This window comes from Coregonus lavaretus (assembly GCF_964263955.1).
Source record: "Coregonus lavaretus genome assembly, chromosome: 11".
NCBI lineage: Eukaryota > Metazoa > Chordata > Actinopteri > Salmoniformes > Salmonidae > Coregonus > Coregonus lavaretus.
The window spans coordinates 6,374,164-6,511,856 of NC_139998.1; the positions used below are offsets into that span (position 1 = coordinate 6,374,164).

General features: G+C 43.3%; 4 protein-coding genes, 1 long non-coding RNA gene and 1 pseudogene across 12 annotated transcripts; 2 read left to right on the plus strand and 4 right to left on the minus strand.

The window, feature by feature from the left end:
• Window positions 1–8,195: 8,195 nt before the first annotated feature.
• Window positions 8,196–15,644, minus strand: LOC311136806 (UDP-xylose and UDP-N-acetylglucosamine transporter-like). Of its 2 annotated transcripts, none has more exons than XM_084171087.1 (10): window positions 15,424–15,644; window positions 15,085–15,198; window positions 12,432–12,534; window positions 12,246–12,295; window positions 11,886–11,967; window positions 11,533–11,593; window positions 10,777–10,886; window positions 10,401–10,476; window positions 9,989–10,064; window positions 8,196–9,393 (listed from the first exon to the last, which is right to left on the minus strand). In XM_084171087.1, the coding sequence occupies exons 1-10, from the start codon at window positions 15,561–15,563 to the stop codon at window positions 9,144–9,146; spliced, it is 1,062 nt and encodes a 353-aa protein (XP_084027213.1). In that variant the 5' UTR covers window positions 15,564–15,644; the 3' UTR covers window positions 8,196–9,143. The 2 variants fall into 2 exon arrangements, with proteins under 2 accessions (XP_084027213.1, XP_084027214.1); XM_084171088.1 differs by having other exon boundaries at window positions 15,355–15,636.
• Window positions 15,645–15,713: 69 nt separating this feature from the next.
• LOC311136833 (vesicle transport protein GOT1B) lies at window positions 15,714–21,401 on the plus strand. The gene is made up of 5 exons (XM_084171121.1): window positions 15,714–16,054; window positions 16,365–16,456; window positions 19,433–19,611; window positions 19,919–20,000; window positions 20,295–21,401. Exons 1-5 carry the CDS (start codon window positions 16,030–16,032, stop codon window positions 20,331–20,333), a joined length of 417 nt encoding a protein of 138 aa, XP_084027247.1. The 5' UTR covers window positions 15,714–16,029; the 3' UTR covers window positions 20,334–21,401.
• Window positions 21,402–21,729: 328 nt separating this feature from the next.
• Window positions 21,730–25,146, plus strand: LOC311136879. Its single transcript, XR_014613898.1, has 4 exons — window positions 21,730–24,094; window positions 24,219–24,264; window positions 24,808–24,840; window positions 25,066–25,146. It is a non-coding gene; the product is annotated as an uncharacterized lncRNA (long non-coding RNA).
• A 731-nt stretch (window positions 25,147–25,877) lies between these two features.
• Window positions 25,878–32,831, minus strand: LOC311136897 (L-lactate dehydrogenase B-A chain). Its single transcript, XM_084171211.1, has 8 exons — window positions 32,719–32,831; window positions 31,988–32,124; window positions 30,345–30,462; window positions 29,924–30,097; window positions 29,290–29,463; window positions 28,448–28,565; window positions 27,669–27,792; window positions 25,878–27,442 (listed from the first exon to the last, which is right to left on the minus strand). The coding sequence occupies exons 1-8, from the start codon at window positions 32,771–32,773 to the stop codon at window positions 27,275–27,277; spliced, it is 1,068 nt and encodes a 355-aa protein (XP_084027337.1). The 5' UTR covers window positions 32,774–32,831; the 3' UTR covers window positions 25,878–27,274.
• Window positions 32,832–37,000: 4,169 nt separating this feature from the next.
• Window positions 37,001–66,227, minus strand: LOC311136861 (solute carrier family 25 member 3). Of its 6 annotated transcripts, XM_084171165.1 has the most exons (9): window positions 62,210–63,043; window positions 59,518–59,721; window positions 56,394–56,521; window positions 56,187–56,277; window positions 55,648–55,827; window positions 52,165–52,346; window positions 47,971–48,143; window positions 40,398–40,508; window positions 37,001–37,687 (listed from the first exon to the last, which is right to left on the minus strand). In XM_084171165.1, exons 4-9 carry the CDS (start codon window positions 56,202–56,204, stop codon window positions 37,527–37,529), a joined length of 825 nt encoding a protein of 274 aa, XP_084027291.1. In that variant the 5' UTR covers window positions 56,205–56,277; window positions 56,394–56,521; window positions 59,518–59,721; window positions 62,210–63,043; the 3' UTR covers window positions 37,001–37,526. The 6 variants fall into 6 exon arrangements, with proteins under 6 accessions (XP_084027291.1, XP_084027288.1, XP_084027289.1 ...); XM_084171162.1 differs by lacking the exon at window positions 56,187–56,277 and having other exon boundaries at window positions 62,210–63,351; XM_084171163.1 differs by lacking the exons at window positions 56,187–56,277; window positions 62,210–63,043 and adding an exon at window positions 59,950–60,860.
• Window positions 66,228–93,924: 27,697 nt separating this feature from the next.
• On the minus strand, window positions 93,925–97,928 carry LOC311137166 (lamina-associated polypeptide 2, isoforms beta/gamma-like; annotated as a pseudogene). The gene is made up of 6 exons (XR_014615446.1): window positions 97,669–97,928; window positions 96,342–96,459; window positions 95,901–96,072; window positions 95,568–95,680; window positions 95,278–95,381; window positions 93,925–95,058 (listed from the first exon to the last, which is right to left on the minus strand). The product of XR_014615446.1 is annotated as a lamina-associated polypeptide 2, isoforms beta/gamma-like (transcript).
• Between the last annotated feature and the right edge of the window lie 39,765 nt (window positions 97,929–137,693).

A 137,693-nucleotide genomic window follows, 5' to 3' on the forward strand; every position in this document is an offset into this window, starting at 1 on the left:
AATTTATAATAACTTCTTCATATCTCAAAATCATGGTCACGTGGTTAATCAAAATTATATCCAAATCTAAATGAAAATGATACAAACCTAAAAAGTAACTTCTATTGCCATTGCCAACTATGTGGGCGGCCGGTAGCTTAGTGGTTAAGAGCGTTGTGCCAGTAACCGAAAGGTCGCTGGTTCTAATCCCCGAGCCGACTAGGTGAAAAATCTGCCGATGTGCCCTTGAGCAAGGCACTTAACCCTAATTGCTCCTGTAAGTCGCTCTGGATAAGAGCGTCTGCTAAATGACTAAAATGTAATGTAAATATGTGAAAATAGCCTTTAAGAAGCAGTGCTTGACTTGGGCAGGAGCTCACAGGAGTTGAGTACCGGCAGCTCAAATTTCTACTGCTTGAGCTCCTGCTCTCTTATAGAATGTTAGCTCAAAAGTATTGTGGAGCTCCTGCACCTAAATATAAACAGTACCAGCACCCAAAATGAGTACCGGAACCTATTTCAGTCCAAGTCAACCACTGATAAGAAGTAATCAGGTAGGCCTATTTTCTGACGTTTCCACTGGATAAGAGCATTACTTTTTTTGCTTTCACTCTGAGTGGTTATGAAAGGGAGAGAGCTGGACATATTTTGAGGAAGTGAGTTTGTGTTTATACAGGATGTACCGCCCCCACCTACCGTCAACCAATAATTTCAATGCGGAGCTATACAGAGTCCTCTGCATTATTACAAAATTTGGGAGGGCATGGCGATGCGGTACAGAGCTCGATTTGGCCCCTGCATGCCTCTGGAGGCTCCGCATTTGAGTCACACCCTCCTTTTGGAGCCTCCGACCACATTTTCGGATCAAGCATAAATTGGCTTGTAGTCTATGCCTCCGCAATGTATTAGTTCACTGAGATGGCGGCAAATATATACTGTACCAGTCAAAAGTTTGGACACACGTACTCATTCAAGGGTTTTTCTTTATTTTTACATTGTAGAATAATAGTGAAGACATCAAAACTATGAAATAACACATATGGAATCATGTAGTAACCAAAAAATTGTTATACAAATCTAAATATATTTTATATTTGAGATTCTTAAAATAGCCTTCCTTTGCCTTGATGACAGCTTTGCACACTCTTGGCATTCTCTCAACCAGCTTCATTAGGTAGTCACCTGGAATGCATTTCAATTAACATGTGTGCCTTCTTAAAAGTTCATTTGTGGAATTTCTTTCATTCTTAATGTGTTTGAGCCAATCAGTTGTGTTGTGACAAGGTGTGTGTGTGTGTGTGTGGGGGGGGGGGGGGGGGGGGGGGGGGGGGCTAAGTCCATATTATGGCAAGAACAGCTCAAATAAGCAAAGAGAAACGACAGTCCATCATTATTTTAAGACATGAAGGTCAGTCAATACGGAACATTTCAAGAACTTTGAACGTTTCTTCAAGTGCAGTCGCAAAAACTGCTTGAGGATATTGAGGATAAGTTCATTAGAGTTACCAGTCTCAGAAATTGCAGCCCAAATAAATGCTTCACAGAGTTCAAGTCACAGACACATCTCAACATCAACTGTTCAGAGGGGACTGTGTGAATCAGGCCTTCATGGTCGAATTGCTGCAAAGAAACCACTACTAAAGGACACCAATAAAAAGAAGAGACCTGCTTGGGCCAAGAAACACAAGCAATGGACATTAGACCGGTGGAAATGTATCCTTTGGTCTGGAGTCCAAATTTGAGATTTTTGGTTCCAACCGCCGTGTCTTTGTGAGACGCGGTGTGGGTGAACGGATGATCTCCGCATGTATAGTTCCCATCGTAAAGCATGGAGGAGGAGGTGTTATGGTGTGCTTTGCTGGTGACACTGTCTGTGATTTATTTAGAATTCAAGGCACACTTAACCAGCATGGCTACCACAGCATTATGCAGCAATATGCCATCCCATCTGCTTTGGGCTTAGTGGGACAATCATTTGTTTTTCAACAGGACAATAACCCAACACACCTACAGGCTGTGTAAGGGCTATTTTACCAAGAAGGAGAGTGATGGAGTGCTGCATCAGATGACCTGACCTCTACAATCCCCTGACCTCAACCCAATTGAGATGGTTTGGGATGAGTCGGACGGTGAGTGAAGGAAAAGCAGCCAACAAGTGCTCAGCATATGTGGGAACTCCTTCAAGACTGTTGGAAAAGCTTCCAGGTGAAGTTGGTTGAGAGAATGCCAAGAGTGTGAAAAGCTGTCATCAAGGTAAAGGGTGGCACGCCTCCAACTGTTGCGCATCTTAGCCTATGCCACTCTGATAATGACATCCATATATTTATATATTATTGTTCCATTCCTTTACTTAGATTTGTGTGTATTAGGGTTTTGTTGTGGAACTGTTAGATATTACTTGCTAGATATTGCTGCACTGTCGGAACTAGAAGCACAAGCATTTTGCTACACTCGCAATAACATCTGCTAACCATGTGTATGTGACCAATAAATGTGATTAGATTTTTTGATTTGGCTATTTGAAGAATCTCAAATATAAAATATATTTTGATTTGTTTAACACTTTTTTGGGGTTACTACATGATTCCATATGTGTTATTTTATAGTTTTGATGTCCTCAATATTATTCTACAATGTAGAAAATAGTAAAAATAAAGAAAATCCCTTGAATGTGTAGGTGTTCTAAAACTTTTGACCGGTAGTGTACACTGAACAAAAATATAAACGCAACATGCAACAATTTCAACGATTTTGCTGACTTACAGTTCATATAAGGAAATCAGTCAATGGAAATAAATAAATTAGGCCATAATCTATTATTTTCACATGAATGGGCAGGGGCACAGCCATGGATGGGCATGGGAGGGCATAGGCCCACCCACTGGGGAGCCTGGCCCACCCACTTGGGGCCAGACCCTGCCAGTCAGAATGAGTTTTTCCCCACAAACTGGCTTTATTACAGACAGAAATCCTCCTCAGTTCCATCAGCTGTCTGGGTGGCTGGTCTCAGACAATCTCGCAGGAGAAGAAACTGGATGTGGAGGTCCTGGGCTGGCATGGTTACACTTGGTCTGTGGTTGTGAGGCCGGTTGGACATACTGCCAATTTCTCTAAAATGACGTTGGAGGCGGTTTATGGTAGATAAATAAACATTACATTCTGGCAACAGCTCTGATGGACATTCCTGCAGTCAGCATGCCAATTGCATGCTCCATCAAAACTTTAGACATCTGTGGCATTGTGTTGTGTGACAAAACTGCACATTTTAAAGTGCCCTTTTATTGTCCCCAACACAAGGTGCACCTGTGTAATGATCATGCTGTTTAATAATGTGCTTGATATGCCACACCTGTCAGGTGGATGGATTATCTTGGCTAAGGAGAAATGCTCACTAACAGGGATGTAAACAAATTTGTGCACAACATTTGAGAGAAATAAGCTTGTGTGTATATAACATTTCTGGGATCTTTTATTTCAGCTCATGAAACATGGGACCAACACTTTACATGTTGCGTTTATATTTTGTTCAGTGTATTTAGCCCCTACTCTTGCAATTAGGCCCCCCCCCCCTACATTTGACTCCAAATCCAATATGGCTGCCACATTACCATTATATTGTGGTTTAATCACCTGTATGTGTACGCGTTTTAAATGACAGACATGTTTCAGATGTGTACTGCACTTTTGACCTGTACTAAATACTATTTTTGTGTACTTCACTATGTTAGGAATCCAATATACCCACCATATACACTTAAACACCTTTGTCTGGATAAATAAAAAGGTAGCAGACTGCTTGGCATGGCAACACCAAGTATTCTAAGTCACAAACCTCTGAGGATCAATGAGGCAACTGGGAGGGGCTCCAACGAAAGGAAAGAAAATCCAACCCTGGGCTCTGACACCCTCTCCCCAGCTCTACAACTTGCCCCCACTGTGGTGTAACTTAAGTCACCTCATTATTTAGAAGTGAGCTTTGATTCATTACGTCTGCCTGAATCCAACATGACCTTCCACTGGCTCACTGCATTTGTGATGCACATTGGGATGTTCCGGGGGCACTCTTATCCTGTTCGGGTTGAGCTGGCACATTGCTCCATCATCCTGGCTGTCTGCCCTGGAGTTACCGTACATGTTGACAGCTATGGTGTATGGGGAGGATGCAACCACTCATGACAAGTGCATAAGGCAAGTGTTCACTAGTGATGGAGAAAAAAAAAAAAGGATAGTTACATATCGGGATATTATTTTTGACGATATATCATATCGTATTGTTTTGACGCTAGTTTGCTGTACCTGCACCAAAACTCCAGTATTTGTCCTTCATAGCTTGTTCTCATTCTTCTTTTTAAATAGGGAGCCCATTTGTTTTGAGCACTTTTCTTTCCATGACTGATCCAAACTCATTTCGTCATGGTCCCACTGCAGCAGACTATGGTGAGCAATATGTTTGGAATATCAAAATCACAATAAATTCACAGTATCGAATCGCAATACATATAGAATCGTGAGAATCACAATACATATCGTATCAGCACCTAAGTGTCGTGATAATATCGTATTGTGAGGTCCCTGGCAATTCCCAGCCCTTGTGTTCACTAGAATGAACCAACACAACCTGCCACTCATTGACAAGAAACACCATCAACTTAGTGGGCCTTCACATGTTATAGGAATTGCACCTCTCCAATGTCAATGCCATCCCGAATCTCCCAGAACTGTCCTTGGCAGGCCCACTCCACCTCAGTCCTCCCTTCAGGCAGTTTCTAGAGACAGAGACACCATGGGACTGGACTGCCACATTGTCAGGAGGCCATTCAACAGCCAAAATGCCCTCATATTTACATTTACATTTTTAGTCATTTAGCAGACGCTCTTATCCAGAGCGACTTACAGTTAGTGAGTGCTTACATTTTTCATACTGGCCCCCCATGGGAATCGAACCCACAACCCTGGCGTTGCAAGCGAGAACCTATATTGCTACCAAGGATGGCTGGCCAGCCCATGTGACACCTGAACTGGACTCACATGTGAAGTATGAGCTTTAATGCTGGGGTGGCTCATGCATTGGTCTGGGAAACTGTGCAGTAATCCCAACATCCATAAAAGGACATATGCCATTTATGGCAAACAAGAGGCACCTTAGGATGGTAAAACATGCTGTATGTGATCGTTTATGGTGGCTGGGTGTTGACTGTGAGGTAGTGGTCTTTGTACACCATGCTTGAACAGCTCCACCTCCTCTGCAACCCTTTAACTGTTTCAAGTTTTAATGTACAGTGAAATGCCTTTCTTGCAAACTCAGTAGCTATTTATCAGTCGTATTGCTTGGGGATAGAAGCTGTTCAAGAGCCTGTTGGTGTCAGACTTGGTGCTCCGGTATCTCTTGCTGTGCGGCAGCAGAGAAAATAGTCTATGGCTTGGGTGGTTGGGGTCTTTGATGATTTTTCGGACCTTCTTTTCACATCGCCTGATATAGAGGTCCTGGATCAAAGCCCAGGGATCATCTTCAAATGTATGTGTGTGGAGCTGTGCTATGCCTATGTCCCTAACAACCAATGTTTCTTAGTCATACTCTATGACCTAGCTACACTAACTAACCTCTAAGTAACCTGAGGTCACCCTCACAGGTTCTGTCACTCTCCACATCTCCTGCTGGGCGTGCCCCAGTCCTTAATCAATGCCAACCACCCACAGTTCATATTGGCCAAATTATCCTCCTACCTGACTTCCAAAGGAATATAAAGAAATACTTAGGATGCGACCTGCAGGACTTTTTGCCACATTCAACTAGGGGTGTGAACGTTTAAACGTGCATGCTAGCATATACCCATAGACTTCCAGTCATTGCGCTAATGCTAGTTAGCATTGGCTCGCAAAACTACCTCTAACTTCCTTCATAGATAGACTACATGACCAAAAGTATGTGGACAACTGCTCGTTGGACATCTTATTCATATTAATATGGAGTTGGTCCCCCTTTGCTGCTATAACAGCCTCCACTCTTCTGGGAAGGCTTGCCACTAGATGTTGGAACATTGCTGCAGGGACTTACTTCCATTCAGCCACAAGAGCATTACTGAGGTCAGGGACTGATGTTGGGCGATTAGGCCTGGCTCGCAGTCGGCGTTCCAATTCATCCCAAAGGTGTTCGATGGGGTTGAGGTCAGGGCTCTGTGCAGGCCAGTCAAGTTCTTCCACACCGATCTCGACAAACCATTTCTGTATGGACCTCGCTTTGTGCACAGGGGGGGCTTGCCAGTAGCCTATACAGCCCATTTGAACATGGACAGTCAGGAAAGACTAGGCTATTTGGGGGCTTAGCAGCATATTGTTTTCAAATGGTTGTGCAATGGTTAGGGCTATCCAGATTCCTTGGGAAGTCCATACCCTAAACCCTATCATACCCTTACTTACCATTTTAAATTTAAACTTCAATGGGGTAGGGACGTCCCATGGATGCTAGACCGTTGTGCAATGTTTTTTTGTTAAAGTACTGACCTGGCAGAATTCGATGCGTTTCAGTATTTTTGCATAAATATCGACGAAAACAACTGCAATATAACCGTATCATTTCAGTGATACAATGTTTCAGTTTCATGTAGATAATCAAGCTTAATCTCGTGCTCACTCACCCTAATGCCCTTCACAAAATTAACCTGGTCACCTTCGTCTTCAAACGAGACGTGGCTGCTCTTGTTGCTCCCCATGCTTGCAGTACAGAGTTCGTAAAATGATACCAAGAAATCTGTACCAGGTTTTATGAAGATTCTTGCACCAAAACGTTGGTCTTTGAACCGAGACCACACGGCCCAGTCACAGCTCGCATCCAAACACAACCGCAAGTACCTGGGGTGTATTCATTACGCCGATTCTGTTGCAAAACGTTTAGTCTGTTCTAAAACGTTTTGTAACAGAAACCGCTTACTCCAAACGCTCGTCAACGGAAGTTGTAATTCATTTTAATGGTATGGTTTCCACGCTTTGCCATTCCAATCTGAATAATCTGTTAAGTGTTTGGCACAAGCTGCACATCTATCAATTATCGATTCTTCCATGCTCTAAAGCGGAGTGAAGTCTGCAGTGTTCCTTCCAACTTCTTCCAGCCGCTTATTTTTTTGGAAGAGACACGACTGAACTACGACTTCCGTTTAAAAACAAAACCGTGTGGTGCCAGGATAACAACCTCTCCCTCAACGTGATCAAGACAAAGGAGATGATTGTGAACTACATGGAAAAAAAGAGGAATGAGCACACCCTCATTCTCATCGACGGGGCTGTAGTGGAACAGGTTGAGAGCTTCAAGTTCCTTGATGTCCACATCACCAACAAACTATCATGGTCCAAACACACCAAGACAGTCTGAAGAGGGCACGACAAAGCCTATTCCCCCTCAGGAGACTGAAAAGATTTGGCATGGGTCCTCAGATCCTCAAAAGGTTCTACAGCTGCACCATCGAGAGCATCCTGAATGGTTGCATCACTGCCTGGTATGGTCAACGCTCGGCATCCGACTGCAAGGCACTACAGAGGGTAGTGCATACGGCCCAGTACATCACTGGGGCCAAGCTTCCTGCCATCCAGGACCTCTATACCAGGCAACGTCAGAGGAAGGCCCTCAAAATGGTCATAGACTGTTCTCTCTGCTACCGCACGGCAAGCGGTACCGGAGCGCCAAGTCTAGGTCCAAAAGGCTTCTTAACAGCTTCTACTCCCAAGCCATAAGACTCCTGAACAGCTAATCAAATGGCTACCCAGACTATTTGCATTGTCCCCCCTCTTTTACACTGCTGCTACTCTCTGTTTATTATCTATGCATAGTCACTTTAACGCTACCCACATGTACATATTACCTCAATTACCTCGACTAACCTGTGCCCCCACACATTGACTCTGTACTGGTACCCCCTACTGTTATTTTATTTTACTGCTGCTCGAATTTTTTTACTTAACACATATTTTTCTTAAAACTGCATTGTTGGTTAAGGGCTTGTAAGTAAGCATTTCACTGTAAGGTCTACACCTGTTGTATTCAGCGCATGTGGCAAATAACATTTCATTTGATTTGAGCCATGACCAGCCTTTCAAAGCACTTCATGGCTACCGACATGAGTGCTACAGGGTGGTAGTCATTTAGGCAGGTTACCTTCTCTTTCTTGGGCACAGGGACTATGGTGGTCTGCTTGAAACATATTATGCAATACAATGCAAATGTATAGGGTAGATCTTTACATTTTTATTTCAGTAGGTTGAGAATGAATGGTGCAGTGATTCTGGAGTGTAGGTTTTGGTGGGTTTCATGACAAAGTTACTGGACCTGCCAAGTACTATTTTGAAAGGACAAATATCCTCCTGAGGAAATATTCCTACAATAAAATATCATATTCAGAATACATAATACTTTTCACTTTTGTGTTTCACTAATATCATGACGAGGTGGTAAACTCACTTCTTGTCATTTAGTATTTCAAAATGATGCTAATCAGAGTACAGTAATATGTTTTGTCCGTATACTGGTATAATCGTTATTCTGGTGTTAAATGACATGTTGACAGACACTACTATTCACTCTCAGCTCAGCAAAACTCATACTTAGCAAAACACCTAAATAAATACAGCTCACCAAACAAACAAAATGAACAAAACAGTAGGGCATCTCCATACAATCAGTTTTGCAAAAAGCTTGCCTTGACTTATTCAGTCAACCAAGGTAGGTTTTGTCTAGGTTATGCCCTTAAAATGGGTTAAGTGAGAAACCTAGTGGGAAGACATATTTTCTAAAGTAATTGTTCAAGCAACGAAAACAATAGGAAAAACCTAAATTATTCTATTAAAAACCAACCTGGTCCTTCTGCAACTGGAGCAGAGAGCGAGGGGGGAAAACAGGCTCCAGAGTGTGCAATCACACCCACAACAAATGTAGTCCCGTATACACACACACAACAGTGTGACGGTTGGCTCTATCTCAATTAGTCTTTCCGTGATTCCCTGCATCCTCTTTCTTCTACTCCTTCTCAACCATATTGGAGAAGTTCTCAGGTCCCCCCCCCCCCCCCTCCCTCAGACCATCTTCTCCAATTCGTTTTGAGAAGGAGGCAAAGAGAGAGGATGCGAGGAATTGACCAAAGTGCTGCGTATCACTCCGCCGTCTTTACAGTGTATTACTACGTAGTTTTCTCCTTCAGCTCGTCTCTTCCTCTCAGTGCCGCGCAGATGTTAGTCCAGACCTCCGTGTAGATCAGGGTGCCCAGGAAGACGACTCCAGTGCCCACCCAGTGCCAGGCGGTGAAGGGGTTCTTGAAGTAGAGGATGGAGATGATGAGGCTGATGAACTTCCTCAGAGTCACCACCAGGGTTACGGTGAGAGAGGCACACTCCGTGGTCAGGATGAAGACACCGCGGATGCACACATATCTGAGGAGGGTGAAGGTCTGGTAGAGGATGATGGTATGTGTTTAATAAAAAACGGGTCTAAAATGTGTGTGCGTGAGTGAGAGAGAGAGTGTGTTTGCATTGCAATGTGTAAGGTGAATGTGCATCGTCTTCTAGTGTACAGACACGTCAGTAACAGTGTGTTGTTTGTTTGCAGCTGTATACAAACTGTTTTTGTACTGATCTGGTTAGTCTAATTAGTTTCCAATGGGATGTATGTGTAGTCACGTACCCATTTATGTGCAGTGACTACACATACAGTGTTTACTGAGAAAGTGAGATTTACAGGAGCTGAAAGAAAAATCGAATTTAGGCTACAGCACAACTATGGACAACTTCCAATCCTAAACATGGCGGCTGGTTCGAATACCTGAGCCGACAAGGTGAAAAATCTGTTGATGTGCCCTTAAGCAAGGCAATTAACCCTACTTTGCTCCAGAGGTGTCGTACTACTATGGCTGACACTGTAAAACAACACATTTCACTGCACCTATCCCGTGTATGTGACAATAAAACCAGTTATTATAGTGACTACACACAAATACAGTATTCACTGTGAAAGTATTGTAAAGGATACTGTGTGATGACGTTCAGCAGTAGGTACAGCCACAACACCGGCACAGCCTGGCCAATCACAGGAATCTCTACAGGAGCTGGAAGACAAATGGCATTTAGGCTACAGCCCAACTCTGGACAATGTGACAATGTGAATTCAACATAACATTCATAACATGAGCAAAGACTAGCCTGGTCCCAGATCCGTTTGTGCTGTCTTGCCAACTCCTATGGTCATTGTCAAGACAGCACAAACAGATCTGTAACCAGGCTAAGCAAAGAAACCAACAGACATAACTTTAAATTATTGAGGTTAGTGATGCCCTTTCCCATCAATCCTCCAACTGGGATTTCTGAAAAACCTGGGAACTCTACTGAATGAGGAGGATACTTTGACATGTTTTCATACAAAACTTAGACTGTATTTAACTCACTGCTTTGACTGAAGAGGACACCGTGGTTGTAGATGTCTGAGGACAGAAGCAGGAACCCAGGCAAAGGCAAGCAGTGCTGAGAGAGCAATGACAAACATATTAGAACTGCAGAGACGATACATACATAGAGTAAAGTTTTCATATAAACACCCTGTTATCAATGCACAGTGCACACAACACTGAAAATGCAGACACTTGGTTTGCACCAAATATAGATCAACAATTGTAGGGTGGAGCATTATGTTTGGTGAGAAAAGCTTAATCTCTCCATTGCCAGGGGATAAATTACAATGGCTTTTGTTAGTTACTTTGCCTTTCAAGTATACAACATCTGGCAGGTTTGGAACGCATACAGGAGTTTGGGGTTGACACTTACATTATAGAAGAGAGCCTCTTTTGAGTGTTTACCATACTGCCTGTACAGGGTCTCCTGGAAAATGCCCATTCTCGCAGACATGAGCAGTGCAAAGGTCAACATGGCGATACCTAGAAAAACAACAACAAACCCAGAAAATGAGTTGTGTCATGGTTGAGAAACGGATACTGTAACCATACAGGGAGAGAGAGAGTGAGAGAGTTTTGTTGTTTTGTTTAAGGAGAAAACTCAGCAGACCGATTGTCGGTCTGTCCAGTAGGGGGCCGTTCGTTTACCATTCGTTCGCTTGCTGACTGCCGTCATTTTCGCCCATTTCTACATGTAGAATCGGTTTGCAAATTACTGCCAGCACTCTGTTCAGAGGTGCTAAGTACTCTCGGCCAGCTGACGCTCTACAATCCTACCGGTGTGTCCGTGCCATAAGCTTGTATTATCAGGTTAAAATGGGAATGGAATAGATTATGCACTAGGGACTTGTAAGTCACATCGAGTAATTTCCTATAAGTATGAATGCAGGGTTTGTGTGATAGTCAGAGTTGTGTGCTCTTTAATCTCAAGCCATTGTCCACCATTTGTAAACAACCGTAACAATCAGTGTCCAGTTCTCAGATAAAGGTAGTCCCAACTAGTCGAGGCAAGGTAAAGATCTTATTATCAAAAATGCAAGTCATTCTGGAACAAAGACTTCTGGCTGAGAAGACTCCATGTCTCACGCCTATATACACACCTAACAGTAACAGTCCATGGAAGACTTACCCATCAGCCAGTGCAGGAAGGCATATACACCTTGATCCTCTGAGCCCTCAGTACCTACATTCTGAAAAGTGGAAAACAGAGGTCACTAAATAGCAGAAAATGTAACAGCACAAAATCTTACTGTGTTGTGTAGTCAGTTAAAGATCTCTCTGTACAATATGAACAAATATGTACTGACTACTGTGTATGTAACATATTGTAATAACTGTGTATGTAACAGATTGTAATAACTGTGTAACAAATGTGTGTGAAAACTCAGCTACTAGACATTGAAGCTGCAACCCACAGTGCACATTATATGGAAACAAAGTGTGTGGTTGAACAGAAACATGTTAATGTTATGAAGAGCTCACCACTTGTTTGGCGGACATGATGGTGCATATGAAGATGCCCAGAGACACCATCGCTATGGAGAGATATTTACTCATTGAATACCTGCAGGGAAAATATGCAGTACATAGTTTCAGAACCTCATGTTTTGGATAATCAGACCAGGCCAGACATTTTAGGCATTTCAGCAGCAGTCATCATGATCATGCAAAATAGTGACAAAAGCAGCAATACATTCCTTTGATGCTATAGCTCATGCTGCAGAGAGGCAAAAGTATCCTATTAATTTGGCTAACTAATTAGTAACATCTCTAGATTAACTGTAACATGTTAACAATGGTAAGGGTTTGTAAGACTGCCAAGAGAAATGATGAGGGGGATACCTTTTCTTCAGAATGATTATACCCAGGATCATATTAGCTATTAGCGATCCCTGTGAAGATATAAGTACAACACAAGGCATTAAGTCAACCAAGAAGGGATATTATTAGATGTTGGTAATTAATGGTACTACAAGCATCAGATGGTGAGAGTTAAAGCCATTTGAGCATTTATAACAGTAGACTTACAGATCTGAAGATCATGTGTAGAGGCATAGCGATATTGAAGTTGAGAGCATAGTTGTTGATCACACTGACTGTGAAGAACATGGTCACCATGATTACATAGTTGCTATGAAGAAGAAATAAACACAAAGGTTGAATGAAAACTGTGCTTCTCATCCCTGACAGGATTGGGAGACAGACGGACAGGCGAGAGGACAGACAGACAGCTCAATAATTCCATCACTGTAGCTACATTCTCATACATTAGGCAAGGGGTTCCCAAACTTTTTCACTCGGGGCCACCTTTACAGCGCTGGGGAACCTCCTGTGCCCCCCTGCGCCACATCTATTTACAGTGGGGGAAAAAAGTATTTAGTCAGCCACCAAATGTGCAAGTTCTCCCACTTAAAAAGAAGAGAGAGGCCTGTAATTTTCATCATAGGTACACGTCAACTATGACAGACAAAATTAGAAAAAAAAATCCAGAAAATCACATTGTAGGATTTTTAATGAATTTATTTCCAAATTATGGTGGAAAATAAGTATTTGGTCACCTACAAACAAGCAAGATTTCTGGCTCTCACAGACCTGTAACTTATTCTTTAAGAGGCTCCTCTGTCCTCCACTCGTTACCTGTATTAATGGCACCTGTTTGAACTTGTTATCAGTATAAAAGACACCTGTCCACAACCTCAAACAGTCACACTCCAAACTCCACTATGGCCAAGAGCAAAGAGCTGTCAAAGAACACCAGAAACAAAATTGTAGACCTGCACCAGGCTGGGAAGACTGAATCTGCAATAGGTAAGCAGCTTGGTTTGAAGAAATCAACTGTGGGAGCAATTATTAGGAAATGGAAGACATACAAGACCACTGATAATCTCCCTCGATCTGGGGCTCCACGCAAGATCTCACCCCGTGGGGTCAAAATGATCACAAGAACGGTGAGCAAAAATCCCAGAACCACACGGGGGAACCTAGTGAATGACCTGCAGAGAGCTGGGACCAAAGTAACAAAGCCTACCGTCAGTAACACACTACGCCGCCAGGGACTCAAATCCCCCTGCTTAAGCCAGTACATGTCCAGGCCCCTCTGAAGTTTGCTAGAGTGCATTTGGATGATCCAGAAGAGGATTGGGAGAATGTCATATGGTCAGATGAAACCAAAATAGAACTTTATGGTAAAAACTCAACTCGTCGTGTTTGGAGGACAAAGAATGCTGAGTTGCATCCAAAGAACACCATACCTACTGTGAAGCATGGGGGTGGAAACATCATGCTTTGGGGCTGTTTTTCTGCAAAGGGACCAGGACGACTGATCCATGTAAAGGAAAGAATGAATGGGGCCATGTATCGTGAGATTTTGAGTGAAAACCTCCTTCCATCAGCAAGGGCATTGAAGATGATGAAACATGGCTGGGTCTTTCAGCATGACAATGATCCCAAACACACCGCCCGGGCAACGAAGGAGTGGCTTTGTAAGAAGCATTTCAAGGTCCTGGAGTGGCCTAGCCAGTCTCCAGATCTCAACCCCATAGAAAATCTTTGGAGGGAGTTGAAAGTCTGTGTTGCCCAGCGACAGCCCCAAAACATCACTGCTCTAGAGGAGATCTGCATGGAGGAATGGGCCAAAGTACCAGCAACAGTGTGTGAAAACCTTGTGAAGACTTACAGAAAACGTTTGACCTGTGTCATTGCCAACAAAGGGTATATAACAAAGTATTGAGAAACTTTTGTTATTGACCAAATACTTATTTTCCACCATAATTTGCAAATAAATTCATTAAAAAACCTACAATGTGATTTTCTGCATTTTTTTTTCTCATTTTGTCTGTCATAGTTGACGTGTACCTATGATGAAAATTACAGGCCTCTCTCATCTTTTAAGTGGGAGAACTTGCACAATTGGTGGCTGACTAAATACTTTTTTTCCCCATTGTATATAGGCACAAGCACTGTTCATGACACATTTTTTACATTTTAGTCATTTAGCAGACGCTCTTATCCAGAGCGACTTACAGTTAGTGATTACATTTTTTTTATTTTTTATACTGGCCCCCCGTGGGAAACGAACCCACAACCCTGGCGTTGCAAACGCCATGCTCTATCAACTGAGCTACATCCCTGCCGGCCATTCCCTCCCCTACCCTAGACGACGCTGGGCCAATTGTGCGCCGCCCATGAGTCTCCCGGTCGCGGCCGGCTGCGACAGAGCCTGGATTCGAACCAGGATCTCTAGTTGCACAGTTAGCACTGCGATGCAGTGCCTTAGACCACTGCGCCACTCAGGAGACACAAACTGTTCATACCCCTCTTGTTGGTGGAGAGAATTGTGCAGGTTTAACGCTTATTTCCTGCAATTCTACACATTTTGTCATGGGGTGCAAAGAACATTGTGCAGTTTTAAAGCAAATTTACGTGCAATTCTATACATTTTTCCATGTCTATTGTGTATTCATGTGTATTTCAGTCACTAAAAAATTACAACAATATGTATGAACTAAAAAACCTAAATAAAAAAACGTTAGCTGCCATGGACTAGTTGACCTGGCCATTTCTGACAAGTTATAAATAACTCTCCAAGGTATGCAATGACTAGCATGACAAGAGGAACTGATTATGCACCCCCCTCCCCCCCCCCCTCACAGTTTGGGAACCACTGCATTAGGCTACCTACCTAATAGGGATGGCTGGTTTCTTTCTTCCAAAGTTCGTCTCGAAGATGAACCCCTCTAATGCAATGAAGGCAAATTGAGCGAAGGTCACAATGTTGCCACATCCTGGGAACTCTCTGGGAGTAGGAAAATATATAAAAGTGCATGAATAGCATTAATTATTAGGAAATAGGCTAGCCTAAATAATAGATTATTGTATGTTAAGCATTACAGCATCTTAGTTAGGCCTATATAAACAAAGCATGCATAAATATTCTAAAGATGTAGCTAACCTCATTCAACCAAGCTAGTAGCCTAGTAGTCAATAGTTGTTGTTGAGGAGTTCAGAGTTGATCACTGACCTTACAAGCATTTCCAGAAACACAACATTGCTGCAGCACCCAACAAAAACAAGAAGTACTGCAAAAATGTTATTAATGTTTGTAGTTATTGGGGAAAAATATGGCAGAAAATAACCTACGAGTATTCCTAACGAGGACATTGTGTAAACACTGAGGTTTTCTGCTCTAATTATATATAAAATCCGAATCGACTATTTCCTTGAACACGTCTCCGGCTGCACTCTTCCGGATTGCGTACGCATGGATGTTGTAGTAGTTTTACTTTTCAAGCAGAGAACCACATTTCCCATAAAGATGGCGATGTAACGTTAAAAGAAATCACAATTTCAGTGAGTCCTGGCAGAATTTTGTTGGGGTGAAGGATTATATACAGATCTCTGTTCACAAATAGCAATACACATCCCACAATATATTTACTTATTTTATTCAAACAAAATCTCTATGCAACACCACGCAGAACTGATTTCCGCGAACCTCTCATTTGAGCGTGCGTGGTTACGGAAGAAGACGTGGCGCCAGCTTTTTCTCGGCTATCAACAAACTACCGCTATCTAACGATTATTGAATGAGGACAAGTGATTTGCCAATCGCTACACTTCCGACAAAATGATATCTCTAACGGATTCACAGAGTAAGAGCTTTTAATTTTAAAATGACATGTTTAAAGCGTTGTTGTATCTTCTCTTTGTGAGCAATCCTTCAAGCTAGCCAGGATTGAATGAATGGGACCAGTTGGGCCCATCGCCCTATTTTATGAACGACCTATTATTAACTTATTTCACTGCTAGTCATATCATGGTAGATAACTAGTTACTTACCTACTCCTGCTAATAAAGTAACGGATGTGCAGACAAGAGTATATGGATGGATGCTTTAGGTGTCAATGGAAACAATGTAGCTAGTTTGACTTTAATCTATTGACTTCTCTTTTGGCTCCACAGAAATCGGGATGGGGTTGACAGGCTTTGGCGTGTTCTTCCTCCTCTTCGGGATGATCCTGTTTTTTGACAAAGCTCTTCTTGCCATTGGAAATGTGAGCCTACTACATAATCATAATGTTGTGATGTATGCCATAGATGCCCCGCTACGTGTATCTCCTTTCTTTACAAGAATGATCCCAAATGTAACATACCCCTTTCCGGCCTTTTACATTTTACTAATTTAGCAGACGCCCTTATCCAGAGCGATTTACAGTAGTGAATGCACACATACTTTTTATTTTTTCTTCCATGCTGGTCCCCCGTGGGAATCGAACCCACCACAACCCTGGCGTTGCAATGCTCTACGGGACTGGCGTTTACACTATAAGCGGAACTAATCTAGGCACGCTAGCCTCGCCCTCATGTGGGTGCTAACAAGCATGCTAGATAATGCTAAATATCAACAGCCATTGTCAGCCAATCCAGTAGGGGTTGGAAGCTATGGTGAGCTTCGATTGGTCACTTGCGTCGCGATATCGCGGAGGATTTGAATTAAGTTCAGCTTTCCCATGTTAGGCTCGCCCATGTTCGCATCCCTCAATAGTTCTGACACAGAACAATGAGACAGATATAATAATATAATATAATAATAATATGCCATTTAGCAGACGCTTTTATCCAAAGCGACTTACAGTCATGCGTGCATACATTTTTGTGTATGGGTGGTCCAGGGGATCGAACCCACTACCTTGGCGTTACAAGCGCCGTGCTCTACCAGCTGAGCTACAGAGGACCACGATATTTCACTGGACATATAAATGTGAAGGATCCACTTGGCGTTTCCACTCACTACCAAAAATTATGTTTCAACGGTGGTGCCGCTTCCTTAAACGCAGAGTTACTCTCTGGAAAAACCCTTTTAGCTAGAGTTGTGGACAGGGCCTAAAACGAACCTTTTTATCTACCAGCCACTGTAGCAGGTAGATGATATATTTTACTAGGGCTGGGACGATACCAGTATCGCGATACTCGTTAGTATGAAGTGGCAAGGAAACAAAACACGAAGCAGATTTCACATCTTGTTGGAAACAAACATCATTATGTTGTCATTCCGAGTCACGTGTATTTATTTTCCAAGCTATAGTACACAATATTTTACATACAGAAAGAGATTGCTCTGCTTTGTGTGTTCATTTTTGCCATGGAAAGAATATTGCGATGGTATCGTCACAGCCCTATTAACACACACACACAAAATGAAACGGATGAGCATGCATAGTAATGTTTGTAAAACAAGAAATGTATTACTAGTAAGAAGTAATGTGGTATATTTGTCAATGTAATTAAAATATTTTGTGACCTGAGTCTTTTAACCAAAATATCACAGATGAGAGAAATGTTCAGCTGCCCCTTTAAGGTTACTATGGTAATGGGGCCACTCCAGTCATCACATGTGCAGTGCCTGTGAGAATCTGAGGGACAGGGCAAGTTCAAGCTTATCACTTTTGTCAAGTAATTGACCATCGTTGGTCACTGCCTTTCAAAGTGTGTTGCAGTATGGTTATAAAAATTGTCGGGCTTGCGACTTCATGTCAACATCATCAACTTTACAAAAATCGTGATGAAAGGTCATGCAGTTTTTGATGAAGTCGCTGCAGTTGCTTCTCACCAACTGCACCATGCAGCAGCTATCACCTGCATTGTGGGGGGCACTATTTGCCAACCAATCATTAGGGTGTTTTTATTTGACTCATGCAAGTGTGGCCAAATATATGACTGAAACAGGAACCAACTTTGCCATATTTTAAAGCTACAGGGGATACAAATGAAAGTGATATTTGAGACCTCTCTCTAACCAATGAATTGTTGTATACAGTTTGTGAGTGTGTGATATGGGGTATAGAACATTTTATTTTGACATGTATACAGACAGACTTTGATAAACAATAGCAGCCATGTTGAAAACCACATTAGTGTCTGACTTTTGGCTGTTGCAGATGCACCTCCCCTGACTACACTCCTCGACTTTCGTTTGCAGTGGGTTGCTTTCGCCTTACCACTCAAATGAGCCCACACTCTTTTCATGCCACTTTGATACAAAGTGATTTTCATAGCGGGTTAGGAGAGCATTTTCCTTAACCTTAACCTCAGTCTCCTAACTTGCTATGTTAATTCTCCTAACCTGCTACGTAAATTCTCCTAATCTGCTACGAAAGAGTCACTTCGGTATCAAAGTGGCGTGAAAAGAGCGTTTCCAGAGAATCTGACTAGTAGCCGAGGACTTTTCTTCTTCGCTAGCACTAGAAGCAAACTCAAGCGTTAAAAAACCTAGCATGTGAACAAAATAATGTAAATAGCCAATAAACACGAAGACAAAGTCTCACTTTAGTAGGCTTTTGAGTAAATTAGGCCAATTTTATGCCTGTGCACATTTCTTCTAAAAACAAATCTTTCAGCACTTCACTTAGTGCGCACGGCCCCCCAGCCAGGCAGTGTTGCTGTGCGAGGTGAGTTTTTTTTGTGTGATTACCAGATATTAAAACAAAATGGCAGAAATACTTTGAAAACAGCTACTGCAGCATTTCTTTTGCAATAGTATAAGACACAACTCGCATGTGCTCATACTTGACTTTTGACTCTTCTTATGAAATCCTCACACTATAGATCCCTGAGTGTGACCACCTGCCAACATGGCTGGTGAATTAGACATTCTACCCGCCAATGACAAAATCTGTTAATTGTAGGCCCTGGTTGTGGAGGCCTATGATGATTCTCTGTTGTATTGCACTGCCTCCTAATCTACAGTACTAGTACTAGCAGTGTCTCTGATCAGACCACTGTGTCTAGCTGGTGTTTTTGGTATGTGTCCTCCAGTAGATTACATAGCTAAATGAAGTCAAAAGACATACTGTACTGCACTAGCCTTGCAACCAAAATGCTTTCACTACTACGTTTCACTGTTGTAGAAGTGAAACAACGGTGAACTGTAGCTAAATCAATTTGGCTGCCGCCAGGCTAGTGATGCAGCATACTGTCATGGGATTCCTAAAATCCTCTGTTTATTTCTCACCCCTGTGTTTGTGTGTCAGATATTGTTTGTAGCAGGCCTATCCTTTGTCATCGGCTTGGAGCGTACCTTCAAATTCTTCTTCCAGAGACATAAATTTAAAGCCACCAGTTTCTTCCTGGGGGGCGTGCTGGTGGTTCTGATTGGCTGGCCTATCATTGGAGTAGTGCTGGAGATCTATGGCTTCTTCCTCTTATTCAGGTCAGTTGGCCTGAAATGACAGTTGGTTAAAATATTTGCCTACGTTTTTTCCCTCGATTCCCTGCTTCCTCTCTCCTCGCCTCCATTCTCAAAACCTCACAGAGAAGCAAGGAGAACATTGGAGAAGGAACTTCAGATCTTCTTCTCCAGTGCTCTCCTCGCTTCCCTCTAACATTTTGTGAAGTAGGTGAGGGGACAGGATTTGAAAAATCAAGGAAATTACTTTTGAGATTCACCCCAAATGTCAGTCTATTGCCGGTCCTCCTTAGTCTCTCACCTCTCTGTTCCACTCTCTTCTCTTTTCCAGGGGCTTCTTCCCAGTGGCAGTAGGCTTCATCAGGAGGTTGCCTGTCCTCGGGTCCATACTGAACCTCCCAGGGATTAGTGGAGTAAGTATCAAGTTTCAAGTTTATTTGCCATGTGTAACGTGGCAAAGTTCATAGACTTGCCAAAGTCAGCTGTTTCCGGCTCTTTGCGCCTTGCACCATTGCCCTTCGTCTCTAGAGGCCAGTTTTCCAGACACAAATTAAGCCTAGACCTGGACAACAACAAAAACACTTTCAATTAAGATTCTTAATTGAGTTTGCTTTTTAGTCCAGGACTAGGCTTAATCTGTGTCCGGCAAACCGCTCTTAAATGATAGATTGTGGTTTACTGATAATAAACTTGTATCTCTTTTTCAGTTGGTGGACAAAGTCGGCGAGAGCAACAACATGGTATAACAGTGAACATCTTTGGATTGGAGGATATGAAATTGCTTTACTCTATTTATAATAGTTTATATTGGTGACTTTATTCTCTGCTGGTCAACTATTGGACAAGACTACCCCCATGTAAAGGTCAAAGCTATGAATCAGAAACCTCTTTCTGTTCAAAGGAAAATAATGTTCCTTTGGGCAGGTTTATGAATACGACTGGCATCGTAAAGTTTGCTTTGACGGAAACGGTCTCATAACCTGGTTGCCATTGATGGACATTGTTACTAAGGGACTACTTTATTTCAAGGCCCAATAGGTGAATTGGGCCCTTTTTGTGTCACTGCCCGTTCCTGATCGACTGATTATGAAGATGATTGACATGTGACTGGACCAACCACTGTATTGGGCATTGTTATGGAGGAGGAGTCTGGAATCTGTTACAGCAGCCTTTCTTCTTCTTCTAGAATGTTCTGGAATGTTGTCTGTACAGTCACAGAGAAGAGTGTTTTGGTTACCTTGATGATGAAGAGTTTCTGGAATTGTTGTACAGCTGTTTAGAGTACAGTTGTGTTACACCTGGGTACTGTTCAGGAGGATGTAGCGTTACAGAATGTTCAGATAGAAATGTATTGTGTAGAACAGATATGATTCTGTCAGATAGGGAATTATGTCAGCTCTATTTAATCCATTTCTATCTGCAATGTTCAGAAAGTTTTGCATCACTAAATACACACCTGCCTATGGATGGTCAAACTAAGCTGTTGAAGATGAATAGCCCTGTGCGCACAATGGGTCACAAATGGGTACATTCATTTAAGCTCGTCCAGGACACCGGGTGAGTTGAATTTACACATTTTAAACTATTCCTTCCTAAAGTGAAAATCTGGATGCTAAAAGGAATGCATCCAGTGCTACAGATGTGTCTCTACAGTCCAGATACTGCTGGTCTCACAGCAGCTGGGCTTTACGAGTCACTTTCTACTTAATGTATTAAGAGGCTTGTCAGAGAGATGTTTTACTCAATGTGTCTTTTGTAAATACATACTTGAAATGGTGTGTTTTTAAAATAAATAAATAAAATGTCTGTCAGGCAAATTTGTTTTACATGAAATTCAGAAGACTAATGTAGATTAAAAGATCGGGCAATGCTGCTTTAAAAACTAGTGATGGACAGGTAACTGCCAAAATAAAGGAAACGCTTGAGTAAATTAGGAATACAAAGTATAGTGAAAGCAGGTGCTTCCATACAGGTGTGGTTGCTAAGTTAATTAAGCAATTAACATCCCATCATGCTTAGGGTCATGTATAAATAAATAAAAACCAGTTGCCCATTATTTTGGATACCATGACTTGAAGAAAAGATCTGTGACTTTTGAAAGAGGGGTCTCAAAGGAGCATGGGGGGTTTAAAGTGTGTGTGTGTGTGTATGTGTCAGTCACCAAATCTCAACCCAATTGAACACTTATAGGAGATTCCGGAGCGGCGCCTGAGACCGTTTTCCCCACCATCAATAAAACACAAAATTATGGAATTTATTGTGGAAGAATGGTGTCGCATCTCTCCAATAGAGTTCCAGACACTTCTATGCTAGCCTCCGGTTTTCAGGGGAAATGGAGGAGCAAGCCAGTGATGTGACTTCCGCTTTTGGACGTTAACAAGCCGACACTCCATCTTAACTCCTTCACATTTACTGGATTGGTTGAACATTGGTACACAAGAGAACCTCCCCGAAACGTTTTTTATTAAAAATTCTCGTCAAGACCAGAATGTGGGCGATTTAGTTTCAGGTGTTTTTTTTCGCCTGGCTACGTAAGGTTAAATCTATGCCAAGGAGCTGTTGAAGTATTGAAGCTGTTCTGGCGGCCCGTGGTGGCCCAACGCCCTATTATGACACGTGATGTTGGTGTTTCCTTTATTTTGGCAGTTACCTGTAGTTTGAAATAGGACATTCAAGGAAATGTCAAGATTTGCAAATTGAACGCAGACAACTTGTGAAAACATTACTCATCCACCTGCCTCAATGCCAATGTATAATAATAACAATGTATTCATTCTGAGAAAATATGAATAGGAAGTAATTATGGAGAAGAAGCAGGAAAAACTCAAAACATTGATCAACCGCCCTTGGGTCCACGCATTCTCAAACGGAAACGTGTCTCCCTCGTCAAACTAACGATGTCTTCGGGGTCAAATAACAGGCATTCACACCTCGAGCGTGTGGGAAGTGTCACATTTTGTGGTCTCATGCACCAGAGCCTAGAGTGGTTAGAATACACCCGTGATCATTAGGAAGAGCACACGGTGTAATCCAGTGAACACAGGTTATACATGCTGTGAAAGAGAGCGACCCGGCGCTACGTATTTGCTGACATAGTTGACACACACAGGGAACTTCATTTATACACATTGACGAAGATGTAAATGGGGATGAAAAATGGGAAGTTAGTGGTTCTGTAGAAGGAAATTAAAGGCAATGAATATACTGTACATATATCACGAGCAGTAACCAAAATAAGACTGTATAAATAGCATATAATCCCTGAACGTTTACAGGGTACAAGCTATATAGAGGCAACATACATAATGCAACAACCAACGATTAAGAACAATATATACATGTCACACAACTCACTTTGGGCATGCACACCATCATTTGCATAAAGGAATGGACCAGGATATCTGGTCACAATGCAGACACAGTGGACTGATAACAGACACATTTTAATACGATGCGTAGACATATTTCTGGAAATGTGGCCACAATCAGAATGTAGACAAGATCAGGACAAAGGACCCATGTTAGCACCAGGTATAAACGGGGCTAGAGAGAGTTTGCAAGGCAGGTTTATGGTACCCCCTAAATAAGGCTCTGGTTGTGGGGAATGTGGAGTGGAGTGGGCAGCTCAGGGTTGTGAGGCTGATAAGTCACCAACTGTCAGGGAATTCGTAACATGCTCTATGTTTTCTATGTAATGAAAATCCTGTGTTCAGAGAGGTCGAAATATCACATCTTAGTGTCTTTCCATAACGGCATTGATGTGATAGTGTCCAAGATGCATGGAAGAGTTGGTCCGAAAAAAAGAACTATTATTTGCAAACTTTTAACTCTGAATCAGATATTTCGATCCCGTGGATTAACTTTCTGTCTCAAGAGTGATGACAGTTTGAACAGCACCTCGCAGTTAGCCCACGGTGGCTTACGTATTTACGCACGAGGTGCGAAGGAATATGTCCCCATATAGTACCCAGTTCATGACTAATGGGGACCAGGGACAGTTAATAAGAAGCCAACGACTTGTTGTAGATGCAAATACCATATTTAATAGAGAGCAACTGAAGAAAGACATCTTATAGAAATGAAAGTAAGTAAAATATTTGGCTAAATATAGCGATAATGATGTGCTTTGATATACTGTATCGGATAACTCTTCTAGGCTTAACAATACATTATTGAATGTTATTTTCATTAATAACTGGTGGTTGAAAGAGTAACAATGGTATGATTATTCTACTTATCGTTTTGTGGGGACATGTACTCTTTTACGTAAATATTTGTTTGTCAGGGTGCTGATAAATATATAAAAAGACGTTTCGGGGAGGTTCTCTTGTGTAACAATGTTCAACCAATCCAGTTTACAGTAGCCTACAAAAATGTTTCCTCATAAAATACTTCATGATATAAAGACAACGACATTTTCTTGTTACAGAGTTTTCAGACCTCAACGACTCTCACACTCGCGCTACTCTTGGTGACAATGGTGTCTCATTCTTGGAGCGCGCCACAGGTAACCACATTTTACGCACAGGCTACAGACCGCTCAGTACTAGAATTTTGGTTGATTGTGGTTGATTGAAAGAGCATTGAATATAAGTTACAATAACACATGTATTGTCTGTACTTGGTTTCAGCGGAGAAACTGGACTCCTCAGGCGATGCTGTACTTAAAAGGCGCGCGTAAGAAAGATCTTTCCCTTTTCATGCATAAAGTGATTGTGTAATGTCTACGGTTGCCCTTATCGTTAGGCAATACAATTATGTATGCATTTGTTTCATATGTGAATGTTTTTAATTAGTATGTAGTGGCCTTGTGGTTAGAGTGTCCGCCCTGAGTTTGGAAGGTTGGGAGTTCGATCCCTTTGCCGAGTCATACCAAAGACTGTAAAAATGGGACCCAATGCCTCTCTGCTTGGCACTCAGCATTAATGAGAAAGATTGGGGGTTAGGCTCTGCGATAGACTAGCGTCCTGTTCAGGGTGTGTACTTGTACGTCAAGTTGCCTCGCGCTACAGAAACAGGAGATATGAGCCGTTCCGGCTCGTTCGTGCAAGGCTACTTACATGTAATTACATTATTGTTGCCAAAGTTATAGAAATGAAAGGGATTTGGATAACTGTATGTGTAAGGAGTGGCCCACCAGTTGAATGAAAAGTTTAGCAAAATATTTAATAAGACAGTCCAAATTTGTTACAGAGCGAGGACACTATCGTTTCATATCAGAGGGAAGAAAAGAAGGGGACTCTTTACATTTAGGTGAGCAATGAGCATGGTTCTCTCTCCGTTATAGCTTCCTCCATAGCACATTTGTCTCATAATTTCAAATCAGCTAAATATGTGTGTATTGTATTTGTCTCTATACATTATATTGCTTGATGTGTCTTTATGTGTGTTGTGTCTCTTCAGTGACCCGCAGTGAAAACACAGATTGGTGTCTGGTTGCATCAGCTCTTCTCAGTCATACATTTGTTTTCTTTCCAGCCAGGGAAAACTCAGATGATACATATTTTCAAGACCAACCAATGTGGAAAACCAACTATGTTGAACGATGATTTGTTAATGTGAGCATCTTTATATGTTCTGTTGATGCATCTAATACCAATTTGTTATTTTTGAGCTCATTGAATAAAATTATATTATTCCATAACTTGCAGCAAATGTCATTTATTAAGAAATTATGTAATAATATAATATATAAATATTTGATATGATGTCCAATTGTATTGCCACTGTCTTCCACTGGACTCATTTTTAAAGGGGTTTCCCCTCAATCAACTCAGAGGTGATTAGAAAAAAACATCTACGCCTGTCCCCAGGCTACATAAAGTAACTCTGACACCGGACAGTCACGCCACCATAATTAACAGCAGTAACACCACTCTGAACACCATTCAGACCCACGTCACCATGGTTACACGATGGCCATGTTTACATTCTCCTCACAGAGGTTGCCCCATCACACTGATGTGGGATGACATGACCGACACGTTTCTACTGGTCAGACTGAGGGCACACGCCATAATGTGTGTTGTTAGGACAGTACTGTGACACTCCAGGACATCCTGCAATGTTTGACACCCTAGAGTTCAATCTGAGCATGAATGGGGAAAAAAAACTAAAGTTGCTGTAAATAGTATATTATGTGTTTGTACATGCATGCATTAAATTATCATGAAAATACAGATACATTATGCGACAAACAATGATGCTTCTAAATCTGAACCAAATAAATGATTGTTGATTAATAATGGTTTCAATCATTTTAAAACAAAGAATTGAGAGAAGACTTCATTCATTCCAACACCAATAAATAATATTTTTTTATTATTATTTTACACATCAAACATGATTAACAACCCTTAAATAATCCTTCACTTTGACTAGGGAAAAATAACTGAAGCATTTGTTGATCCCACATCTGAATGATACATGGTTTTTTATACAGCCTAGCACTTTTCGTGGTTTTTATATAGCGCTTTTCATGGAAACAAAGACGCTTGAATCTGCCCCTTTTCCAGTTAAGCAGCCATATGCAAAGTAACCCTGACACCTAATGCTCTGGACCATGAGAACAAACACCCAGATGCCAGGAAAGCTAAGAAGATTACAAGTGTGTAAGATAACAGCAGTGACATTGTGAAAGTGTATTTTTGGAAGCTGTGTCATTTTTTAACCATTTGTCTCAATTCAAACTTGAGTTGGTTTCGGGTGTGGTTTGATGTGGGTGTGTTGTGTGTGTTTGCAGGTGGAAAGAGTTAGCCAAATTATTTAGCTAATTAGCTTCAACCAGCTGGTGTGCAACTGTGGCAAAGTTGGTTTTACTTTGGATAGCCTATATCTGGGGCTAGTTAGGTACTGTCAACAAATGACAATGTAAATGAGATAATATTTTCACGTTCATCACCTTTTAGTTCTCTCATTAAATGCTTTCAATATTTATATATGAATTTCGACAATTTATAGTTGGTTTGAGGTTTTTAAGTCATTGACATTTTTAGCGATTGGAATCTTAACATTTTGTCCCATGTACATTGTGTAATTTACTGATGGTCCCTAACTAGCCCAATATCGATACCCAAAGTAAACCCAAATTTACCACTGGCATTTAGATTGGGTCATGTGCAGCTGCACTCCGAATTGATGATTAATTGTGTACTGCCAGCTGTGGGCAGGATTGAAACAAACCCAACTTTCATTTACGTTGTGATGCAGTCACGACCACAAGTCTCACAAAACTCAATTTTGGACAAGACTGACTTTATGACCAACATTATCCTATTTACTCTTTGTCGTCAATTCTGACTCATATCGATGCCACATAGGCTGTTTTCTAAATTATACGTTTTTCTAAGGGGCAGTTGCTCTTTCAGAGCGAGGCTAGCAATGCAAAAGTTGTGGGTTCAATTCCCGCATGGATCAAATACACATATTAGAACTATATGCAATCACTGTACTGTAAGTCGCTTTGGATAAAAGCGTCTGTCTGCTAAGTGGCATATGTTGTGTAATAGGTGATAAGGAGAGTTGGGGCTACGTCCCAATTATCTCTTCTTGCTCCCAAAGTGTGCACTTGATTTTAGATTTGTGGGAAGTAGCGAACTAATGCACACTAGAGGAGAAAGGAGATATTATTGGGACACACCCCGGTTGGTTGAGTGGAGTGTGGCGCCCCTTGGTGTTCTGTTAGTTGCTACACATCAGTCAGGTCCTTCTGGATGTCCCACAGTGTGTCAGCGCTCTGTTTTAATTGGCCGATCTCGTCGTCCGTCAGGGTCATGTTGACCACACTGGCCACACCCCCAGCGTTCAGCACGCACGGCAGGCTCAGGTAAACCTCGTCATCGATCCCGTACATGCCCTGTCGAGCAACAGCATCATCTCCTTTAGTTTTGTGCATAGGTGTGTATATATGCCTGTTTGTTTATCGGTTACATATCTGTTGGGTAAGCATTTACGACAGACTGTGTGTTGTCAGGGAATAACCGCACACCTCCAGTGGTGTGAGAAGGCACAAGGCCAAGTGTGTGTGCATACGTGTGAGTGCGTGCATGTGTGTATACGTGTATCGAGTGTGTGTCTCTCACCTTCACCATTGTGGAGACGGGGTGGATCCTGTTCATGTTCCTGATGAGGCTCTCAGTGAGGTCAGCTACACTAAGGCCGATGGCCCAGTTAGTGTAGCCCTTCAGCTTGATCACTTCATAGGCACTGGAACACACAGTTATCATTTTTAATTTTAGTAGCCGTTTGAGAAGCGGGCCAGTAACCAGAGGGTTGCCAGTTCGAATCCCAGGGCTGACCGGGAAAAATACTGTGGAAGTGAGCAGACTGCCGTTGTGCCCTTGAGCTCAATATATCCAGGACTCTATTACAGTGAGAGAGCCAAACTACAGGTATTAGAATGACTCAAATACACTCTTAGAAAAAAGGGTTCCAAAAGTGTTCTTCGGCTGTCACCATAGGATAACTTATTATTTGACCCTGCTGGTCATCTATGAATGTTTGAACATCTTGAAGAACAATCTGCCTTAATGGCCATGTACTCTTATAATCTCCACCCGGCACTGCCAGAAGAGGACTGGCCACCCCTCAGAGCCTGGTTCCTCTCTAGGTTTCTTCCAAGGTTCCTGCTTTTCTAGGGAGTTTTTCCTAGCCACCATGCTTCTACATCTGCATTGCTTGCTGTCTGGGGTTTTAGGCTGGGTTTCTGTATAAGCACTTTGTGACATCTGCTGATGTGAAAAGGGCTTTATAAATACATTTGATTTGTCCTATGGGGACAGCCGAAGAACCCTTTTAGGTTCTAGATAACACCTTTTTTTCTAAGAGTGTATACAACAAACGTAATAGCGTTAATAGTTACCTGTCAACCACCTGTTTGTGCGTCTCCTTCCAGTTCTCCTGGTCAGCATCAGTACCGATGTCAGGGTTCAGTGTCTGCAGGTTGACACCTGCTACGTTAGCGCCGCTCCACACAGGGACTGGAACACACACACACACACACTTAACCTCATTACCTGTTATCTCCTTAAAGGCCCAGTACAGTCAAAAAACTTGATTTTCCTGTGTTTTATATGTATTTCAACACTGAGGTTGTAATAATACTGTGAAATTGTAAAAATGATGATAATGCCCTTTTAGTGTAAGAGATGTTTGAAAAGACCGCCTGAAATGTCTGCCTGTTTTGGTGGGAGGGAGTTTTGGCCTGCCTAGTGACATCATCAGGCGGTAAATTAGTTAATAGACCAATAAGAAAGAGAGTTCCAAACCTCTGCCCATAACAGCTAGTTTTCCCCTCCCCACTCAGACCACTCCCAGACAGTCCTAGCAAAATTATTGCCTTAAAATGGGTCTTTGCTAAGAAGCTATTTTTGTTTATTTTTGACCATTTTAATTAAAAACAATTACAGTAAGGTACTTAATTGTTACCCAGAAATGATTTGATATTGGGATAAAAACAGCTGCATTGGACCTGTAGGGCCCCAGACAGCCAAGATGAACAGATCTCTGTCCCTCACCTTTATCACAGTGACCCTCAAGAATGGGGTCACTGCTACTTATAGTCTATGAATTCAATAGCACATTTGAATGGAAAACACATGTTTTCAGACTTCCTGAGTGTGTATTCTTTAATTAGTCCTAATTATTAACCATAAACACATACTGTATATACGTACGTACGTACATACGCACACACACACTCACCACTGGTGTCTCCATGTTCTCCCAAGATCCATCCGTTGAAGCTGGTAGCATGGATGCCCAGTTTGTCGGCCATCAGGTAACGGAAACGGGCAGAGTCCAGGTTGGTGCCACTGCCGATGACACGGTGCTTGGGCAGGCCGCTCAACTTCCAGGTCACGTAGGTCAGCACATCAACTACAGCCAGGGAGAGATTTCTGGGGTTAGACTTCCATAACAAGTCATTGGATGAACACTTCTGTATCTGGTGTGTGAGTTTGTATCTGTGTTAGTGTGTGTCTATGTGAGTGTAGCTGGGATGTGTGTGTGGGTACTATATGTTGGTGTGAGTGTATGCAGAGCCATATATTTATATCTAAATAAATGGCTCTGAGCCTATGGTGTCTGTGTGTGAGAGTGTACTTGGTGTGTGTTTATTTAAGTGTGTATGTACCAGTGGAGGCTGGTGGGAGGAGCTATAGGAGGACGGGCTCATTGTAATGGCTGGAATGGAATAAATGGAATGGAGTCAAACATGGTTTCTATACGTTTGATACCGTTCCATTAATTCCATTCCAGCCATTACAATGAGCCCATCCTCCTATAGCTCCTCCCACCAGCTTCCACTGGTATGTACAGTATGAATGTGTGAGTGTACCTGGGTTGGAGACCACGATGATGATGCACTTGGGGGAGTATTTAATGATCTGAGGGATGATGTGTTTGAAGATGTTGACGTTCCTCTGAACCAGGTTCAACCTGCTCTCTCCCTCCTGCTGACGAACGCCCGCTGTTACCACGACGATACGAGAGTTCGCCGTCACAGAGTAGTCTGGCCGTGGGAGAATATCAATCAGTGAGAGTACTGTATATAATTTGTGTTTAGTATTTTTTCAATAACTTGTCATATCATTAATAGAATAATGCATTCACACATTTCCCTTTCACCCTTTTCCATTTCCCTTTCACACTCTTCCCCCCTCAGTGAGAGTACCTAATATAGCACACAGACATTTGACACGCAGATGGTGTCCATCTTGGTTCTCTGGTTACCTGGTGCCTAATTGCTACACACTCACCTTTGCTGGCGACTATCTTGGGTGTTTTGAGGAAGAGGCTGCCATGCTGCAGATCCATCATCTCTCCCTTCAACTTATCCTCCATCACGTCCACCAAGGCCAGCTCATCAGCCAGCTCCTGATGAGAGAGAGCGAGAGACGGGGACGGGGACGGGGTGCTGGGGTTAAGATGTGATGAATGTACAATGACTGTGCAGTTGTACCGCAATACAACAGGTAAGCAATCAGTCTAAGAAATGATATTGTCAATTACACATACAGTGGCTTGCGAAAGTATTCACCCCCCCCCCCTTGGCATTTTTCCTATTTTGTTGCCTTACTACCTGGAATTAAAATGGATTTTTGGGGGGTTTGTATCATTTGATTTACACAACATGCCTACCACTTTCAAGATGCAAAATATTTTTTTTTGTGAAACAAACAAGAATTAAGACAAACTAACAGAGAACTTGAGTGTGCATAACTATTCACCCCCCCAAAGTCAATACTTTGTAGAGCTACCTTTTGCAGCAATTACAGCTGCAAGTCTCTTGGGGTATGTCTCTATAAGCTTGGCACATCTAGCCACTGGGATTTTTGCCCATTCTTCAAGGCAAAACTGCTCCAGCTCCTTCAAGTTGGATGGGTTCCGCTGGTGTACAGCCATCTTTAAGTCATACCACAGATTCTCAATTGGATTGAGGTCTGGGCTTTGACTAGGCCATTCCAAGACATTTAAATGCTTCCCCTTAACCACTCGAGTGTTGCTTTAGCAGTATGCTTAGGGTCATTGTCCTGCTGGAAGGTGAACCTCCGTCCCAGTCTCAAATCTCTGGAAGACTGAAACAGGTTTCCCTCAAGAATTTCCCTGTATTTAGCGCCATCCATCATTCCTTCAATTCTGACCAGTTTCCCAGTCCCTGCCGATGAAAAACATCCCCACAGCATGATGCTGCCACCACCATGCTTCACTGTGGGGATGGTGTTCTCGGGGTGATTGCAGACTCTGGGGCCTTTCAAAACAGGTGTATATATACTGAGATCATGTGACAGATCATGTAACACTTAGATTGCACACAGGTGGACTTTATTTAACTAATTCTGTGACTTTTGAAGGTAATTGGTTGCACCAGATCTTATTTAGGGGCTTCATAGCAAAGGGGGTGAATACATATGCACGTTATTTATTATTTTGAATTTCTTGAAACAAGTTATTTTTTTCATTCCACTTCACCAATTTGGACTATTTTGTATATGTCCATTACATGAAATGCAAATAAAAATCCATTTAAATTACAGGTTGTAATGCAACAAAATAGGAAAAACGTCAAGGGGGTTGAATACTTTTTCAAGGCACTGTATTCTGCATGTGCATGTCTAAAAACCTATGTTTTATAGTATAGCAATAATAAAGTATTGAAAATTATAATAGCACTGTATTAAAGAGGGAATGGATGTAATACTGAGAGAAGATCAGCAGGCAGAGAGTAAGCTTGCCCTGAGACATGACAGTAGACTCCTATGGAATCTAAGGAGTCTACAGCCATGTCTCAGGGCAAAGAGTAATCCAGTGTCAGTGCAGTAGACTAAACACTATAATACTGTACGGGGTAAGGTGGGGTAGTAATCTGACAGGAGTATAAACACAGCAGGTCTTGTCTTACCCTGAGCAGGATACTGACGGCACAGGCCATGCCCACCTGGCCGACCCCCACCACTGTCACCTTGTTCCTGGGGGGCTCAGGGGTCCCACTGAACAGAGGAGTGATGAGCTTCTGAAGGATAGAGGCCATGTTCAATGCTATGAAGAGAGAAAGGGGGGAGAGAGAGCAAGAGAGGGCAAGAGAAACAGAGAGGGGGAGAGAAACAGAGGAGGTATTTCACATGTCCAAAGACATACAACAATGGTCCTCTGTTCCCTTTCCTTTTCCTCTGTAGCTCAGTTGGTAGATCATGACTCTTGCAACGCCAGGATAGTGGGTTCGATTCCTGGGACCAACCATGCGTAAAAAAAAATGTATGTGTGCAAGCATGAATGTAAGTCGCTTTGGATAAATGACATATATTATAAACACTATCAACCAAGCTGGCAAAACCCGTTGGTCGACCCAGGTAGGGTGAATTTAGGTTTCACAAAATAAGTAATGCATTCATAAAAAACAGCCTGCGTGGCTTTAAAACGGCAGGCTGGCAGCACTGCACGGAGATTACAGATTAAGGTTTTAGACATTTGATTCTACAGCTCGTAGTCCTGTGTGACTTTCACCTGTTACCACCTACACCTGTTTCTTACACACACATCAACATCTGAGCCCCAACCCTTATAACCGAGCAGAGCCGATACTAGGAGGACACCCTGAACTTCCCCAGATATAAGAAAACAACAAATACTTGCTTTTTTTGACGATGCTCCGAGCTGCGAGGTATAAATACCACCATGTAATCAACATGTCAGACTAGACGAGAGCTACGGTGCGTTCCCCCTGCATCCACAACACCTCACACAATGGCTGTATCCTGTATCCAAATCAGGGCAGGGCAGGAGGGAGGAATCCGATAGGTGAGCTGCAGCACTACAGTCAGTGCATGTGACGCAGGTTTAAAACGAGGGTGCACTACAAAAAGTGCCACAGTGACAGCACAGAGCTCTAGTCTGCTGCTGCTCTTCCTCCTGTGCTCCAACGGCCGGATGAACGATCTACTAATCGGATGCCAAACTTGACTCCAGACTGTTAAAGGAGTTATCCTGTAATCCTGTATGGCACAGGCTCCACCTGGTGCACTTGTCCTGCTCCCCGGATGACTATCTAGACTGTGTATCCAGTATATGGGCAGTGCTAAACAAACTGGGATATATGCATAGCTCATAAGGGATTATAAATGTGTTTATAATCAGTTATAAAGAGGGTATTCCTAGGCAGTATTACCAACATATGTCTTTCTCTGGATGATAGCTGCAGCAATGTGGCCAATGAGTTATGAGTAATTTATCTTGGAAGTCATGCAAAGACATTATGGGTCAATGGTTGAAATACAGTTTTATTCCCCAAATGCCCATAATGGTGAAGTCAAGGTGGAAAGAATAAAGTACAGGGTAGTGCCGCAAAATTGTCAATCTGAATGTTGAATGACATGACATCGTGCTCCTGTCACGGCATGCATAAATACATTGAGCGGATAATGCGCTTGATCCTTATCTGTTTTGGCAAGGTCATCCATGTAGGCCATGAACAATGCATTGTTTTCATTATAATATTTTGGATTATTAGAAAAACAAATATAATAATTGTCTGTGTAAAGATGATACTAGGCAGGCCAATACAATTGTCAGATGAATGAAATGGGACGACCACCGTTATAATTTGCGCAACAGCGCAAACCATAATCTCTTGGGCATGGCACCGCGCCAACGCATTCAACTTCAAAACAGTCCCACTTTAGCAAGACAGTCAGACAGTTATTCCATCATCGCTCAGTCTGCTAAATAGACAATATGGCCGAGGGTAGACATCTGAGATAATTTAAGGGGTTAAGTTGGAAGAGACGCATAACTTTAAGAAAAACGTAATGAGGACGAGGCGCGAATAGGAGTAGATATTTTAATCATAAACTTGCTTGTTTTAGTGTATAAATCAACCTTAAGAGTATTTTATTGACTTAGGCCTAATACAAATATTTCAACATCTCAGCCGATGTAATCTGAGCCTATAATAAATAGGCCGTAGCCTATTAATAATCACCACGATTGCATAAAGCACACAATACACTAATCCTCCATAACATGACATTCAAAAATAATTTGAAGGAAAACGTCTTCAGTACACACATCCCTTTTCCCTGATAAAAATTGCCCTGTCTCAGAGGAGAGAATGTACCGCGGGCGATTCTGGTTACTCATGTCAGTGCGTGACCGCCTCGTCCCAGGCTGGATTTAAAGAGGACGTTGTCGCCAAAGTGAGATGGATGCGACAATTAAGCAGTGGTGTAAAGTACTTAAGTAAAAATACTTTAAAGTACTACTTAAGTAGTTTTTTGGGGTATCTGTACTTTACTATTTATATTTGACAACCTTTACTTCACTCCATTCCTAAAGAAAATGATGTACCTTTTACTCCATACATTTGACCTGACAACCAAAAGTCCTTGTTACATTTTGAATGGCTATCAGGTCAGGAAAATGGTCAAATTCATGCACTTATCAAGAGAACATCCCTGGTCATCCCTACTGCCTCTGGTCTGGCGGACTCACTAAACAGAAATGCTTCGTTTGTAAATTATGTCTGAGTGTTGGAGTGTGCCCCTGGCTATCCGTAAATAAATAAATAAACAAGAAAAAATTGTGCTGTCTGGTTTGCTTAACATAGGGAATTTTAAATGATTTATACTTACTTTCAATACTTAAGTATATTTTAGCAATTACATTTACTTTTGATACTTAAGTATATTTAAAACCAAATACTTTGAGTTTTACTCAAGTAGTATTTTACTGGGTGAATTTAACTTTTACTTGAGTCATTTTCTATTAAGGTAAATTACTTTTACTCAAGTATGACAATTGGGTACTTTTTCCACCACTGCAATTAAGTAGCCTTAAGTTGCACCTCACATAGTCGCTCAGTTGGTAGGGCATGGCGCTTGCAATGCCAGGGTTGTGGGTTCGTTTCCCACGGGGGGCCAGTATGAAAATATAAGCACTCACTAACTGTAAGTCGCTCTGGATAAGAGCGTCTGCTAAATGACTAAAATGTAAAATGTAAATATCATGGTCAATGGCCCTTTGTACTGTGTTCTTCAAAATATATATGTTCCTCTTGCTTTTTACCAGTCATTCTGTATTAGCTTTTTTCTTGGCAATCAATGACATCACGTGGCCTAAATCAGGATACCACGATTAATCAACGAATAGCCTAAATATCCAGGGTCAATAGGCTGATTGAAATTGCAGAAGTACATCATATAGGCTCAGGTAGCCTATGTACAGCTGGGTATTGCACACCATCATCATAGGGTTAATAGTGCATGCTTCACACACTTGACCCCTCAAATCAGACACTGGTTATTGGTATTGGACCCTCTCACCACTGCCCTTTCACTTGTCCCAAAATCCAAATTAAAGTATATTTACAGTAAGTCTTACCCTTGGCTTGTCGTCTTCTGTCTCCTAGTCCTCTCTCCTTGCCTGCCTGCTGCCTCCTGAGTGCAGGTAATCAACTCTAAGCCCTAAACCTCCATCCCCCACAGGAAGTGTACTGCCTCTGTAATGGGTGACCTGACATGTCAGCTGTTTGTGTACTTCACCATGGGACGCTCTTTCAAATACAAAAATGCTGTTCTCACCTCCTCTGTTATCGGTACTGAAGCCACCCTAATGATGAACTTCCACCATATTGTTTTCACCTGTCAAGTCTTTTACCATCAGTGCAGAGGGGAAGGAGTCAATCGACAACAGTGGTAGGCCTGATCACCGACAATGAATGATGAGACAGCCTATAGGGAGGTCAGAGACCTGGCCATGTGGTGCCAGGATAACAACCTCTCCCTCAACGTGCTCAAGACAAAGGAGATGATTGTGGACTACAGGAAAAAAGAGGACTGAGCACGCCCCCATTCTCATCGACGGGGCTGTAGTGGAACAGGTTGAGAGCTTCTTGTTCCTTGGTGTCCACATCACCAACAAACTATCATGGTCCAAACACACCAAGACAGTCGTGAAGAGGGCACGACAAAGCCTATTCCCCCTCAGGAGACTGAAAAGATTTGGCATGGGTCCTCAGATCCTCAAGAAGTTCTACAGCTGCTCCATCGAGAGCATCCTGACTGGTTGCATCACCGCCTGGTATGGCAACTGCTCGGACTCCGACCGCAAGGCACTACAGAGGGTAGTGCGTACGGCCCAGTACATCACTGAGGCCAAGCTTCCTGCCATCCAGGACCTCTATACCAGGCGGTGTCAGAGGAAGGCCCTCAAAATTATCAAAGACTCCAGCCACCCTAGTCATAGACCGTTCTCTCTGCTACTGCACGGCAAGCGGTACCAGAGCGCCAAGTCTAGGTCCAAAAGGCCTCTTAACAGCTTCTACCCCCAAGCCATAAGACTCCTGAACAGCTAATCATGGCTACCCGGACTATTTGCATTGCCCCCTTACCCCACCCCCCTCTTTTACGCTGCTGCTACTGATTATTATTTATGCATAGTCACTTTAACTCTACCCACATGTACATATTACCTTGACTAACCGGTGCTCCCGCACATTGACTCTGTACCAGTACCCCCTGTATATAACCTCCCTACTGTTATTTTACTGCTGCTCTTTAATTATTTGCTTCTTTTTTTTTCTTAAACTGCATTGTTGGTTATGGGCTTGTAAGTAAGCATTTCACTGTAATGTATACACCTGTTGTATTCGGCGCATGTGGCAAATAAAATTTGATGTCTAGAGAACCATCTTTCTGAAGCATTCAATCCCCTCCTGGATTGAATGTTTTTAGGTGACAGAGCAAAAAATGCATCTGTTGAAAGTCTCATCACAACCCCATATTTAAAACAGATAACTACATCACAACTACTGGCAATGGTCAGTCTCTAAAGAGGCATCTAATGTGGAATCAAACATGACCTTCCTTATCAACTTTGCAATATCAGCCACAATCCTTGAAAAACAAGACAAAACACTATGTTGTTTCCACATTTATTAGAGCATTACCCAACTATGGTGGGGTGTTAACCTGATTGCATTCATGTCGTTGTCTTTCCTCTATACCCCCACAGGGGGGAACCATCCTCCCTCTTCTCTTTTAGTATGCCTAATGAGTCATTACCAATGACCAGCTGGGCTGGGGACAATTCCATTTCAATTCAATCAATTCAGGAAGTAAACTGAAATTCAAATTACCTTGCATTCAATTAAGAAAATGTGCATTTAAAATTAAAACATAAGTTTACTTCTAGAACTGACATGGAATTGAAATGGAATCGACCCCAATCCTGCTCATCAGTAGCCCAGCCCAGGGTAGGTGGGCTACAGGCAGGACATGCCTGTAGCCCAGAGAGCTGTGACTATAGCAGGCAGAGAGCTGTGTGCTAGGTGGATGTTAACTGAAGGATGTGTTGTTTGATAAGGCCGCTGTCTTACATCTTATATGGCTGTTGATAAGGCCGCCATTTTGAATTGCTATTTGTTGATAAGGCCGATATTTGTTTTGTTACTCGGTGAGGCCCAGCTTCTTCTTGAGGGACTCGGGCATCTCTGGGGGAGGTGGACGGGGCAGGCGGAAGTAGACCTTCACAGAGTCGTAGATGAACCACTGCAGGGCGGTCAAGGTACCGATCATAATGATACGGGCCACCAGACCCTTCCACACACCTGAGAAGTAAGGAAGAAAGAGCAAGAGAGAAATAAAGACAGAAAGAAAACAGTTTAAACTCAGATCAAATTGATATTTTAATATCCCATTACACCATTTAAAAACATCAGAAAGGTCAACAACTAATGGGGTGGTTACTCTGAGACAGGAGGTAATAGGTATTGCATGTCCGCTCCCCAGCCTGTCTGCACTGGTAGTGTTCCAGTGAGGCTGCCAGTGCAGGAAATGGGCTGGGGAGCAGGTAGATTGTTCGCACACGCCAATGACTCAAGCACCTCCAGCTGCTAGGGGCATTTGGGCTGGAGCTGCAATCAGCACTCAGAGAGAGACCTAAGGAGTGTGTTGGAAACCTCAGTCTATTTACTATACACCTTGACTTGCAGGACAATGAAGGTTGACTAATGAAAAGTTAACTCCATCAATGTACAGTGAGGGAAAAAAGTATTTGATCCCCCGCTGATTTTGTACGTTTGCCCACTGACAAAGACATGATCAGTCTATAATTTTAATGGTAGGTTTATTTGAACAGTGAGAGACAGAATAACAACAACAAAATCCAGAAAAACGCATGTCAAAAATGTTATAAATTGATTTGCATTTTAATGATGGAAATAAGTATTTGACCCCTCTGCAAAACATGACTTAGTACTTGGTGGCAAAACCCTTGTTGGCAATCACAGAGGTCAGACGTTTCTTGTAGTTGGCCACCAGGTTTGCACATATCTCGGGAGGGATTTTGTCCCACTCCTCTTTGCAGATCTTTTCCAAGTCATTAAGGTTTCGAGCCTGACGTTTGGCAACTCGACCTTCAGCTCCCTCCACAGATTTTCTATGGGATTAAGGTCTGGAGACTGGCTAGGCCACTCCAGGACCTTAATGTGCTTCTTCTTGAGCCACTCCTTTGTTGCCTTGGCCGTGTGTTTTGGGTCATTGTCATGCTGGTATACCCATCCACGACCCATTGTCAATGCCCTGGCTGAGGGAAGGAGGTTCTCACCCAAGATTTGACGGTACATGGCCCCGTCCATCGTCCCTTTGATGCGGTGAAGTTGTCCTGTCCCCTTAACAGAAAAACACCCCCAAAGCATAATGTTTCCACCTCCATGTTTGACGGTGGGGATGGTGTTCTTGGGGTCATAGGCAGCATTCCTCCTCCTCCAAACACGGCGAGTTGAGTTGATGCCAAAGAGCTCGATTTTGGTCTCATCTGACCACAACACTTTCACCCAGTTCTCCTCTGAATCATTCAGATGTTCATTGGCACACTTCAGACGGGCCTGTATGTGCTTTCTTGAGCAGGGGGGCCTTGCGGGCGCTGCAGGATTTCAGTCCTTCACGGCGTAGTGTGTTACCAATTGTTTTCTTGGTGACTATGGTCCCAGCTGCCTTGAGATCATTGACAAGATCCTCCCGTGTAGTTCTGGGCTGATTCCTCACCGTTCTCATGATCATTGCAATTCCACGAGGTGAGATCTTGCATGGAGCCCCAGGCCAAGGGAGATTATAATAATAATAATAATAAGTCATTTAGCAGACACTTTTATCAAAAGCGACTTACAGTCATGTGTGCATACATTTTTACGTATGGGTGGTCCCGGGGATCGAACCCACTACCCTGGCGTTACAAGCGCCATGCTCTACCAATTGAGCTACAGAGATCTTTTGTGTTTCTTCCATTTGCGAATAATCGCACCAACTGTTGTCACCTTCTCACCAAGCTGCTTGGCGATGGTCTTGTAGCCCATTCCAGCCTTGTGTACGTCTACAATCTTGTCCCTGACATCCCTGGAGAGCTCTTTGGTCTTGGCCATGGTGGAGAGTTTGGAGTCTGATTGATTGCTTCTGTGGACAGGTGTCTTTTATACAGGTAACAAGCTGAGATTAGGAGCACTCCCTTTAAGAGTGTGCTCCTAATCTCAGCTTGTTACCTGTATAAAAAGACACCTCGGAGCCAGAAATCTTTCTGTTTGAGAAGGGGTCAAATACTTATTTCCCTCATTAAAATGCAAATCAATTTATAACATTTTTGACATGCGTTTGTCTGGATTTTTGTTGTTGTTATTCTGTCTCTCACTGTTCAAATAAACCTACCATTAAAATTATAGACTGATAATTTCTTTGTCAGTGGGCAAACGTACAAAATCAGCAGGGGATCAAATACTTTTTTCCCTCACTGTACATTCTAAACCAGTGATTCTCAACTGGTTTTGCCTCGGGACCCAAATTTAACCAGGTTGTCTGTCGCAACCCAATATTTGCATTGCGAAAAAAGATGGCCATAATACAATCTGGAAAACAATTTTGAATGCTATATTGATAGTAAATGTGGCAATTATATGACAAGGGAACAACATTTCCACCTTTTTCATTGTCAATAATTCAATTTTGCCCATATTCTTGAATAAGAATGTTAATAAACTTACTGGTTTGAGACCACAAAATCTGCTAAACTGCGCTAATAGCGCCATATAAAACATTCTGGGATTAAATTATTCAAAAAGTTCATTATCATTTCGAAAAACATTCTACCTGGCTTTAGTTGTTTAAGTTCAGATGAGTATTTTTTCATTTTATTTAAATCAGACACCCATTCAAAACCTCAATTTGGGTCGCAACCCACAAGTTGAGAATTGCTGTTCTAAACAGTCTAGAATGGGCAATAGGATAGCCCTCTGTCTGTAGAACTTCTGGGAAGAATACAGTACTCACCCTTGGGTCCGAGCTTCTTGAGTACTCCGAAGGCGCTGCTGCCACTCTCCTTGTTCAGTACAGACACCACAGAGTCAGCAGGGTGAGACACAATGGCACAGAACACACCAGCTGAAGGGGAGAGAACACAACCACCAGGGATGTGATCAAGACAACATAGAACATCTTGATTTTGACTAGGGCAGGGGTCTCAAACATACAGCCAAATATGGCCTGCTAACTGATTTAATGTGGCCTGTTGTCTTTTTATTACCATATCCTCAATGATTTTAAATGCAGTTTGTCCACCTACAGTGCATTCGGAAAGTATTCAGACCCCTTGACTTCTTCCATATTTTGTTACGTTACAGCCTTATTCTAAAATTGATTAAATAAAACATTTTTCATCAATCTACACACACCCCATAATGACAAAGTAAAACGTTTTTTATTTTATTTGCAAATGTATTGAAAATACAAAAACAGAAATACCTTATTTATGTAAGTATTCAGACCCTTTGCTATGAGTCTCGAAATTGAGCTCAGGTGCATCCTGTTTCCATTGATCATCCTTGAGATGTTTCTACAAGTCCACCTGTGGTAAATTCAATTGATTGGACATGATTTGGAAAGGCAAACACCTGTCTATATAAAGGTCCCACAGTTGACAGTGCATGTCGGAACCACCAAGACTCTTCCTAGAGCTGGTCGCCCGGCCAAACTCAGCAATCGGGGGAGAAGGGCTTTGGTCAGGGAGGTGACCAAGAACCCGATAGTCAATCTGATAGAGCTCCAGAGTTCCTCTGTGGAGATGGGAGAACCTTCCAGAAGGACAACCATCTCTGCAGCACTCCACCAATCAGACCTTTATGGTAGAGTGGCCAGACGGAATCCACTCCTCAGTAAATGGCACGACAGCCCGCTTGGAGTTTTCCAAAAGGCACCCAAAAGGACTCTCAGACCATGAGAAACAAGATTCTCTGGTCTGAAGAAACCAAAATTGAACTCTTTGGCCTACATGCCAAGCGTCATGTCTGGAGGAAATCTGGCACCATCCCTACGGTGAAGCATAGTGGCAGCATCATGCTGTGGGGATGTTATTCAGCGGCAGGGACTGAGAGACTAGTCAGGATCGAGGGAAAGATGAACGGAGCAAAGTACAGAGAGATCCTTGATGAGAACCTGCTCCAGACCGCTCAGGACCTCAGACTGGGGCGAACGTTCACCTTCCAACAGAACAACGACCCCAAGTACACAGCCAAGACAACGCAGGAGTGGCTTTGTGGCCCAGCCAGAGCCCGGACTTGAACCCGACCGAACATCTCTGGAGACCTGAAAAAAGCATCTGCAGAGAAGAATGGGAGAAACTCCCCAAATACAGGTGTGCCGAGCTTGTTGCATCATACCCAAGAAAAGTCAAGGCTGTAATCGCTGCCAGAAGGTGCTTCAATAAAGTACTGAGTAAAGGGTCTGAATACTTATGTAAATAAGGTTTCTGTTTTGTATTTTTAATACATTTGCAAACATTTCCCTTTGTTATTATGGGGTATTGTGTGTAAATTGAGGAAAAAACGATTTAATCAATTTCAGAATAAGGCTGTAACGTAAAAAAATGTGGAAAAAGTCAAGGGGTCGGAATACTTTGAATGCACTGTAGCTGTAAAACTGCAATGTCTCTCTGCCCCATGGCGAAAATGTGTAGAATTGCAAAAACGTAAAACAAAAACATTTTATTTCCACTCAAGAGGGGGGCCGCTAAAACGTTTTGCACGCAAGGTATTTGTATTTATTAAGGATCCGCAAGGCAGCAGCTACGCTTCCTGGGGTCCAGCAACATTAAGGCAGTTATATACAATTTAAAATATTACATGACATTACATTTCATAACACTTTACCCAATTCATTTAGTGTGTGCCCTCAGGCCACTACTACACTATCACATATTTACAATACAACATCATGTATACGTGTGTAGACTGCATGTCTTATGTGGGTGTCTCTTCACAGTCCCCCGCTGTTCCATAAGGTGTATTTTTATCAGTTTTTTCAAAATCTGATTCTACTGCTTGCATAAGTTACATGATGTGGAATATAGTTCCATGTAGCCATGGCTCTATGTAGTACTGTGCGCCTCCCATAGTCTGTTATTGACTTGGGGATTGTGAAGAGACGTTTGGTGGCATGTCTTGTGGGGTATGCATGGGTGTACGAGCTGTGTGCTAGCAGTTTAAAAACAGATACCTCGGTGCATTCAACACTTCTTACAAAAACAAGTAGTGATGAAGTCAATCTCTCCTCCACTTTGAGCCATGAGAGATATACAGTTGAAGTCGGAAGTTTACATACACTTGGGTTGGAGTCATTAAAACTAGTTTTTCAACCACTCCACAAATTTCTTGTTAACAAACTATAGTTTTGGCAAGTCGGTTAGGACATCTACTTTGTGACTGACAAGTAATTTTTCCAACAATTGTTTACAGACAGATTATTTCACTTCATCACAATTCCAGTGGATCAGAAGTTTACATACACTAAGTTGACTGTGCTTTTAAACAGCTTGGAAGATTCCAGAAAATGATGTCATGGCTTTAGAAGCTTCTGATAGGCTAATTGACATCATTTGAGTCATTTGGAGGTGTACCTGTGGATGTATTTCAAGGCCTACCTTCAAACTCAGTGCCTCTTTGCTTGACATGGGAAAATCAAAAGAAATCAGCCAAGACCTCAGAAAAATAATTATAGACCTCGACAGGTCTGGTTCATCCTTGGGAGCAATTTCCAAATGCCTGAAGGTACCACGTTCATCTGTACAAACAATAGTACGCAAGTATAAACACCATGGGACCACGCAGCCGTCATACCGCTCAGGAAGGAGACGCGTTCTGTCTCCTAGAGATGAACGTACTTGGTGCGAAAAGTGCAAATCAATCCCAGAACAACAGCAAAGGACCTTGTGAAGATGCTGGAGGAAACAGGTACAAAAAGTATCTATATCCACAGTAAAACGAGTCCTATATCGACATAACCTGAAAGGCCGCTCAGCAAGGAAGAAGCAGCTGCTCCAAAACCGCCATAAAAAAGCCAGATTATAGTCTGCAACTGCACATGGTGACAAAGATCGTACTTTTTGGAGAAATGTCCTCTGGTCTGATGAAACAAAAATAGGACTGTTTGGCCATAATGACCATTGTTATGTTTGGAGGAAAAAGGGGGGTGCTTGCAAGCCGAAGAACACCATCCCAACCGTGAAGCACCGGGGGTGGCAGCATCATGCTGTGGGGGTGCTTTGCTGCAGCAGGGACTGATGCACTTCACAAAATAGATGGCATCATGAGGAAGGAACATTATGTGGATATATTGAAGCAACATCTCAAGACATCAGTCAGGAAGTTAAAGCTTGGTCGCAAATGGGTCTTCCAAATGGACAATGACCCCAAGCATACTTCCAAAGTTGTGGCAAAATGGCTTAAGGACAACAAAGTCAAGGTATTGGAGTGGCCATCACAAAGCCCTGACCTCAATCCTATAGAAAATGTGTGGGCAGAACTGAAAAAAGCGTGTGCGAGCAAGGAGGCCTACAAACCTGACTCAGTTACACCAGCTCTGTCAAGAGGAATGGGCCAAAATTCACCCAACTTATTGTGGGAAGCTTGTGGAAGGCTACCCGAAACGTTTGACCCAAGTTAAATAATTTAAAGGCAATGCTACCAAATACTAATTGAGTGTATGTAAACTTCTGACCCACTGGGAATGTGATGAAAGAAATAAAAGCTGAAATAAATCATTCTCTCTACTATTATTCTGACATTTCACATTCTTAAAATAAAGTGGTGATCCTAACTGACCTAAGACAGGGAATTTTTACTAGGATTAAATGTCAGGAATTGTGAAAAACTGAGTTTAAATGTATTTGGCTAAGGTGTATGTAAACTTCCGACTTCAATGTTCGCTCTCCATTGAAGGGCCAGCCATGCTGCCCTATTCAGAGACAACAGTAATTTTCCGAGGTCCCTCTTTGTGGCACCTCAACTTGCTCAATTTCCATACAATTTATTACAAGATTCAGTTGAGGTTTAGGGTTTAGTGAATGATTTGTCCCAAATACAATGCTTTTAGTTTTTGAAATATTTTGGACTAACTTATTCCTTGCCACCCATTCTGAAACTAACTGCAGCTCTTTGTGTTGCAGTGATTTAACTCGCTGTAGTAGCTGACATGTATAGTCATCCGCATACATAGACACACTGGCTTTACTCAAAGGCAATTCCTGATTCTACCTGGATTATGTTGACGAGGCTTCCATTAAAGAACACCCTCTGTTCTGTTAGATAGTTAACTCTTTATCCACAATATAGAAGGGGGTGTAAAGCCATAACACATACGTTTTCCATCAGCATACTATGATCGATAATGTCAAAAGCCGCATTGAAGTATAACAAATCAGCTCCCACAATCTTTTTATCATCAATTTCTCTCAGCCAAACAGTCATTTGTGTAAGTGCCGTGCTTGTTAAACGTCCTTCCCAATAAGCGTGATGAAAGTCTGTTAATTTGTTTATAGTAAAATAGCATTGTATCTGGTCAAACACAATTTTTCCCAAAAGTTTACTATGGGTTGGTCATTTATCTTTGTTTCATAGTATAGTTTCTTGTTTTTATTCAGTTTAGTCACACGATTTCTCAATTTGCTATACATTTGCCAATCGGTTGTGCAGCCAGACTTATTTGCCATTCCTTTTACCTCATCCCTCTCAACCATAACATTTTTCAATTCCTCATCAATCCACGGGGATTTAACAGTTTCCACTGTAATTTTCTTAAAATGGGTGCATGCTTATTAGCAACAGGAATTGCAATTTCATAAACTGTGTCAAATGCAGCGTCTGGTTGCTCCTCATTACACATCAACAAATATTCTTTACATCAATAACATAGGAATCACTACAACATTTATTGTATAACCTCATACACTATATTAGGCCCAGCCATTGGAACTTTGGTTTTCCTAGATAAGGCTACTATATTGTGATCACTACATCCGATAGATTTGGACACTGCTTCAAAGCAAATTTCTGCAGCATTAGTAAAGATGTGATCAATACATGATGATTTCATTCCTGTGCCGTTTTTTAACTACCCTGGTAGGTTGATTGATAACCTGAACCAGGTTGCAGGCACTAGCTACAGTTGGAAGCTTTTTCTTGAGTGGGCAGCTTGATGAAAGCCAGTTAATATTGAAAATCACCCAGAAAATATACCTTTTGATATCACATACATTATCAAGCATTTCACACATTATCCAGATACTGACTGTTAGCACTTGTTGGTCTATAGCAGCTTCCCACCGGAATGAGCTTTAGGTGAGGCAGATGAACCTGTAGACATATTACTCCAACAGTATTTAACATGAGATCCTCTAAGCTTTACAGGAATGTGGTTCTTAATATAAAATGGCAACACCTCCACCTTTGGCATTCACCTTTTCTGTAAATGTTATAATCATGTATTGCTACCACTGCGTCAAAAGGTATTATCGGAGTTTCAGAGATTGTCAGAATAGGAATGTTATCTGTTACTAGCAAATTATTGATTTCATGAACCTTATTTCTTAAGCTACATATGTTAACGTGGGCTATTTCTACACTTTCCTGGGATGCTTGATCGTTTTCATTGCTTTACTGGGAAGCTTAGCAGAAGTAGACATACTCAAGTTATTTATGTTAGTGCAGGGTGAGCTGCACACAGTGGACTTCCTACTAGGGCACACCACCTTAGTGCTAACAGTATAACTCTGGTTCATAGGCACATGATTACTGCATACAATAGCTGTAGGATCAGCAGAGGCATTCAGGGCAGTTAGAGGGACATAAATTAGGTTACTTACATTGTGTCTTCCAACGCCCCTGGGATAATGTACATTTGCTGAAGCATAATGACAACTCAGCGACACAATAGTAGGGATTAACTGAGCTGGGCCATTGATAAGTCATTGTCTCATCGCAGCCTTATAAGGCTGTGAAAGGATCCAGGAACCCAAATGATTTGGGTGAATCCCATCCTCCTTATAAAAACGAGCTTTGTTTCCAGAAAGTATCAAAATTGTCAATAAATGTTACACCCACAGAGCTGCAATAGTCTCACAGCCAGTTATGGAGGGCTAAAAGTCAGAAATGTTCAATGCCACGATTTAGGTGGGGCACAGGGCCAGATATTATGGGGTGTTTGTTGGTGTCAAGCAGAGACCCAATCAGTTCTTTAAAATCCATCTTCAGCTGTTCTGAGCTGCCCTTCATAATGTCATTGAATCCCACATGAACTATGATAGACTCAATTTCCTGATGCAGGTTTAAAATGTTTGGGAGCAGCTTATTGATGTCCTGTACTTGTGCTCCTGGATAGCAGAGCGTTTATGCTCCAGGACTGAGATATTTCTCACCATTGAACTGCCCAATACAACGGCCGGAGAAGGGGATGGAGAAATCCGCCCATTCCTACCCCTCACACAATTAGTTGAACCTTTCACGGGCCCACGAGAAGCAGGATAGCGTAAGCCCGCTGCTCCCGGCGATAGGTCCAGACCGCCCACAGTAGGCAGTGCCCCGTCAGATCCAACAAAAGAGGGAAAGGAGCCAAACTCGACGACGAAGCCGCTGCTGGAGTCAGCGTAGTTGGAGTCAGCACAGCCATCGCAGACACAGGCAGTCCCAGCGATGAAGGCGCAGGTAGTTCAGGCACCAGTACGGCAACGTTTTCCTTATCACAGACAGTCCAGTCCTCTTAGAAGCATGCCGCTGTCTTCGGTTTCCACGACTTGTGACATAGATCCAGCACTGATTGAAACAATCCTCTTGCTGTTCGACGTCTACTCCACTACAAGATGGAGGAGGAGAAGTAGATGGAGACGACTTCCTTGGCAGGCAAGTTCCAGGTAACACAGGCCTTTCGGATAGGGACAGATGACAAGGTGGGGATACATCCATCAGGCCCGGAGCGGCGTCCTGCCACAGAAGTTGAGAACGAGAAAGTTCCAATTTGCGTTTTCCCCACAAATTTGTGCAGAATTGAAATTTGCTTGCTAAGGAAAGCCACCTCATTCCTGTAATCCTCCGCAAGCAAACAATTGCCGCATTGGAACTCTGGATTGTTAATATTGTCCAGGACAAGAGCGTAATAAACAGCAGCACTGGAAACATTCGTTAGCTATTCCAGGCGAAGCGGGCTCCATTGCAACCCAGCTAGCTGGCTAGTTGGTAGCAGGTAGACACAAACACTTATGAACAAAATAAAACTTAGGAAACAACAGGACGAAACAGGTCGAGGCGCAGGAGGTATCAGAGTTCGTGACTTGGTTCGTGTTTTTGTTGGCCCCTCCCAACCAAATGTTGCTTAGGGTCCCCAAAAGGCTAGGACAGGCTCTGACTGCATGTGTGGGTATGGATGTGGGTAAGCAGACACGAGCCACTGTGGCTCCTCATTTTGTGGCCCCCACCCATCAAAGTTGCCCATCCCTGACCTATGTGGTTGTAAATATGTTTTTAACATACCTATTCATCTACCAATTGCAATAAACTTCTCTCCAGCACTGTGGACTCACCGATATATCCAGCCACGAAGGTGACGACCAGCTGTTCAGACTTGGAGCATTCAGCACGGGGCTTGGGCACCACATGTTTGTACAGCAGCTCTACGGTCCTCTCAAAGCAGGCAAACTTCATCATGGTGTAGGGGATCTGCCTCATCCACAGAGGGACCACACCCTTGTAGAAACTAGAGAGGGGACAGAGGCAGAGGTGGAGCAAATGAGTGACTTCTTGATTTTATTGACATTTCCCACACCAGGATTAAGCCTAATTCTGAACTATATTAAGGATGGGCACGGTTAACCGAATATCCGGAAGGACATTAGTATTCGATTCCCTGGGAGACATTGCTACAAGGATAGACCATTACATTAGACATTTTAAAACTTATGAAAAATGTTTGAGTGCGCCCCATAAAAAGGACGCACCAGAAGTTTACATACATTTCAAACGTGTAGCTTGTTGTTATTGTCGGTCAATCAAAGCGCCGCTACAGTCAGAGGCTCCATGTGTAGCAAGTGAAGTGGGAGATTTCTAATCAACGCAAAATGGAATTAAAGTTAAGTTGGCTAAATGAGAAGGAGTAGGCTACAATGATTAACCAACAGGTAAGCTGTTGTTTCATATGAATGGAGTTGTTGTAGACAAGGACGCCTCAAAATAGACTAAATTAGCCTTGCTACTTTAGCTAGCTAGCTGGCTAAATTAGCTGGCTACTCTAAATAGCTTCTTTACAATGATTTGATGCAGTCATGACGGGCACTACCAGATGGTATGATAGATTGGCTACTTTCTCGCTCTCCCTCCGTGCCACAGACACACACAGAGGCCCCTGCTCCTCTCTCACCCTTCCAAGCAGAGCACATGTATTTCGACTATCCGGATAACCGAAGACTGAAATCATTTTAAATGCCCATCCCTAGAAGGTATTCATTTTTTGATGATTTTTTGGGGCCCATTTTAACAATAAAAAAAGCTTTGTCTAAATTTAATTTGCCATGTTACTTTATTACACACAAGGATATACCATGACATTTGAAATGCTTAGTTTAATAACATGACAAACTTTGGAAAGTAGTGTTTGTGTATGGCACATTGAGCTACTGATGCTTCAGACATCATGTGGCTTTGACAGTTCGTTGTTTACAGTTGCGTTCAAAATGTAGCCTACAGTTCCGAGGACGCACAAAGTTTTTTTTTTTTCCTAAGCTCATTTTCTCTCTCATGGGCTATGTTTTACATGAAAAGTAATTTACCATCATAGCGCATTTAGCCCTCTGGTCAGCCCTGACAATGGTATGCTATTTTCCCCACTTCAAATAGCAATTAGCCTACATTAACACACCAACAAAACCTGACATAGAACAATGCAAAACATTCAACAGAAAACATTTATTTTTTACAGAATTAGTTCTATGATGGCGAACATCATACTTATCTTTCACTGTTAGCCTAGGCTACTGTTAGACAAAATTACCATTATAGCAGCCTGAAATCAACTGCGCACTGTCTGCTGATGTGACATTTTGCATCATTCTGATTGGTCAAGAGAGTAGACCAATTACAAGCACCTCCCAACTGTACAGCCAGAAAGCAGCTGGGGGCATCTGGGCTGGGGCTGCAGTCAGCGCACACACATACAGAGAGCGAGAGAGAGGACTCAGTAGCGCCTCCCAGAGGTGTATCTAAGGAGTGTGTTACTTTGAATTGAAACCTCTCATTGAGGAGAAAATCTGAGTTTATTCTGGGCTGAATTTATTTGAGTCATTACAAAACGAGGCCAGAGTAATTCAGCTGGTCCCAATGTGTTCCCCCCCCCCCCCCTTTGCCGCAACCCTACGATGTTTGCAGATCTGTAATGTGGCAGCAATATGGTGGAAGAACTATACTGAACAAAAATATAAAAGCAACATGTTAAGTGTTGGTCCCATGTTTCATGAGTTGAAATAAAAGATCCCATGCACAAAAAGCGTATTTCTCTCATTTTGTGCACACATTTGTTTACATCCCTGTTAGTGAGCATTTCTCCTTTGCCAAATAAATCCATCCACCTGACAGGTGTGGCATATCAAGAAGCTGATTAAACAGCATGATCATTACACAGGTGCACCTAGGGATGTGGCGGTCATGACATTTTGTCAGCCGGTGATTGTCAAGCAAATAACTGCCAGTCTCATGGTAATTGACCGTTAATTAACATAAACACATTTAGCATCTCCTGGCTTCCACACATAGCCTACAAGTCACTGATGCAGACCTTTGGAACTACATTTTTAAAAGTCTAATAAATCCAAGTAATATAGCCAATAAATTCATTATTTATTTTAGACAGGTCTAAAGAAACATGATCTGAAGAGAATGTAGTCTATTTCAGAAGAACAGAATAGAACACTGAGTTGTCCTTATGTTAGGTTGTGATCTGGCTATGCCATATGGCTGTGGGCTACACTAGTTCATTTAGCAGACAAGATGTGCTTAGTATTCTGTGGCATTATTTTATAGTATGAAGAATATAATTGAACATAGCTGAATAAAATAGAAAGGATATTTTCTCCAAACGATTTGAGGGAGTGTGCACACGCGGCTATTCTGTGTTGAACAGTTAACAAAGAAACAGGTCCTGCTATATGCTTAATTTAGAGTTATTTATGTAACTTTAGTTGTGATACAAATGTTGGGCTACATGTTTTGATTTTTAATACATTCTAAGGCTGCATGATGCGACTAATGATGATTTGAAAAAGGTTGCATGAAAGGCATGAGCTCCGCTTTGCTATTTGCACACTTCATCAGTCCCTCATTCACAATTTGACAAGCACTTGATAATGCCTCGAATTACCCGGCTACATCCCATTGTGTAGCCATAATCCCCCTAAAAAAATCCATGCCTTTTGCGGCCAGTGGCCGTTAAGCCCTTGGGCTGAATATAATAATTATAAATCCCTTCTCCCTGCTGCGTGCCGAAGCACCCCTCACATGGCTCTCAGTCATGTGATCGGGTCTTTCTCACAGGCTACAAGTGAACACAGACACATCGTGGACGCAACTGCGCGCGTCCTTATCCAATTCCGAGGCGCATATTGAAGATATTAGAAGTGTCCACATTTACTTTGTCAGCCAACAAGAGGAGTAGGCCTAACGAACAGCAAAAGCACTAGCCTATGTCAATCTACTATCCCCCCACAGTACAAAAGTTGACCTATTCTGTGCGAGAAATAAATATTCCAAACATAGTCTGGGACAGTTGTGGGATGCGATAGATCCCAAATTAATACAACCACTAGCATAAAAAAACTGTTTTAAGCAATGAGCCTGACGCAACAGATGAGGTTTAGCTTAAAATGTTGATAAACTATTAGGCTTTTTCTTCACATTATAAATGCAGCAATGCGCACACGGCAGTAGGCTATAAGCGCGAATGTTCCACTAGCAGGAAAACACCATTATCAAAAGTCACTGCAAATGCGACTATGCATTTTTATGGTGGAAATGATCTTCCCCAAACTTGAAACTCAAGCGCTGCGTATGTATGCCAGTTAGGCTCTACACCGTTGTAAAGTGGATTAATGTGCTTAATTTTAAGAAGTTATTTGGCCACTTTAGTTGTAATACAAACCTTATCAAAACATATAGGCCTATGCGCTAGGCTACATGAGGTGTGCGACTATGATTTGAAAAAGTCGCAAAAAAAAAGCGATGCTAAAATTGTCACCTATCACACTATTCTTGATTTAATATTGTCTTTACATATACAGTGCCTTGCAAAAGTATTCATCCCCCTTGGCGTTTTTCCTATTTTGTTGCATTCTTCACCTGCGGGATTGTCTGAGACCAGCCACCCGGACAGCTGATGAAACTGAGGAGGATTTCTGTCTGTAATAAATGCCCTTTTGTGGTGAAAAACCCATTCTGATTGGCTGGGCCTGGCTCCCCAGTGGGTGGGCCTGGCTCCTAAGTGGGTGGGCCTATGGTTCAGCCCCTGCCCAGTCATGTGAAATTCATAGATTAGGGTGTAATTTATTCATTTAAATTGACTGATTTCCTTATATGAACTGTAACTCAGTAAAATCGTAGAAATTGTTGCGTTTATTTTTATGTTCAGTACATTATTATACAAATCCAGACCCTTCAGATCCGCAAACATCAAAGGGTTATGGCTAAGCAGGAGGTAGCATAATGTGACCGGCTGATTCAGTAGGGTTACTCACGCCCAGAGGCCCTCCTCTGCGAACATCTTGGGGGCACACTGTCTGAGGTTGCTGGCGTAGCCGGGGCAGGTCTGGATACGGACTTTACACGCCTCCATAGGGGCCAGGGCAATGTCAGCAAAGAACTCAGCACTAGCAGACGCAGCCAGGTAGAGGGAGGTCCTCCACAGGTAGGTGTTTTCCTGGGGTAGGCAGACCGGGAGGTTAGGAGGTGAAGACTAAGTGTGCATCCCTAAATCATAATGAGTAGTCAAAATGGGAGGAGGGGAACAACTTTATTCTTTGGCTCTTTCTCAATTAATCTTTTTTGATTGCCTTGCATTCTCTCTCCTCGCCTCCTTTTCAAAGCGTATTATTAAAGATACAGTTGGTGTCAAGGAGACGGGATGCGATGAATCACGGAAAAACGAATTGCGATGGAGCCTTTCTGTGCCACTGATGAGAACAACCTTAGTACAGTACTAATTACAGTGGGGGAAAATAGTATTTAGTCAGCCACCAATTGTGCAAGTTCTCCCACTTAAAAATATGAGAGAGGCCTGTAATTTATCATAGGTACACGTCAACTATGACAGACAAAATTAGAAAAAAAAAATCACATTGTAGGATTTTTAATGAATTTATTTGCAAATTATGGTGGGAAATAAGTATTTGGTCAATAACAAAAGTTTCTCAATACTTTGTTATATACCCTTTGTTGGCAATGACACAGGTCAAATGTTTTCTGTAAGTCTTCACAAGGTTTTCACACACTGTTGCTGGTATTTTGGCCCATTCCTCCATGCAGATCTCCTTTAGAGCAGTGATGTTTTGGGGCTGTCGCTGGGCAATACGGACTTTCAACTCCCTCCAAAGATTTTCTATGGGGTTGAGATCTGGAGACTGGCTAGGCCACTCCAGGACCTTGAAATGCTTCTTACGAAGCCACTCCTTTGTTGCCCGGGCGGTGTGTTTGGGATCATTGTCATGCTGAAAGACCCAGCCACGTTTCATCTTCAATGCCCTTGCTGATGGAAGGAGGTTTTCACTCAAAATCTCACAATACATGGCCCCATTCATTCTTTCCTTTACACGGATCAGTCGTCCTGGTCCCTTTGCAGAAAAACAGCCCCAAAGCATGATGTTTCCACCCCCATGCTTCACAGTAGGTATGGTGTTCTTTGGATGCAACTCAGCATTCTTTGTCCTCCAAACACGACGAGAAGGGTTTTTACCAAAAAGTTATATTTTGGTTTCATCTGACATTCTCCCAATCCTCTTCTGGATCATCCAAATGCACTCTAGCAAACTTCAGACGGGCCTGGACATGTACTGGCTTAAGCAGGGGGACACGTCTGGCACTGCAGGATTTGAGTCCCTGGCGGCGTAGTGTGTTACTGATGGTAGGCTTTGTTACTTTGGTCCCAGCTCTCTGCAGGTCATTCACTAGGTCCCCCCGTGTGGTTCTGGGATTTTTGCTCACCGTTCTTGTGATCATTTTGACCCCACGGGGTGAGATCTTGCGTGGAGCCCCAGATCGAGGGAGATTATCAGTGGTCTTGTATGTCTTCCATTTCCTAATAATTGCTCCCACAGTTGATTTCTTCAAACCAAGCTGCTTACCTATTGCAAATTCAGTCTTCCCAGCCTGGTGCAGGTCTACAATTTTGTTTCTGGTGTCCTTTGACAGCTCTTTGGTCTTGGCCATAGTGGAGTTTGGAGTGTGACTGTTTGAGGTTGTGGACAGGTGTCTTTTATACTGATAACAAGTTCAAACAGGTGCCATTAATACAGGTAACGAGTGGAGGACAGAGGAGCCTCTTAAAGAAGAAGTTACAGGTCTGTGAGAGCCAGAAATCTTGCTTGTTTGTAGGTGACCAAATACTTATTTTCCACCATAATTTGCAAATAAATTCATTAAAAATCCTACAATGTGATTTTGTCTGTCATAGTTGACGTGTACCTATGATGAAAATTACAGGCCTCTCTCATCTTTTTAAGTGGGAGAACTTTTGGATCGAATGCAAACATCGGCTTGAGAGGCGGAGGAGAAGTGCAGCGAGAGGATTGCGGAGATAGCAGGGGCCCGTTAAGGTGAGGACAACTACTCTGACGATTACTGATGTGCGGTGGGATTTCTGGTGCCAGGGCATCACCCAAGTGGGCACTACACATTGGTAGTGTAGGGCATATTTGTTTTGTTTTTGTTTGTACGGGGCAGATCAGCTTTAATATTGCAGATAGATTGCTAACTTTAGGCGTCAGTTGTCAGAGCAGCTTACCGATCACTGCACCTGTACACAGCCCATCTGTAATTAGCCCATCCAACTACCTCATCCCCATATTGTTATTTATTTTGCTAATTTGCACCCCAGTATCTCTATTTGCACATCATCTTTTGCACATCATTCCAGTGTTAAAACGAAATTGTAACTATTTTGCACTATGGCCTATTTATTGCCATACCTCCATAATTTACTACATTCACACACACTGTATATATATTTTCTGTTGTATTTTTGACTTTATGTTTTGTTTACCCCATATGTAACTCTGTGTTGTTGTTTTTATCGCACTGCTTTGCTTTATCTTGGCCAGGTCGCAGTTGTAAATGAGAACTTGTTCTCAACTGGCTTACCTGGTTAAATACAAATAAAATAAAAAGATTGTAGTGTCCATCAATGTAATTGTCTGCATCGTTTCCAATCCCCCATACTTTTTTGAAGAATAAAAAATATATTAAAAAAAATATGTTCCTTTATTATTTTCCCCTAACCCTTCCACCCATCCCCTAATTGGAGTAAACGTATGGACAACAACACTTAGGCTTCCACTTCCAGCCTATACAGTGCATTCGGAAAGTATTCAGACCCCCTTACTTTTTCCACATTTTGTTACGTTACAGCATTATTCTAAAATTGATTAAATTGTTTTTTCCCCTCAATCTACACACAACACCCCATAATGACATTTTAGTCATTTAGCAGACGCTCTTATCCAGAGCGACTTACATTTAGTGAGTGCATAAATTTTTCATACTGGCCCCCCGTGGGAATCGAACCCACAACCCTGGCGTTGCAAGCGCCATGCTCTACCAACTGAGCTACAAAGCAAAAACAGGTTTAGACATTTTTGTTAAAAACATGACTGAAATATCACATTTACATAAGTATTCAGACCCTTTACTCAGTACAATTTTAGAATAAAACGTAACAAAATGTGGAAAAAGCGGAAGGGGCCTGAATACTTTCCAAATGCATTTTATCTCTTAATACCATCCCCCCCAAAATTATATAGTGTAGAGCAGTGTTTCACAAATCCGGTCCGCGAGTACCCCCAACAGTAAATATTTTTGTGTGGCCCCGGACAAGCATACCTGATTCTAACCCCTTGACAAGTTGAAACAGGTGTTTTTTCTGCGGCTACACCATAGTGCAAATGAAACGAAATAAACAATAATCATTATTTTCATCGTCATCAATTACTTAGTAGGTAACTACTTACCTCTCCGATAATGTCGCTGTAGGTGATCTTGAACACCTCATAGAAGCCAAACTTGCAGAGACCCTGCATGGAGTAGCCGATGAAGGTAGGAGCCCAGCCCTTAGCCAGCCCCCGCATGCTGTCCTCCTTTATGGTGATGGAGAAGCCCTTGAAGATGCTCTTGTACTTGTCTGGGTCCACCTAGAGAACACATTAAAAACAGAATGGCTAATGGTTGTGAACTAGTAGTAGTGGTTTTGAGGGGGGAAATGGTGCTTGGAGGTCTTTGTAGAGGAAATGCACTAAATACTACAGAAATACACTCAATACTACAGGGCCATCCATAACACTCAATGTATTATCAATTTATAAGGGTTGGGGCAAATTACATTTCAATTCAGGAAGTAAATAGAAATTCAAATGTCTCGTTTGCTTTCAATTAGGTAAATCTACAACAGAATTTCAGTTTTACTTCCCGAATATAATAATATAATAATAATAATAATATAATAATAATATAATATGCCATTTAGCAGACGCTTTTATCCAAAGCGACTTACAGTCATGCGTGCATACATTTTTGTGTATGGGTGGTCCCGGGGATCGAACCCACTACCTTGGCGTTACAAGCGCCGTGCTCTACCAGCTGAGCTACAGAGGACCACATAGAATAGAAATGGAATTAACCCCAACTCTGCAATGTATACATTATTCCAGTCCAGCACACTCATTACAGCTTACTGAGAGACATTAGCTGAGATACAGACCTGCAGACGGCACTTGACCAGGTCGAGGGGTACGACCGCCGTGTGTGTAATCCCACAGCTGAGGATGCCACCGAAGCCGCACAAGGCATAGTATTTCATAGAGCCAAACTCGCAGCTAATATCAGAATCTAGAGCAGACAGAACACAATACACAAACAGACAACACACCATGCTGTTAGATAAGGCTAGGGAGCCATGCTAAGAATTTGAATTTCTCACACCACAATGTTAGCAATTCTGCCAAGGCTCGCAAACAAGTGACAGACTATTTGGTCTAGTATGTTCTCTAGCCCAGCGATTCTGAACTGATGGGTCGCGACCCAAATGAGGATTTGAATGGGTCGCGGGTGTCTGAGTAAAAAAATATATACTCCAGTCTGAACTTTAACAACTTAAACCAGGTAGAACATGTGTAGAAATTATAACTAACTTACATTTTTAAATAATTTAATCTCTGAACAATTTTTCTTCAATCACAGTATTTTTATATATAGAGCTATTAGCAGCGCCAGTTTGGTTGATGTTGTGGTCTCAAATCAGTGAGTTTATTAACTTTCTTCATCAAGAATATGGGCAACATTTCATTATTGACAATGAGAGAGGTGGGAATGTTGTTCCCTTGTCATATAATTGCTACATTTAATATCAACATAGCATTTAAAATAGTTTTCCAGATTGTATTTTGCCGATTATTTTTTGCGATGTGAATATTGGGTCACCACAGACAACATGGTTCAATTTGGGTCCCGAGGCAAAACCAGTTGAAAACCACTGCTCTAGGCTGTCCTCCTGAATGTGTATGCTGGCACAGGGGATAATTCTCTCTGCCCGAAACTTCTTAGCGCTATTAACATATGTATTCATGTTAATTGTAAGGTGATGGTGAGTATTATCACAAACAAGGCTTGAATAAATAATATGTCTGAGTGTTTCCTGTACTCACACCAGGGCCTGCATTCATAAAGCCCTCAGACTAGGAGTGCTGATCTAGGATCAGTTTAGGCTTTTAGACCATAATATACAAGATTACATAGAGGGGGGACGGGGGGCATGATCCTAGATCAGGACTCCTACTCGGAGAAGCTTTATGAATACAGGCCCAGGTCACCAACATTAATTTAGAAAACTTGCTCTGCAAGTATGATAGATCTAACTCCAGGCTGGTTTTTAATAAGGAGGATGTCCTGTCCTAGCTTGAAAATGTACTGCAGTTGTTGCTAAGCTAAAGGTCACTGCCGTTGAATGAATGTGGGTACAGTATCAAATTGCTGATTGGGCACAGAGAGAAAGGGCAAGTAGAGTCTGAGGTCATACATTAAAGGTAAAGGACATTGTATTAATAAAAGGCACCTTCAAGTTCTGTTAAGAAAGGCTCAGACTTCCCTCCCTCCTGTTAATGTTTTAAGCTGGTTCACAGCTCACTTGACCCCTTTTGACTTATTTATTATAGCTCCTAGTGGAGCAAAGGGCCTCAACAGTGCATCTCAAGCTCAAACATGCAAATGAAATAGGCCTAATGATAATGGGTTACATTTATTTCAACAAATTAGTGGTAACTCAAACTAATCCTGCAAACCGTTATTTGTGTGATCTTAGTCTTGGTGATAGTCAGTTATTTTGAATGACTTCGACTTGTGGTGAAATCTACAACACAATATCCATTACATGCCATGCAACCCATGGTGGGCCCACAGACCTGCAACCTGCACTTGACGAGGTCAAGGGGCACCAAAGCTGTGTGTGTAGTACCACAGCTCAGGATCCCACCGATGCCACACATAATGAAATAATATGAGGAGCCAAACTCACAACTGTCTCCCTCTGAGGAAAATAAAGAATTGGGGTTCTTTCACAGATGTAAGAGGAAAAAATGTGCGCACTGTAATATTAGGCCTACTCTTTAGTAGGGTCGTTGGTGCATAGACCTGAAATCATACATGTTCAGTTCAACTCAAGAGTGAAAACCATGTATTTTTGTAGTACTGGGTCTTTCACTGGTGCCTCACATTCTATTTAAGCGGATAGATCAGCTGGACATAGTCGAGCAACCGTGGATACAGAGCGAAATCACCTTCATGACTGCGTTAAGATGCCATTTAACTAGATGGACTCATGCGAACTGTAAAATCAGACATCTGATATAGTAAGTAAACTGACGGTTGTAAATGGTAGCCTATCAGCCTTATCTATTTGAGTGTCAAGTTTTATTACAAACACCACACATTGGCTAGATTAATCACTAACTGATAGTCTTAGTCTATGGTAGCCACTGTAAAAGAAGCACAGGCCTACATCATGTCCATAATGAGACCTTTAGTAATTGGGAGACTTCCAAACTCACATGGTAAGGAGATAATGCAACACCCAGTGCAGCCCCTATATTCAGTCTTATTTCAACCATGACATTAGGCCCCTATGTGTTAGTAAACTTTTTTGCAACAAAGAACCCCTAGACTGTTGCAGTATTTACTTGATGATTAGCTACCTTTGCCATGGGCATAACGTTAAGTTAGATAATATTACATTATGTAGGCCTAATATCAGGTTGTACTGAATGTGTAGCTAAGTAGCTTCATTCAACATAAAGGGGACTGACTGATCCTTAGAAACACTAGCTATTTACTTAGCTAGCTTCCTATTCAAATTCTCAAGATTTTTCTGCAGTTGTAGCTAGCTAGTAATCATTTTACTGGCCTACTTATTAAAAAACGTTGTCCTTCCCGTGTCCTCTGCAGGACCCTGCTCAAAACGAAGTAGTGTCTAAAATGGGTCTGCGCAGATGCCAATGCTAACCAAAAATGGCTTTGACACTTTATGCTGCCAGATATTCAGATGAGCTAACCTTTATTGGTGTGTAACCACCAATGAATTTAGTTATTATATATATATATATATATATATATATATATATATATATATATATATATATATATATATATATATATATATATATATATATATAAAATCACTGATAAGCTGAGTGATAAAAGACAGTTCATTTGGCGGTCGTTCATAAACCCATCTCACACTCGACTAACGTTAGTAAAAACATAGCTATTGGTTGGCAACATTTGAAACTCAATTTCGCCCAGCATTCTCTCTAGGTGGCTAAAGCCTAACTTACCCAGCTAGGTAGCATTTCTAGCATGCACCACTCTGCTTAAACGCCACTGCAGCGGCGGCCAGCGTGCGTTTGCTTGGTCCATGTTCGGCAACAAGGCTTTGTGATGGTTCCTCGACTTTTTGTAGTGTGAACAGCGGTGCATTGAAGGGGTTCGCCCGCGCCAACTGTGTCAACGCGTTGGGGTACATTGTTCCGTACGGGTGGCTGTGGGGCACAAATGAAGACAACGTGGTTATAGCTAGTGTTGATAACGGGATATGAAGGAGGACGGGCCGGCCAAGGATCGATTCAGACTAGGTGGTAAATTGTATGACAAGCGGCAGTTTATTCAGAGTAAAAATGTCTGGTACAAAACGTGCACGGTCTCGTTCTTTCAGCTCATAGGGAACCTCCAGAAAAAGCCCCAAAAAACAGTACACTGGTGTTTTATACTGGTTGTAAAGTAGGTTGAGCCTGGCAGATCTGGTCTTCTGGTTGGTCCATGCTGCTCGGGCGTCGTCCTCTGTGATTGGGTCTAGGAGATTTGCACACTGTAGCTCAGGGCCTTTGTTCCGAATGTTTCAGCAAAGTAGGAGATTTGGTGTGTGCGTTTAGTTATCTCTTATCTTGAGTGAGTCTGTGTGTGTGAGTGCATTTGTGGCAAGAGTGTGTGTGTTGGTCAAAGCTTGTCTTGGAAAAAGGAATTAGTTATAGCAATGTAATAGCAATAAGCTATTTATAAAAATAGCATTTCTTACAAATCCCCCTCTACACGTCTCTAAAGACGTGTCATATAGGGAAAGGCGTGACATAAACTAAGTAAAAAACAAACAAAAGGGAAACTTTCTCAGAGAGAAAGTTTTGAGTCCCCCTCTTCACGTCTCCCAGACGTGATCCATTATTTATGGTACATGAAGCATAGTTGAATCAATCTTAAAAGAAAAACAATAATGTAGAAAAGAAAAACAACACATGATAACGCATAATGCAATTTGTAAATTTTTTAACCATTCCCCCTCTTGCATACTATTTATATGGCCAGTTAATTAAACAATGTTAGTCCCCCTCTAGTGAGTGAACACAACAATCAGACTTGGTCTTCGAAATTGCTAACCTCCAATTGTCGTTGTTCAGGTTTGTAATCATGACAGGCCCATCCACCTTTAATATTATATAAGGGAGGATAGTCACTTTCAAAATCGTCCAGTTCCAAATCATTAGTTCCCAAAAGCGGATACAAGGCAACATCCACAAAGAACAAGTATACCCATAGAAGCCATAACTTCACCCAGAATTGTCACAACAATAGTTTTCCATTTACCAAATATGTTATCAAACCAACCGTTTATGGAGCTATCAATACCAGAGTTCTTAACCAGTTCATTCGCCAGCGTGGTGATGGTCACTCAAGCGCTTTTGTCACGGGCCCGTCCGGTGCTAATATTGTTGGAGATGAAAATACAGCACATATATCCAAACAGAACACAAACTCCGCCCCTCTCAGCCAAAAGCATATCTAACGCTATTCTATTCTGCTTTGTCATTAAGATAGTTGCCGCTGTCTGCTCATCTAATCCCTTTATTGCATCACAAGTGTGGTTTATAAATCTTTGCTGGTTATAGTAAATATAATTTATCCAATCTAAGTTTTTATTAATTGTTGACCAACAAAAAATACTTGATTCAAACTCAACTCTGATTCCTAGCTTTGAATTGTTCTGGAACCTCTCGAGGTACTCCTATCCCATCACAGGATCCTTTCATCAAAGGATCCCAGGAGGAGGTCCTACTTTCTATTTGACAACTCACCAGTCTCTGACACATTTGATTGTTTACATATGTAGTTGAGTTCACAATCAGTTATCACCACACAACCATCAGATGTCAGCACAGGCCTGGTTTTGGGTCCTACAATCCTCTGTCTGCAACAAAGAGGAGAGATTAGTCATGTTCTCTTTCAGTTGTGATATTCTCTGTGTAGGAGCAGAGCTAAGATGCCCTACTCTGTATCCTATCTTACTAGTCCTAGAATAACAATTAGAATCCCCTGAGACTTCAAACGTAGGCAACCTAGGTCGGAATGACTTTGTTATCGGGGGACACAGATAGTTCAAGTTACTACAAGACTCTTTCACCAGTCTTTCAACAGTCCTCTTTAGACATAGTTCTTGCCGTATACTAAATCCATTCCAACCACCGGTCAAGATTCCTACACCCTGTCTCCACCTGTCCCCAAACTGTGTATGGAGATTTACATATCCCCCACGCTCTCGATATGAGCAACTACATAGTCCCAGGATGTACACGGCGACACACATATAGTGATGTCCTCCCCTAAAGTCCCTAATCTTCCCCTTTCCCTACGTCTAGCTGTCTCCTATGCCTTCATAGACTGTGCTCAGGTATTATTTTATCAACTTGTTTTAGGTTAACTACTACTTTTGGCTGATCAGAAGGGTTTGAGTGTGTTAGGAATATGGCCCCCACAATCAGACAGCTACCTACCGTCAGGAGACCTGTGAATCCCCACTCTTGCCCTGAGAACATGTCAGATGCCAGAGGCCAACCCATTGCTTTACCTTCTATCGAACTCACACAGGGATGATCAGACAGGGTAAGGGAATCTTCGTTAAGGAGGCAACCCCCGAACCATAGCGGTGATCGGATCTTTCTCCTAACTCTGTGTTTGTTCGTCAGGTGTAGCTGGGTTTACCTTTTTGCAGTGTGTGACATGCACCCAGATTGATCTAATAGGACTTGATAGGGCCCTTCCCAACAGGCCTGCTTCCAGTTTTTTCTTCTTTTAGGGACTGGATCCACACCCAGTCTCCTGGTGTGATAGAGTGGGTCACCTTCTCCTTTAGTTCACCTGTGGGGCACAAAACCTCTGACATACAGGTGTGGTTAATAAACTATCATACATGTTTTTCTGTTTTGTTTTTTAAAAGTATTTTGTCCTCTCCTTCGTATATATTTAATATTTAATCCATCCATCCCCCTTTTTGACACATGATTTGGCCATGTGTCAATATTACCACCTACCTAAACAATCACTTTGGTAATATTGGTATTTCATTATCCAATTGCCATTCCTCCACTCTCTCTTCTGTTATTTTATGGTTCAAATCAAATATGCTATTACCAAACTATAATCTTCTTCACAATTTGCACAGTATTACAAATTACCCTCAACTTAGTAAAATAAACTATCTTAAAGTCCCGTCTCATGCCTTTAGAATTTACTAGTGTGGATGATTAATTAACACCAAAATGTTAAAACAGAGTTCAGAGGCAATTGAAATCATTTAACGAACTGTTTAATCCCATATTATACTAAACATTACCATTATTCTAAATATTTCATAAATGTTAGTTATCCCAAGTGTTCATTAAGTCCTCATGACAGTCATTCTCATAAGAAATCATATATACCCCAAACTCAGCCAAAAGCTAAAAAACTCCATAAAATTCACTGTGTGCTCCTCTAAGACCTATCACCCTTGACCTGCTGAAAACCCTCCAAAATTGAAACAACAACCCTTTATAAACATCATACTAGGTGTGTTGTTCTTTATTTGAAAACCCCAATTAAAACCAACAACCGAACAGCCAGGTGATGATGACTCCTGATTTCTCTCTTCCCCTTCTGCCTACAGTTTCTTAACTGGTGCCCTTTCCTTGCACAGTAACTACACGGTTCCTCACATTCTCTAGCAAAATGTCTCGTTTTGTCACAATTGTAACACTTCCACTCACTCCTGTCTCCACTATTACTATTTCCTTCTTGTCTGTCTTTGCTACCGTAACCTCTCTTCTCTCCTAGGTATTGACTAATAGTCTCACTGTCTCTAATTCAACATAAAACCCCATCATCCAATCTATTTTCATACCCATTACTGTCAATGCCAAATTAGGTTTCTCTTTTCCTGTTGAAGTGCTAAATCAATAGTAGCCAATTCAAACACCTCACAATTTGGATCAAAGGGTTCCTTAGTCTTCCCCCCACTAGAGTCTACTATTTCTCCCTCAAGGACTAGTCACGCCCTATCTTCCTCTTTCTCACACTCAAAGCTGGGGGATGGACTTCTCTCTCTCTCTCCTCTCTCCTTTACACACCTTATGTATCTGTTTTAAGCATGGATTCGAGTTTATCTGCGTCCAGACGTCCCTCAAAACCATACCTCTCCCTCCACCTGGTTATATAATGGAGATTTCTTCTATCCCTAGATTCCATTTTAATTACATCAAGCATTTCTTGTCCCCAGTAAATTCTGGGACCTCTTGTGAGGATTTCCCCCCCCCATTGTTGGTACTGTTAAAAATCCCTTAGCCACCTCTTCTATATTACAAGTCAATTTAACAAGTAATTCAAAATAGCTTCACACAACAACACCTCATAAGGAGTGCCCAGCAGGAGTCCAGTTCCTATCAGAAAACATACATACAAACATTCAGACACTCCCAATCTCTCCCAGGGGGAAAAAGTTATCCTTCACCCTGAGTGAGATTGTTGTTCCCATAAGGGTTTCTTCATTTTGTTGTCAGGATTGGTTCTCGCTGCTCAAATCAGCTCTTACTTCAGACAATGGTCTGGAAGGAGTGGGGGCTGGTGTGCAGTGTGTTAGATGGTGCCAGGGTGCTCCTGATTTACCTCTGACCTGGACTGAGTGTGAAGTAACCTCCTTCACTTCGTACGGTCCAGTCCACCTGGGTTCCAGCCACTTTCTTTTGTGGACTTTCACCCTCACCCAGTCTCCCATTTTTTACCTTCAGTGGTGGCGTGTTACCCGTCAGCTCCCCCTCCTGGGCCTTCTACACCTGAGAAGAGAGTGCTGCAGAAAATTCCGTCAATTTCATCACATAATCAGTCATTTCTATCTGTTGTACATCAAGGGCGGGCATAAGACCTCCCTCCCTTGGTGGACCTTGCATTTCTCTCCCTTACATTATCTCATGAGGAGAGAGATGGGTCCCTGCCCCTGGTGATGCTCTCATAGCCATCAAAACCAGTGGCAGGGCTTCAACCCATGTCAATTTTGTCCCTGCACAAACCTTATTCAGTTTCATAAGTCTCACTCATTTACCACTGTTCACTTTAACTACCTCCTTCACCGAACGAATATTCGAGCTTTTGGATGAGGCTTATACACTTTAAGACTATCGGAATCCTATATATTTTATTTTTACTAGCAATGTTCATCATTAAACAATATCCATTAAACAATTGACATTTACACATCCGACCCTATTGGTACATGGAGCGTTTGTCATTAAGTAATACACATTAATCAGTTGACATTTACACATCCGACCCTATTGGTACATGGAGCGTTTGTCATTAAGTAATACACATTTCTATCTCTCCTAGCCACACAGTTCCCCCCGGTCTGACTCTCTTGGTCCGTCTCTGTGAACCAACTCTCCCAGACGGTTTAAACTTAATACATATTATCACACATTCCCCGATCTGACTCTCTTGGTCCGTCTCTGTGAACCAACTCTCCCAGACGGTTTAATACATTTTATCACAAAGTCCCTCCCGGTCTAACTCTCTTGGTCCGTCTCTGTGAACCAACTCTCTTAGCCGACTCTCGACTTATTAATTATTCCCAGACATGTTTACTACACTGCTTTTCAGTTTGTCATCTATGCATAAATTTTATCAACAATTCATACTCACACTCGGTAATACTGATCAAAATTTGGATAGACTATTCGACAATATGCAAAGTTTGATTTAACAGGTTTTGCTTACCTTTTTTTTTTATAGTCGACTTTAGGATCAGTTTCCCGAGCTGAGTTGAATTGTTGTCCTCCCTCCGAATAATTACACCAGTCTTTCCGTGAATCGTCCTTTTACCAACTCGCCCCCCCACATCCACATCAACCACTCTGGACCGTGTATCTAGACAACCATCGACTGCTACCAAGTTTCTGTTGATAACGGGATATGAAGGAGGACGGGCCGGCCAAGGATCGATTCAGACTAGGTGGTAAATTGTATGACAAGCGGCAGTTTATTCAGAGTAAAAATGTCTGGTACAAAACGTGCACGGTCTCGTTCTTTCAGCTCATAGGGAACCTCCAGAAAAAGCCCCAAAAAACAGTACACTGGTGTTTTATACTGGTTGTAAAGTAGGTTGAGCCTGGCAGATCTGGTCTTCTGGTTGGTCCATGCTGCTCGGGCGTCGTCCTCTGTGATTGGGTCTAGGAGATTTGCACACTGTAGCTCAGGGCCTTTGTTCCGAATGTTTCAGCAAAGTAGGAGATTTGGTGTGTGCGTTTAGTTATCTCTTATCTTGAGTGAGTCTGTGTGTGTGAGTGCATTTGTGGCAAGAGTGTGTGTGTTGGTCAAAGCTTGTCTTGGAAAAAGGAATTAGTTATAGCAATGTAATAGCAATAAGCTATTTATAAAAATAGCATTTCTTACACTAGCTAACGTTAAACCAATGACAGTGGATGAAACAACCCGAAATGAATGCGTTTGTCTAGCTATCCAACTTGCAAACTCTGGAAATTAGTTAAGCTAGATAGCCAACATTTGCTAGCTTCTCCTTGCTCTCTAAACCAATATTCTTGTTTTAGCAATGTCTCCCACCAAAACAAATGTTACTACACGCAAAGTATAAATTCTCAAGAAGTTAGCTACGTATTTTCCTCACGTTCAGGCTTTCAGTCGCAAAATGGCGCAGCCGTCCTTTACCATCAGCTAATCGTAGAGGTCGTGTCTGGCAGCACTGACCGTACTTACTACACTCGCAATAGTCAGCTGAGGTAGAAAGATATGTCAATTTCATGAAGGGTTTATTGTTTCATTGGGTCATTTCATCTGGTAGGCTACACATTCACAGCTAAAAGCTGAATTTCCGTATAGGCAGACAGATAAAGAGAACAAGATAAAAGTAGACAACAATTAAGTAGATTAACAATACAAAGAAATTGATAGTGATGAAGCCGGCTTCATTCTTCCTTTTCTATAGGTTTTATGGCGAACTACAATCAAAAGGTGTATTGTCGCCACCAACAGGACGAGGATAAAAAAAAAGTACATTCCATATGGGGAAGGGACAATTAACATGAATCCCCATACACTACCATTTAAAAACAATTATGTCGATCTTTCTTGACTTCCTTTCAACTTGTGCAGTTCCATTTATCACTATTGCTATAAATGATACAAAGTCCACTTTCTTCACATGAAGAATTTCTCGATCCTATTGTTGATACTCAGGCTGCGGTCTGTGTAGGCTCCATTGTAGGCCTACTGGACTTCACTACCACCAGACATGCTACTAGATGTTTCTACCCGTTTGACAGCCTCCATATAGGAGACTCTCTCAACCATCCTGATTTGAGCAACCTCATTCTCTTTCACCCTAATCAGGCACTCCAATGATTGTGCTTCATGCTCTTCACCACAGTTCTTTTGGTAGATAACCATAGTGAATTGAATTGAGATTCGCCAGACATTCGGACCTTCAAACTTCAATAGCTTGCGAACGATTTGAGCTACATACCTCAGGTTCTTTATGAAGTAAAAAAAAGTGTACAGCATTGCACAGGTCTTATTTCCCAGATTCCGACCAGAGTTTCATAATCACACAGCAAGGTGTAGGCAGCCTGGCACACCGTCAATGCAACTACATTGAACAAAAATATAAACGCAATATGCAACAATTTCAAAGATTTTACTGAGTTACAGTTCATATAAGGAAATCAGTCAATTGAAATAAATCCATTAGGCCCTAATCTATGGATTTCACATGACTGGGAATACAGATATGCATCTGTTGATCACAGATACCTTTTTTTAAAAGGTAGGAGCGTGGATCAGAAAACCAGTCAGTATCTGGTGTGACCACCATTTGCCTCATGCAGCGTGGCACATTGTGGACTGTGGGATGTTGTCCCACTCCCCTTCAATGGATGTGTGTAGTTGCTGGATATTGGCGGGAACTGGAACGCGCTGTCGTACACGTTGATCCAGAGCAACCCAAACATGCTCAATGGGTGATATGTCTGGTGAGAATGCAGGCCATGGAAGAACTGGGACATATTCAGCTTTCAGGAATCGTGTACAGATCCTTGCGAAATAGGGCCATTCTTTATCATGCTGAAACATGAGCTGATGGCGGCAGATGAATGGCATGACAATGGGCCTCAGGATCTCGTCACGGTATCTCTGTGCATTCAAATTGTGATCGATAAAATGCAATTGTGATAGTTGTCCGTAGCTTATGCCTGCCCATACCATAACCCCACCGCCACATTGGGGCACTCTGTTCACAACGTTGACATCAGCAAACCGCTCACCCACACGTCTGCCATCTGCCCGGTACAGTTGAAACCGTGAAGAGCACACTTCTCCAGTGTGCCAGTGGCCATTGAAAGTGAGCATTTGGCCACTGAAGTCGGTTATGACGCCGAACTGCAGTCAGGTCAAGATCCTGGTGAGAATGACGAGCACGCAGATGAGCTTCCCTGAGACGGTTTCCAACACTTTGTGCAGAAATTCTTCGGTTGTGCAAACCCACAGTTTCATCAGCTGTCCGGGTGGCTGGTCTCAGATGATCCCGCAGGTGAAGAAGCCAGATGTGCAGGTCCTGGGCTGGCGTGGTTACACGTGGTCTGCGGTTTTGAGGCCGTTTGGACGTACTGACAAAATGACATTGGAAGCGGCTTATGGTAGAGAAATGTACATTACATTCCCTGGCAACAGCTCTGGTGGACATTCTTGCAGTCAGCATTCCAGTTGCACGCTCCTTCAACTTGAGACATCTGTGGCATTGTGTTGTGTGACAAAACTGCACATTTGAGAGTGGCCTTTTATTGTCCCCAGCACAAGGTGCAGCAGTGTAATGATCATTCTGTTTAATCAGCTTCTTGATATGCCACACCTGTCAGGTGGATGGATTATCTTGGCAAAGGAGGAATGCCCACTAACAGGGATGTGTAACAATTTGTGGAAAAATGTTGGAGAAATAAGATTTTTGTGCATATGGAACATTTCTGGGATCTTTTATTTCAGGTCATGAAACATGGGATCGACGTGTACGACAGCGTGTTCCACTTCCTGCCAATATCCGGCAACTTCACACAGTCATTGAAGAACATTCCACAGGCCACAAAAACAGCCTGATCAACTCTATGTGAAGGTGATGTGTCGCGCTGCATTAGGCAAATGGTGGTCACACCAGATACTGACTGGTTTTCTGATCCACTCCCCTACCTTTTTTTAAAGGTATCTGTGACCAACAGATGCATACAGTATCTGTATTCCCAGTCATGCGAAATCCATTATTTTAATTGACTGATTTCCTTATATGAACTATAACTCAGCAAAATCTTTGAAATTGTTGCATGTTGCGTTTATATTTTTGTTCAGTGTATATTTATATAAAATCACTTGATCACATGACCTATGCACCTGTCACGCCCTGGCCTATAGAACTCTAGTTAGTTTGGTCAGGGTGTGCATGTTTAGTATCTATGTTAAGTTTTCTATGTGTACAATCTAGGTATTGGTTTTCTATGTTTGGCCGGGTGTGATTCCCAATCAGAGACAGCTGTCGCTCGTTGTCTCTGATTGGGGATCATACTTAGGTAGCCCAGTTGCCTACTATGTTTGTGGGATCTTGTTCCGTGTATAGGCTTGTATTGTGTTTAGCCTGAGGACGTCACGGTATGTTGTTTTTGTTCGTGTGTTTATTTTTATAAGTAAACATGTATGCATTTCACGCTGTGCCTTTGTCTGACCCGTCCTTCAACGTCCGTGACAGAAGAGCCCACCAAAGATGGACCAAGCAGCGTGCCCAGGAGCAGACATCCTGGACATGGGAGGAGATTCAGGCGGGGATGGATCGCCGTCCTTGGGAGGAGACAGTGGAGGCCCGGGTTAGAGAGGAGCAACGGAAACACAAAAGGCGCCGGCCGAGGAGGAAGCCCCAAGATACTTTTTTTTGGGTGGGCTAAAGGAGTGGTCGGGGAGCGAGAGAGAAGAGCCCCGACCACTGCACCCGGTGGGTTTCCAGGTTGAGTCCCTACGACCATGGGAACAAGCGTAGGAACAGTTTTACACTGATGAGTCGGAGGATGACGACGACGACGATGAGTTTCTGTTCCCTAACTCGTGGGTGCTCCCGGAGGAGTCCTCACTGGAGGAGGATTGGGCGCGGAGAGTAAAGGACTGGTACAGTCGTAGACCTCCAGCGCCGGTTCCCAGTCCGGTAAGATCCGTGCCTGCTCCCCGCACCAAGCCAGTGGTGTGTGTCCCCAGTCCAGCTCCAGTCAGCGGCTCCACTCCGGAGCCAGAGCAGTCCGCTCCACCAGCTCCGGTCAGCGGCTCCACTCCGGAGCCAGAGCAGTCCGCTCCACCGGGATCCGGTTCAGCTCCGGTCAGCGGCTCCACTCCGGGTCCAGACGTCAGCCCCTCTCTAGGTTCGGAGTCTCCCACACCAGGGTCCAGACAGGGATCGGTGCATCGTGGGAGGACTGAGAGGGGAAGCTCCGCGTTGAGGTCCAGACCGGTCCAGGGGTGCAACGTGGAGTCAGTAAGGGAGGAGACGTCACGCCCGGCGCCGCCACTGAGGCTGGAAGCCCACCCGGACCCTCCCCTGTTAAGTCAGGTTTGTGCGGCCGGAGTCCGCACCTTTGGGGGGGGTACTGTCACGTCCTGACCTATAGAACTCTAGTTAGTTTGGTCGGTCAGGGTGTGCATGTTTAGTATCTATGTTATGATGTTTAGAATCTATGTATTGGTTTTCTATGTTTGGCCGGGTGTGATTCCCAATCAGAGACAGCTGTCGCTCGTTGTCTCTGATTGGGGTTCATACTTAGGTAGCCCAGTTGCCTACTATGTTTGTGGGATCTTGTTCCGTGTATAGGCTTGTATTGTGTTTAGCCTGAGGACTTCATGTTACATTTTTGTTTGTTTATTTTTGTAAATAAACATGTATGCATTTCACGCTGCGCCTTGGTCTGACCCATCCTTCAATGTCCGTGACAGCACCTCAAACCAACTTTATATTGTTCAAAGGGTAGGGAAACACATTGCACACCCTTTGGCTTTCCCACTATTTTGTGTACACTACCAGTCAAAAGTTTGGACACCTACTCATTCAAGGGTTTCTTTATTTTTGCTATTTGTTACATTGTAGAATAATAGTGAAGACATCAACTATGAAATCATGTGGTAACCAAAAAAGTGTTGAACAAATCAAAATATATTTGAGATTCTTCAAAGTAGCCACCCTTTGCCTTGATGACAGCGCTGCACACTCTTGGCATTATTTCAAACAGCTTCATGAGGTAGTCACCTGGAATGCATTTAAATCAACAGGTGTGCCTTAAGTTAATTTGTGGAATTTCTTTCCTTCTTAATGCGTTTGAGCAAATCAGTTGTGTTGTGACAAGGTAGGGGCGTATACAGAATATAGCCCTATTTGGTAAAATACCAAGTCCATATTATGGCAAGAACAGCTCAAATAAGCAAAGAGAAACGACAGTCCATTACTTTAAGACAAGAAGGTCAGTCAATACAGAAAATTAAGAACTTTGAAAGTGAGAACCGCCACAGGAAAGGAAGACCCAGAGTTACCTCTGCTGCAGAGGATACGTTTATTAGAGTTACCAGCCTCAGAAATTGCAGCCCAAATAAATGCTTCAGAGTTCGAGTAACAGATACATCTCAACATCAACTGTTCAGAGGAGACTGTGTGAATCAGGCCTTCATGGTAGAATTGCTGCAGAGAAACCACTACTAAAGGACACCAATAGTAAGAAGAGACTTGCTTGGGCCAAGAAACACGAACAATGGGCATTAGACCCGTGGAAATCTGTCCTTTGGCCTGATGATTTTTGGTTCCAACCGCCGTGTCTTTGTGAGACGCAGAGTAGGTGAACGGATGATCTCCGCATGTGTGGTTCCCACCATGAACCATGGAGGAGGAGGTGGGATGGTGTTGGGGTGCTTTGCTGGTGACACTGTCAGGGATTTATTTAGAATTCAAGGCACACTTAATCAGCATGGCTACCACAGCATTCTGCAGCGATACGCCATCACATCTGGTTTGCACTTAGTGGGACTATCATTTGTTTTTCAATAGGACAATGACCCAAAACACACCTCCAGGCTGCGTAAGGGCTATTTTACCAAGAAGGAGAGTGATGGAATGCTGCATCAGATGACCTGGCCTCCACAATCACCCGACCTCAACCCAACTGAGATGGTTTGGGATGAGTTGGACGACAGAGTGAAGGAAAAGCAGCCAACAAGTGCTCAGCATATGTGGGAACTCCTTCAAGACTGTTGGAAAAGCATTCCTCATGAAGCTGGTTGAGAGAATGCCAAGAGTGTGCAAAGCTGTCATCAAGGCAAAGGGTGGTTACTTTGAAGAATCTAAAATATATTATGATTTGTTTAAATCCTTTTTGGTTACTACATAGTTTTGATGTCTTCACTATTATTCTACAATGTAGAAATTAGTAAAAAATAAAGAAAACCCTTGAATGAGTAGGTGTCTCCAAACGTTTGGCTGGTACTGTATCTTTATACAAAATCACTTTAAATGATTTGATAGCACCTTGAACATGTTGGAATGTACAAAGGGTAGGGACACACATCGCACACCCTTTGGTTTTCTGGATAATTATTATAATTATAATTTTATTTTTTTACCTTAATTTATAAGTTAAATTGTTTACTTAGAGTTTCAATAACTAAGCACCTTAAACCAACTTTGTGTTGTTCACAGGGTAGGGACACACATTGCACACCCTTTTGTTTTTCCCATTAAGCACAACATTAGAGCCCTAACTCTCTGACTCCCTCAGTTTCTCACAAGGGTTGGAACTGGTTCAGGGAACCGAAAAAAAATAAATAATGACATTATTTGAGGAACAGAACCCGAACCAAAACCCGAACCAAAAACGAAAGTGATTTACAGTCGTGGTCAAAAGTATTGAGAATGACACAAATACACATTTTCACAAAGTCTGCTGCCTCAGTTTTGAGAATGTCATGAAGAGTGATCAGATGAATTGCAATTAATTGCAAAGTCCCTCTTTGCCATGAAAAATAACTTAATTCCACTGCATTTCAGCCCTGCCACAAAAGGACCAGCTGTCAGTGATTCTCTCGTTAACACAGGTGAGAGTGTTGACGAGGACAAGGCTGGAGATCACCCTGTCATGCTGATTGAGTTAGAATAACAGACTGGAAGCTTTAAAATGAGGGTGGTGCTTGTAATCATTGTTCTTCCTCTGTTAACCATGGTTACCTGCAAGGAAACACGTGCCGTCATCATTGCTTTGCACAAAAAGGGCTTCACAGGCAAGGATATTGCTGCTAGTAAGATTGCACCTAAATCAACCATTTATCGGATCATCAAGAACTTAAAGGAGAGAGGTTTAATTGTTGTGAAGAAGGCGTCAGGGCACCAAAAAAAGTCCAGCAAGCGCCAGGACCATCTCCTAAAGTTAATTCAGCTGCGGGATCTGGGCACCACCAGTGCAGAGCTTGCTCAGGAATGGCAGCAGGCAGGTGTGAGTGCATCTGCATGCACAGTGAGGCGAATACTTTTGGAGGATGGCCTGGTGTCAAGAAGGGCAGCAAAGAAGCCACTTCTCTCCAGGAAAAACATCAGGGACAGACTAATATTCTGCAAAAGGTACAGGGATTGGACTGCTGAGGACTGGGGTAAAGTCATTTTCTCGGATGAATCCCCTTTCCGATTGTTTGGGGCATCCGGAAAACACCTTGTCCAGAGAAGACAAGGTGAGCGCTACCATCAGTCCTGTGTCATGCCAACAGTAAAGCATCCTGAGACCATTCATGTGTGGGGTTGCTTCTCGGCCAAGGGAGTGGGCTCACTCACAATTTTGCTTAAGAACACAGCCATGAATAAAGAATGGTACCAACACATCCTCCGAGAGCAACTTCTCCCAACCATCCAAGAACAGTTTGGTGACGATCCATGGCCAGGAAACTCCCCAGACCTTAATCCCATTGAGAACTTGTGGTCGATCCTCAAGAGGCGGGTGGACTAACAAAACCCTACAAATTCTGACAAACTCCAAGCATTGATTATGCAAGAATGGGCTGCTGAAGCAGCAAACTTTGTGAAGACCAATGCTTGTCATTCTCAAAACGTTTGACCACGATTGTATACTTCTCCGAAACAATAACGGTATTTTACGTTCCGGGCATTTTTTTTCCAGTCTCATGCAAAGCCCTCACTCTGTCACTCAGAACTTATTCCAGAATCTGCCTGCCAGCTGGAAATCTTTGCCAGTGGGTTTGCGTGTGTGTAGGCTGCCCCTCCCCTCTGAAGCATAGGTTACTGTAGCCTACTGACAACGATACAAGCGTAATAAAAACATTAGGGAGAGATGTTTAATTAGAGAAGAATGGATTGACTTTTTCAATGCTAGTTAGGGATACTATAGTTATCACGTTTCACATTGGATTTATTAACTACAAAAAGGTAAGACGTGTTTTTAATTCTAGTGCTGCTTTACAAGCTTGTTACCTAGCTAGCTAGCTAACATTAAAGCAACTCGGAAGTTCAAAGACGTTCAAAGTTCCTCCATAGAAGCCGCTCCTCCGTAGGTGTAATTCTGTGGGCCTAATTCAGATAATGCATGTCATAACAAGATGCCCAGCGCTTCAAGGCAAGCTTCCTCCATCCTCTCTCCTCACCCTCAAAATGTCAGTTGCATCTCGCGCCCTACACTGTGACTGACAGCACAGTGTGTGTGTTTGTCTTTCATTATGATTAAACAACGCTGTTACGACAAAATACAATTTGCTCTTAACGACTTTCCTATACAGATTAAATTGCTTACCCGCTCCACAGAAAGCTGTTCTATCTGCACTGATTAGTGTAGCAATTTAATGTCAAGCTAAATGTAAAATAAATGTATATTTTACATTTAAGTCATTTAGCAGACGACTTAAAAATTGGTGCATTCAACTTAGGATAGCCAACCATTTTCTTTTTTTTAATGGGGGGGTAGAAGGGATTACTGTTATACTATTCCATGTATTCCTTAAAGAGGTAGGGTTTCAAGTGTCTCCGGAAGGTGGTCAGTGACTCCGCTGTCCTGGCGTCGTGGGGGAGCTTGTTCCACCATTGGGGTGCCAGAGCAGCGAATAGCTTTGACTGGGCTGAGCGGGAACTGTGCTTCTGTATAGGTAGGGGGGCTAGCAGGCCAGAGGTGGATGAACGTAGTGCCCTCGTTTTGGGTGTAGGGTCTGATCAGAGCCTGAAGGTAAGGAGGTGCCGTTCCCCTCACAGCTCTGTAGGCAAGCACCATGGTTTTGTAGTAGATGTGAGCTTCAACTGGAAGCCAGTGGAGTGTGCGGAGGAGCGGGGTGACATGAGAGAACTTGGGAAGGTTGAACACCAGACGGGCTGCAGCGTTCTGGATGAGTTGTAGGGGTTTAATGGCACAGGCAGGGAGCCCAGCCAACAGCGAGTTGCAGTAATCCAGACGGGAGATGACAAGTGCCTGGATTAGGACCTGTGCCGCTTTCTGTGTAAGGTAGGGTCATACTCTGAGAATGTTGTAGAGCACGAACCTGCAGGATCGGGTCACTGCTTTGATGTTAGCGGAGAACGACAGGGTGTTGTCCAGGGTCACGCCAAGGTTCTTTGCACTCTGGGAGGAGGACACAATGGAGTTGTCAACCGTGATGGCGAGATCATGGAGCGGCCAGTCCTTCCCCGGGAGGAAGAGCAGCTCCGTCTTGCCGAGGTTCAGCTTGAGGTGGTGATCCGACATCCACACTGATATGTCTGCCAGACATGCAGAGATGCGATTCGCCACCTGGTTATCAGAAGGGGGAAAGGAGAAAATTAATTGTGTGTCGTCTGCGTAGCAATGGTAGGAGAGACCATGTGAGGATATGACAGAGCCAAGTGACTTGGTGTATAGAGAGAATAGGAGAGGGCCTAGAACTGAACCGTGGGGGACACCAGTGGTGAGAGCACGTGGTGCGGAGACAGATTCTCGCCACGCCACCGGGAAGGAGCTACCTGTCAGGTAGGACGCAATCCAAGAGTGAGCAGCGCCGGAGATGCCCAACTCGGAGAGGGTGGAGAGGAGGATCTGATGGTTCACAGTATCAAAGGCAGCAGATAGGTCTAGAAGGATAAGAGCAGAGGAGAGAGAGTTAGCTTTAGCAGTGCGGAGAGCCTCCATGACACAGAGAAGAGCAGTCTCAGTTGAATGACCAGTCTTGAAACCTGACTGGTTTGGATCCAGAAGGTAATTCTGAGAGAGATAGCAGGAGAGTTGGCTAGAGATGGCACGCTCAAGAGTTTTGGAGAGAAAAGAAAGAAGGGATACTGGTCTGTAGTTGTTGACATTGGATGGATCGAGTGTAGGTTTTTTGAGGAGGGTTGGAACTCTCGCTCTCTTGAAGACAGAAGGGACATAGCCAGCGGTCAAGGTTGAGTTGATGAGCGAGGTGAGGTAAGGGAGAAGGTCTCCGGAAATGGTCTGGAGAAGAGAGGAGGGGATAGGGTCAAGCGGGCAGGTTGTTGGGCGGCCGGCCGTCACAAGTCGCAAGATTTCATCTGGAGAGAGAGGGGAGAAAGAAGTCAAAGCATAGGGTAGGGCAGTGTGAGCAGGCTTTGACTTAATAAATTAGGATCGGATGTCTTCAACCAGAGGTGTCATTTGACTTAATAAATGAGGATCGGATGTCTTCAACCTTCATTTCAAAATGGTTGACGAAGTCATCCACAGAGAGGGAGGAGGGAGGGGGAGGAGGAGGAGGATTCAGCAGGGAGGAGAAGGTGGCAAAGAGCTTCCTAGGGTTAGAGGCAGAGGCTTGAAATTTAGAGTGGTAGAAAGTGCTTTTAGCAGCAGAAACAGAGGAAGAAAATGTAGAGAGGAGAGAGTGAAAGGATGACAGGTCCGCAGGGAGTCTAGTTTTCCTCCATTTCCACTTGGCTGCCCGGATCCCTGTTCTGTGAGCACGCAATGAGTCGTCAAGCCACGGAGCAGGAGGGGAGGACCGAGCCGGCCGGGAGGATAGGGGACATAGAGAGTCAAAAGATGCAGAAAGCGAGGAGAGGAGGGTTGAGGAGGCAGAATCAGGAGATTGGAGGGTGAAGGATTGAGCAGAGGGAAGAGATTATAGGATGGAAGAGGAGAGAGTAGCGGGAGAGAGAGAGCGAAGGTTGCGACGGCACATTACCATCTGTGTAGGGGCAGAGTGAGTAGTGTTGGAAGAGAGCGAGAGAGAAAAGGATACAAAGTAGTGGTCGGAGACATGGATGGGAGTTGCAGTGAGATTAGTAGAAGAACAGCATCTAGTAAAGATGAGGTCAAGCGTATTGCCTGCCTTGTGAGTAGGAGGGGATGGTGAGAGGGTGAGGTCAAAAGAGGAAAGGAGTGGAAAGAAGGAGGCAGAGAGAAATTAGTCAAAGGCAGACGCAGGGAGGTTAAAGTCACCCAGAACTATGAGGGGTGAGCCATATATTTCAGAGGTTTAAAAAGGAACAGAAAGGAACATTATAAAATTGTACTCTTTTGGTTCGAACTGTTTCCCAACTTTATTTTACTGGTCGGAACAGTGGAACGGAATAAAAAAGAATAATGGTTCTGTTCAGAACAAAACGATTGGAAAATATTTTCGGTTCCAACCAGTGGAGGCTGCTGAGGGGAGAACAGCTCATAATAATGGCCAGAACGGAGCAAATGGAATGTCATCAAACACCTGTGTTTGATGTATTTGATACCATTCCATTGATTCCGCTCCAGTCATTACCACAAGCCCGTTCTCCCCAATTAAGGTGCCACCAACCTCCTGTGGTTCCAACCCCTGGTTTCACACAACAATAAGACTTTCTGCACTGCAAAGGTAGACTGCCATGTTTTGGGCATTCTGAATAATATTGTGTTGAACAGTTTGTCAGATTGTCACATCTTACCTGGACTACTGCAACACTCATCTCTATAGCCTCTCTGTCAACCCTCTTCAATATGTTCAGAATTCTGTTGCTTCAGTGCTCACCCTGAAGGGTACACCATTTTGGTGTTACCGTTATGGCTCAATCTTTTTGCAGGCATTCTGATGGGCTGGCAGTCAGAGGGCAAAAGATAGTGTTCTCCCTCATCTGGATCCTTATCTGATGTTATGGTATTAAGTAAAGTTGCGGACCGTTGGATAACTTTGCAGGCATGCTGTATGCAACTTCTCACCATTGTGCATATTGTCTGAATGCTATTAAACCTTTAAAAGACCATTGTTGTTCGCTCTATCCTTGGAACCTTTATTTCACACCACTGGAAACCGAAACGTCCCTACATTTGCACCATAACCTGGGAAAACATCACATCCACTCTCCACCGCTCACCTACAAATCTCTCCATGTCCTGGCCCTTTCTTACCTCTCTGACATGCTTCACACCTAAATCCCCTGTCACTCACTTTACTCATCTGACTCTGGTTTCCTTATCACCCCCAACACCAGACTCCTGGCCACTGGGGACCTTGTCTTCAACGCCTTCAGCTCAGCTGCACTTCTCTGAAGCTCCTGGAACATCTATCAACTCATTTGCATATTTAAAACCAGACTCACAAACCATCTCTTCAGACAACACCTATGTTACCCTCCACTCAGCCCCTAGTTTCCCATTTCTTGTTAAATGTTTTGACTAGAACCCAACAATTTCATCATATTACTCCAATGCTAGCCTTCCTGTTAAGGCTAGGGCTGATTTCAAGGTTTTACTGTTAACCAACAACGCATTGCATGGACTTGCTCCTACTTATGTCTCTGATTTGATCCTACGCTACGGTCACAAGACCCAGGCCTCCTTATTGTCCCTATAATTTTGAAGGAAACAGCTGGAGGCAGGGCTTTCTCCTATAGAGCTCCTCTTTTATGGAATGGTCTACCGATCCATGTGAGAGAAGCAGATTCGGTCTCAACCTTAAAGTCTTTACTGAAGACTAATTTCTTCAATAGGTCCTATGATGGAGTGTAGTCTGGCTCAGGGGTGCGAAGGTGAACGGCAAGGCACTGGCGAGAGGAACCACCCTTGCTGTCTCTGCCTGGCCAGCACTCTCTCCTGGGATTCTCTGCCTCTGACCCTATTACGGAGGCCGAGTCCCTGGCTTGCTCACGCTCTCCCATGCCTCCCTGTGAGGGTGCATCACGTCATGCCAGGCTTTGTTCGCTATACTCGACTCCCTTGGGTGGGTTGAGTCACTGACACAATCTTCCTGTCCGGTTTTGCGCCCCCTAGGGCTAGTGCGATGTGGGAGATCTCCATTGGCTATACTCGACCTTGTCTCATGGTAGTAAATTAGTGGTCTGTTGATTTCCTTTGAGTGGTGTGGGGGTTGTGTTTTGGAAAAGTGGGTGGTGTTTATCCTGCTTGATTGGCCCTGTCCGGGAGTCATTTTGGACAGGTTCATAAAGAGCCTAACCTGAGGTATGTAGCTCAAATCGTTCGCGCGCCTTTGAGGTTTGAAGGTCCGAATGTCTGGTGAATATCGAATATAAAAAACCAACTTTAGGCCTACCACTACCCATGAGAAATCTCCTTCATAGTGGTCTTTCCCACACCTAGGCTTCTCCCGTCTGCAGACACATGTCCAAACATTTTACAGCAAGAACATTTTAAAGGCTGGTTTACAAAATCTCTAACTAGATAGTACACACATCCCAGTTGCACTCGAGTAGGGACAGACTCCACATCAAAAAACACTAGCACTAACCACGTTTCCATTCATAGTTTTTATGCGAGTAAAGTCATATCATATAACAAAAATGTATGACAGCTGTGATGGAAACAGGACGTTTCGGTGTAATTTTATAAAGATAATTTGTTCGTTCAACATGGTGGGGTATTTTTGTGTCGGTAAAATGCATTATGCGCCAAATGGCAGTGGAAACGCCTTTATGCGCAAATATTGACACAATAACCATCAAACCATCAAATTTAGAGTCACGCAATGATATGGTGTGTGGTCCAGTCCTCCCACTACCACTGGTGAAACCATGCCGTTTATTATAGACTACAGCTGAAATACATTATGATGAACTTCACAGGGTGGTGAAAGTACACGGCGATGAGCTTGATGCTGCTTTCTGGTAAATATCGAAGATCTTATTCTGGTAACATGATGATTCTAGAATATTCGCATGAAAATCTGTCGCCAATTGGATGGAAACCTAGCTACAGACAAACTCTTCTCCTTCCTGCCATTAACCATACGATTCATCCTCCGTGCATTGACCACTTCTGGAATTTCCTTTAATAGAGCAATGGCAACATCCCAGACTCCAGAAATTACTCCCTTGGCAGATGCCTTGCTCCGTAGCTCAAAGCATGATACATTATATCTATCGACTCGATTGATATCCAACACACGTTTTTTTCTGATCCGCAGAAACACAAGAAATCAGAACTAGCCCACTTCTCGTGATCTTCACTGATTTTACTTTAGCCAAAGCTTTCTCCATCGTTTTCGATGTTTCAAACGGGTTCCACAAGTCGGGCATATCCGTCTCTTCCAACAAACGTACTCCTACCATAAATGATGGAGTATTATCAGAACTATATGTATTATTTCCCACACCAAGTGTGATTACTTTTCCATTCTTCTGGACCAAAGTCCATTCATCCTTATTTCCACCACCATAAGGTTCAAACTCCATATCCGCAATCGCTCCCCTAGCTACTTAGCTATTTTTTAAACCAGCTTCAGCTCAGTTCTGCACAATATGTTCTATGGCAGGGGTTTTCATACTGCTTTCAAACCAGGGGTCCGCGGAGGTACTGCAAGGGGTCTGAGAAATATTAATATTTTATGTATTTATATTTTTCTTTATGTGAAAAAGTTATTTTATCAATATCGCTAGCTGCAACAGAATACCATCGTGGATACCATTTGTATGTCTCTGCGTGCAGTATGAAGGAAGTTAGAGGTAGTTTCACGAGCCAATGCTAAGTAACGTTAGCGTAATGACTGTATGTTTACAGGAACAGTTAGCATGCTAGCTGTTCTTGTTCATCCGACTCTGGGGAAGTAGATAAATGGCTTCATTGCCAATATCTCATACTATCCCTTTAATATGGAGAAAAGTACAGTCATTGGAGCTAATTACAGGTTTTTTTCTGTATAGAAAATTCTTAGGCGGGTCATCTAAGTCAAATGTTTCAAACTCATTCCACGGAGGGCCGAGTGTCTGCGGGTTTTCACTCCTCCCTTGTATTTAATTGATGAATTAAGATCACTAATTAGTAAGGAACTCCCCTCATCTGGTTGTCTAGGTCTTAATTGAAAGGAAAAACCAAAAACCAGCAGACACTAGGCCCTCCATGGAATGAGTTTGACACCCTGATCTAAGTGGTAATTTTCTGGATGGAAAAACTGTTTCAGTGTTAACTTAAATGACCAAAACCAGAGAGAAAGCATGCAGAAAAGATATTGAACTACAGTGAGTTCCAAAAGTATTGGGGACAGTGAAAAATATTTGGTTGTTTTGGCTCTGTACTCCAGCACTTTGGATTGAAATGATACAATGACTGAGGTTAAAGTGCAGACTGTCAGCTTTCATTTGAGGGTATTTTCATCCATATCGGGTGAAATTAAAGCACTTTATGTACATAGTCCCCCCCATTTTAGAACTAACAAATCAAAAATAAAAGCTAGACAGTCAGGGAGAATCAAAAATGACAAAAACCGGGCATTCAGGGCACATGCCCATTGATTTTGTTGTTTGAGCAGAGGAACACAGCATTAGCCACGGTGAAATGCATAGAATTACAGGAAATGAGCTTTAAAACGGCAAAATGGACTCTCAGCTCCATGCCAAACTGTGTAGAATTGCTGGAAATTAGCTTAAAACTGCTAAATGTTCTCTCAGCTCAATGGAAAAATGTGTAGAATTGCAGACAATTTGCTTTACAACAGCAACATGTTCTCTATGCTTCCAATATGCCTTTATAGCTAATATACTGTGTTAGAGTTTACACTTCCTCTTCCAATGAACTGTGGGGAGGTCAAAATAATGAAACTGTCTACCAAATCTATTCACTTTAAAATGTAATTACTTCTACTTGCCATTAGCATTCACCTGATCATTAGATGTCAAAGATGGACCTTCTTGATATATGGGTGCATGACACGAGCCCAGATGTTTTGGTTCTCCCAGAGACTTGGCTAAATGGCTCGATCCCGGATAAGGACATTGGCATTGCTGATTACAATGTCTTCAGGTGTGACTGACGGAAAAGAGTGCGAGGGATATATGTGAAATCAACTCTTGTGGCATCATGCTCTTTAATTCCCAAAAAATGTGAGCGTTTGGTTATAAATGTGGCCATAAGCCAAAATACACATTGATCTGTTGCAGGGATTTACCGCCCATGGTTCTCTATAGAACTTTCAGATCTTGTTATGATGAGAAATTATGCCTGGGCCAAGGCTACAAAAACTGACTCTATAACTGATTGGCAGCTTGTCAGGCAATTGAGAAATAGATGCACTTCCTCAATCAAGAAAACGAAATCTAGCGACTTTCTAAGTATTACAGTATCTCAGACTCTGCTGGTGATCTGTCTAAATGTTGGAAAACAGTTACTGCACTGAAGTGTGGAAACTCCTCTTCTTCCCTGCCTAAGCAAGTTGTGTCAGACTCTGTCATCACTACTGAGAAAAATGTGATAAGTGATGCTTTTAATCAGCATTTTATCTTGGCATGCTTTTTATTTGAAAGAAATTGTGGTTTAATTGACCCTGGTCAGCCAGTCGACTTGATGGAAGTTCTGTCAACTGTTTTCATTTCAACAATTTTCTACTTGTGAAATTCTAGACGCCTTGCACAAGATTGATGTTAAAAAAAAATCCACTGGGGCTGATTTGCTTGATCCTTTCTTGCTGCAGCTCTCTGCTGATTGGAGAATCTTTAAAGAATGGTGTTGGAGTGAATAGCGCCGTTTTACGGGCTCCTGACCCACTGTGCTATTTTGTGGGGGGGTGGGGGTGGGGGGGGGGGGGTTGTACATAATGTTTCATCCATCGTTTCCTATGACTGAATAGAGCTTCTGGACATCAGAACAGCTACATTGCAGTGAAAAAGTATTTGCCCCCTTTCATATATTCAGGTTCTCTACATATTTTTTTTATACTGAATGTTATCAGATCTTCAACCAAAACCTAATATTAGATCAAGGGAACCTGAGTGAACAAATGACACAACAATTACATACTTATTTCATTTATTTCTTAAACAAAGTTATGCAATTCCCCTTGTAATATTTGTGTTGTGGAGAAAGTTACCAGGCAGGAGACGGGAGTACAGTTTAGTGTGGTTTAGTAAAAACATCTCGTGCCCTACAGCCCCCGGGCCAATAGTGCGCATGTGCACTTCCTATTAGGTGTCGTAACATAACACTGCCGTAATACATTATTGCTTAGTAACAGCATAGTAACTAATATAGACAGATATTGATCACCAATACTACACTCCTCCCCCATAGCTTTTAACTCCCAGAGAACAAGGTAAATACGTTTGGGAAATACTAATGCAATATCTGAACAATGCATTCTTTAACATTTCTACTACTGGGTTGAAGCAGACTTTTCAGAGCCCAGCACAAATCCAGGGGATTATTCTGCCCCGAAGATGGAACTTGTGTCCTAATAACTAACCCAGGTAATGTCCTTTTTCTTTCCTTTTATCAAGGACATATTAAAGTGTTTGTTTGTTTTACTGTTTTTTACCTCCTGAAACAGCTCAACTCACAGGTCAAGCTTTTGAGGACAAGTCTGGTTTCAACAATGTCAGGCGGGTACGTGGTTGGCGTTTCAGAAACAGTTCAGCTGGTGTACGTTCCGTTACTGTGTGTGGTATGTTACGGTAAGTAAACAGGAAACGGGGAAGCCTTTGGTGGGTGGGCACAGACTGAACCTCGAGTCTAGTCCAGGACTTCTTAAAGGTTTGCACGGCTCTCTACGCTGCTCCGTTTGATGCCACATGGTAAGGTGGTGACAGGATGTGCCTTACTCCACTGTTCTTGAGAAACATTTAGAAATCGAGCATATTTTTCTCACTTGGTGGAGACCAATTCCACTTTGTATCGGCCTGCAGCAGTTGGTGAAGCGGATGCAACAATGAGGACAAGTTTGCCACAAACTTTCCGTAATAGTTCAGGAGCCCCAAAAATGACCTCAGCTCTGAGACATTTGTGGGTGCTGGTGCGTTTACGATTGCTTCCACCTTGCTGTTGGTTGGGTGCAGGCCTTGTTCGTCAATCTTGTATCCGAGATACTCCACTGAGTCCTGGAGGAACTTACACTTGCAGCGTTTCATTCTCCCTCCGTTTTTCTCCAGTCTTGACATCACTTTGTCCAGTACTACAAGGTGCTCTTCAATGGTTGGTGCTGACACGAGGATGTCGTCCATGAAGCACACTACATTGTCTATGCCGTCCGAGATCTGATCCATTCTGTGTTGAAATATCGCTGGAGCTGTCGAGATCCCATAGGCCAAGCGATTGAATCTGAATAGCCCCTTGTGTTTATTGATGGTCAGATACTGTTCTGACTCCGGGTCCAGCTTCAGTTGCTGATAAGCGAATGACAGGTCCAGCTTACTGAAAATCTTCCCACCAGCTAGAGTGGCAAACAGATCTTCAGCATTTGGTAGTGGATATTCCTCTGGGAGTATGCAGTGATTTACTGTGATCTTGTAGTCTCCGCACATTCTGACGGTGTTGTCTTTCTTTGGGACTACAACGATCGGAGCGGCCCAGTCGCTCCTCTCCACTTTCGTGATGATGTTATTCTTCTGTAGGCAGTCCAGTTCCTTCTCTACTGCTTCCTTAAGAGCATAGGGGACTGGACGTGGTTTGTGAAAGATATGCTTTGTTTCTTCTTGCACTCTGACTTTTGCTGTGAAGTCTTGTATCTCGCCGTAGCCATCTTTGGAAAGTTATTTGTGCTTCTCCAGCATGTTAGTGAGTGTAGCCTGACTTACTGGTTTGTCATTTCTCAGACTGAAGATTTCTCCCCAGTTCAGCTTGATTTTCTGTAGCCAGTTTCTGCCTAGCAAGGCTGCTTTCTCTACTTTAACAATGATAAGCGGTAGCGTCCACTCCTTCTCCTCATACCGGACTGGTACCTGGATCTGCCCTAACACAGGAATAGCGTCACCAGTGTATGATGAAAGATGGATGGATGCTGGCTGAAGAGGGCAATCTTTCCGTTTTTCTTTGTAGATTCTCTCCAGCTGCATTTTTACTAGTTTTCCAGCTAACTCCATGCTGAGATAGATTCCATGTTTTTGTTGTTGAGCTGTGTACACTGAACAGTTCCAATACTGTTTCAGCTGTACCTTCCTCTTCTTGTGCTGCATCTGACACATTGTGCACTCTTGCTGTGCGTTTTGGAGCTTTACATACTCTCTGTAAATGTCCAACCTTTCCACAATTGTGCCACTTTTCATTTTGGAATCGACATGCTCTGTGCTGATGATTATCTCCCCCACATCTGTAGCAACTTGGCTTAGACTTTTATGATGTGGGCTGCTGTGTTCTTGTGTTGCCTTGAGGACGGGACTGAGAAAAGTATGACTTTTGTGAGCATTTCCGTTCACATGTGTCACTGACCTTGTGAACTCCTTTCTGACGTTCTGCATGTCCCAATAGCCCAATAGCCCTGTGGGCAAGCTCGAGTCCAAGTGCGATATCACAGACTTTCTTGAAAGTCAAGTCCTTCTCTGACAGAAGCCATCTGTGGTATGCTTCACCTGTGAGACCACATACAACCTTTTCTCGGAGACCGTCATCAAGAAATTGTGCAAACTCACATGTACTTGTCAGCCTTTTCAAAGCAAGGATGTAGTCAGCCACAGTTTCTCCTTGACATTGCGTTCTGCAATGAGAATTGGCTTAGGCTTGAAATGCCTTGAGAGAGTTTCAGTCAGTTCTGCATAGGTCAACTCCACTGCTTTTATTGGTTCAATGAGACCTTTCAGCAATCCATACTCAGTTGGACCCAAAACACTGAGAAATACATATTTATTTTCATCTTTGATTTAATTTGCAACCAGCCATCGCTAAAAACGCTCTAAATAGGAATCAAAATCCTATTTTGTAGCCTCAAACTCTGGTACTTGACCAATGGTTGCCATTTTCACAGTTAATTGTTCAGTATCCACATTCCTTGTATTCTTTCATTTTCAGAATTTTCATCTAATTCTTCACTTTCTCCATTTCAGAAGTTTCTGATTTTTTTTCATTCTCTGCACTCATTTCTAATAATGTACACACTGTGTTACGTTTCTTCTTATTTCTTTTAAACAATATTTCTCCACTGAGATCGCCTATTTTCAATGGGTTCAATGACAGTTCTTACTTTAACCACCAGAGGGCAGTGTCGCTATTCTGGACTCCAGTAGGCTTGCTACTTCGCAGCCCCCGAAAATTGTGCCTGCTAGCAGTGCTTTGCATAAGCAGTCTTCTACTAGCGGAAAAAAATAACTGACGATTTACATAATTATATTGAGTTTCATTACTCACGCTACATTCTTCCCTTCAAGCAATGTCCGTTTAAGAAGCTTAATCACCTTCAGTTCACAGACGGATGGCCTGACATTCTCCTGTAGAATTCTCTGATACAGAGCAGAATTCATGGTTCCTTCTATTAAGGCAAGTCGTCCAGGTCCTGAGGCAGCAGAGCATCCCCAAACCATCACACTACCACCACCATGCTTGACCGTTGGTATAAGGTTCTTACTGTGGAATGCTGTATTTGGTTTTCGCCAGACATAATGGGACCCATGTCGCCCAGAATGTTATACTTTTGACTCATCTGTCCATAGAACATTCTTCCAAGAGTCTTGATGATCATCCAGGTGCTTTTTGGCAAACTTGAGGCAACTTTTTTGACGAGATGGGTCCCATTATGTCTATCGAAAACTAAACAATACATTCCACAGTAAGAACCTTAAAATCTGATTTTAAACCTAACCCTAACTTTAAATTAAGACCAAATTACCAAATGTTTGTTGTCATTCATATGATATAGCCAATTTTTGACTTTGTGGCTGTGGTATTTACATTTCAGTCATTTAGCAGACGCTCTTATCCAGAGCGACTTACAGTTAGTGAGTGCATACATTCTTTCATACTGGCCCCCCTTGGGAAACGAACCCACAACCCTGGCGTTGCAAGCGCCATTCTCTACCAACTGAGCTACACGAGGCTGGTATCTAGTGACAACCGATCCAGACCTCTGTAATTTTTGGTCATGGCTATAATAATAATAATATATACCATTTAGCAGACGATTTTATCCAAAGTATTTAAAAAAAAACATGTATTTAAAATGTATTTATTTGTTGTACTTTTTACCCCTTTTTCTCCCCAATTGGTAGTTACAGTCTTGTCCCATCGCTGCAACTCCCGTACGGACTCGGGAGAGGCGAAGGTCGAGAGCCATGCGTCCTCCGAAAAAGTTACTTAGATTTATTTGTATTAAGATAATGAAGTTGAAATTTCTTGCTTTTGAGTTGATCCCGCTGACCCAGTAAATGCATCAAGAGAATTTGTAATGTTTAAAAATTTTCTGTTTTAAGCCTTTTTTAGGTTAAAGTAATGCAAAATGATCTGCCATTGCAAGAGAATTCTAATGGTAGAGATCAAAAAAATGTGCAGTGCATACTGCGGGGACAGCGCTCCGCAAGCGGAAGCGAACGACACTGTGCCTGGGTGTTGTGCTGCCAACTTGCTGTGCATGCTCCGCTCTCCCCATTGAGTGAGTAGACTGTTGCAGCGTTCAACACAACTGCAAACTCGGAAATCTCCGACTTCAGCGCGTTCGCATCAACTGGGAACACAGAAAAAACGTTCTCCGATTGGGAAAAATCGATTCGAACGGTCATCCAACTCGGGAACTCGGGCTACTTCCTCTCCGACTTTCCAAACAGAACATCACTGACGTCATGATTTGAACTTGTATTTTTCCTAGTTCCCAGTTGTTTTGAACGCGGCATGTATCACGGCGGTACCAACCAATCATGGTACCAATTTTCCAAGTAATTTCTTGTGGGCTGCTATCCTACTCTAAATAACTACTCTAAAACTCTTAACAGTTGGTCTAATTTCTGTTTATGTGACAAAATAAGCTATTATATAGTGTAGAGAATCATCACACCATCTAAACCGCTGTGAAATATATTTTCCATAACCAACAATATTGTTGTTTTAGCTGTTTGAAGCTGGTGTACAAAACCTAAATTAAAAAGACACAAAAACAAAACTTAAGAACGGGAAACATATAAGTAGAATGATAGATCTATAACTCACATTTCTATGTTAATATGGTCAGGTCTCCCAAAAAGTTACATATTGCCACTTTAATGGACATTTCCCATTGAGCCTACATATGCAGCTTTCAGCATGAATGCAGTCTCCGCGGGAAAGTTGCCTTTGAATTTCATCACGCTGTAACGCTGAATTTCCGCAATATGGATTGACTAGAGCCCTAAATCACATATATTTATAACTAACCCAAGATAGTTCATCTACGTCGTTTACAGTGGGAGCAAATGAAGCATATTGGGCAGAACAAGTAAGGAATTGGGCAAAGCCAAGCACGAGCTAGCGAGATCCTATTGGTGCGTTGTAGCATATATTTGCATATCTCCGTTAGGGAACGCCTCCTCTGTGAAGTGCGCACAAACTCAACTCAATTTTTTGGAAACTTTGGAAAAGCGTCAAGTCTATAAAACTTAGTGCACTGTGTTCGTAACAAATTCTAGTTTTGGGAACAGAAAAATTTATTGACATCAGATGTTTCATCAATGAGAAAATTAGCAGAATGTCAGCCCAGTTTCACCTAGATCAGGGGTGTCAAACTCATTTTAGCTCAGGGGCCACATGGAGGAAAATCTATTCCCAAGTGGGCCGGACCGGTAAAATCATGGTATATATAACTTAAAAACAACAACTTCAGATTGTTTTCTTTGTTTTAATATGATCAACATAAAACATAAAGCTGGAGCCTGAGGACAGTGTGTCCAAAATAGTACAAGCACAACATCACTATTAATCATAAAACACCAAGTTTATTTGAAAATTCTAAAGAAAAAGAACACACAATGCCTCAGTGATTAACAGAACTGTTTCACAGATCACAGAACTATATCAGGGTGTCATTTCTCAGGCAGAAATGTAGATAAAAATAATGAAATCCTGTTCCCCAAACAAGTGCAAGAACCACAGAGTCAAGAATAGGTTAAATATACAAATAAAATAAAATCAATTAAAAACAATAGCACATCAACATAAAAACATACAAACATAAAGCTGGAGCCTGAGGACAGTGTGTCCAAAAGCACAACATCACTATTAATCATAAAACACCAAGTTATTTGAAAGTTCTGAGGACAAAGAACACACAAACACACAATGCCTCAGTGATTCACAGAAGTATATCACAGATCACAGAACTATATCAGGGTGTCTCATGCAGCACTTTAAGTGGGGTTGCATAGTTTATTTGACTCCTGATACCTGGCATCTTTTAGCTTTCACCAGCACATCAATATCAGGCGTCACATCCTGAGTGGCAGCCAACTTCAGGATGTGATTCAAGTGCTTGTGCGTGAGCCTTGAGTGCAGCTTTGTTTTATTTATGCTCATTACAGAGAACTTGCTCACAAAGATATGTGGTTCCAAACATGCACAACAGTTTTGCAGCGAGGGCTGTCAAGTTGGGGTAACCTGGCAAGAGATTCTGATAAAATGTGTCCAAGCCAGCTGCGGCAAATTTGCCCTTCAAATCCGAGTCACACTGCAAGTCTATTATTTCAAGTTGGATGCTGACGGGCCGATCAGAGGGATTCACGGTGAATGGCGAGCAAAAAACGTTGAAGTCTTTCTCCAGTTCACCAAAAATCTGAAAGCGTTGCTCAAACTCCCGTAACAGTCCCGTTATTTTATCTTTGAACCGCTTCATGTCTGCCACATGTTGGGTCGCGCACACATTTTTCAGACAGGGGAAGTGAGCTGCATCACCACCGGCGAGTTGCGTCTCCCACAATGACAGCTTCAACTTGAAAGAACGTATGCTGTCATAATACTGCGTGACAACTTTGTTGCGCCCTTGCAGCTGTTTGTTCAAGTTATTCAGGTGCTCTGTAACATCCACCATAAATGCAAGGTCCTGCATCCATTCTGCGGAATGAAATTCTAACACTCCTTTTCTTCCATGAACTGTTCAATTTCTTCTCGTAAATCAAAGAAACGAGGGAACAGCACCTCGGCTTAACCATCTTACCTCAGTGTGGTATGGCAGGCCATAGATGTGGTCTTTCTCTCTGAGAAGGCTGTCAAACTGACGGTGATTCAGGCTTCTGGATCGGATGAAATTAACAGTTTGGATGACCACCTTCATGACGTTATCCATCTTTAATGACTTGCAACACAAAGCCTCCTGGTGCAAAATAGTGAAAAGTCAAAAAATCACGTCCTCCATTTGCAGATTGCACTTTCTCTCTGAACTTTGTCACAACGCCTGCTTTTTTCCCGATCATTGAGGGCGCACCATCTGTAGCCGGGCTGACAGCGCGGGACCAGTCCACTCCGACCCTGTCCAGCGCGTCGATGAGTGCAGTGAAAATATCAGCTGCTGTCGTTGTATCTGTCATCGGCACCAACTCCACGAACTCCTCGGTGACGGTCAATGTGTCATCAACTCCGTGGATGAAAATGGCCAGTTGTGCAACATCTGTAATGTCCGTGCTTTCATCAATTGCAACCGAAAACGCAATAAATGACTTTACTTTTTGCTTCAACTGGCTGTCCAAATCCACTGAAAGATCGGAAATCCTGTCTGCAACTATGTTTCTTGTCAGGCTGATATTTACAAAAGCCTGACGCTTTTCAGGGCACACAAACTCCGCTGCCTTCATCATGCATGTTTTTACAAATTCACCCTCACTAAATGGTTTTGAAGCCACTGCGATTTCATTAGCAATGAGTTAGCTAGCTTTCACTGCAGCGTCACTGATGTCTCGGCTGTGAGTAAACACAGACTGCTGTTTCTTCAGACCCGCCAATAGTTCATTCACCTTCTCTCTTCTCCGCTGTCCTTGAAAGTTGTCATATTTGTCGGCATGAAGACTCACATAGTGGCGACGAAGGTTATATTCTTTCAGCACTGCAACATGCTGTGAACACACCAAACATACAGCTTTCCCATTGAATTCCGTGAATAAATAGGAGGATGACCATTTTTCTTGGAACACTCTGCACTCTGCGTCCACTTTTCTCTTTTTTGACAGAGACATATTGGGGCAATGAGGTTGCCAAAGCACATAATGTTAAAAGTAGAAGCCGTAATAAATATCGCGGGCAAAACAAAGTAGCTCATCCGGACTGGCTGCACGTGCTTGACGTACTTGCTCTGCCCCGGTATAAACAGTTTGCTTGCTTAACACAATTGCTATTGCGCCATCCAGTGGACGCAATTGGAACAGCAGTTTATTTTATTGAAAAATTGCAGCGCATTTTTATACTTTACAAAATCATCTCACGGGCCGGATTAAACCCGTTTGCGGGCCTGATCCGGCCCGCGGGCCGGACGTTTGACACCCCTGACCTAGATCCATCCTCTCACACTACCTGCGACTGGACTTCCTCGTTCTAAACAGATGCTTCAGCTTTATAGCCCATGTGACATGTCTGGCTTTCCCCTTCTGTCTGTGCCTAAATCTTGGGAGGAAAAAAGTCTCCCATGTTAGCTACCTCCGGCTACATAGTGAAACAGCTGCCCAGTGGGAAGCAACTCACGTCGGCAAGCACCTCGGTACACCATCGGGGCACTGGTCATTCGCACCGGCTTGTCGTCGTGCTCCCGAGGGCTGTAACGTCGTCGTCGTGCATCCCGAGGGCTGTAACGTTAGCTATAACGCTAGTCACTGTGACGTACAGATGGTGAACAATTTCACAAGTTCTCTCCCTCGCGGATCGAAGTAAACATACCTTTCTTATGAAAATTGTAATCAGTGCTCGGCTGTTGTTGCCAGCTAGCCAGCATAACTCGCTGGCTTGTTCAAAGTCTAAATTAAGAGCGAGAGTGTGACATCCCTTTGACATACTCTTATTTCACCTTTGAGTTGGATGCTTATCTCACTATGCATGTTTTCAGATTCTGTTCAAATGTTCTCAAACGAGCATTCTGAGATGTTTTTATGCATGTGACCAATTGGGTTCGACTATGGGTGTCTGCACCACAAGACTAATAATCGTCATCAACAGATATCATCAGTACAGAAGCTGTCTTCATTTCTCAGATGATCAAGAGTATGGAAACTCCTCTGCCTCAAAGAAAACCGTGGGGAGACAATTGACTTACTACATTTATTTAATGATATTATCTATTATGAATAAAAACAGATTTAAAAAATCCTTAACCCCACAATCCCCACCATATCCGTTCATCCCTGGGAAGCTAGCTGCCTGATCAAAGTCAAAAACATTTAATCTTTAATATATTCACAAAAAATTGACATCCCACTTTCACCTATGGTACTTTATTTTGCTACAAAAAAGAGGGAAAAAGTTCACAATTCACATCAGAAAAATAAGGAAATAAAACAGTTTTTTTTTTTTTAAACAGTGTGGACAAATGTCAACTTCTTGACAAGTGAAAGTCAGTAAATGGTCAACATAAGTTAAGTGGCTATCACTTTTACCATTAGTCTCCTCAGTTAATTATTGTCCCCATTAGTATTACCTCTGCTATCAAGATTAAGTGTACAAGAGGCAAACTCAATTTGAGTTTTTGACTCATTAAAATTAGAATAGTATTATGAGCCATTTACTTGCTCAACTTTCTTTTGCAAAAATATAATTCTTCCAAGATCTGTAGTATTATGTATGAACCATTAGGAAGGGCTGTGTGGGTGCACTAAATTTATAGACAGACAGTCCCGGGTCGTGTTCATTCGGCACCAAATGGAAAAAAAACACAGAATCACAGAGTATTTGTTCAATAAGGAATACCCATTTGTGTTTTCCTGTTTTAAAACTTTTTGCTACGGTGAGCATGCCCTTTAGATGGGACAGAAAGCAGCACAGGTCCTAATCCAGGCACTTGTCATCTCCCGTCTGGATTACTGTAACTCGCTGTTGGCTGGGCTCCCTGCCTGTGCCATTAAACCCCTACAATTTATCCAGAACGCCGCAGCCCGTCTGGTGTTCGACCTTCCCAAGTTCTCTCATGTCACCCCGCTCCTCCGCACACTCCACTGGCTTCCAGTTGAGGCTCGCATCTACGACAAGACCATGGTGCTTGCCTACGGAGCTGTGAGGGGAACGGCACCTTACCTTCAGGCTCTGATCAGACCCTACACCCAAACGAGGGCACTACGTTCATCCACCTCTGGCCTGCTAGCTCCCCTACCTCTACAGAAGCACAGTTCCCGCTCAGCCCAGTCAAAGCTATTTGCTGCTCTGGCACCCCAATGGTGGAACAAGCTCCCCCACGACGCCAGGACAGCGGAGTCACTGACCACCTTCCGGAGACACTTGAAACCTCTTTAAGGAATACCCCCCCCCCCCCCCCCAATAAAAAAGAAGAAGAAATAAAGTGGTTGTCCCACTTGCTATCATAAGTTGAATGCACCAATTTGTAAGTCGCTCTGGATAAGAGCGTCTGCTAAATGATGTAAATGTAAATGACTGAAGGATCTGGAATCTTCAGAACAACAAAGCACCAAAGATGAAACACACTCACACAAAGCTATATTGGGACTTGGTCATCACACTTCAAGTCTGGTACTATGATGAGCCATTCAACTACCAGACCACTTACTGCTAGCCTGGTCCCAGATCTGCTTGTGCTGTCTTGCCAACTCCTCCTGACAATGACCAAGATAGTTGGCAAGATAGCACAAACAGATCTGGGACCATGCTTACTTACTGCAGTTGATCTCCCCAACAGCTTTTCAATGTACTGAGGGATCTACATGATCAGTTTAAAGACAACTAATAGTTTTAGAAATCAAACTCATAGTTTATAGCATGAAAAAGGGCTTCTCCTCATACAGAGACAAAACCATATTTAAAACTATTGGACAGTATTATGACTCCTCGCAGCAGTGATCCAATTAATTTAGAGCAGATTAGAATAGACCTGAGCACCATTTAATTCATAGTTTAAAAACATGATTCTACCTATCTCTATTATTAATACTACAGTGTATATTCAAAATCCATTCAGAAATACTTGTAATTAATTGTAGATATTTCCGTAATTAGTAGCATTTCTTTGTGCTTGAAATAGTGGGAGGGCACTAAGCAGGGTTGGGGTCAATTCCATTTCAATTCAGGAAGTACACTCCAATTCCCATTCTCTTCAAAGCTTTTTATGAGGAACCTTTGGAATTGGAATTGTGTTTACTTTCTGAATTGACTGGAATTTAAATGGATTTGACCTCAACCCTGGCACTATGCAAGTTATGCCTGGCACAACAGACACCCCGAAAACTACAACCATGTCCTTCAAAAACTACAACCATGTCCTTCAAAAACTACAACCATGTCCTTCAAAAACTACAACCATGTTCTTCAAAAACTACAACCATGTCCTTCAAAAACTACAACCATGTCCTTCAGAAACTACAACCATGCATGTGACCTGTCCTCACGATATCACATGGGAGTTCTATCTACACACATAAGTGAAAAATACACACAAAGAATACACAAAATGCACTTCACACTATGATTAAAAACGACTTAATAAAAACGAGTCTATTCAGACTGTCATGACAAGACAGTGTTGGTTTGTTTTCCAGGAAGCTGGTGTTGATTAGGTTGAATGCCCCTCTTTTCTCTCCTTAGCGGGGGCGAGGAGAAGTTAACAAGGAGGGGACAGGGTCAGACAGTCTACCAGCCCAGATTAAAAGTCAGTCAGTCCTCCAAGATAGGCAACCATGTATAAAAAGATGAAGATGGGGTTGCTGACCAAATGAAGCGATGGGGGGGGAGATAGTGAGCTGTGGATAGCAAAACAGGGCATGGCCAGGTCTCTTGACCAAGAGGTCTTTTGACCTCAATTGGACAGCCTGGTAAAATAGTGGTACAAATTATAATAAAAGAGAGCAGGGTGGAGAAGGTGCATTGCTTACATGACGCCACCCTCAGCTCCTGCACTTTGGCTGCTGCCGGCCCCGATGCCCAGCGGCACAATCACATTATCGACCATGGCATCTACCACCTTATCAACCGTGCTACACAGGGGACCCTTGGCGTTGTTTATCAAACCCTTGACGGACTGGACCTGATCTGCATCAAGGTGCTGGATGACGAAGTAGATGGAACCAGCTACAGTGATGAGCACCATGAGCTTTAGTAGGACAGAGAGGAATCCTGGCCTGGCCGGTTCTGAGCCCAGGGAGCTGCACTCAGAGTGAGACTCTGTGTAGAGTGGAGCGCTCCAGGAGAGACTCATTCAGCCAGTAGTTGCTGGGTTTCAGCGGTCGGCCAGCCGCGCCGCGGATCGATCTCCTGCAGGTGGCGCTGGGGAGAGAGGAGGATTAGAGGATGATGTGACAAAGTGATTTCTGACAAGTCATGTTTAACAACTGCTGTAAAGATTTGACTGGTAAGTACCCCTGTGTTCTTGGAGCCATACACATAAAAAATGCATTTTGGTCAGATCTAGAGATGGGATCTGTCTTAGTTTGACCAAAAGTGAAAGGTTCCACATACTAGTGATATGGCCTAAAAAGGTCTTACCTGATGCCTATGGGTGAACGGATCTCATTAGCGAGAATCTCCTCAACATTCTCCCCCGTCTTCTTAGGGGTCTGGTCACCAGTTGCTAGACTCTCCTCCACCACCTGTGAACATCGACAATGACAACAGATGATTGCGAGGTTGGGGTTTATGGGTGCAAGATAAGATTATTTACATATTTGTGCTGAACTTTCTTGCTGTTGAAGACGAAAGCTGTTTTAATGTGAGAGCTCTGGTGAGTGTGATTTTGCATTGTATTTATTTAAATTAACTTGAACTTGAAGGCTTACCATGTTGCTCCGTCTGCTACTGGTCCTGATGGTGACAGGAATCTTCCCTCTGCGCATCACAGGCTTCTCCACAACAGGAACTGGCTCTGGTTCAGGAGCAGCAGTTATCTCATCTGACAGAGGCATCTAAACTGGCAGTCAAATATCAAAGTAAAAAGGATCCATTCCATTTCAATTCAAAAATTCAAATTTCCTCATTGCTTTTCAGTTTAGGCCTACTTCCTGAATTGAAATGGAATTGAAACCAACCCTGAATTAAGTATCTTTGTTTAAGTGTGCTGCTTAATTAATGGTGCATGTTCTTGTGCAGTTGTAACTAATATCTAATCTCACCTTCCTCCTTGTCACTGTACTGGTCAGAGAGTGTGTTGCCGTTCTGGATGCTGTCTGCCTTGGCTGCTGCAGCGGTAACTATGGCAGTCTCAAGATAGGCTAGGGGTAGCCTCAGCGGCAGCTGTATCCAGTAGCTTCTGAAGCTTCTTCTCATAAAGCTTGCGGGTGCAGCCTGAAGACAAGGGGAAACAAGTTAGAGATTAAGTGAAGGTGGTACATTTAGTCAAGGATCTCTCACTGAATGCTTGAGTCTGTTGGTGCATCTCAATAGTCTAAAGTGCCTTCCTCTTCTTGTCTCATTTCCATCATCTGCACAGATGTACAAGAACTGAAGAGGTGAAAGCTTATCTTCTCAGATCAATGCAGATGAAGTAGCGGAGCAAGGCAAGGAGAGGAAGCCACTTTAAGACACACCCTGAGTAAAACATAAGGAAGACTCACCAACTATGGGTCCAGCATTGACTCCATGCTTCAACAGCTCATCTTTTAAGCCTGCATCTGTAAGGTCTGTCACTTCCACTCCTTCTGACTGAGGCTTGTCAGTCTTCCTGGTGGCTTTCTGTGGATGGATGGATTATGGGTGTCAATTCATAGACCTGGGTAATACGTTTATCTAGAGACCAAAGATTAGCCTATCTCTGTCTTAACTAAGATTATCTAGAAAGAACACAGACATTAGAGAACCAATGCAAGGCATGAGTAAAGCCCTATTCAGACCTGATTAGTTTTACTGGGGGAGGTCGGATAATGTAATTATGTGCATGAGCACAAAACACCACATCTGTAATTTTAGTCCCGCCCGAATCTACAATCTCAGTCATTTTACATGTCAGGAGAGTAATAATTCCAGCCAGAATAACCTAGTGTTTTTTGGCGAAGTCCAAGGTCCTCTGATAATACTAGTCCCGTGCGAATTGACCTCCCTGTGTTTTGAGAGAAATGTCTGACTTTGACAGGTGTTGCTGGCGGTTTGAGCAAGAAAACAATAACTGATTTGATCAATTGAACAAAGTGCTGCACATAAGCTATATATGAATGGCCTACATGTATCAACTTTCACAGTGAATGCTTTTGTTTATATGTTTTGTGGGTATGAATTGAATATTGCCAAATGGATCAGTAAAACATATTGTGCCTATTTAATGCAACCCTTGCTGTTAATAGATCGCAAAGCAGCACACAACTGACCTAAACGTTTGGAAATTATAAATTAACTTTCTCACACATAGCCTTAAAACGTATCTCAAGTGCAAGTGCACTGTTTAGCTCACATCCGAAGGCTGAGGGGCATTTAGGAAGTACTGCGGATCGATTATTATGACACTATACCAAAGATGGTTTGGTATGGTTTAGAAACCAAGCTCGAGTTATCAGTGTGGCACTATCAGCTGGACATGTTGAAATATCTTCACGGCTACAATAAAAACCTGCATGCTTCCGTCATAACTGTCAATTGATATATATATATATAAACAAGTAAGAATTACTGGGGACAGTTTGGAAAAAAACGAATCCCTTCCCGAAACGTCCTCTGGAATAACGGACATTCTGGAGTAATAATTCCATAACCAACGTTCTCTATACTTGTCCCGTGCGAATATGGTTTAAGAGGGAAAGAAACAGGAAGTGGATATTTAACTGAATAACATTATATGGAAAGGCAACAATCATTTAACACAGGTAACTAGTGATTTCATGCATTATGATTAACATTACAAAATCAATTCATAGCACTGTAATGACCAATAATAATATATTCATAACTTACTCTTCCAGAAATACTATTGTTGGAGACTACAGGGGCAGGTAGTTCTTCATCACTGGAGAACATGTCTGTAGATGGACTTTTCTGGTTCAGAACGGTCAAGTTCTTCAAGTACAATTGAACATATACATTTTTCTTCTGGTCGGAGATGGGAAGGGGCACATTGTTGGCCGTGAGCTCATTTTTTAGTTTATCCTTCGTGAGAATTGACGGATCTTCGAGAAATTCCGCCATGCCCGTTTCCTTTCTCGTAGCTAAAAACTGTAGGTGGGTGTAATTTAGCTAGCAAGTAATGCTTAAATTGAGCAGTTAGCAAGCTCGGTCGCTAACAACAACAAGGAAACGTGCAGAGTATGTCGGAAAACGAAAAGACTGGTGCCCAGCAACGATTATTTAGCTATGAGCTAGCTATCCGGTTAAACTTTACTCACTTATTTTTTATATTAGATATATTCACTTTCCATCGCTTGTCCCGGCTGAGATTATTTTGTTAAAATACAGCTGCACTGTAATGGTATATTAAAACTGAACAAGTAAATACGGATTTAAACTATTTAAAGAACGGTATTAGCTAAACCCCGGCCCATTTGCTACTTCTCTGTCCGCGGCATACAAAGAGGAGAGCTATTGGACGTTAGACCTCAAGAAACTAGATGGTGATTGGTCGGTCTTGAAAAAAACAAACGCACCCTCCAAAAAGAAAGAGCCCTGTGGAGCTTTGAACATCAGTAGGCGTAGTCAGCAGTCAAAATATAGTATGTTGAATTCTGCCCAGAATTTCTGGATTTCTGCCCAGATGGATATTGGCATAGTTAAAAGTTATTTATAATTACATTTCCAATTTTCAATTTCATAACACTGATAAAACTGCAACCCCATCTGAAGATGGCAGTGTTATCCACCATATGGTTGCCTGTTAGTATTCGTGAGCGCAGGCCACTAAGCACTTCACATTTCACAGACCATAAGTGACAAAGGAAAGCTGTTACTATAAACAGTGTTACATTAAACATTTCAAACTTTGTTTGATACAGGCGTACATTGGAATATTATTAATATTATGTACAAGCTGGTCAGATCGTTCTGAAAGATACATTATAAATAAAGTTAAGAGGTCACTAAGGTCCTTTCAGACCTTATCTCACACGGAAATGTCCATGACCAATTTGATCTGCTGGCTGCTGCATTTCCAGGCAGAATGTATGCAGCCATTTCTTGAGAGAGAGAGAGAGAGAGCGAAGAAGGGGGCCATAAAAAATATTTCTGAGGACTGTCTGGCTGGTCCTGACAGGCTTTTAAACTCTGTGGTGGTGAGGGCCCTATAAGTTGCCATAGTGACAGTGGTTTGAGGTGGCAGAGTGTTGCCCCCTACCACCTGACCTTCAACTAGACCTGGGTTGCGTCCCAAATGGGCTCTGGTCAAAAGTAGTGCACAGGGAATAGGGTGCCATTTGGGATGCAACCTTGCATTTCTGGGATGCAACCTTGCCTTTCTGGGATGCCGCTGCAGTAGAAACCAAGCAATGGATCCCCAGCCCACCTCAGTCCTCAGCCTCAAACCACACCGAATACAGTGCTTGAAGTTTATAGTTCAAGTTTTCCATAGCCGACTTGCCAATGGAGTGTAAGCGTAAAAATGTGTGAGCCCTTGAGAAACACCTCTTAAGCTTTCTTTGTATGTCATTTACACAGAAAATATGAGGCGTGCCAAGAATCATAGTAAGTGCCTCAAGCATAACAGTCGTGCCCTCTGAAAGATGATCAAAGCGGAGACTGCAATTATCAACGATCACATGTTTTCATAATGAGTTAATGTAAAAATGAAATACTAGGCCTACAGTACTATGCAGAAACTGTGTGTGAATAGCTAATAATATATATTTTTCTGGATTAATGTTTATAACCTCTCGAGGCTAGATAAAGATTTTGCAGTTGTATTAACTGGGCCTCAATAATATATACACTGTAATATACAATATATTATACAACGGGTGGGTCTAAACCTGGATGCTGATGGGTTAAAACCGCATTCCAGCAGGTTTCTATTTCACAAGTTACCACCGGCTAAAGCTATGACGTTAAAATCCCTATTTACTCTGTTCCATCTCACATCCACTGTCTCATCAGCCCAGCCAGGCAATTTATAAACTTGATCCTCAGTGTAAAAAGCATCTAGACATTATCTCCCATTTCTTTTAGACTAGCAATTGGTTTTCAATAGCGGAGATTTGTATAAACCTTGCTGTCTGTCTCTCTGACATTTCCAACATTGTTTCAATATTGAAATTCGATCTCCAGCTGTCCCATAGTAATGAACGTGTAGGGGTCAGGAGTCGGGATGAAACAGACAGGCAGGCAGCTTTTCTGAGCCAATCTAAATCATGAATCAGTATAATTTTTATGGATATATACAAAGAAATGTCAATAATAAAAAAAAAAAATGTCAATAACAAAAAACTGGTAAAACGAAACGAAGTGCAGCTAGTTTGCAGTCTTTCCAGCTTCAGTTTGAAGTGATTGTGTTATCTGTGTTGTTGGCTAGCTCCTCTGAACAACAGTGTCCTGACGAGAGAGCACATTTTCTATGCCAGGTGAAATCGTGCATCATTAGCTCATTGTTATGGATGTATCATTGTTAGCTGTAGTTGGCTTGCTGACAAGCAAGGGATAAGAATGTTGCCAGCCAGTATGGCAATAGAACATTTACTACGAACGACTGGGTCACGTCCATAGATACAGAACAAAAATAGTTAACGACTGGGTCGCGTCTCTGGCAACCGAACTGATAGAACGAACGACCAGCCGGCTTGTGTAGCAACCCTAGATTTGTGTTGGGACTATATCTTGTGGAAGGATGAAATAGTATGAATAAATTGATCAAAATAACGTTTTTAATGAAAATATGTAAATCATTATTTTAATATGTTGGTAACCCGTTGTATAAAAGTGATAATGCCCTCAAAGCTGGTGTTTGGAGGATATATTGACACGGTTTGCCTTGACTTCGTCTCGGGCCTAACAACACCCGTGCCAATATATCCTCAAAACACTCGCTTCTCGGGCATTATCACTTAAATATATGCCATTTAGCAGACACTTTTATCCAAAGCAACTTACAGTCATGCATCCATACATTTTATGTACGGGTGGTCCCGGGAATCGAACCCACTATCCATGCTCTACCAACTGAGCTACAGAAGTCAATAAAATGTCATAACCTGATTAAATTGTAGAAGAGTCTCTGCACACTTAGATCAACACAAATGTAATATTATAATGTTCCAGGCAGCTTTCAGACACAAAGACCTTCATCTGAGCATGCAGAGCATTTGATTGTCATCTTTTAGCTTTGTCAATGAACTTGTTTGGCTCCAAACTATAGGAGATGTTTAGGCTCTCCGTGGCCTAAAAATGTTTTGTGTAGAGACAGTTTGGTAACATTCCACTTAAAGCCTGTAGGTATAATGCATTATGTATATATATAAGACTTGTCATGGGCTTTTATGACCCCCTTATAACCTGTTGTTATCATCTTATAATGGTCCTGGCTAAAAGCCATTTGGAGTCAGTCAAAGAGAGGCATAACATTATTATAAGCCTTATAATAAGACTTTTATAGAGAGCCCAGATAATATTCACATACTCAGAAAGTCAAGAATGTAACACACTCTATAATCAAGAATGTAACAGCGTGATGGGTGGGGACTTGGTAGAGGTCACAGAGGTCTGAAATCCAACTCAAAGATCCAAAATTCCTCTAAAAATAGATTTTTGATCATTTGGAAAAAAATTGAACACAAGACTCCAGAATCGAGCCAACTGCCGCTGCAGGAGGAGAATAGGAAAAGTCAACCTTTTACCAACCAGTGAATGTGTCTGATCCAATTCCACTGACACAACAAAATAAATACTGATGAAATTGATTGAATATGTAAGATTTCAATGGTTGAAAACTTGATGATGAATGCACTTTTATATGTTCAATGCATGGAGACAGCCAGGTAGATTGCATGAGGAATTGAGTTTACAGGTGAACAAAATGACTCTCTTTTTGCACTGTGTGAGTCCACATTCTTTTGACAATGTTAATTCATTATGTGTGTAACCAACAGGTAATCTACTAACCTTACTTCAAACATGTTTTTCAGTATCCCAAAGCGCCCAGTTCCTGGGTTTGATTGAATAGGGCCCCTTGTGTGATCCTAATCCTGCCTGGGTGGGTTCAAAAAATTCAAATAACTGAATCAGAACGGTTGGGTGGTTGATGATTAGTGGGACAGTTTCACTGCTCCCTGCACGAACCTACAACAACAATCCCCTTAATCCACTGAGGATGTTATTAATAACTGCCAAGCTAATTAAGATCAGCCCCTCTGTCGTTTCCTGTTCCAGAGGGAGGGATGGAAGGAGGGTAGGATGTGGGCGCTGGGCACTCTGTGTTTCACAGGAGCTGAGGAGGAGATGTGTGTGTCCTGGCCTATGAACAGCCAGCCAGCCAGTAGTGCTGTAGCTCAGTCTGCTCACACAGTATATTTTTGTCTATTGACAAAAACACTTTGTTGTGGACATTTCTCTCTGCAGGAGAAACTGAGACTCCCTCTCTTGGCCCCTCCGTTGATGCCCATTTGGCTCTCCACGTACTGGTGCCATAACAACTAAGTACTCCAGATATTTGCATTATTATTATTATTAGAGTTTTTTCCCCGTTTTGTTTGGCTGTCGAAGACAGAAAACACAGCCATGTCCGTGTGTACTGTCTGGGCTGCTTCAGTTCAGACAAATGTTAGGTGAACTGTCATGCTTCAAAATGAATGAAAAATATGTTTTTAAAATCCCTGTCGAGGCAACTGTCTACTCATGGCGTTTTAGGTAATTTAGAGGAAAACTTAATGTTGACCCAACATCTACCCAAGATGTAATATAGTCATATTTAATGAATACTAAGGTCAACACAACCATATATGCTTGGCTCCAGAGGGGATGGCTGCCGTTTTATGGACTCTTAACCAACCGTGCTATTTTTTTATTTTTTTGCATTGTTTGTAACTTAATATCTAAGGACGTTTCTAGGTTTTGCTCGCCTGAGGTAGAATATCTCATGATAAGCTGTAGACCACAATATCTACCAAGAGAGTTTTCATCTATATTCTTCGTAGCTGTCTACAGTGGGGGAAAAAATTATTTAGTCAGCCACCAATTGTGCAAGTTCTCCCACTTAAAAAGATGAGAGAGGCCTGTAATTTTCATCATAGGTACACGTCAACTATGACAGACAAATTGAGGGAAAAAAATCCAGAAAATCACATTGTAGGATTTTTTATGAATTTATTTGCAAATTATGGTGGAAAATAAGTATTTGGTCAACTACAAACAAGCAAGATTTCTGGCTCTCACAGACCTGTAACTTCTTCTTTAAGAGGCTCCTCTTTCCTCCACTCATTACCTGTATTAATGGCACCTGTTTGAACTTGTTATCAGTATAAAAGACACCTGTCCACAACCTCAAACAGTCACACTCCAAACTCCACTATGGCCAAGACCAAAGAGCTGTCAAAGGACACCAGAAACAAAATTGTAGACCTGCACCAGGCTGGGAAGACTGAATCTGCAATAGGTAAGCAGCTTGGTTTGAAGAAATCAACTGTGGGAGCAATTATTAGGAAATGGAAGACATACAAGACCACTGATAATCTCCCTCGATCTGGGGCTCCACGCAAGATCTCACCCCGTGGGGTCAAAATGATCACAAGAACGGTGAGCAAAAATCCCAGAACCACACGGGGGGACCTAGTGAATGACCTGCAGAGAGCTGGGACCAAAGTAACAAAGCCTACCATCAGTAACACACTACGCCACCAGGGACTCAAATCCTGCTATCCCCCTGCTTAAGCCAGTACATGTCCAGGCCCGTCTGAAGTTTGCTAGAGTGCATTTGGATGATCCAGAAGAGGATTGGGAGAATGTCATATGGTCAGATGAAACCAAAATATAACCTTTTGGTAAAAACTCAACTCGTCGTGTTTGGAGGACAAAGAATGCTGAGTTGCATCCAAAGAACACCATACCTACTGTGAAGCACGGGGGTGGAAACATCATGCTTTGGGGCTGTTTTTCTGCAAAAGGACCAGGACGACTGATCCGTGTAAAGGAAAGAATGAATGGGGCCATGTATCGTGAGATTTTGAGTGACAACCTCCTTCCATCAGCAAGGGCATTGAAGATGAAACGTGGCTGGGTCTTTCAGCATGACAATGATCCCAAACACAACGCCCGGGCAACGAAGGAGTGGCTTTGTAAGAAGCATTTCAAGGTCCTGGAGTGGCCTAGCCAGTCTCCAGATCTCAGCCCCATAGAAAATCTTTGGAGGGAGTTGAAAGTCCGTGTTGCCCAGCGACAGCCCCAAAACATCACTGCTCTAGAGGAGATCTGCATGGAGGAATGGGCCAAAATACCAGCAACAGTGTGTGAAAACCTTGTGAAGACTTACAGAAAACGTTTGACCTGTGTCATTGATAACAAAGGGTATATAACAAAGTATTGAGAAACTTTTGTTATTGACCAAATACTTATTTTCCACCATAATTTGCAAATAAATTCATAAAAAATCCTACAATGTGATTTTCTGGATTTTTTTTCTCTCATTTTCTCTGTCATAGTTGACGTGTACATATGATGAAAATTACAGGCCTCTCTCATATTTTTAAGTGGGAGAACTTGCACAATTGGTGGCTGACTAAATACTTTTTTTCCCCACTGTATTTACCACCACAAACCGATGCTGGCACTAAGACCGCTCTCAATTAACTGTATATGGCCATATGCAAACAGGAAAACACTCATCCAGAGGGGCGCTCCTAGTGGCCGGGGACTTTAATGCAGGGAAACTTAAATCAGTTTTACCTAATTTCTACCAGCATGTTAAATGTGCAACCAGAGGGAAAAAAACTCTAGACCACCTTTACTCCACACACAGAGACGCGTACGAAGTTCTCCCTCGCCCTCCATTTGGCAAATCTGACCATAATTATATCCTCCTGATTCCTGCTTACAAGCAAAAACTAAAGCAGGAAGAACCAGTGACTCGGTCAATAAAAAAGTGGTCAGATGAAGCAGATGCTAAGCTACAGGACTGTTTTGCTAGCACAGACTGGAATATGTTCCGGGATTCCTCCGATGGCATTGAGGAGTACACCACATCAGTCACTGGCTTCATCAATAAGTGCATCGGTGACGTCGTCCCCACAGTGACTGTACGTACATACCCCAACCAGAAGCCATGGATTACAGGCAACATCCACACTGAGCTAAAGGGTAGAGCTGCCGCTTTCAAGGAGCGGGACTCTAACCCGGAAGCTTATAAGAAATCCCGCTATGCCCCCCGACAAACCATAAAACAGGCAAAGCGTCAATACAGGACTAAGATCGAATCGTACTACACTGGCTCCGACGCTCGTTGGATGTGGCAGGGCTTGCAAACTATTACAGACTACAAAGGGAAGCACAGCCGTGAGATGCCCAGTGACACGAGCATTACAGACGAGCTAAATTACTTCTATGCTTGACTCGAGGCAAGTAACACTGAAACATGCATGAGAGCATCAGCTGTTCCGGACGACTGTGTGATCACGCTCTCCGTAGCCGATGTGAGTAAGACCTTTAAACAGGTCAACATTCACAGGCCGCAGGGCCAGACGGATTACCAGGACGTGTACTCCGAGCCTGCGCTGACCAACTGGCAAGTGTCTTCACTGACATTTTCAACCTCTCCCTGTCTGAGTCTGTAATACCAACATGTTTCAAGCAGACCACCATAGTCCCTGTGCCCAAGAACACTAAGGTAACCTGCCTAAATGACTACCGACCCGTAGCACTCACGTCTGTAGCCATGAAGTGCTTTGAAAGGCTGGTCATGGCTCACATCAACACCATTATCCCAGAAACCCTAGACCCACTCCAATTTGCATACCGCCCCAACAGATCCACAGATGATGCAATCTCTATTGCGCTCTACACTGCCCTTTCACACCTGGACAAAAGGAACACCTATGTGAGAATGCTATTCATTGACTACAGCTCAGCGTTCAACACCATAGTGCCCTCAAAGCTCATCACTAAGCTAAGGACCCTGGGACTAAACACCTCCCTCTGCAACTGGATCCTGGACTTCCTGACGGGCCGCCCCCAGGTGGTAAGGGTAGGTAACAACACATCCGCCACGCTGACATTCAACACGGGGGCCCCTCAGGGGTGCGTGCTCAGTCCCCTCTTGTACTCCCTGTTCACTCATGACTGCATGGCCAGGCACGACTCCAACACCATCATTAAGTTTGCCGATGACACAACAGTGGTAGGCCTGATCACCGACAACGATGAGACAGCCTATATATGGAGGAAGTCAGAGACCTGGCCGTGTGGTGCCAGGACAACAACCTCTCCCTCAACATGATCAAGACAAAGGAGATAATGAAAAAGAAGAGGACCGAGCACGCCCCCATTCTCATCGACGGGGCTGTAGTGGAGTAGGTTGAGAGCTTCAAGTTCCTTGGTGTCAACATCACCAACAAACTAACATAGTCCAAGCACACCAAGACAATCGTGAAGAGGGTACGACAAAACCTATTCCCCCTAAGGAGACTGAAAAGATTTGGCATGGGTCCTCAGATCCTCAAAAGGTTCTACAGCTGCACCATCAAGAGCATCCTGACTGGTTGCATCACTGCCTGGTATGGCAACTGCTCGGCCTCCGACCGCAAGGCACTACAGAGGGTAGTGCGTATGGCCCAGTACATCACTGGGGCCAAGCTTCCTGCCATCCAGGACCTCTATACCAGGCGGTGTCAGAGGAAGGCCCTAAAAGACTCCAGCCACCCTAGTCATAGACTGTTCTCTCTGCTACAGCACAGCAAGTGGTACCGGAGCACCAAGTCTAGGTCCAAGAGGCTTCTAAACAGCTTCTACCCCCAAGCCATAAGACTCCTGAACATCTAATCAAATGGCTACCCAGACTATTTGCATTGCCCCCCACCCCCCTTTTTTACGCTGCTGCTACTCTCTGTTTATTATCTATGCATAGTCACTTTAATAACTCTACCTAAATGTACCTATTACCTCAATTACCTCGACTAACTGGTATCCCCGGTACCGGTACCCCCTGTATATAGCCACGCTATTGTTATTTTACTGCTGCTCTTTAATTATTTGTTACTTTTATTTCTTATTTTTTTATTTAATGTTTTTAAGGGCTTGTAAGTAAGCATTTCACTGTAAGATCTACACCTGTTGTATTCGGCGCATGTGACAAATACAATTTGATTTGATTTGACATTCAAGATCAAGGGACATATTCTCAAAGTGCTGACATTGGATCAGTTTTGCCTTTTAGATAATCAATACGATTACATGGACAGAGGGGATCTGATCCTAGATCAGCACACATACTCTGAGACACTTTTGAATTCGGGCCCTGAAACTACATCCCAGTAGCCCCAGTTTGGCGACGAATATGTAGTGAGGACCAGCCAACAAGAGCGTACAGGTCACAGTGGTGGGTAGTATATGGGGCTTTGGTGACAAAACGGATGGCACTGTGATAGACTACATCCCATTTACAAAATAGCCTCCAACACTCTACTCAGCAAATTGGATGTAGTCTATCACAGTGCCATCCATTTTTTCACCAAAGCCCCAGATACTACCCACCACTATGACCTGTACGCTCTTGTTGGCTGGTCCTCACTACATATTCGTCGCCAAACCCACTGGCTCCAGGCCATCTATAAATCACTGCTAGGCAAATCCCCGTCTTATCTTAGCTCATTGGTCACCATAGCAACACCCACCCGTAGTATGCGCTCCAGCAGGTATATCTCACTGGTCATCCCCTTCTTTGGCCGCCATTCCTTCTTTGGCCGCCATTCCTTCCAGTTCTCTGCTGCCAATGACTGGAACGAACTGCAAATATCTCTGAAGCTGGAGACTCTTATCTCCCTCACTAACTTTAAGCATCAGTTGTCAGAGCACCTTACCGATCACTGCACCTGTACACAGCCCATCTGAAATTAGCCCACCCAACTACCTCATCCCCATATTGTTATTTATTTTGCTCATTTGCACCCCAGTATCTCTATTTGCACATCATCTCTTGCACATCTATCATTCCAGTGTTAATACTAATTGTAATTATTTTGCACTATCGCCTATTTATTGCCTTACCTCCATAACTTGCTACATTTGCACACACTGTATATATATTTTCTGTTGTATTTTTGACTTTATGTTTTGTTTTACCCCATATGTAACTCTGTGTTGTTGTTTTTATCGCACTGCTTTGCTTTATCTTGGCCAGGTCGCAGTTGTAAATGAGAACTTGTTCTCAACTGGCTTACCTGGTTAAATAAAGGTGAAATAAAAATAAAAAGATGTTAGTACAGGAGTTAGAACTTTCAATCCCGTACATCTTTTATCCTACTTGCTGTAATTTATGAGATCATGGGCCCTATGTGCATAGCTAAGCAGAGCCCATGCCAGGAGAGCTACTATGCTGTACGCCAAACACAATCACCAGCCCAGCAGCCCTGCCCAAACAGAAATCCATCCTGTGTCCCCTAGCACAGACCTGGCTCTCTGAGACAACCTTGGGGCGTTCACCCTCCCAGCGTCCCTCAGAAACTCTATACCTGCAGCACAGTTAAGGGAAGGTTTTCACCGGCCAACAAAACCACCCTGCAAAGTGAACGATTCCTTGTTTAGGCGACAGCTGATATAGTATCCATAGCTAAAGAGTTCTCGAATCAATTCTATGGGCGCTATTGTAGAGGGTGGCAGGTAGCCTAGCGGTTAAGAGCCAAGGGCCAGGAACAGAAAGGTTGCTGGTTCGAATCCCCAAGCAGACTAGATGAAAAATCTGTCGATGTGCCCTTGAGCAAGGCACCCCCCCCCCCCCCCATCAATCTACACACAATACCCCATAATGACAAAGCAGAAACAGGTTTTAGAAAATGGAAATATAACATTTACATAAGTATTCAGACCCTTTACTCAGTACTTAGTTGAAGCACCTTTGGCAGCGATTACAGCCTCAAGTCTTCTTGGGTATGATGCTACAAGCTTGGCACACCTGTATTTGGGGAGTTTCTCCCATTCTTCTCTGCAGATCCTCTCAAGATCTGTCAGGTTGGATGAGAGTGTCGCTGCACAGCTATTTTCAGGTCTCTCCAGAGATGTTCGATCGGGTTCAAGTCCGGGCTCTGGCTGGGCCACTCAAGGACATTCAGAGACTTGTCACGAAAGCCACTCCTGCGGTGTCTTGGCTGTGTGCTTAGGGTCGTTGTCCTGTTGGAAGGTGAACCTTCGTCCCAGTCTGAGGTCCTGAGTGCTCTGGAGCAGGTTTTCATCAAGGATCTCTCTGTACTTTGCTCCGTTCATCTTTCCCTCGTTCCCGACTAGTCTCCCAGTCCCTGCCACTGAAAAACATCCCCACAGCATGATGCTGCCACCACCATGCTTCAACGTAGGGATGGTGCCAGGTTTCCTCCAGAGTTCAGTCTTGGTTTCATCAGACCAGAGAATCTTGTTTCTCATGGTCTGAGTGCTTTAGGTGCCTTTTGGCAAACTCCAAGCAGGCTGTCATGTGCCTTTTACTGAGGAGTGGCTTCCGTCTGGCCACTCTACCATAAAGGCCTGATTGGTGGAGTGCTGCAGAGATGGAAGGTTCTCCCATCTGCACAGAGGAACTCTGGAGCTCTGTCAGAGTGACCATTGGGTTCTTGGTCAACTCCCTGACCAAGGCCCTTCTCCTCCGATTGCTCAATTTGGCCGGTTGGCCAGCTCTAGTAAGAGTCTTGGTGGTTCAAACTTCTTCCATTTAAGAATGATGGAGGCCACTGTGTTCTAGGGGACCTTCAATGCTGCAGAAATGTTTTGGTACCCTTTCCCAGATCTGTGCCTCGACACAATCCTGTCTCAGAGCTCTATGTTCAATTCCTTCGACCTCATGGCTTGATTTTTGCTCTGACATGCACTGTCAACTGTGGGACCTTATAAAGACAGGTGTGTGGCATTACAAATCATGCCCAATCAATTTAATTTACCACAGGTGGACTCCAATCAAGTTGTAGAAACATCTCAAGGATTATCAATGGAAACAGGATGCACCTGAGCTCAATTTCGAGTTTCATAGCAAAGGGTCTGAATACTTATGTAAATAAGGTATTTCTGTTTTTTATTTTTAATACATTTGCTAAAATTTCTAAAAACCTGTTTTCGCTTTGTCATTATGGGGTATTGTATGTAGATTGATGAGGGAAAAAAATAATTTAATCCATTGTAGAATAAGACTGTAACGTAACAAAATGTGGAAAAAGTAAAGGGGTATGCATACTTTCCGAATGCACTATATACAAAAGTATGTGGACAACCCTTCAAATTAGTGGACTCGGCTATTTCAGCCACACCCGTTGCTGACAGGTGTATAAAATCGAGCACACAGCCATGCAATCTCCATAGACAAACATTGGCAGTAGAATGGCCTTACTGAAGAGCTTAGTGACTTTCAATGTGGCCCTGTCATAGGATGCCATCTTTCCAACAAGTCAGTTCATCAAATGTCTTCCCTGCTAGAGCTGCCCCGTTCAACTGTAAGTGCTGTTATTGTGAATTGGAAACGTCTAGGAGCAACAACAAGTGGTAGGCCACAGAACAGGACCGCTGAAGCGCGTAGAACGTAAAACTCGTCTGTCCTCGATTGTAACTACCGAGTTCCAAACTGGTTTGGGCTAGGCCCCTTAGTTCCAGTGAAGGGAATTCTTAATGCTACAGCATACAATGACATTATAGACGATTCTGTGCTTTCAACTTTGTGGAAACAGCTTGGTGAAAGCCCTTTCCAGTTTCAGCATGACAATGCCCCTGTGAACAAAGCGAGGTCCATACAGAAATGGTTTGTCGAGATCGGTGTGGAAGAACTTGACTGGCCTGCACAGAGGCCTGACCTCAACCCCATCGAACACCTTTGGAATGAATTGGAACTCCGACTGCGAGCCAGGCCTAATCGCCCAACATCAGTGACCGACCTCACTAATGCTCTTGTGGCTGAATGGAAGCAAGTTCCCTCAGCAATGTTCCAACATCTAGTGGAAAGCCTTCCCAGAAGAGTGGAGGCTGTTATCGCAGCAAAGGTGGGACCAACTCCATGTTAATGACCATGATATTGGAATGAGATGTTCGACGAGCAGGTGTCCACATACTTTTGATCATGTAGTGTATTATGCCTGGTCCTGGACAAATATAGTTGAACCTGTTTAACCTTCATTGAACAAACATAAAGTAATATTGCTGACCTACATGGTTTAACCTAGTCACGAACCCAGTTGATCGTATGTAGCCTACAGTCCTGTGGCTGACTGACACGGTTAAACCGAGTGGCCGCCCGCCTGGCCGGTAGCTCAGGATCAGAATGAACAGAAAGAGGGTAACTTTACAGGTGTCTGCCAGACTCTTGAATTAACAGGAAATAAATATTTCCGTGCTTAACTTGGCCCAGGAACCTCAGTCAGGCAGGGCAAGCAGACCTGCTTCTGCTCAGTTTCCCTGCGCTGCCCACCGGCCCGCCTTGCATGGTTGAATGAACACCGTTACCCAACCAACCGCCCGGCCCCGGCGATGCCTGGAAAAGCCAAAGAACCAAAGAGCCAGAGACTTTTCTCAAAAGTGCTGTGATGTGCAGGTGGCAGCCGTGGCACTGGCATGCCCTCTGGCTCTGCCCGTTTCCCTTTCTCTCTCCATCCTATCTCCGTCCTGGATGTCTGGACACTGAGCTCATTGGCCTGGCCCAGCGGCCCTCCACCGGAGCAGCAGACCTGGGTTCAAATACAATTTGAAATCAATTCAAACACTTTATCGATGCTTGATTGAGCTTTCCTGGCACAATGGAACCAATAGAAGAGCGTCAAAACTGTAAACCCCGCCCATCTGGCACTGCAGGCAGGCTACAGCAAACACTCAAAGATTTTAACTAGTGTTTGAACCCAGGTCTGCCGGGCCGGCAGCCCGTCCACCAGAGCAGGCTGCTCGTCGTCCTGGAGTCTGGAGCCTCACTGTACTGTTAACTTTACCTAATAAATCAACCAGCAGACATCCAGCAGAAACCTTCAACTGCACTAACAGTCACATACGGCCAGATCGAGGGACATGCCAACACCTCAATGCTTTTAGCATTTCACTGTATTTTCTGGCCGAGCTTGAGCCTCAGTTTTTTTATCAAGCCATGAACAGTGGATGGAGAGTGGATCTACAATAGCTGACAATAAAATACTTGTCTGGTCTGAATGGGGACCTTTGCCTACGTGTACAGTTGAAGTCAGAAGTTTACATACACCTTAGCCAAATACACATTGTGGTCCTCTGTAGCTCAGCTGGTAGAGCACGGCGCTTGTAACGCCAAGGTAGTGGGTTCGATCCCCGGGACCACCCATACACAAAAAAATTTATGCACGCATGACTGTAAGTTGCTTTGGATAAAAGCGTCTGCTAAATGGCTTATTATTATTTAAACTCAGTTTTTCACAATTCCTGACATTTAATCCTAGTACAAATTCCCTGTCTTAGGTCAGTTAGAATCACCACTTTATTTTAAGAATGTGAAATGTCAGAATAATAGTAGAGAGAATTATTTATTTCAGGTTTTATTTCTTTCATCACATTCCCAGTGGGTCAGAAGTTCACATACAGTCAATTAGTATTTGGTAGCATTGGCTTTAAATTGTTTAACTTGGGTCAAACGTTTTGGGTAGCCTTCCACAAGCTTCCCACAATAAGTTGGGTGAATTTTGGCCCATTCCTCCTGACAGAGCTGGTGTAACTGAGTCAGGTTTGTAGGCCTCCTTGCTCGCACACACTTTTTCAGTTCTGCCCACACATGTTCTATAGGATTGAGGTCAGGGCTTTGTGATGGCCACACCAATACCTTTACTTTGTTGTCCTTAAGCCATTTTGGCACAACTTTGGATGTATGCTTGGGGTCATTGTCCATTTGGAAGACTCATTTGCGACCAAGCTTTAACTTCCTGACTGAAGTCTTGAGAAGTTGCTTCAATATATCCACATAATTTTCCTTCCTCGTGACGCCATCTATTTTGTGAAGTGCACCAGTCCTTCCTGCAGCAAAACACCCCCACAGCATGATGCTGCCACCCCTGTGCTTCACGGTTGGGATGGTGTTCTTCGGCTTGCAAGCAACCCCCTTTTTCCTCCAAACATAACGATGGTCATTATGGCCAAACAGTTCTATTTTTGTTTAATCAGACCAGAGGACATTTCTCCAAAAAGTACGATCTTTGTCCCCATGTGCAGTTGCAAACCATAGTCTGGCTTTTTTATGACGGTTTTGGAGCACTGGCTTCTTCCTTGCTGAGCGGCCTTTCAGGTAATGTCGATATAGGACTAGTCTTACTGTGGATATAGATACTTTTGTACCTGTTTCCTCCAGCATCTTCACAAGGTCATTTGCTGTTGTTCTGGGATTGATTTGCACTTTTCGCACCAAAGTACGTTCATCTCTAGGAGACAGAACGCGTCTCCTTCCTGAGCGGTATGACGGCTGCGTGGTCCCATGGTGTTTATACTTGCGTACTATTGTTTGTACAGATGAATGTGGTACCTTCAGGCATTTGGGAATTGCTCCCAAGGATGAACCAGACTTGTGGAGGTCTACACTTTTTTTCTGAGGTCTTGGCTGATTTATTTTGATTGTCCCATGATGTCAAGCAAAGAGACACTGAGTTTGAAGGAAGGCCTTGAAATACATCCACAGGTACACCTCCAATTGACTCAAATGATGTCAATTAGCCTATCAAAAGCTTCTAAAGCCATGACGTCATTTTCTGGAATTTTCCAAGCTGTTTAAAGGCACAGTCAACTTAGTGTATGTAAACATCTGACCCACCGGAATTGTGATACAGTGAATTATAAGTGAAATAATCTGTCTGTAAACAATTGTTGGAAAAAGTACTTGTGTCATGCACAAAGTAGATGTCCTAACCGACTTGCCAAAACTATAGTTTGTTAACAAGGAATTTGTGGAGTGGTTGAAAAACGAGTTTTAATGACTCCAACCTAAGTGTATGTAAACTTCCGACTTCAACTGTAGGTGGAGAGGTGATATCAAAGACAGAAAACAATTTTTATTTTTAATTGCGCCTATAAGTCGCTCTGGATAAGACCGTCTGCTAAATGACAAGAATTTCAAATGTAACTGTTTCCTGGATACATTATGCCTAGTCCTGGGCTATAAAGCTATTTCAATGGAGATTCTGAGCATTGTAAATGTTATTGAAATTAAACATCATATTCGTAAGCAATATAGCACTAAAATGGTCAAGGGTCATTTAGACAAACATAGTTGAACCCGTTTAACCTTCATTGAACAAACGTAAAGTAATATTGCTGACCAAGATCAATTTGATAATTAAGCCATAAATTGGAGAGTGGAGAGTGGATGAAGAATGGATCTACAATAGCTGACAATAAGAGACTGAATGGGGTCATTTGCCTACATGTAGGTGGAGAGGTGATATCAAAGACAGAAAATGATTTAAAAAATTGAAGATATTGATAATTATTTTCCTTTTTCACATGTTAATGATCCTAAGGAATAGCATGTCAATCATGTATTTTGCCATTTCAAAGCAGTTCATGGATCACAAGCCAAGCATAGATTCTCAATATTCTTCATGTGTGGACAACGTGAAGTGAGTTGTTTGCATAGACAAGCAACAGTAAGCACTTTGTAACAGAGGATTGAATGTTATAGAGCAAATCAGACATCACCACCTGAAAAGAATGTTCCTTTATATTAAACAAATAATAAAGCTCTCGCATTGAAACGGAAGTCAGTGTTGAAAAGTATTTTTCCAATGTTCCGTGTATGAAACATGAATGCTTTCAATTCATCTCTAGGGTGTGAATTATATATATATATAAAAAAAAATCGTCCGGTATTGGTGTTCTGGTACTGGGAAGTTGAACTACAGAAAGAAACAGTTGCTTTTGACTACAGCAAAGATGAAAAAAATTATCATATTACTGCTTTTTCAGCAAAACAACAAATTGCAATTGAGCATATTGTGAAATAAAGAGTATAGTCTGTTTTTTGCTGGGCTTATACTCAAGGCCATCAATGGTCTTGCCAGTTTCGTCACAAACTTTAAATGTACTTAGTGCAATGTACTTTGACAATGTACTTCATGCAAATGTAGGCCCTACTAAGACAATGCTCGCTTACTCAAAGGTATTCCTCAGATCAGCTCCAGTCCAGCAATTAGCATTCAGTTCATAGCTGTCTCAAGCTCAAGCAACGTGCCAAAGCAGGCAAACACACGCTCTGGTAAAACAGCCTAGCACTTTGCCCCGCTATTATTTTATTAATGTAATCCTGAAAACTGAAACTTTTCATTCCGTCTCTATACTGTTTGGGCGTGCCCCTCTTTAGTTTAGCGCTGACCTCTTTGTACCATAGAAGAAGTGTATTTCAGTTATAATGGGATTGGGTGGAGATAGGCCTACAACAGGAATTGACAAGTGTTTTCTCAATCCAATGACCCTCCTCATGATAGGTCAAGTGTTGGGAGTCAGCGGCAGTCATATAATTGCGTGGTTTGCATGGTTTCTGGTAGTAGTCTGTATGGTTGCCAATCCACCAGAGGCCTATCGATGATCTGAAGCCTCACAGCGAGCGAGGTTCATCCGTGCCAGCGGTTAGGGGACAGATGTGCCAAAGTCTACTGGGTTTGGCACCGTCCTCACCCCCTGGCTTCCAACACCCACGTATCCAGCTGAGGTACAATAATTCGACACCTCTTAAGCAGCAGGATCCTTTAGCGTGACAACCACCGCTTTGTTTTATATCCCGGCCTGTATTTTGAACGCAATAAAAAATTACAGTCAGCAACATCCAAACTGTTTTTTATCCACTTTTGGAATGGAATTGGAAGTTCACTTCGCCCCCCACCCTCCATCCCTCTCCATCTCCTTTATCCCTCCCTTTTCCTATGTGGGATTTAACGTACACATTGTGGTAACCTTGCTAAGTTATCCGTTTTTTTCTACGCTCTCCTCTGCTGAATAAAGGGTTTGTTTCTCTATGTCTTGCTTGTGAAGAATTCAAGGACAGCTCGCTACTTCTGGCATTAAGTAGTCCTGGTGCTCCTGGTGCCAGTGGCGAGTTAACTGACACTACTGCACTTAGACTAATGGCAGTGAGTGAAGAGAACACACCAGTCATCACCCATGAGGTGCTGTACATAGGTAGGCTACCTGCTCACCTTGGATTGGAACAAGCTCCCAGGCCAAAGTCCCTCATCCCCAATCACAGTGGTGATCTTACTGTGGGTCTTACCACCCTCTGAACCACTGAACCAAACATGGAAAGAAAGAGAGGCATGAAAAGAGCGATTGTCTCTTGATTCAGGCATTTACAGTGTGGCGTATTGCTGTGAACAAGAACATTTAGCATGTCCTCCTTTGGAATTGCCGCCCCCTGAGGTGAGGTTATTTCCAGATAGCGCAGTCTTTTGTGCATTTTTGGTCACTTATTGTATCCTCACAATTGGCGCGAGTGGCGCAGTGGTCTAAGGCACTGCATCGCAGTGCTAGCTGTGCCACTAGAGATCCTGGTTCGAATCCAGGCTTTGTCGTAGCCGGCCGTGACCGGGAGACCCATGGGGCGGCGCACAATTGGCCCAGGGTAGGGGAGGGAATGGCCGGCAGGGATGTAGCTCAGTTGGTAGAGCATGGCGTTTGCAACGCCAGGGTTGTGGGTTCGATTCCCACGGGGGGCCAGTATGAAAAAAATAATGTATGCACTCACTTAACTGTAAGTCGCTCTGGATAAGAGCGTCTGCTAAAAGACAAAAAAAATAAAAATTAATGAACAGAGCCACTGTGATACAATCACCCTATAGCATGTGTATTCAGTTGCCATTTCATCAACACCGATGGCATAATACGACGTCTTTGTGAAACGTCACTTTCGCAGGAAAGACAGCACTGGTAACTGTCCGGACCCTTTTTAAAACCAGGTTTTGTCTGTGGTCTTGGTTGAAGAGCTCAGTGGTTCTATGAGGTGCTAACCCCTGTCTCTCTCTACCTGCCAGCCTGCCAGTCTTTCTGACTGTGCTCTCCAAGGATATGTGTTATTTTAAACACTTTACAAGATGTACTTTGAATCTGATGTTAGACAAGATGTCTAGAAGACGAGGTGTCCAAGAAGAAACCCACCACTGTCTTGAGTTGTTTTTCTTCATTGCGCTGGCTGCCCATCTGATTATGTACTCATTTCAATTCCATTTTCAATATCCCCTCAGGGACAATATAACTCTGCTTAGGAGACGAGCTGCAGTAGCATTAACCAGAGGGCAACTGTCTGCAGTATAAACAGTATTTACAGGTGAATGCTGTGAGAGAGAAAAACATCTACACCACCACCAGTCCACCACTGTGTGCAGCATCCCACAACGTCTCACCTCACCTCCTCGAGTCTAAACCCCCCAGCCCGTCTCAATAGAAACCTAAACAGAAATACTTTTTAAGAATGAAGAGGGTTTTTGTTTTTCAGTTTGTTGCTAAATATAGTCTCCAGCAGTCCAGGCTGCCAAATGGGTGGTGACTAGCAAGCAGGTACCAGAGCCATGTTCAACAAAGATGAGCCCCAGGTCCTGCCCAGTGCCCGACGGGTGGCGACTGCCGGTGGTCTTCCCTTTTTGGGTCCGTCCCAGATGGCACCCTATTCCCTATGTAGTTCAGGGCCCATAGGGAAACCCATAGGGCTCTGGTCAAAAGTAGTGGGGCGGGGGGTGACTGACAAGCAACCCTAGTCGCTAGGGGGGGGTGGGAAGGGGTGGAAAACATGGTTTCCGGGAATGGGGGTGGGGACATGTTGGCTGGGTGGGGTTGGGGGAATGGGGTGGAAGGTTGCGGGTGAAGGCCAACTTCTTGTTTGTTTTCTTCTCCTGTATATATTTAATTGATTATTACTTAAACTTCAAAATATGATCAAAATTATCAATACTTTGTAGTTATGTACCTTTTGTAATGTTTATTTTTATTAATTTTTTTATTCTTCTGAGTGGCAGCTCACAGGTACAATGTGTGAAGTAATTAATTGAAAATATATGAATGGAATAGGAATTTAAAATATTGTACCTGTAACCCCCCCCCCCCCCCCCCCCCCCCATACACATTTGGTCATTAAAAAAGTAATATTTGGCCACTGCTTCACAGGCAAATATCTTTTCCCACTAAATTGGTATTTTGACCAATCACATCAGATCTTTTCACATCAGATTTTTTTCACAGCTGATCTGATTGGAATTCTGATATTAGTGAAAACAATATCAGAATTGGGCTGCCTGTGTAAATGCAGCTGGAGGGATAGGGTGCTATTTGTGATGTAAGTCTTTCTCTTATGTACCGACTGTTAAGTAAACACTGCAGTCCTGCGGTCGCAGGATGGCGTGGCAGCGAGCGAAAGGACTCACTGTGCAGTTAGGGCAGTTAGTTACACACAGCTAGGATGTGTTGTCTTTCTCTCTCCTCCAGAGTCCAGACCTCCACCCCTCAGTCTCTCCCCCGGCTCCCCTACCTGTCCCTAAGGCCTGGGTTCAAGGACCAGGCAGCATGCAATGACAGACCTTGATGTAGGGTCTGATCCCGGGACCCTGCTGGGCTGAGAACTCCTGGTGGGGGCAGTGTTGGACCTTGGCTGTCCTACCTACTCTACTGCCCAAACTGCAGGCTTAGATATCCAATTCAAGGAAAGTTGGCTAATTCCTTGTTTTGCATATCAAGTACCCATATAGTGTCAGTGTGCTCTGCTCTGAGTGATCTCCAATATAGGTCACAGATATAGAAAACATCTGAAATCCTCTTGATTATACCATGACAATTGAATTGATGAGATTCATAAATTCACTATGAATTGAATATGAATTTAAATCCCAATCAGATTAGGCAATGGATTTGAATTTCATGGACTGAACAGAAGGGACATTTAGCATACGGGAGGAACCTTTTACAGTGCATTAAAAAATATTCAGAACCCTTGACTTTTTCCACATTTTGTTACGTTACAGCCTTATTCTAAAATTTATTAAATTATTTTTTCCCCTCATCAATCTACACACAATACCCCATAATGACAAAGCAAAAACTGAAATATCACATTTACAAAAGTATTCAGACCATTTACGCAGTACTTTGTTGAAGCACCTTTGGCAGCGATTACAGCCTCAAATCTTCTTGGGTATGACGCTACAAGCTTGGCACACCTGTATTTGGGGAGTTTCTCCCATTCTTCTCTGCAGATCCTCTCAAGCTCTGTCAGGTTGGATGGGGAGCGTCGCTGCACAGCTATTTTCAGGTCTCTTCAGAGATGTTCGATCAGGTTCATGTCCAGGCTCTGGATGGGGCACTCAAGGACATTCAGAGACTTATCCCGAAGCCACTCCTGCGTGGCTGGGTCGTTGTCCTGCTGGAAGGAGAACCTTCGCCCCATTCTGAGGTCCTGAGCGCTCTGGTTCAGGTTTTCATCAAGGATCTCTCTGTACTTTGTTCCGTTCATCTTTCCCTCGATCCTGACTAGTCTCCCAGTCCCTGCCGCTGAAAAACATCCCCACAGCATGATGCTGCCACCAACATGCTTCAACGTAGGGATGGTGCCAGGTTTCCTCCAGACGAGATGCTTGGCATTCAGGCATAAAATAGTTAAATCTTGGTTTCATCAGACCAGAGAATCTTGTTTCTCATGGTCTGAGAGTCCTTTAGGTGCTTTTTGGCAAACTCCAAGCGGGCTGTCATGTGCCTTTTACTGAGGAGTGGCTTCCATCTGGCCACTCTTGGTCTGACTGGTGGAGTGCTGCAGAGATGGTTGTCCTTCTGGAAGTTTCTCCCATCTCCACAGAGGAACTCTGGAGCTCTGTCAGAGTGACCATTGGGTTCTTGGTCACCTCCCTGACCAAGGCCGTTCTCCCCTGATTGCTCAGTTTGGCCGGGCGGCCAGCTCTAGGAAGAGTCTTGGTGGTTCCAAACTTTTTCCATTTAAGAATGATGGAGGCCACTGTGTTCTTGGGGACCTTCAATGCTGCAGACATTTTTTGGTACCCTTCCCCAGATCTGTGCCTCGACACAATCCTGTCTCGGAGCTCTACGGACAATACCTTCGACCTCATGGCTTGGTTTTTGCTTTGACGTGCACTGTCAACTGTGGGACCTAATATAGATAGGTGTGTGCCTTTCCAAATCATGTCCAATCAATTGAATTTACCACAGGTGGACTCCAATCAAGTTGTAGAAAGATCTCAAGGATGTCAATGGAAACAGGATGCACTTGAGCTCAATTTCGAGTCTCATAGCAAAGGGTCTGAATACTTATGTAAATAAGGTATTTCTGTTTTTTATTTTTAATATATTTGCTAAAATATCTAAAAACCTGTTTTCGCTTTGTCATTATGGGGTATTGTATGTATATCGATGAGGGAATACAAAAATAAATTAACTTGCAAAGTTTTCACTTTTTGTAATTATGGGGTATTGTGTGTAGATTGATTATTATTTTTATTTATTTAATCCATTTTAGAATAAGGCTGTAATATAACAAAATGTGAAAAAAGGGAAGGCGTCTGAATACTTTCCGAATGTCATTCAAAGTATGATATCTCAAAGCAAAACCAGAGTTGCCAGGTCCTCTGATACCATCATTGGTCCATAACATGCTGTAACTTGTGTATAAAGGATTTGTATTTCTAACACTAAAATAGAACTAGCGCTTAATCCAGAACTGAAGGTACAGTATATTTTTTCCAGGGTACTCTGTAGCCTACATTAAACATGGAAGGGTGACATGTTATTCAAAAGCCTTTCTGTCAAAGAAAATAAGTCAAAACGAACAATGGGACAGGCCTAATTGACAAAACGTTTGTACCCAGACCATGGTATGAGTCTGCCAAAGAAAACACTTGGGTACACGAGCGGCAAATCAGAACCACTTGCAAGAGAGAGGAAGCAAATAGCGATCAATTGATTGAACAAAGCAGCTACTAGAACTAGATTTCTGAGTGGCATGCCCCTTAAACAGTCATTGGTCACATGGCTAGTCTTCGATCCAATTCAAGACAGCTTCAAGATATGTACAGCTAACTGCCAAAATAAAGTAAACACCAACATAAAGTGTCTTAATGGGGCATTGGGCCACCACGAGCTGCCAGAACAGCTTCAATGCACCTTGGAATAGTTTCTACAAGTGTCTGGAATTCTTCCACGAGAAATTCCATAATTTGGTGTTTTGTTGATGGTGGTGGAAAACGCTGTCTCAGGCGCCGCTCCAGAATCTCCCATAAGTGTTCAACTGGTGTCTGACACGCACACACACACACACACACACACACACACACACACACACACACACTCTCTCTTTAAACCCCCTATGCTACCTTGAGACCCCTCTTTCAAAGTCACTGAGATCTCTTCTTCTAGCCATGGTAGCCAAAATAATGGGCAACTAGGCATTTCTATACATGACCCTAAGCAATTAACTCAGGATGGAACCACACCTGTGTGGAAGCACTTGCTTTCAATATCCTTTGTATCCCTCATTTACTCAATATTTTCCTTTATTTTGGCAGTTACCTGTATATGTTTTGTTTAAAATCTCTTAGATGTAAGGTCCTCTGTTTTGGGGACCTGCGTGGTTCAGGTACCGGTTTCGACCGACATTTTCGCGTATGAATCGATCTGTGGAAACCGTAGACCGAAATAGCTTGCATTGAGCGATAGCCCTGGTTCCCACAGACACAGTTTTTTTTTTGTTTTTTTTTTGTTTTTCTGAGCCTGTGTGACGTAGGATGTGAAGTCTGTAACCACTTGAGCCGGAATGTCCCTCCTACTATTTCATTCGCTCTTCCGACTGTCCATCAACTCCTAGCTGAACCTTACATCGCAGCCTTTGACAAAGCACTTGCCGGCAGTCATTACATCGTAGCGCAGCAGGGGAGAGTGGTTCCATCACGGTAGCACATTCAGAGATCGATTTATAGCCATTAATCACAAATAGATAAATATATTTTGTAAAACAGAAAACACTTTCTTTTTGTCGCAGACGGACAATATTAATATGAGATGAAAGGCGAGTTCCTAACGAGTTCAGGAAACCAAGCTAGAGCTCTGTGAGATGTTCACAGCGATGGGGGTAGACGTTTTGATCTAGAGAGACCTTTAGAAAATATGCTATTTTTATTAAGCAGTTTTATTGAGTAGGAAATACATCATATAAAATATTTTATATTTTCACATTTTTATCATAATTTTGTGCTGTGTACTTGAGCTTGTGTCCTCAAAAGTGACTACACCCAGCACTTTATAACAATTTCTTACCAGACAGCTGAGATTTTAACCTTTCTTTGAGTATGCAGCATTAGTAGTTATTGTGCATGGTCCTCATGATAAATCATTACATTTGGGGATTAAGTAGATTACATTTTCGATAACAGTTATACTGAACAAAAATATGAACGCAACATGCAAAAATGTCAAAGATTTGACAAAATTACAGTTCATATCAGTCAATTTAAATAAAATCATTAGGTCCTACTCTATGGATTTCACATGACTGGGAATACAGATATGAATCTATTGGTCACAGATACCTTAAAAAAAAAAGCTAGGGACGTGGATCAGAAAACCACTCAGTATCTGGTGTGATCACCATTTGACTCTCCTTTGCATAGAGTTGATCAGGCTGTTGAACATGCTGTCGTACACGTCGATCCAGAGCATCCCAAACATGCTTAATGGGTGACATGTCTGGTGACTATGCAGGCCATGGAAGAACTGGGACATTTTCAGCTCCCAGGAATTGTGTACAGATCCTTCCGACATGGGGCAGTGCATTACCATGCTGAAACATGAGGTGATGGCAGCGGATGAATGGCACGACAATGGGAATCAGGATCTCGTCACGGTATCTCTGTGCATTCAAATTACCATCGATAAAATACAATTGTGTTCGTTGTCCGTAGCTTATGCCTGCCAATACCATAACCCAGCCGCCACCATGGGGCACTCTGTTCACAACGTTGACATCAGCAAACCGCTCGCCCACACAATGCCATACACGTGGTCTGCGGTTGTGAGGCCGGTTGGACGTACTACCAAATTCTCTACAACAATGTTGGAGGTGGCTTATGGTAGAGAAATTAACATTAAATTCTCTGGCAACAGCTCTGGTGGACATTCCTGGAGTCAGCATGCCAATTGCACACTCCCTCAAAACTTGAGACATTTGTGGCATTGTGTTGTGTGACAAAACTGCACATTTTAGAGTGGCCTTTTATTGTCCCCAGCACAAGGTACACCTGTGTAATGATCATGCTGTTTAATCAGCTTTTTGATATGCCACACTTGTCAGGTGGATGGATTATCTTGGCAAAGGAGAAATGCTCACTAACAGGGATGTTAGAGTTATATTTGGGAGTTTTGGTGAGGGAGGCCCTACTCTCTCCTTTCCCAGATGTTTAGTTCATTTCATTCCGATCTCCTCTGCATTATTGTAGCCTTTTGCTACAGCCTGTCAACTATGCCTCTGCCTATCCCTGTTCTCTCCTCTCCACACAGGCTACACAAACGCCTCACACCGCGTGGCTGCTGCCTCTCTAACCTGGTGGTCCCTGCACGCACCACACACCTGGAGTTCCAGGTCTCAGGCAGCCTCTGGAACTGCCGTTCTGCTGCCAACAAGGCTGACTTCATCCCAGCCTATGCTACCCTCCAGTCCCTCGACTTCCTGGCGCTGACGGAAACATGGATTACCACTGAAAACACTGCTACTCCTACTGCTCTCTCCTCGTCTGACCCATCTGTCTATCTCCTCATTTGAATTCCATGCTGTCACAGTCACTAGCCCATTTAAGCTTAATATCCTTGTCATCTATCGCCCTCCAGGTTCCCTTGGAGAGTTCATCAATGAGCTTGACGCCTTGATAAGTTCCTTTCCTGAGGATGGCTCACCCCTCACAGTTTTGGGGGATTTCAACCTCCCTACGTCTACATTTGACTAATTTCTCTCTGCCTCCTTCTTTCCACTCCTCTCCTCTTTTGACCTCACCCTCTCACCGTCCCCCCCTACTCACAAGGCAGGCAATACGCTTGACCTCATCTTTACTAGATGCTGCTCTTCTACTAATCTCACTGCAACTCCCCTCCATGTCTCCGACCACTACTTTGTATCCTTTTCTCTCTCGCTCTCCTCCAACACTACTCACTCTGCCCCTACACAGATGGTAATGCGCCGCCGCAACCTTCGCTCTCTCTCTCCCACTACTCTCTCCTCTTCCATCCTATCATCTCTTCCCTCTGCTCAATCCTTCTCCCTCCAATCTCCTGATTCTGCCTCCTCAACCCTCCTCTCCTCCCTTTCTGCATCCTTTGACTCTCTGTGTCCCCTATCCTCCCGGCCGGCTCGGTCCTCCCCTCCAGCTCCGTGGCTTGATGACTCATTGCGAGCTCACAGAACAGAGCTCCGGGCAGCGGAGCGGAAATGGAAGAAAACTAAACTCCCTGCCGACCTGGCATCTTTTCACTCCCTCCTCTCTACATTTTCTTCATCTGTTTCTGCTGCTAAGGCCACTTTCTACCACTCTAAATTCCAAGCATCTGCCTCTAACCCTAGGAAGCTCTTTGCCACATTCTCCTCCCTGCTGAATACTCCCCCCCCCCCCCCCCCCCCCCCCCCCTCTCTCTCTGTGGATGACTTCGTCAACCACTTTGAAAAGAAGGTTGACGACATCCGATCCTCGTTTGTTAAGTCTAATGACACTGCTGGTCCTGCTCACACTGCCCTACCCTATGCTTTGACTTCTTTCTCCCCTCTCTCTCCAGATAAAATCTTGCGACTTGTGACTGCAGGCCGCCCAACAACCTGCCCGCTTGACCCCATCCCCTCCTCTCTTCTCCAGACCATCTCCGGTGACCTTCTCCCCTACCTCACCTCGCTGATCAACTCATCCTTGACCGCTGGCTATGTCCCTTCCGTCTTCAAGAGAGCGAGAGTTGCACCCCTTCTCAAAAAACCAACACTCGATCCCACTGATGTCAACAACTACAGACCAGTATCCCTTCTTTCTTTTCTTTCCAAAACTATTGAGCGTGCCGTCTTTAGCCAACTCTCTTGCTATCTCTCTCAGAATGACCTTCTTGATCCAAACCAGTCAGGTTTCAGGACTGGTCATTCAACTGAGACTGCTCTTCTCTGTGTCACGGAGGCTCTCCGCACTGCTAAAGCTAACTCTCTCTCCTCTGCTCTTGTCCTTCTAGACCTGTCTGCTGCCTTTGATACTGTGAACCATCAGATCCTCCTCTCCACCCTCTCCGAGCTGGGCATCTCCGGCGCGGCTCACTCCTGGATTGCGTCCTACCTGACCGGTCGCTCCTACCAAGTGGCGTGGCGAGAAGCTGTCTCCGCACCACGTGCTCTCACCACTGGTGTCCCCCAGGGCTCAGTTCTAGGCCCTCTCCTATTCTCCCTATACACCAAGTCACTTGGCTCTGTCATATCCTCACATGGCCTCTCCTATCATTGCTACGCTGACGATACACAACTAATCTTCTCCTTTCCCCCTTCTGATAACCAGGTGGCGAATCGCATCTCTGCATGTCTGGCAGACATATCAGTATGGATGACGGATCACCACCTCAAGCTGAACCTTGGCAAGACGGAGCTGCTCTTCCTCCCGGGGAAGGACTGCCCGTTCCATGATCTCGCCATCACGGTTGACAACTCCGTTGTGTCCTCCTCCCAGAGTGCGAAGAGCCTTGGCGTGACCCTGGACAACACCCTGTCGTTCTCCGCTAACATCAAGGCGGTGACCCGATCCTGCAGGTTCATGCTCTACAACATTCGGAGAGTACGACCCTGCCTTACACAGGAAGCGGCACAGGTCCTAATCCAGGCACTTGTCATCTCCCGTCTGGATTACTGCAACTCGCTGTTGGCTGGGCTCCCTGCCTGTGCCATTAAACCCCTACAACTCATCCAGAATGCCGCAGCCCGTCTGGTGTTCAACCTTCCCAAGTTCTCTCACATCACCCCGCTCCTCCGCACACTCCACTGGCTTCCAGTTGAAGCTCGCATCTGTTACAAGACCATGGTGCTTGCCTATGGAGCTGTGAGGGGAACGGCACCTCTGTACCTTCAGGCTCTGATCAGTCCCTACACCCAAACGAGGGCATTGCGTTCATCCACCTCTGGCCTGCTGGCTCCCCTTCCTCTGCGGAAGCATAGTTCCCGCTCAGCCCAGTCAAAACTGTTCGCTGCTCTGGCACCCCAATGGTGGAACAAGCTCCCTCACGACGCCAGGACAGCGGAGTCACTCACCACCTTCCGGAGACATTTGAAACCCCACCTCTTTAAGGAATACCTGGGATAGGATAAAGTAATCATTCTATCCCCCCTTAAAAAAAAAAAAAAAAAAAAAAAAAAAAATTGTAAAGTGGTTAACCCACTGGCTATAGGGTGAATGCACCAATTTGTAAGTCGCTCTGGATAAGAGCGTCTGCTAAATGACGTAAATGTAAATGTAAATGTAAACAAATGTGTGCACACAATTTAGGAGAAACAAGCTTTTTGTGTGTATGAAAAATGTCTGGGATCTTTTATTTCACCTTATGAAACATGGGACCAACACTTTACATGTTGCGTTTATATTTTTGTTCAGTATAGTTACATTTAATTGGTTAAAGAGAGAAGCTTTTGAATGAACTATTTTCTTCATTATCCATGAGGCAAAATTGTTGCTCCTTGTTTCACCTATGGATAAAAATTAAACAATCCACTGAGAGCTCTGGCTGTCCTTGCAATGCTCCCTGTTACACATGGAGTAGGGAGATCATAATTCGGTCTGTAAGTAAGTCTCAGTGGCTGGGCTGCCTGTAAAGGACCCCAGGGTGGCGAATAGCAGGGCTGTAGCTTTCTGAGCTTCTTAGTGGTGCAGGAAGAAGGATTTACGGTAACTCTCAGACAAGCGTTAACAGCTTGGACTCTTGGCAAAGCGGCCATATTGTCCCTGGCCGGGCATCAAACCCACTAGTCCTGAGGTCCAAGAGTACCTATACACAAAATCCCTCGCCCTGGCCTGGGATGTTTGGATGATAAATTGCCCAACGTTTAGTGGCAGGCAGAACAAATAATATTGGCCTTGCTGGGGAAATCAATTTTTGTTAATTCACAGTGAGAATGCTATATGCATACTTACTGGGTGGTTTGATCTGATTGACCTCTTTTTTCTAATTGACATAGGTTGCCTATTCCCTATTTTACCCATAGGGCGCTGGTCAAAAGTATGACTGAAATTAAACATCACAGACATTTTCCAGATGCACAAAAAGCTTATTTCTCAAAGATGTTGTGTATAAATGTGTTTACATCCCTGTTAGTGAGCATTTCTCCTTTGCCAAGATAATCCATCCACCTGACAGGTGTGGCATATCAAGAAGCTGATTAAACAGCATGATCATTACACAGGTGCGCCTTGTGCTGGGGACAATAAAAGGCCACTCTAAAATGTGCAGTTTTGTCACACGACACAATGCCACAGATGTCTCAAGTTTTGAGGGAGTGTGCAACTGGCATGCTGACTGCAGGAATGTCCAAGAAGGAGAGTGATGGAGTGCTGCATCAGATGACCTGGCCTCCACAATCCTTCAACCTCAACCCAATTGGGATGATTGGGATGAGTCGGATCGCAGAGTGAAGGAAAAGCAGCCAACAAGTGCTCAGCATATGTGGGAACTCCTTCAAGACTGTTGGAAAAGCATTCCAGGTGAAGCTGGTTGAGAGAATGCCAAGAGTGTGCAAAGCTGTCATCAAGGCAAAGGGTCGCTTTGAAGAATCTCAAATATAAAATATATTTTGATTTGTTTAACACTTATTTGATTACTACATGAAACCATATGTGTTATTTCATAGTGTTGATGTCTTCACTATTATTATGCAATGTAAAAAATAGTAAAAATAAAGAAAAACCCTTGAATGCGCAGGTGTGTCCAAACCTTTGGCTGGTAGTGTATATATAATAAATGAAAATCAACAAATCAAGAAAAGTCGGAATGAATCTAATTAACAACCCAAATAGCACTGTAACAGTAATCCAAATGCAATCTATAGTGCATTCGGAAAGTTTTCAGGCCCCTTCCCCTTTTCCACATTTTGTTACGTTACAGCCTTATTCTAAAATTGATTAAATTAATGTTTTTCCTCATCAATTTACACACAATACCCCATAATAACAAAGCGAAAACAGATTTTTAGAAATTTTAGCAAATGTATTAAAAATAAAAAACAGAAATACCTTATACAGAAATAAGTATTCAGACCCTTTGCTATGAGATCAAAATTGAGCTCAGGTGCATCCTGTTTCCATTGATCATCCTTGAGATGTTTCTACAACTTGATTGGAGTCCACCTGTGGTAAATTCAATTGATTGGACATGATCTGTAAAGCCACACACCAGTTGACAGTGCATGTCAGAGCAAAAATCAAGCCATTAGGTCAAGGGAATTGTCCGTAGAGCGCCGAGACAGGATTGTGTCGAGGCACAGATCTAGGAAAAGGTACTAAAAAATGTCTGCAGCATTGAAGGTCTCCTAGAACACAGTGGCCATCATTCTTAAATGGAAGAAGTTTGAACCACCAAGACTCTTACTAGAGCTGGCCAACCGGCCAAATTGAGCAATCGGGGGAGAAGGGCCTTGGTCCGGGAGTTGACCAAGAACCCAATGGTCACTCTGACAGAGCTCCAGAGTTCCTCTGTGCAGATGGGAGAACCTTCCAGAAGGACAACCATCTCTGCAGCGCTCCACCAATCAGGCCTTTATGGTAGAGTGGCCAGATGGAAGCCACTCCTCAGTAAAAGGCACATGACAGCCCGCTTGGAGTTTGCCAAAAAGCACCTAAAGGACTCTCAGACCATGTGAAACAAGATTCTCTGGTCTGATGAAACCAAGATTGAACTCTTTGGCCTGAATACCAAGCGTCACGTCTGGAGGAAACCTGGCACCATCCCTACGTTGAAGCATGTTGGTGGCTGCATCATGCTGTGGGGATGTTTTTCAGCGGCAGGGACTGGGAGACTAGTCGGGAACGAGGGAAAGATTAACAGAGCAAAGTACAGAGAGATCCTTGATGAAAACCTGCTCCAGAGCACTCAGGACCTCAGACTTGGGCGAAGGTTCACCTCCCAACAGGACAACGACCCTAAGCACACAGCCAAGACAATGCAGGAGTGGCTTCGGGACAAGTCTCTGAATGTCTTTGAGTGGCCCAGCCAGAGCCCGGACTTGAACCCGATCGAACATCTCTGGAGAGACCCTGAAAATAGCTGTGCAGCGACGCTCCCCATCCAACCTGACAGAGCTTGAGAGGATCTGCAAAAAAGAATGGGAGAAACTCCCCAAATACAGGTATGCCAAGCTTGTAGCGTCATACCCAAGAAGACTCAAGGCTGAAACCGCTGCCAAAGGTGCTTTAACAAAGTACTGAGTAAAGGGTCTGAATACTTATGTAAATGTGATATTTCCATTTTTTATTTTTAATACATTTCTAAAAACCTGTTTTTGCTTTGTCACTATAGGGTATTGTGTGTAGATTGATGTGGGAAAAAATAATTGAATGCATTTTAGAATAAGGCTGTGACGTATCAAAATGTGGAAAACGTCAAGGGGTCTGAATACTTCCCGAATGTGCTGTATACGTAGAGTATGTACACAGGATGAGTTTACATACAGTATTAGAGTGAGCTATGTCAAGAATCCAGTATATAAATAAATATGCGATGTGTATTAACATTGTAACTAAAATGCAATGTACAGTAGTAGAAGTATTAGAATGTTGAGAATACTGTATTTAAATACACTGTGTGAAACGTGAAGTGTCCAGTGGTTTAATGTCTCTATGACATGGGACAGCAGCATTGGCTGTATGTGTGTGTGTGAGTGTGTGCGTGCGTGTTTGTGAGTATGAGGTGTGTTTGTGATAGCTTATGTGTGTGTTTTGTGTGAGTGAGTTTGCATCACGTGGTAGACTGCTAGTGATGGCTGTTCAATAGTCTGATGGCCTGGTAACAAAAGCAGTTTTTTAGTCTCTCAGTCTTAGTCTGGCTCTGATGCACTTGTACTGTCTCTGTCTGTTGGACGGTAGCTGAGTGAACAGTCTGTGGCTCGGGGTGAATGAGGTCCTTAATGATCTTCTCGGCTTTCCTTTGACACCGAGTGCTGTAAATGTCCTGGAGGGCAGGCAGCATGCCCCCGGTAATGCATTGGGCTGACCACACCACCCTCTGAAGGGCCATGCGGTTGAGGGCGGTGCAGTTGCTGTACCAGGCGATGATGCAGCCCGACAGAATGGAGATCACTTGGCGGAGATCACTCTCCTGCTTACAACCAGCCCTGGCGTTTGTCGTTACGCAGGTATCCTCGGACCCATGCACACTGAGAAATGTACGACCCTCACCCATGCCATTACCCTCTGGGCGTGATCTGTGAGAGTTAAAGACTGAATGCGACACAATTGCCACTCGAGACCATGAGCATCCAGAGTGCCAGTGCCCCTCTTTACTAGTGAGGCTTTTTTGAGAAGTGGAATGGCTCTTCTTGCAAATTCAGCACATGCGCAATAGCAAGAAAGACACAGTGTAACGAACACAATTTGGTAGGACACCAAGCGCCAATGGGGGTGACACCTAATACAACCCAGTGGAGATCAGGTGCTTTGACCAAATTGTCTTCGAGTTCCTTTCTTCCACTATTGGGACTCTGAATTTATTTATCTATGTAACTGAACCAGAGTGCAGCCTTGCTTTGGCTGGCTACAACCAATACTTCTGGTTTTGATAAAAGGGAAGTTGGGTATTTGAGAGTTTTTGCCTGGAGGTGAGCAGTTGTTGTACGATAAAACTAAATTGACCAAATCAGTTATTAATATGTTTTATGGGAGATTCATCGATTGTGAAGAAGGCAGTGGGAAGGTAGGCCCATAAATGGCAGGTAATCCAAAGAAAGAAGGTGACTAGGCGGCCGGTACGTTGCAATAAACTTTAGTGAACTATTAACAGAATATATTTACAAAATAATACATATAGGAACAGTCAGTCTAGTACATCAGGACGAACAACTGCAACGCGTTTCGACTACTAGAGTCCTCAGGCAGCTGACTGCTCCCATATGTATTATATTGTAAATAGATTAATAGATTTAACATTTCGATGTTTAAATTAATAGGATATGTATCTCATTTCATGGTTCATATACAGGTATAATCATTTCATTAAATTCACATCATGCATCATTTTTCAATTTGTGTTTAGTCTGTGTATAGTTTTTTTTTGGAGGCACCGCTAGGATAGGATCATTTTTCTAATAATACAAACAAAGGATTCACTGTACAACAGATTGCTGCTGGTCATATCTACTGATGTGTATCATTGTGTATGGTCTCTGATCCTATTCCCTGAAAACTTGTATCATTATTTCACTGCCACTTAAACTAAGTGCTACTCCTGTCCTTAAGTCATTTTGGTATTAAAGTATTTCAGCAGTGAGCCTTCTTATAATTCTTTATAATGTCCCAGTGCCAATGGTCAAATAAGCATCCCGCCAAATTCCAGACCAACCGCCCTAAACATGCACAATGCCTGTTAGCAAAGCTGTCAGCTAGAGATGACGTGCAGGAGCTTGCAGGGATTTGTAGTCTTGTATGATGTCTACTTTGATGCTAATTAGTAATATGTTGATAAAAGTCACCTTGTCTGAGAGAGATTTACATGGTTATTAAAACGTCACGCCAGGATAAGCCTACACAAAACACAGCCCTTATTTTAAGTGCTTCTAAAATCCCCTATGGGAAAAATGAATGGTGGAAAAACGATTGGAACCATTTCCCTGTTTGACCGCTAGGTTTTATGAGTATTATGACACCTCCGCTGTGGGGCTCTATACCACGAAACTAGAATAGTCCCAGTAAGAAAAACGACGCTGAAAATATATTGTCACGAATGTCGGTGGAATGCGGTAGGCCAGAGTCAAGCACAGGACACAGAATGAGATGAAGAACCACTTTACTGAGTAGTAAAGAAATACAAGCAAAACCTCCAACAACAAGGGAGGAGCAAAACCGCTCACAAAATGACACTTGTACAAGAAAATAAACATGCACACCACACAGTGGACGGGAACAGGTTAAATAGGGAAGACAAACTAACATAATAGGGAACAGGTGTGCAACAACAGACAACAATCAAATGAACATAGAAACATATAACATAGAGCGGCAGCAGCTAGTACTCCGGTGACGATGAACGCCGAAGCCTGCCCGAGCCAGAAGGAAGGGCAGTCTCGGCAGAATCCGTGACAGTACCCCCGCCCCCCGACGCACGGCTCCAGCCTCGGGGACGGCCAGGAGGACGCGGCACGGGGCGAGTGGGATGATTCTGATGGAATTCTCTCAACAAGGAGGGATCGAGGATATCCCTCCTAGGAACCATACCCCTCCCACTCCACGAGATACTGCAGGCCCCCCACCCGACGCCTCGAATCCAGGATGGAACGAACCGAGTACGCCGGTGCCCCCTCGATGTCCAGTGGGGGCGGAGGAACCTCCCGTATCTCAGACTCCTGGAGTGGACCAGCTACCACCGGCCTGAGGAGAGACACATGGAACGAGAGGTAAATACAATAATTAATAGGAAGCTGTAACCTATAACATTCCTCGTTCAATCTCCTCAGGACTTTAAATGGGCCCACAAACCACCTACCCAACTTCCGGCAGGGCAGGCGAAGGGGCAGGTTTCGGGTCGAGAGCCAGACCCGGTCCCCCAGTGCATACACCGGGGCTTCACTGCGGTAGCGGTCGGCGCTCGCCTTCTGATGCCTGATGGACCGCTGCAGGCATTCATGTGTAGCGTCCCAGGTCTCCTGCGAACGCCGAACCCACTCGTCCACCGCAGGTATCTCGATCTGGCTCTGATGCCACGGTGCCAGGGCCGGCTGATAACCTAACACACACTGGAAAGGAGTGAGGTCAGTTGAGGAGTGGCGGTTGGAGTTTATAGCCATCTCTGCCCAGGGTAGGAAAATCGACCACTCCCCTCGCCGGTCCTGGCAATACGACCTCAGAAACCTACCCACCTCCTGGTTAATTCTCTCCACCTGCCCGTTACTCTCGGGTGAAAACCTGAGGTAAGGCTAACCGAGATCCCCAACCATTCCATGAACGCCCTCCAAACCCTTGAGGTGAATTGGGAACCCCGATCAGACACTATATCCTCAGGCACCCCATAGTGCCGGAAGACGTGTGTAAAAAGGGCCTCGGCAGTTTGTAGGGCCGTAGGGAGTCCGGGCAGAGGAAGGAGGCGACCAGGATGGTTGTGTTCCCTCTTGAGGGAGGAAGATCAGTCATAAAATCCACCGATCGGTGGGACCACGGTCGTTGTGGAACGGGTAGGGGTTGTAATTTCCCTCTGGGCAGGTGTCTAGGAGCCTTACACTGGGCGCACACCGAGCAGGAGGAAACATAAACCCTCACGTCCTTGGCTAAGGTGGGCCACCAGTACTTCCCACTAAGACAGGTCACTGTCCGACCGATGCCAGGGTGACCAGAGGAGGGTGACGTGTGAGCCCAATAGATCAAACGATCGCGGACCTCCAGCGGTACGTACTTACAACCCTCTGGACACTAGGGAGGAGAGGGTTCGTTACGTAACGCCCGCTCGATGTCCGCGTCAACCTCCCACACCACCGGTGCCATCAGACACGACGCTGAAAGTATGGGAGTGGGCTCCACGGAACTCTCCTCCGTGTCATACAGTCGGGACAGAGCATCTGCCTTAGCATTCTGGGAGCCTGGCCTGTAAGAAAGGGTGAAAACAAAATGGGTTAGAAACATGGACCACCTTGCCTGGCGAGGGTTTAACCTCCTCGCTGCAGGGATGTACTCCAGATTGCGGTGGTCAGTCAAAATGAGAAAAGGGTGTTTAGCCCCCTCAAGTCTCCACACTTTCAGTGCTTTGACCACCACCAACAACTCCCGGTCCCCCACATCATAGTTGCGCTCCGCCGGGCTGAGCTTCTTCGAAAAGAAAGCACAGGGGCGGAGCTTGGGTGGTGTGCCCGAGCGCTGAGAAAGTACAGCGCCTATCCCAGCCTCGGATGCGTCCACCTCAACCGTGAAGGCCAAGGAGGGATCCGGATGAGCCAGCACTGGAGCCGAGGTAAACAGGTCCTTCAGGCAATTAAAAGCCCTGTCCGCCTCAGCTGACCACCGCAGACGCACCGGTCCCTCCTTCAGCAACAAGGTAATGGGAGCCGCTACCTGACCAAAGCCCCGGATAAACCTCCGGTAGTAGTTGGCAAACCCCAAGAATCGCTGCACCCCCTTTACCGTGGTTGGTGTCGTCCAATTACGCACGGCCGAAATGCGGTCACTCTCCATCCTCACCCCAGACGAGGACAGGTGGTACCCTAGGAGGGAGATGGACTCCTGAAATAACAGGCATTTCTCTGCCTTAGCATACAGGTCATGCTCCAACAGTCTTCCAAGCACTTTACGCACCAGGGACACATGCTCGGCTCTTGTAGTGGAGTATATAAGTATGTCATCAATATACACCACTACCCCTTGTCCGTGCAGGTCCCTGAAAATCTCATCCACAAATGATTGGAAGACTGATGGAGCATTCATTAACCTGTATGGCATGACAAGATACTCATAATGTCCAGAGGTGGTACTAAATGCCGTCTTCCACTCATCTCCCTCCCAGATACGCACTAGGTTGTACGCGCTCCTGAGATCAAATTTTGTGAAGAAGCGTGCCCCGTGCAATGATTCCATCATACTAGCTATCAGGGATAATGGATAGCTGTACTTGATGGTAATCTGATTTAGGCCACGGTAATCAATGCACGGGCGTAAACCACCATCCTTCTTCTTCACAAAAAATAAACTTGAGGAGACAGGTGAAGTGGATGGCCGAATGTATCCCTGTCTCAGAGACTCGGCAACATATGTCTCCATAGCCGCCCTCTCCTCCTGAGACAAAGGATACACGTGACTCCGGAAAGTGCAGCTCCTACCTGGAGATTTATCGCGCAATCCCCCGGACGATGGGGTGGTAATTTAGTCGCCCTCTTTTTACTAAAGGCGATAGCCAAATCGGCATACTCGGCAGGAATGTGCATAGTGGAAACCTGGTTTGGACTTTCCACCGTAGTTGCCCCCAAGGAAACTCCTACACACCTCCCTGAACACTGACCGGACCATCCCTTAAGAGCCCTCTGTTGCCATGAAATCGTGGGGTCATGAATGGTTAACCAGGGAAGTCCCAACACCACAGGATATGCAGGAGAATCAATCAGATAGAGGCTAATCCTCTCCTCATGACCCCCCTGCGCCCTCATCAGGAGTGGGATGGTGACCTCCCTGATTATACCTGACCCTAACGGGCGACTATCTAATGCGTGCACAGGGAAAGGTTTATCAACAGACACAGTAGGAATCCCTAAACTACGAGCATACTGGCGATCAATAAAATTCCCAGCCGCGCCTGAATCTACTAGCGCCTTATGCTGGGAATGGGGGGAAAATTCTGGAAAAACAATATCAATACACAAATTAGCAACAGGAGGCTCTGGGTGAGTCGGGTGCCTACTCACCTGAGACTGTCGACCAGTGCCCTGCCTGCTGCCTCAACCTCCTGAGGACCCTCCCCAGCACCGACCAGCAGTGTGTCCTCTGCGGCCACAGTTGGTGCAGGGGACGGTCCCTCTCCCCGTCTCCCTAACAAAAGCAGTTTTGTTAGACTTCAGTGCGGCTTTTGACATTATCAATCATAGTCTGCTGATGGAAAAACGTATGTATTATGGCTTTACACCCCATGCTATATTGTGGATAAAGAGTTACCTGTCCAACAGAACACAGAGGGTGTTCTTTAATGGAAGCCTCTTCAACATAATCCAGGTAGAATCAGGAATTCCCCAGGGCAGCTTTCTAGGCCCCTTACTTTTTTCAATCTTTACTAATTACATGCCACTGGCCTTGAGTAAAGCCAGTGTGGCTATGTATGCAGATGACTTAACACTATACATGTCAGCTACTACAGCGAGTGAAATCACTGCAACACTTAACAAAGAGCTGCAGTTAATTTCAGAATGGGTGGCAAGGAATAAATTAGTCATCAATATTTCAAAAACTAAGAGCATTGTACTTGGGACAAATCATTCACTAAACCCTCAACCTCAACTGAATCTTGTAATAAATAATGTGGAAATTGAGCAAGTTGAGGTGACTAAACTGCTTGGAGTAACCCTGGAATGTAAACTGTCATTGTCAAAACATGTTCATACAACAGTAGCTAAAATGGGGAGAAGTCTGTCCATAAAAACACACTTCTCTGCCTTTTTAACAACACTATCAACAAGGCAGGTCCTACAGGCAATAGTTTTGTCGCACCTGGACTACTGTTCAGTCGTGTGGTCAAGTGCCACAAAGAGGGTCCTCGGAAAATTACAATTGGCTCAGAACAGGGCAGTACGGCTGGCCCTTAAATGTACACGGAGAGCTAACATTGATAATATGCATGTAAGTCTCTCATGGCTCAAAGTGGAGGATAGATTCTTCATCATTACTTGTTTTTATAAGAAGTGTTGACATGCTGAATGCACCAAGGTGTCTGTTTAAACTACTAGCACACAGCTCGGACACCCATGCATACCCCTCGAGACATGCCACCATAGGTCTCTTCACAATCCCCAAGTCAAGATCAGACTATGGGAGGCACACAGTACTACATAGAGAAATGGCTACATGGAACTCTACTCCACATCAGGGGATTGCAGTTTGGTTTTCGCCAGGCATTACTGGAACCATGTCGTCCAAAAAGTTATACTTTTGAATCATCTGTCCATAGAATGTTCTTCCAAGAGTCTTGATGATCATCCAGGTGCTTTTTGGCAAACTTGAGTCAACTTTTTGGACGAGATGGGTCCCATTATGCCTGGCGAAAACCAAACACTGCATTCCACAGTAAGAACATCATACAAAAGGTCAAGCATGGTGGTGGTGGTGTGATGGTTTGGGGATGCTTTGCTGCCTCAGGACCTGGACGACTTGCCTTAATAGAAAGAACCATGAATTCTGCTCTGTATCAGAGAATTCTACAGGAGAATGTCAGACCATCCATCTGTGAGCTGAAGCTGAAGCGCAGCTGGGTCATGCAGCAAGACAATGATCCAAAACACACAATCAAGTCTACATGAAAATTGCTAAAAAGCAACAAATTGGAAGTTTTGGAATGGCCTAGTCCAAGTCCAGACCTAATCCCAATTGAGATGTTGTGGCAGGACTTGAAACGAGCAGTTCATGCTTGAAAACCCACACGTCACTGAGTTAAAGCAGTTCTGCATGGAAGAGTGGGACAAAATTTCTCCACAGCGACGTGAGAGACTGATCAACAACTACAGGAAGCATTTGGTTGGAGTCATTGCAGCTAAAGGTGGCACAACCAGTTATTGAGTGTAAGGGGGCAAATACTTTTTCACACAGGGGAATTGGGTGTTGCATAACTTTGTTTTTGAAATAAATATGTAATTGTTGTGTTATTTGTTCACTTATGTTCCCTTTATCTAATATTAGGTTTTGGTTGAAGATCTGATAACATTCAGTATCACAAATATGCAAAAGTAGAGAAAATTAGAAAGGGGGCAAATACTTTTTCATAGCACTGTACATGGTGCAAGTGATCAATGCTGTTCAAGATTATGCACAGATTATTACAGCAATTTTGAAGATCTCCACAGACCTGCGACGACCTATGCATGCTATCTTGAACATGCACGCTTTATATGATTACATAAGAAGAAATGCATAGTTACAGTAACCTCAAAATGTTTCCATGTGTTACTCATTTTAAGGTTGAATGTTACATTAGTTTGTAAGATA

What these genes read in the sequence shown, in the direction of transcription:
- LOC311136897 (XM_084171211.1), bottom strand. Translation starts at nt 32,773, where the DNA reads ATGTTGATTACATGGTGGTATTTATACCTCGCAGCTCGGAGCATCGTC. An exon ending in CATCGTGGTCTCCAACCCAG is followed by an intron (nt 29,464 to 29,923) that starts GTACACTCACAC and finishes CCCTGGCTGTAG; the next exon opens with TTGATGTGCTGACCTACGTG. An exon ending in AGAACATGGAGACACCAGTG is followed by an intron (nt 28,566 to 29,289) that starts GTGAGTGTGTGT and finishes TGTGTGTTCCAG; the next exon opens with TCCCTGTGTGGAGCGGCGCT.
- LOC311136861 (XM_084171166.1), bottom strand. Translation starts at nt 59,705, where the DNA reads ATGTACCCCAACGCGTTGACACAGTTGGCGCGGGCGAACCCCTTCAAT. An exon ending in TGGTCAAGTGCCGTCTGCAG is followed by an intron (nt 55,828 to 56,393) that starts GTCTGTATCTCA and finishes TGTGTTCTCTAG; the next exon opens with GTGGACCCAGACAAGTACAA. An exon ending in GCAGAGGAGGGCCTCTGGGC is followed by an intron (nt 48,144 to 52,164) that starts GTGAGTAACCCT and finishes TCCCCTCTCTAG; the next exon opens with TTTCTACAAGGGTGTGGTCC.
- LOC311136806 (XM_084171087.1), bottom strand. Translation starts at nt 15,563, where the DNA reads ATGTCCTCGTTAGGAATACTCGTAGGTTATTTTCTGCCATATTTTTCC. An exon ending in TTTCTGGAAATGCTTGTAAG is followed by an intron (nt 15,199 to 15,423) that starts GTCAGTGATCAA and finishes TCCTACTCCCAG; the next exon opens with AGAGTTCCCAGGATGTGGCA. An exon ending in AAACCAGCCATCCCTATTAG is followed by an intron (nt 12,535 to 15,084) that starts GTAGGTAGCCTA and finishes TCTTCTTCATAG; the next exon opens with CAACTATGTAATCATGGTGA.
- LOC311136833 (XM_084171121.1), top strand. Translation starts at nt 16,030, where the DNA reads ATGATATCTCTAACGGATTCACAGA. An exon ending in GGCTTCTTCCTCTTATTCAG is followed by an intron (nt 19,612 to 19,918) that starts GTCAGTTGGCCT and finishes TCTCTTTTCCAG; the next exon opens with GGGCTTCTTCCCAGTGGCAG. An exon ending in ACCTCCCAGGGATTAGTGGA is followed by an intron (nt 20,001 to 20,294) that starts GTAAGTATCAAG and finishes TCTCTTTTTCAG; the next exon opens with TTGGTGGACAAAGTCGGCGA.